Source organism: Vombatus ursinus, unplaced genomic scaffold, assembly GCF_900497805.2.
Source record: "Vombatus ursinus unplaced genomic scaffold, bare-nosed wombat genome assembly UNPS02009770.1, whole genome shotgun sequence".
Classification (NCBI taxonomy): domain Eukaryota; kingdom Metazoa; phylum Chordata; class Mammalia; order Diprotodontia; family Vombatidae; genus Vombatus; species Vombatus ursinus.
Genome location: NW_020949548.1, coordinates 14,068,299 through 14,212,348, shown reverse-complemented (window position 1 = coordinate 14,212,348; position 144,050 = coordinate 14,068,299). Strand labels below are relative to the sequence as shown.

At 40.8% G+C, this 144,050-nt stretch overlaps 2 protein-coding genes and 1 pseudogene across 4 annotated transcripts in view; 1 reads left to right on the top strand and 2 right to left on the bottom strand.

Moving 5' to 3' along the window:
- Window positions 1-940, bottom strand: part of LOC114036188 (serum amyloid A protein) — a 4,650-nt gene extending 3,710 nt beyond the window's left edge. The window contains exon 1 of the mRNA XM_027852619.1: window positions 858-940. The gene's annotated coding sequence lies outside the window, so the exon portion shown is untranslated. The remainder of the gene's footprint in view (window positions 1-857) is intronic.
- A 5,431-nt stretch (window positions 941-6,371) lies between these two features.
- On the top strand, window positions 6,372-7,284 carry LOC114036158 (annotated as a pseudogene).
- A 15,878-nt stretch (window positions 7,285-23,162) lies between these two features.
- On the bottom strand, window positions 23,163-108,214 carry SCUBE2 (signal peptide, CUB domain and EGF like domain containing 2). Of its 3 annotated transcripts, none has more exons than XM_027852585.1 (20): window positions 108,094-108,214; window positions 106,737-106,859; window positions 93,397-93,531; window positions 81,927-82,019; window positions 79,541-79,657; window positions 78,429-78,551; window positions 75,105-75,221; window positions 70,391-70,513; window positions 69,796-69,912; window positions 69,412-69,498; window positions 67,248-67,352; window positions 65,848-66,003; window positions 65,223-65,429; window positions 52,646-52,813; window positions 45,081-45,260; window positions 36,887-37,048; window positions 32,608-32,805; window positions 31,046-31,198; window positions 29,900-29,979; window positions 23,163-24,083 (listed from the first exon to the last, which is right to left on the bottom strand). In XM_027852585.1, the coding sequence occupies exons 1-20, from the start codon at window positions 108,212-108,214 to the stop codon at window positions 23,931-23,933; spliced, it is 2,718 nt and encodes a 905-aa protein (XP_027708386.1). In that variant the 3' UTR covers window positions 23,163-23,930. The 3 variants fall into 3 exon arrangements, with proteins under 3 accessions (XP_027708386.1, XP_027708388.1, XP_027708389.1); XM_027852587.1 differs by having other exon boundaries at window positions 69,796-69,909; XM_027852588.1 differs by lacking the exon at window positions 29,900-29,979 and having other exon boundaries at window positions 24,021-24,083.
- Between the last annotated feature and the right edge of the window lie 35,836 nt (window positions 108,215-144,050).

Genomic DNA, 144,050 nt, shown 5'->3' with positions numbered 1-144,050 from the left:
GCCCTTCCCTTTTTTTTTTTTTTTTTTTTTTTTTTTAGGCAGGTGGGGTTGAATGGCTTGCCCAGGGTCACACAGCTAGTAAGCGTCAAGTGTTTGGTCTGAGGTCGGATATGAACTCAGGTCCTCCTGATTTCAGGGCCAGTGCTCTATCCACCGTGCCACCTACCTGCCCCAAAGTCATTCCTTTTGTGAAGGATGGTTTGAAATCTCCAAAGTTGTTTGGACTGAGAATTACTAACCAGGTTCCATCAGCTCTATGGAAAACCCTGAAGGGTTCCCTTAGTGCAGAGAGGGCACCACTCAGCTTTTGGGGGCTTTGCTCCCAATTTTGCCATTCTCCTGCAAAGGTCAGGTAATCAACAAGCAGTGACTGAGCTCTCAGGAGGTGCTGTATTAATCAGTTCAATTCAAAAAACCTTTGACAGTGTGCTTGTCAGGTGCCAGGTACTTCACTATTCCTTGGAGATTAAAAGGAAGCAGTCCCCTCTCGGGGAGCTCACTTTCTACAGGTACATTAACAGGTTTTGTTTAGTCCTAAACTGCAGGGGTGGGGAACTGTGGCCTCGAGGCCACATGTGGCCCTCTAGGTCCTCGGGTGTGGCCTTTTGACTGAGTCCAAGTACAAATCCTTTTATTCAGGGGATTTGTTCTGTGAAGTTTGGATTCAGTCAAAGGGCCACATTTGAGGACCTAGAGGGCCACATATGGCCTCAAGGCCACGAGTTCCTCCCCTGTGACCTAAAGTCATGCAAAGGAAACAGAAGACAAAGATCCTGCCCACCAGAATGTCATCACCTATGTGTGACAGAAACTCTCTGGAGGAGAAAGAGCAAAGCCTCAAAGAAACATAAGCTCACCTGAGATTCCTTCTCCTTTCTCAGGTCGATGGGGAGACTAGCTCTGAGGCCTGCTGAGCACTGGAGGGGAGGCTGATATTTATACAAACCTTTCACCAATGGAACAGATAGGGATTGAGTCTGCTAGCCAATTGTGTTCAGGATGAGATGGGGAATTTCCCCTTGAAAATTTTTCCTGGCAAATAAAAGAGATAAGTGCCAAGAAACAAAAATCTATCATTTTCCCAGATTGTGAAATGTTCAATTGGGTATCTTGGCAGGTTTTCCTATTTGCACAATTTCATCCACATTCAGTGCCATGAAAAGAAAAACACAGCAACCGGTCAACTTAACACATCAAGCCAGACAATCACGCATACTGAATGTCATGGATGCCTTGCAGTCTCTATAACCCATTATTTCCAAACTATAGGGGGCTAGGTGAGTAATTTCATTAAAAAAAAAAACTGTCACTTTTATTTTTTTTTTAAAAAGCGCTTCACATATGTCCTCTTATTTGAGCTTCACAACAACCTCAGGAGGTACATTTTATTTCCATTTTATAGAAGAAGAAACTGAAGTCTAGAGTGATTGGTCCATGGTCAAACCCAGAGAAAGTTACAAGATTTAGGCAAAGCTCAGTGAATTAAATTTTATTTGTTTTCTAGTTTTCATTCATGACTGAGCCTTGGCTCATGCCACTCCTCCTGTATGGAAAGCTCCCTCCCACTCCTGCCACTTCCTCCATGAGGCCTTCTCTGATTACTCCACACTGCAGAAGTCCTCCCCATTCCTAGTCTTCCTAACTTTCCTTGAGGTGAAGCTGAGTTTGTGTGTCAGAGAGGAGCGTCAAGGACTGTCTCCATAAGTAGTTGAAGAAAGAAACATCTGTTTCAGCCTTTTTGCATTTAAACCACGTCAGTGCTGGTATGCACTGGCCCGCTTAACCAATTCTGTGTGTCTCACTCCCACACAGTGCATGGGAGAGGAGAAAGAGATGGTACAGAGAGATCCAAGAAGCTCATCTGTGGTGGCCTAGCTTCGTCTCTCTCATGTTTTGTAGGGCTGTGTGGGGCCCAGGCTTCAATATGGTGGGTCAATGGCATGTTTCATATAGTACGTCTCTCTCCTTCCATCTTTCAAGGTTCAGGTTCAGCTCTTGGACTGCAGAAAAGCCAACACAAAGAGTACATATGATACCTATGAGAGATGATGAGGCCTCATCTAAGGACTCAGTCAGAGAGCAGCGTAAATCCCACTCACAACAGAGCAGAACCTGCCATTGCCAGGGAAGACAGGTCAGCAGTCAACATTCGTGACAACCATTCATTGTTTGACAATGACTCACTTCTTCTCCCAGTGAGACTGTCAATTCTGTGAGGGTGGGAGATGTGTCTTACCCTCCTATGTTATTCCACAGGACCTTCCACAGTCTTGAGGAATAGAATAAAAACACCCAGAATATCAGAGCCAGGACCTCAAAGGTCCCCGACCCTAGTCCGTATCAGACCTACAACTGTGGCTTAAAATATAAGTATAGACCCTTCCACAAGCTTTCAGGGATGAATAAGATAGCTTCCTGGGGAAAGGAACTTGGAAACCACAGCAATGCCAGCTTTGGCCTTACAGAGAGCACAGATTGTTACATGAGGCTGGATGTCCTCTGCAGGCAGACAGGCCACCAACAAAAGGGCTGGACTCGTTCCCATCAAGTGCAAAAGGAATTGACTGAGGATGTCTTCCCTCATTTATTCCTCCTTTCCTTTTATCCATCTTTGGGGACATTTTCCCTTAGAATTCTATTTCCTTTACAGAATATATATGGTTGAACACGTTGTGGTATATGATAATGACAGAATATTACTATGCTATAAGAAATGATGAGCTCAATGATCTTAAAAAAACATGGAAAGACTTGCATGAAATAATGAAGAGTGAAATGAGCAAAACCAAGAGAACGTGGAATATGGTAACAGCAATATTGTTTTGTTTTGTTTTGTTTTAGGCAATTGGGGTTAAGTGACTTGCCCAGGGTCACACAGCTAGTAAGTGTCAAGTGTTTGGTCTGAGGCCGGATTTGAACTCAGGTCCTCCTGACTTCAGGGCCTGTACTCTATCCATTGTGTCACCTAGCTGCCCCCTCAGCAATATTGTTTTAAGAACAACATTGAGTGGATGTTTCTGCCTACTGCTTCTTCTGCTCAGTGATCCCTAATCATCCTTTTAATGATACATTCTGAAATTTTGTCAGGAATTGAAGACCCATATGGTCTACAGAACCCACTCTCTCCCTTTTGATGAACATATGCTCAGTATTTACCCTGCTCCAATGCTCTACTATCTATCTAATTTGAAAACCATCCCAGCTCTCCGTGCTATCAGCATTCCAGGATGTAGTTCAATAAGGCCGTGTGATTTAAATGCATCAAGAACCCCCAGGTACTCTCTTAGATGTTCCTGAGTACTAAGTACTCTCTTAGATGTTCCCTGTATCTTGTGTCCCTGCCAGTCCAAAGATCGTAGTTCTCAGCAGAAAACACAACAAAAAAGTATTTAAATATCTCTGTTTTCTCTCTGCTGTCAGTTATCATTTCTTCTTTTCATATCCATCCCAAACCATGGTTGCATCTTTTCTTTGATTTTCTCCCTTTTGTTTTTCTCAAAAGAAAGACTTCTTTCTGAATTGATGGGATAATGTTATGGAAACACCACAGTGGAACAGGGGTTTATGTTGTTTTAGAATGTTGCAAGATCCCTAATTGGCCTGTGTGTCCCTTAAATCCCTTCCAGCTTGACCAAACAACTCATTCCAATAATTCTCTTGTTACCTATCCTAGTGTACATCTTATATCAGAATAAAACATCACTGTCTCTTACTTAACATTTTTAACTTAACTCATGGGGTTGGAATTCTATTTTATTTCTTTTTTTCATGCTTAAAGAAGTTCAAAGTGAACAAGCAGAGTTTTCAGTTGAAAAAAAACGTCAACTGAATTTGCTAGGGTTACTCACTCACTTCTAAATAGTTCTGTCTGAGGATCCTGGTTGTCCTTGGGCCCTGCTTGCAAAAGACAAACAGGCAAATATTTCATTTCTTCCTGTAAGACATGAAACTCAAGGTTTACTGTGGCACTCTTCCAGCTGAGGGCACTGTATTTTGGTCCAGGCTGGAGTTAACAGTAAATCCTAAGATCCCATTTCAGGAAAAGGACAAAGCCAAAGAAAGGCCAGCAGTTTTCAGTAATGGGCACCAATAAAAGAAAACATGGGGAATATAAGACTAAGTCTGGGGACATCATCCTTTGACATATCATCATCAGACAGAAAATGGAAATGATAGGGTGATATTATTGACTATAAGAATGTTGATACAACATATTGACTAACTGTCAAATAGAACGAATAACCTATCCAAAAACGATCATTAAGACCAAACAGTGCTTATACTCATAAAACAACGTCAGTTGAATATTGTGTGGAAAAGTAATAGAAATTATACTAGTCAGAAACATCTATAAATGATTATTTTCTTTCTGTTTGCTCCCACTGGCCTGAAGCAAACCTATTAATTCCCTTAGCCCAGTGAATCAGACCTGTGAAATAGATATTTGCAACAGGAATCTAGTCTGTCTCAAATAATGAAGTTTACCAGTGACCTGCATTAAGGCAATAAGCCAGAGAAGTGAAAATGTACCCCCCCCCCAAATCTACTTAGCATTGGAAAAAACAAAAACAAAAGCCTTTTTTTTATTAAAACACAATATTGGTTTATTAGTTTTAGAAAATAAAATTATATAGGAGTGTACAGAGTTAGCTAATCTGGTCAAACTTATCTATTTGAAACTGATGGTTAATTTTCTAACTATGAGGGTAAGGTGTAAGAGATGTCATAACCACGGAAATTCAAGTCTCAGGGTAACAAACCTGTGAGTTAAGTGCTGAAGTCATGAGAAAGAAGGTAGAGTGATCTAGATGGACATCAAAGTGACAAGATTGGAATGAGATGGTAAAGGCAGTTGTCAGAACATGGACTTGAAAGTGACAAGAGGAACCAAAGAGCATGGGGAGCACCTTGGAGCCTTTAAGTGGGAGAAAGGAAGAGCCAGCATTAGGAAACAAGGTCATCGTTTAGAAGTACGGCCAAGCCTAGGAGCAGGGGAGAGTTTCCCACCAGAAGTTCCTCACTGATGAGGCCTAGACTGGACAATCCAAGCCAGAACTTTGGCGCTCCAGGAGTTGTTGGTGGCATCAGCATAAGAGCTCTATCACATGGTGTGGTACTCTGCTGCCCAGCTCGAGGAAGGGGACCACCAGGGTAGGCTACTGTTCTTTTTTTCTAAAATATTTCTAATTAATTTATTTTGATTTATCAACCATCACTTCCACAAGCTTTTGAGTTTTAAATTTTTCCCCCCTTCCCTCCCCACCTTCCTCCCCAAGATGGCGTGAAATCTGATATAGGTTATACATATATATTGCTATTAAACATATTTTCACATTAGTGATGTTGTAAGGAAGAATTAGAACCAACAGGAGGAACCACCAGAAAGAGGAAACAAAACACAACAGAAGAAAAAAAATGGCAAATAGTATGCTTTGATCTGCATTCAAACTCCATAGTTCTTTCTTTGGATGTGGATAGCATTTTTCATCACGAGACCTTTGGAGATGTCTTAGATGCTTGTATTGCTGAGAAGGGTTAAGTTTATCAATATTAGTCATCACACAACGTGGCTGTTACTGTGTACAATGTTCTCTTGGTTCTGCTCACTTCACCCAGCATCAGACCATACAAGTCTTTCCAGGTTTTTCTGAAGTCAGCCTGTTCATCATTTCTTATAGCACAATAGTATTCCATTACATTCATATACCACAGCTTGTTCAGTCATTCCCCAATTGATGGGCATCCTCTCAATTTCTAATTCTTTGCCACCACAAAAAGAACTGCTTTAAATATTTTTGTACATGTGGGTCCTTTTCCCATTTGTATGATCTCTTTGGGATATAGCCCTAGAAGTGCTATTGCTGGGTCAAAGGGTGATGGGCTACTGTTCTACAGAAACACAGGCTTCTTCTCTGAAAAAGACAAAGGTCTGGAAGGGAGGAGGGGAATTGAGAGCAGATACAACAAGATACAGAACCTTGTACCTGAGCAATGCCGATGTAGGTGTGTGGAGGAACAACCCTAAATGGAAAGAGTGTACATAGTTACACATAAGAGCCAGACAAGTTGTGATAAGGGGAGAGACCAAAGCCTCAGAGGGATACTGATCAATATTTAAAAGGGGGCAGAAATGACAGACTTTCGGTTGTATTTTCAAATTCAGTGTCAGAAATGGCAAGTGTGTTTTAGTAATGTAGTCACATGCTATTTCCACGGGTACCAGGGAACTGGGGAGAGGCAGCCACTCTGCCCAGGAAGATCGATCTTTAAATCAGTAGAGGAATGCCATCTGGATTTACGTCAATGGGTCCACCTCTCCTTTTGACTCAAGATGGCCTTTTTCTAGGTGCTAGCAATATGTTGAGAGCAGTATGTTAGATGTGCATGAAGCCAATTATAAAAATTAAGACAAATACTTTTATAGTAATGGAAATTACGATGCTGCCCAGAGGGGACCTGGTAGGGTCTGGGCAGCCAAAGTGGTCAGGTAAACCTTGGCAGTGAAGCCCATTCAGCTCTCTTTGAACGTGCAGAGATGAAACCATGGAAAAACTCATTCTAGGAATTATATTTCCTTCTCCTTCTCTATGTATCCTTTAGTACAACCCCTGAAACTGCCTGATTGACACAGACAGCCACAGGGACTGGAATATTGTCATCAACAGAGCTGGAATGAGCAATTCTGACACCCACATCAGAGGCAAAGTCAGGACGTGAATCTTTAAGCCCCAACTCTGAGAGTACCAGCCCACAGACTTCTCTCCACTCACTAATAACCACTCACGTTTCTATGGGCTCTAAGATTTATAAAGAACTTAGTACTCATAATTTCTATTGGAAGAATGTAAGGAAATCTTTTTATGTCCATTTTACAGATGAGCTCACTGAGGCCCCCAGGGCTTAAATGACTTGATAAGTAGCAAATATCAGCCTCAGGAGCTGAAACCAGGTCCTCATAACTCCAAGTCCAGGCCTGTCTCTTTGATGCCACACAGATTCTTTGTATAGAAATACTTGTCACAGTTGTCCATACCCCAACTGCCAGAAAGGCAAGGGAGAAGAGTCCCAAGAAAGTTGTTCAAGATAGGATTTTGGAATCAGAGCTGTTGACTCGTCTCTTTTCTGCTGTTTTCTAATAATGGCCGAGAATTCTTCCAGGGTGGCCGCAGTGGCAGGGGAGGGGAAGATTCTAGGGAGGACCATTTCGCAAATGAATGGGGCAGGAGTGGCAAAGACCCCAATCATTTCAGGCCAGCTGGTCTGAAATCGCAAATACTGAGCTGACTTGTTCCCTCTTCTTTCCCTCTCCCCACCCCACCCTCTGTGCTGCCTGGATGTAGCACAGGCACTCTCTGTGTGGACTAATATGTGTGTGTTCAATAAACATCCAATCGAAGAAGGAATTGACTTCATTCTATGTGTGACAAGCCTGATGCATGTGGGAAGCAAGGAGAGCATGGGGGAGGACTGGAAGAATTGTAGGAATTCAAAGGAGTAAAGTTTGCTACCAGTGTAATGAATGAGTCTGTGGGGTGACTTGTTTGTGAATGGCGAGAAAAAGTAGAATATTAATGGAAATCATAGAACATGAGGAAAAAAGGCTTCCTTAGAAATAGGAAGGTGAGAGATTGGAAAGGAGTGGGGCTCTTCGGAATCACAATGAAAAAGGGCAGCTGGATTATAGATTTTATACAAAAATATTAGGAACATACAATATTTCTAACTCCCCCTTAGCCCCAGAAGGATAAAGAATTTAATGGAGATCTATTTTTAAACATTCTACTTCCTGTTCTGTTAATTTGGGCACTTTATATTTTTGTAAATATTCTTCCATATCATTTAAATCACCAATTTATAGGAAATATAGGAAGAAACAGTTCCTGATAATTGCTTCTATCTCTTCTTCATTGGTTAGGAATTCCCCTTTTTGCATTTTTGACCCTGTTGATCACTCTCTCCTTGGTACTCTCTTCTCTCTAGGTTTTTAGGACCCAGTCCTCTCCTGGTTTTCTTCCTACTAATCAGACCTTTCCTTCTCAGTCTTTTGCTGGATTCTCTTCCCACAGGTGTCCCTCAGGTCCCACATCTGTTCTGTGCCCTTGTTTCTTCTCCCTCAATACTACTTCACTCGGTGATCCCATTAGCTCCCATAGATTTAATTACCATCTCTATGCTGATGATTCTCAAATCTCCCTTTCCTGCCCAAATCTCTCCGCCAACCTCCAATCTCCCATCTCCAGCTGCCTTTCAGACATCTCAAATTGGGTGTGCAGTAGATATCTGAAATGACATATGTCCAAAAATGAACTGATTCTCTTTCCCTTCAAACTTTCCATCCTTAAAAAATTCCCTATTTACTGTCAAGGGCACTACCATCCTTGCAGTCCCCCAGGCTCACAACTGAGGTGTTCACCTTGACATTTCACTGTCTCCTGTACCCCACATGCAATCTGTTACAAAGACCTATTGATTTCACCTTTGCAACATCTCTCAAATACACCTCCTTCTCTCTTCTGACACTGTCACCACTCTAGTGCCAGCCTTTATCGTTTCACACTGGAACAGCTGCAATAGACTGATGGTCAGTCTGCCTCAAGTCTGTCTCTACTCCAATCCATCCTCCATTTGGCTGCCAAGGTGATTTTTCTAAAGCACAGGTCCAAATATGTTACCCCTTTCTCCGTACACTCCAGTGTTTGCCTCCAAGATCAAACACAAAATCCTCTGTTTGACACTCAAAGCCCTCGGTAACCTAACCCTATCCTACCTTTGCCGTCTTCTTACACCTTTCTCCCCGCCATATACTCTTTGATCCAGTGTCACTGGCCTCCTGCTCTTCTTCAAAAAAGCTACTCTATCCCTTGGCTCTGGGCATTTTCTTCGTCTATCTCCCATGCCTGGAATGCTTTCACTCCTCATCTCTTCCTGGCTTCCTTCAAGCCACAACTAAAATCCCACTTTCTATAGGAAGCCATTCCCAACCTCTCTTAGTTCTAGTTCCTTTCCTCTCTTGATAATTTCCTATTTATGCTGTCTATAGCTTGTTGGTACACATTTCTTCGCTTGTGCTCTCCCCCATTAGACTGTGGGCTCCTCCATTTTTTCTCTCCTCTTCCCTTAATGCCTTCCCTTCCTATTTGTCATTGCATAAGACATGTTTCTGGACCCAACTATGTATTTATATGTATTATTTTTCCTTTAACCTGTTCAAATGAGATTAAGATTCAAGTATCATCCACTCTCCCCTACTATTCCCTCCTTATTGTATAAACTCTTCTTTGTACATCCCATTTAAGTGAGATAATTTCTCCTAGTCTCCCTCTTCTTTCCCCCTTTTCCCAATGCATTGTTCTCCCAATCATTCCATTTTTCTTTCAAGATCATCCAAACACAACAGAATCACACTCAGGCCCTCTGTCTAATTAAACTCCCTCTCTGACCCCTGGTCATGATTAAGTTCTGAGGGACTATACGTATCATCTACCAATATAAGAATATAAATAGTTTAACCTTTTTTAGTTTCTTACAACATCTCTCACGTATTCTTCTCTTGGTTTGTTTGTTTTAGGCAATTGGGTTTAAGTGATTTGCCCAGGGTCACACAGCTAGTAAGTGTTAAGTGTTTGGTCTGAGACTGGATTTGAACTCAAGTCCTCCTGACCTGCACCCCCTAGCTGCCCCTTCACGTATTCTTCTCTTGACTCCTGTATTTGTATGGCAAATTTTCTACTAGCACTGCTCTTTTCATCAGGAATGCTTGGAAGTCCTCTAATTCATTGACAATTCATTGTTCCCTTGTAGGATTCTATTCAGTTTTGCTAGGTAGGTTATTTTTGGTTGTAGTCCTAGATCTTTTACCTTCTGGAATACTCTATTCCAAGCGCTCTGCCTCTTGATACTGGTGGCTGCTAAAATGTGTGTGATTTCATTTATGACTCCTCTGTACTTGAATTTTTCTTCTTTCTAGCTGCTTATAGTATTTTTTTCCTCGACCTATAAATTCTGGATTTTCACTACAGTATTCCTAGGAGTTTTCATTTGAGGATTTCTTTCTGGAGCTGACTGATGAATTCTTTCATTTTCTATTTTACATCCTGGTTCTAAGAAGTTTGGTCAGGTTGATTTTATGATTTCTTGAAATGTGATTTCAGGCTCCTTTTTTTGGTTCATGGTTTTCATGTGGTCCAAAATAATTCTTAAATCTTCTCTCCTCAATGTGATTTCCAGGTCAGTTGATTGTCCTGTGAGATATTCCACACTTTGTTTTATTTGTTTATTTATTTTTAGTCTGACTTCCCTGATCAGAATTCAGTCTGGTGCATTTTCTAGATCTTTCTTGAGGAGGTATGTTGGGCTAGTTAGATTCTAATGCTTCCTCTCAGTCTGCTATTTTGACTCCATTTCCTGGAGATCTAATTTTGAAAAAAAAAATTAAGTGAAACAAAAGCAAAAACTCCAGAAGGGCTCATAATGATAAAAAAAAAATAAAACTAAATAATTCCAAAGACATCCACCAATTGCTAGTTCCTTTCAAAAGTAACTCAGAACTATGGAGAACATTGAGGAAAAAAAATTTTAACTAAATTTTACCAAAATGTGACCACTTTAAAATTAGAAAGTTTCCACAGGATCTCAGCAAGAAATATCTTCACATTCTAATCTACAAGTCATGTATAAGTAGGCAAATGAGACTACATATGTGATTTCAATAATGTAGGGAAATCCCAGTTGAGCAAACTCTTTAACAATGCAGGTTGTCACCTTCTGGGCAACTCACTGTCTTAGAGGATGTCCTAGAACACTGAAAGATTAAGTAACAGTGGCCAGACTGGAGCCTACATCTGGCCTTCAAGACCAGTTGTCTGTATACTGGGCTATTGTGGCTATACACTTATAAATAAATTCTATATATCTATGTATGTATGTATGTGTATATATATATATATATGTATATATATGATTGTTTTGGGGGGAGGGTACACATCTGTGCCATTTGTTAATGATAGAATAAGGGTTTTTATTGTTGTTTGGTTCTTTTAGTTGTGTCCAACTCTTTGTGATCCCATTTGGGGTTTTCTTGGCAGAGATACTGGAGTGGTTTGCCATTTCCTTCTCCAGCTCATTTCACAGATGAAGAAACTGAGGCAAACAGGGTTAAGTGACTTATCCAGGAACATACAACTAGTGATTGTCTCAGGCTGGATTTGAACTCAGGAAGATGCAAGTTCTTGATGTCAAGCCCAGTGCTCTATTCACCGCACCACCTACCTCCTTCAGAATAAGGGTTACATAGGGTATAAAGAAAGGATGGGAAACAGTAGAGTATGGACAAAGGAGAGATGTAGTTCCCATGGTTGGGAGTGAGGGATTGGGGAGATGCAGGCATCCAAAGATTCTGAGTGGAGCCAGGACCAACACAGCAGACAGGGAAATGTAGATTTGATTATCAACGTCTGAAAAAAAGAGTTGGAAAACAGCATCCAGAGGGAAAGCAGATGTATACATGCATAGTAGCAGGGCAGATATCTTTTGATCAAGGCAAGATTTGGTAGAGTCCAGGGGCCAGGCTGGTTTTAGATGGTTGAGACATGTTGGAGGTACTCACTCAAAATGAGGTCAGGTCAGCACAGCTCTTCACCAGGACACGTTCCAATTCAAATATGTTAATATGCATAAAGTGCATCTCAAATCTGAAATCTTTACATAATTGCTAAGCTATTAGTATTATTAAGTAAATTCTTTCTGCAGAGTGAGCAGCAGGGAGACTAAAGGGACAAGGAGCATCTTTGGCCAATGAATAGTATGAAGAGGGAGGAATATTAGAGTAGATATCCAAGACATCTGGTGGTCAAGATATGTGGAGTGTTGGGGCCATGGTGGTTATATGGGAGTGAGGTATGTTTGAGGTATTTCTTCTCTTCCAGGTTTGGCTCAGCTGTGCACCAAACATGACTGTGCTAGTATTGTGAATGAAGTGCAATGCACGAGGGTCACTAGAACTGAGGGAATTAAGGAACTGAGAAGTCAAGTTGTCAGACAGTTTATCCAGATGAATGTTGAAGACCCTAAGAATGATGGCTGGGAATGAGGTAGAAAGAAAAATAGTATTTCAGGTAGCAACATTATTGAAAAAATGGAGAAACTGTGGGCAGATGACAGAAATGATGGGGAGATGATAACATGGAGACATTTCATGAACCCCAAAGTGTAGACGTCATCAAGCAATGGTAGAGGAATATGTATACCATGTTGCAAGGAAAGTATCGTCCTCAGAAGAGTAAGGCTTTATTCATGTAATGTTGATTGAAATTACTTTTCAATTTGCTGAAGTTGTTGTTCATCCTTTGTGCTCCAAGAGGAACAAAATGACATCATGATGTGGGGGGGGTCAATATAGAGTGTGTACAGCTGTGACTGATCAGACCAACACACACTTGGAAGACAACCACAAGTCAGGCACAAATTGTTTGACCACTTGGGTGGGAGATGTGTCTAAATTTGTGTGTCTCATGTTTCTTTTGAGCTACCACAAGTCTGCTTTGCTCACCAAGCACAGCACCTTCTTCGATGTGGGCATGCCATGCTTGACAATCCTGTGCCAGTGTCTCACAATCTTACCAAAGTTCTTCAGAAAGCCCTTGAGAGTGTCCTTTCATTGCTTCTTCTGACCTCCATGTGTGAGGTCACCTGCCTTGTGGGAGTTCTCCATAAAATAGTCTTTTAGGCAAATGTATATTTGGCATTCAAACAACATGACCAGCCCATCGGAGTTCTGCTCTCTGCAGCAGAGTTTGAATGCAATCAACATTACTTCAGCAAATCTGCTGAGAACAGATTTGCTGACTGAAAAGATGAAGGATGTAGGGAATTTCTTGAGAAGCAAACAAAGATGACAAAGGGCATAGGGAAACAAAGTAGGAGATGGACAAGTTGGTATCAAATGCACCTGAGGAGGATTAGAGCTGTTAAGAGTAACAGTATATAGATATCATGTAAGATGTTAAGATGTGATGACCATAAATGGGGAGTGAGTATGGTAGAAAGCACATGGGTGTGATGATGGAATTTGGAAGTCTGGTGCTTTAGATCCTATACACAAAATCTCAGCTCAGATGGTCTTCTCACCTTCCATTGTGCTGTGGGGTTTCCGGTATTGGTTTCAGGGAGAAGAGAGGTGGCAGAATGAGCATAAACCAATGGTGTCACATGGCATCCAGCACATCAAATGCAGTCTAACTTTCCTTCCCAACTGTTCATTCAGATTCTGTGGTGATGGAAGGGGTTGAGGTAATGAAGGCCCAGATCTGACCATGTCACTCCCCTACTTAATCAACACTAGTGGCTCACTTTTTTCCCAAGAAAAATATCAACTCCTTGGCTTAGCTTGTATGTCCCTTCATATCTTGGCTTCAAGCAGTATTTCCAGGCTTATTGAACACTATTTGCTACCCCATACTTTGTGTTCCAACCAAACTGTCCTTCTCTTTGTTGCTTATGCACAACCCTCCATCTTCTAACCAAACCTTTGCACTAGTTATGACCTATGCCCTCAATGCATTCCCCTTTATTAATACCTAAACCAGGCTCAGATTCTTATAATCTAGCCACTAGTTCACTAATGTTCAGACTCCTTAAGAGTCTGCCCAATATGACAGATGTCCTAATAAACCTTGTCTTTGACTGAAAGAAGGCTTGGGTCAAATTCTTTCGAGCAGGACCCGTGTGTCGTGATCTTGGGGTTCCAGCACCCCTAAACCTCTAGACCTCAACATATGGTTCCCTGCATCGGGAATAACTGCCAGACCCCAAATTTTTCTCCAACCAAGACTGCAAGGTCCGTAAGCCTCCCCCCCTCCCTAATCCCTTTTTTGCCCTGTGTTTGGGAGGGGACTTCCAAGCACCTAGCAAGCTTGTCTTGGAAGTGTTTTTCAAGCCTGACCTCTCAGGTCCTGTTAGGTCAGATAGCTACAAGGTTGTCTCGAACTCAGCCTGATGCTCTCAGGCTCTTGGTCCACTGGTTCGGTTCAAAGTCATGGACCTCAGTACACCTTCCGCAGCATAGAGGACAAGGACTGACACCCTATCCAGAAGCATATGCCCAATTCTGCCAATTCTCTCGGTGCTAGGGAACTGGGAAAACCGCAGATGCTTTTTGGTTCCCTGAGGCTTACTTACTCCCTTCCTTCTACATCCCTGAATCCTCCTTCATGGAGGCTACAGGGAAAAGTTAGAACAGCTAAAAACATCTTGGCAGATTCTGGAAGTTTTGTGATCAAATCATTAAGGAGTTTTAAAACAACCCTGGCCACTCCCTTCTCCCACTCCCTTCCCTTGAGTCAAGAGAGTATCTATTAACCCCTCTCATAGGAGAAGAGAGTTTCACCCTTCCCCCTCACCTTTGATTTTGCCCTCCTCCAGCTAGGGAAAGGAAGGAGGGGGAGGGGCAGCAGCTACAGCATGGGCCCCACTGGCAATGGCCTCAGGCTCTGGGGCAACCTTTGCCTGGAAGCATCAACCATGTTCAGCATATCCTGCTCAAGGTAAAGAAGCTAGCCTCCAAACCTGGGTAAGCACACTCTTAAAGTTGTAGTTTTAACTGTTAATGAGATGTTGAATCTCTGTGTAAAGTAATCTGGAAATGCATTCAACAAAACTGAAGTCACCTGATTGGTAATGGGTATGTTTCAAGTTTCAAACTAGTGAATTTTTTGTATCAGTTATGTCAAGCAATTTTTCATAATTTGGTTATGCTAAAATAATTTGGCTATTGTTGGTTATTGTTTTAATGTGTAAACTTGCCAAAAAGTTTGTTTGGCTTTTGTCTTGCTGAGAATTTGTAAGTATATAGAAATAATTTCTATTGGCTTTTTACATCAGGACAAATTTAAGTTTGAGATGTAAGTCCTGGAAGTTTTTCCTAAACTGTGATTAGTGAAACTTGCTGTGTGAGGTAAAAGCTCATAGGATTTTATTTTGAGTTGTCTGATGGATCATAATAATCCATCGATAATCAATAATCCACCATCTGAGAGAAATGCCACAAGCTACTCAGAGAATGTGATACTGGTGGGAAGTCAGCATCAGGAAAAGCTGAGAGGACAATTTTAGCCTCAGTCTAAGATGGGATCCTCCTGACTCAGTTTCCCCATTATGTTCCTTTGATTTGGTTTTTTTGTTTGTTTGTTTTGTTTTTTGGCTAAGCAATGGGGTTAAGTGACTTGCCCAGGGTCTCACAGCTAGTAAGTGTTATGTGTCTGAGGCTGGATTTGAACTCAGGTCCTCCTGAATCCAGGACTGGTGCTCTATACACTGCGCCACCCTATTATGTTCCTTTGAAAAGGAATGTTACCCACCTGGCTATTCTTGAGTCTGGCTATGAGGTGGATTTGATACAGCATGGTTGGAAAATTGAATTATCTGAATCCAAACAGAGCTAAGTATGTTTTTGATCTTGTCATTTGGGCCCTGCAGTCTTTCTGTCAGATTTGTGTCTTCCAGACTACAGGCCATTCACCTACAGTTGGTAGCAAACAGAGAGTACCAGACAATGTCCCCTCATCGTTCCCTGGATGCAGTCTGTGCTCCGTTCTAGTCAACCTCCTCTTTGGGACCCCCTTGAGGCAGAGACAGTTCTACTCCCCTTGCCAGCAGGAAGCAGTTTCAGATGCCGAGAACCTTCGTCCCTCACCCCAAAAGAATTTGGGTCTCATTTGTTTGAGGGGGGAATGATGAGGATAGGATCTGGACCCCAGAAAGGAAAAACCCTGGACTTTCCCACACGGCCAAATCCCTGGCCTCTGCCTGAGGCTATAATCCCATCAACTGGCCTTTCATTGTGGCTGCACTCAATCTCCCAATTCTCTGTTACCCTTAACCTAGCCTAGCCCTCCATTATCTTTCCTCCCTATGGCTCCAGCCACTTCCCACCCTTAATCCTAGCTAGGCTCCATCCTCATACTCCCAGCAAACTGCTTGGCCACTCCTAGATCCCTCCCACCGTCTTTCTGTATATAAGATCCATCTTGTCTTCATTAAGGTGTTCAGATTCTTAAAATCTAGCCACTGCTCAGATTCTTATAATCTAACCACTAGCTCACTAATGTTTAGACTCTTTAAGAGTCTGACCAATATGATGGAAGTTCTAATAAACCTTGTCTTTGGCTGAAAAAAAATACCTAAACCAGAGAAGACTAACCACAGAGGAAGAACTATAGAACGATATCATTAATGGATATCAATTAGAATATTTTATATAAAATACTGTCAAATAGATAATTCGTCCAAAAAATTATTCATTATAATCAAGTTTGATTTATAGCATTGCTACAAAGCTGGTTCAACATTTGGAAAATAATCAACATAATCATATCAAAAACAAAAACATGTAAAAGCACACGACTATCTCAACAGATACAGAAAAAGTCTTTGACAAAATATAGTAATTCATGGTATGAAACAACCTATACAGTATAGGCATAAAGCATACCTTTTAAAAGGTAGCTGTCTAAATCCAAAGGCAAACATCAAATGTAATGGAGACATATTAGAAGCTTTCCCACTAAATACAGAAGGTAAGCAAGGATGTGCACTCTTATGAGCTCTTAATTGACACAATTCTAGAAATAGCAGCAATAGCAATGAGATAGAAAAAGAAATTAAAAGCATAAAGATTGGCAAAAAGGAAATAAAATTCTACCTATTTGCTGATGACATGATGTTTTGTTAGCAAATTCTAGAGAATCAGAAAATATACTGAGAAAATTAATAGCTTCACTAAAGTTGTAGGTTACAAAATAAACCCACAAAATATGGCATGTCTATATAATAATGACAAAATCCAAGAGGCAATAATAGAAATGGAAATCAATTTAAATACTTTAAAAATCTATGAAATAATTGTGGCTCAGCCTACGAATGCACACAAAATATTTGTATAGATTCAATTTCAAAATGCTCTTTAAAGATATAAGAAAACAAGTTTTAAATAGCTGGAAAGGTAGTGTTCATGACTGAACACTGCCAATAGAATAAAAATTACAATACTGCCAAAGTTAATTTATAATTTTAATGCCATAATACCACTCAAATTATCAAAGGCATTCTTCACAGAACTCAATAACATGACCACAAAATTCATTTGGAGAAACGAAAGATATGGAATATCAAGGGAAATCATGAAAAATGTAGAGACAAAAGAGAATGGCCCTTCTAGACTTCAAACTATTATAAAGCAATAATCACCAAAACCATGGGTATGAGTTAAAAAATAAAATAGGCCAATGGAACAGATGAGAGAAGAAGAATCAGAAATCAGATAATTCAATAACTAAGCATTCAATTGACAGGAAACCATAAATTACTTAGAAAAGAACTCCCTATTTGATAAAAATTGCTCTGAAAACTTGAAAGCAGTCTGGAAGAAATCAGGCTTAGACCAACACCTTATGGTCTATTTAATAAAAGGGAGTGCCCTTAAATTGTGGAATGGATGAACAAGTTAAGGCATATGGAATATTATTGTGAACTAATATCAGTGTAATGACCAACCAGGATTCCAGAGGACTAATGATGACATATACTACCTACCTCCTAATAGTGTAGTGAATTACTCAGAGTGTAGAAAGAGACTAACATTTCTTTGGACATGGCCAATGTGGAAATTTGTTTTGATTGACTCTACTTGTTTGTAATGGGTTGTGTTTTTCTTGTGTTCTCATTTGGGAGGGTGAGGTGGAAGGAAGAAGGTGGATCTGAAACAAACTGAGGTTTGAAACATTGAAACAAATAAAGTGGGGGGTTTTTTTTGTTTGTTTTTTTAAAGAACGAGTCATGCCAGACTAACCTAGTTTCCTTTTCTAGACTGGTAGTCAGAAAATATATATTGAACACCTACTATGTGCCAGGCCCTGTGCTGACTAAATTCTGGGGATACAACGAAAGGCAAAAGGTAGTCCTGCTCTCAGGCAGCTCACAGTCTAATGGGGGAGACAACATGCGAACCAATACATATATATATATATGTATATATATAGATAGATATGTACATATATATGCATGAAGATATAGATATAGATATATAGATATCGATATATAGATATAGATATAGATATCTATATATATAGATATCTATATATATATGAATGAAGAGTTTTCATGCCAAACAGAGGATTTTATATTTTGTCCTGGAGGTGATATGGAGTCACTGGAATTTATTGAATAGGGGGGTGATGTGGTCAGACCTGTGTTTTAGGGAGATCGCTTTGGCAGCTGAGTAGAGGATAGATTGGAGTGTGGGGATACTTGTATTAGAGACACCAACTAGCAGGCTGTAGCAATAGTTCAAGATGAGGGTCTACACCAGGGTAGGGGAAGTGTTAGAGGAGAGAAGGTAAAATTGACAGGTCTTGGCAACAGATTAGATATGGGCAAGCAATAACATCTAGGTTGTGAGCCTGAGTGATTGGGAGGTTGATGGTATCCTTGGTAGATGAGGCTACTTCTACAGATAGTTTGCCTAGTTTTGGAAAATCATTTGACAAAATTGTTCATGTTATCTCGTTGGAGATATGGAGAGATGTTGGGGAAGACTGAGAGATATGGACTGATGTTAATACAGTTAGGAGGATTCAGAGTTGGCTAAATGGCCAAACCCAAAGACCAGCTATTGATGTCAATGAGGACAGATGTCTCTAGTGTAGTGCTTCAGAGATCCATTCCTGCTTCTACACTGTTCAACATTTTATCAATGACTTGGATAAAGGAAGATAATTCATAGACGTTAAGCTGGGTGGGATCACCACCAACTGGGACGACAGATAGGACCCCCCAAAAAAGGTCTTAGGCTGAATTTCATAACATGAAATTTAATATGCAAAAATGTTAACTCTTACACTTGGGCTCAAAAAATCATCTTCATATGTACAAGATGGGAAGAAGTGAAACTTGGCAACTGCTAGTGGACTAGGAGCTCAACATAAATTGTCAGTTTGACACAGCAGCCAAAAAAGGCTAATGCAATCATAGAGTACATGAAAAGAAGCATGGCTTCCAGGAAGGTGAGGATCCCATTGTGCTCCACTGTCATCAGCCTACATCTAGAGTACTGCGTGGGGTTCTAGGTGCCAAATATTCAGGATATTGGAATACGATTGGAAAGTACCCAGAGGAGGGCAATCACTCCTTCAATGGTGAAGGACTTTGCGTCCATGTCCTATGAAGATTGCCTGAAAAAACTGGGCTTGTGTAGTTTGGAGAAGATAAGAGTCAGAGGTCTCATGAAAGTATCACTTGGATGCTATATATTAGTATATCTTGAAGCAGGAATAATGGCTGGAAGTTGTAGAGCCAAAATTGAGTTTGATATGAGGGAAGACTTCCTAACATTAGAGCTATCTCAAAGTAGAATGAGCTGCCCCAAAAGGTGGTCGGTCCCTCCTTATTGGAGGTCTGGAAGCATAGGCTGGATTAACTACTTATAAAGTATGTTTTGAGTATTCGTTGGACTAGATGATTGCTAAAATTGCTTGCAAACTAAAATTTTGTAATTTTTTATCAATAACCACTAGGTGGAGCCTATACTGAGGCTGGCTTCAGTTTTTGACAGCTATGTCTGGTTGGCAATTGGGAAACAAATGTCAAAGTTTCCCAAACTGTGTTCCATGTTGGAATATATGTAGATTCTACAAGAGAATTCTGATGTCAAGGACAGTTTCCACCAAACAACATTAAAGATCAAAAAATACTTTAATTATGTGACTTTTTTTGGCATGAAAATAGACTTTATTCTCTTGATTCTCATCCACAAATCTGACACATTATTTGACTTGGGCTTATTTTATGCCTCCAGTTCTCCTGACCAAGATTTGTTGATTCTGTCAATCTATATCAAAGTCAAAGACTTTCTGTGGCTAAATTTATTTGAGAAACATTGTTTATGGATAGTAAGCACACTATGTGTTTACTGGGTACAGCCTTAATAAAAAGATATGTTCTGTAAAACTTAGACTCAGTCAAAAGGCAGCATCCAAGGACCTAGGAGGCCACACGTGGCCTCCAGGCTGCAGGTTCCCCACCCCTACCCTCAGCAATTTCCTGGGTTTCACTGGCCTCATCTGTAAGAGGAGGTTGGACTACATGACCTCTAAAGCACCTTCTGATTCCAAATTCTACTACTTAATGAAGAAATTATATTTAATAAAAATGGTAATTATTACTGTCCAAAGCTTCATTTCCCATATCAAAAACACTGAAAAGATGTCAAAGCCAATAGCTTCTACTGAATGTCTCTATTATGGGGGTTTGGGGGTGGAAGGGGGAGAATGGGAACATTTGGCCTTTCTTCTTTTTTTTCCTCCAATTAACACAACAAAAATTGTGAATCAGACTAGTTTCACTTTCTAAATATACTTCAGTCCCACTGTGTTCGTTGGAAAGTGAACTGCTGCTGGCCACTGAGCATCGATGGAACATTTAATTTTTCAGACTAATTTGGTAGCTGTACGGTGGCACTAATGGGCTACTGGACATAACCCACTGTTGGCTAAATACATTGACTGTCTGGGAAAGGATATTTAACAATATGTACATTCACCAGTCAAAGCATGGAGGCTTTAAAGAAAGTACTCCACCATTAAGTGATACTAATTAAAAAAACTATAATTAACTAAGCCACCAGGAGCTCACTGCTGGGGTTAAATTGAACCTAGTCTATTTGCAGAATGTCAATTCCCATATGCCAATTATAGGACTTTCTATAGAAACTCCCACCTCCTTTCCATCCTGTCAGTCAATTCTATGGCTTGGTTTGCATGGCAGACTCCCCAGCCTCCTTTTCCAGGTAAGACCTATAGAATTCTTTTTCCATTTATATATGTGCTAGAACAGACAAACCAGTCTAACTGCAGTAGAAAGTCATCCTGAGGAAGAGAGATAGGAAGCAGCATGTGCCAGGAAGACCAAACCATCTTTTGGACTTTCAGCCCAAGAGCTCTGGGAACACCGTTGGCACCAGACTTCCACCTCTGCTCAGAATCCAGACTTCTAGTCATATTCCAGGAGAGCAATCCCCAACCTGCCACCCCCTGCCACTAACACAGCCAGTTGCTGACAACTGCCAAAGATGGGAGGAGAGAAGAGGAAGGGAAGGCAAAGAACATTTATAAAGTGTCTACTATGTTCCAGCACTGTGTTTAGCACTTATATAAATATGATCTCATTTTACCTCATTTGATTTGTTTGCGACAAGTAAACCCAAGAGTCCCAGAAAGAGTGAGGCCCCTGAGACCAATGGAACTGCTCCTAGCCTGGCTCCCTCATCCACCATCCAGGGAAGCATCCTTTACCTAAATGACACCAAGCAACTGTCTTTGCAGGTGCTGCACCCTCTGCTTCATTTGGAGCCACAGTACTGAGGACCAGGAAAAGAAAGTTCTCACCACCTAAGTCCCTAACGTCTCAAATGGTTCAACATAGGCAACTTACATAGTTTTAGCAATGGAAATGACATTAAAGGAGGCACATTACCATCTGCCTTCCACAGTGCCCTAACAACCACTTACTTGTAGAGCTGATCCCTCCTATATGAGCGGTATTCTCAGTTTAGAATGTGAATAGCCTATTCGTAGCCTTGTTGCTTAGCAGAGTGCTTTGGAAGCACCGAGCAAATGCTTTTTCCCCATTCATTCATATCTCCCAGTGTTTCAACAGTACATGTATATTGGAAAGACACTGTCGATGGACAGTAAGTTGGATCCAGAATCAGATTAGGAGGTAGTCAGGCCAGATAACATTGGGGAAATCAAACAGTGGTTTAAGTAATCCCTAACTGTGTTTTACTGGAAAAGGCCATCTCCTCTCTTCCTCTCCCTGCCTCCCCCTCTCCCCCATCACTCCTCCTCCCCTCCTCTCTTATGTTGATATTCCTCTAATCATGTATGGCCAACAAATCACGGATTACCATCATCTCAGAAAAATCAAACTTGCAGGCGACCCAAAGGGCAATAGAATCTTGATGGACATAGGTGTTAGTCAGCACATTATAATGACCGGACATCATTCAGAACACTGAGACAAGTGGGCTTGACGTGGAGTGAAGGTGGAGGATAACAGATACCCCGAGTGTTGAACTGGTATTTATAAAATATTAAAGAGCCAGAGGAAGGTCTTCAGGATACTGGGAGAATTCTCTCAGGGGAACTTATGGAAAGAACTTACGAGAAATACACAAGATTAGAAGGTATGAAAAAGATGCATGCATGGATAAAGTTCTCACTGAGACCACAGATCAATCGGAGAACATTTGAGGCCACAAAGCTTTCACAGACTGTTCCATGGATCAAATTTTCTCTAAGCATACGGGTCCTCCTACTAGTTCCAGTAGGCACCATGTGGTAGCTTAAGCTGCTCTTGGTTCGAACAGCCCTGATTAAGATTGGATCTGTACCTAGCTGATTATATAACTCACTAGAATTTTCCCAGGGCCATTTAGTGTATGATGACAATGCAGAACAGCCTGGAACAGTTCCAGACCTATCCACGCAATGTTGGCTGAGATGATAATGGTGCACATTTAAGATGCATAAAGCATTTTCATCGTGACAGCACTATGAGGAATGCAAGTCTCATCATCCCAATTTTACAAATGGTGGGACTAGGGCAAAGAGAGGTAAAGACTTTTTTGAAGTCATACAGCTAGTAAACGCCAGAGTATGAACTTTAATCTAGCTCTTCCAGATCCACTGCTCTTTCCATTACAAAAAACTTAATTCCACAGTGCGCTGTGATGATGGACACATTAGAAAGTTGATTCAAAACAAAAAGCAAAGTCAGAATCGTGTGATCACCCAATGCATAAAGGAAAGAATGCTATAGAGAACGTCCCTATGTGGGGGATGTAGGAGTAAGAGGTGGCAAATGTATTAGGGGCAGTTTATCATTTGGAAAAAAAAATGTTGAGTTAGAAAGATGATGGACAAGAGAGGAATCCTCTGATTTAGAGACTGGGATTCCATGGGGCCACAAATGGCCAACCAGGAGGTTGAAAATTCAGTGGGATGACCAATGGGCTGGTTTTTGGAATATAAATAGAAATGGCACAAGATACGATGACGCCATCCCCCTCACCAATGTGCTATACAGGTAACAATATCAGAAAGCAATCATTATTACATTTGTATAGAAATTTTTTTCATCATTTTATTTTAATTCTCTCCACTCCAAACATTCTTTATTACATTCTTTCAGAACTTTAGTGCCTGGGTGACATAACTTGGAACTCATTGGCCCAAACACGGCCCTTCCAGTTCTCTTGGAAAATTGTTGCCTGAAATCCAGTGCTTGCTTCTAACTCTGAATGGGTAGGATCTGTCTCCATATCCTCAGTAAGGATAACACGACATGGCTGAGCTGCCCGAACAGAGCCAGACCAGGTTCAGACAAGGAAATTCACCTCAAAGGTCCACTTGCCACTGGCGTCATTGGGAGGTCCCGTCAGCAGTTTCTAAGTATGGGGAATGGGAAGTGTGAATGGCAGACTAGCTCTAGGCAGTGAAGGGACTGAAACATAGCTCAGGCAGACTACTCCTCAGTCCTTCCTATCCCACGCCATGACTTGCAGAAATGAGGAAGCTCTGGTGGTAACAGACATGGCTCCCTCTGAAGGTCTCTCCTTCCCTAAACCTGATAGCATTGTCTGATACAGCACCCCGATGACCGGACACAACTGTATACAAGATCTCTTGGAAGAAAAAATACAATTCAGCTTATCAAAATATTTGTATTATCTATAAAAATTAAACTCTAAAGAGTCATTAATACTGGGTACCATGCCTGTCCCTCCATTGGCATGCAAATGGCAGACACAGCTCTGTCCTTGAAAACCCCACGGGCTGGGGCATGCCTGAGCATTTGTAGCTGGTGAGATGAGCAAAGAGTCATTTGTAAGGCCTCAAAAACCTGGACACTTTGGATCGTAGTAATCGGATGAATGATCTTGGAAACATCTCTCTGGACTCCTGCGCTGTATACTTGAAGTAATTTTGCGGATGTGCCAGGACATCAAATAGAGCCTTGATTAATTTCTTATCCTAAAAAGAACAAAATTTCGGTCAATGGACTCTGTAATCACTTCATTGACATGGTATCTCTCCAATCTAGTTTCTTTCTTATATTTTTTTTCTAGATACAGTGTAAAAATCAGTTTTTATCCAGATAACTGCCAAGATTGGGCTTTCTGAATGTTTCTGGGTTTGCTGTGGTGGAAAAGACAATGTGATACAGTGAGGAGAATACTAAGAGTTCTAAGTTAAGACCTGGGCTTCAGTCTTAACTCTGACATATACTACATACGTAACCCTAAACAAGTCATTTAAACCCACGAGCCTCAGTTTTACATGTAAATGGAGATAAGAACACTGCTTACCTTGTTATGAGGAAAGGATTTTGTTAAAGGTATAAAAAGCAAACTATTATTAGATTTCAATACTTAAATATCTAAGATTTCATCGGTGTGGTCCCTCCCTCCACCATTGTTGATCCTGATTCTGCTACGCTTCAATATATAATCCTCATGTATTGCAAGGGCTGAAAGAATTCATCACTGGTGGCTAATCTCCATAGTGAGACTGGTTTTGGGATGAGAGCTGTACAGACTGTTACCTGGCCCCTTCCCAAAAGTCTGTGTGGGCTGGTCAGACCCATCAGACCTTGGATTCGTGGCCATAGTCTTTGAAAACCTAGAATGTCACCTCCATACCATGATAAGACAGTGGAGCAATACTATTAGAGAATGATTATTGTTGTTTACTGGGAAATGCTTCCAATGTCCAAAGCTTTATGAAAAGTATGTGAAGAAGTCAAGGGTTCCCAAACATTTCATGTTAAAATGACACAGCTACTTGTTGCTTTGGAATGGTAAGCAGGTTGTGACAGACAAGAAAGATCACTGAAAGCTTACAAAAACATGACAAATACTATACAAAGAAGGTTGAACTAAATCCTCCAAAAGCAGCTGCTTCTCCTCCAAGGAATAATGATGAGAATTCAGAGATGTCGTAAGGTGAGGAATCATTTAGTAAGGGCCAGAGGAAAAGGAGTCCAGTGTTATTGGCTAGTGACAACCTGTCAAGGGATAAGGAGGAAGGTGGTTATTTGTTGACCTGATAAGAATAAGAGTGACATCTGCTATCTTTCTGGGGTGTACAGTAGGGACATGACAGAGAACACCTCACACTTGTCACACCAGATGGCCACTTCTGGTGATTCCCACAGGCACAAATAATACTGCTAGAAGGAACGGAGAAAGATTGCTAACAATCATACTTAAGAAAGAAAGAGAAGGTCTAAGAAGAACAAGTAATGTTTTCATTGAGCTATCACTGATGTCAGGCTTCATGAAAGGAAGGAAGATTTGGGAAGTCAATAGCTCTTACTATGACTGTGTGTTTTAAAATGGAATTCAAGGACAGATTAAAACATAGCAATGCTGGGCCCTGACCAGGGATGGAGTACATGTAAAAAGAATTAGAATGAGTGCATTTACCGAAATTTTGCCAATTTGGTCAAAAATACTTAAAAAGGAAGGAGGAAAGAGAAAAAGCTTATGTGCATCCATGGGACTAGATACCTCAGAGAACAGCAACAAAACAGTTAGGAAAATAATAGTAAAGCTACTCAGAAATTCATAGGAGACAAAATCCAGGAAAGGAGCCAGTAGCAAAATTCATGTCCTCAGACGTCTTCTCACAAATGCACAAAATATGAGTAACAAGCAAAGTAAACTAGAGATTTTAATGCAAGAAAGCAAATTTGCCCTCAAAGCCACCACTGACTTGGTGGGATATGACCTATGCCTGGCATATGGCACTAGAAGGGAAGTATCTTATTGAAAAGAATAGGATAAAAGACATTGGAATGCTGATCAATGTAGGCATGACCAATCCTGACTTCAGAGGCGTGTTTTCCTTCTTTCAATGGAGAAAAAGTGTACTCTAAGTTTGGAATAAGGCAAAACTGTACCTTTTTGTTACAAAGGAGGGTTCTATGGGGGCAAGAGGAAGGAAGAGTGAGTGGGAATAACAGTGATGTACAACAAAGAGAAAGGCAACATGGCATAGTGGATAGTGTTGAACCTGGAGTCAAGCATATCTGAGTTAATATCCCACCTAAGACACTTACTAGCTATGCTACTCTGGGCAAGTCATTCAAACCTATGTCAGCCTCAGTTTCCTCATCTGTAAAAAGGAGATAATAATACCACCTACCTCAAAGGGTTCTTCTAAAGATTAAATGAAGCAATATAAAGCATTTTGTAAACCTCAAAATATGATATAAATATCAATTATTATTACTATAAAAACAGCAACATTCTATTAAAACAAAATTTTAAAGACTTTAAAAAGGAACAAGATAGGTAAAAGTGGTGGTAGAGGAGTATTATATATTAATAAGATAGTCAAGTAAAAAAATTCAGGACTTAGAGAGAGCACGGGAGAGACCATTTGAGTGAAGATCAACAGGTTTGCTGTGGTCATTGGAATATACTGCAGACCACACTGGACAGCAAGAGGAAATAGACAAGGGATTGGGAAAGACATCACAAAGGTGGCAGAGAGGCATGATATAGGTGTTCTGAGGGATTTCAATGATCTGGACATCTTTGGGATCTTTCACTCCATCAGAAACAGAATTAATAATTCCTTGACATTCCTTAACTATGAATTCATACTTCGACAAAGGTAGGAAACAACAAGGGGAAATTCTACTGTGGAACCTGAACTCATCAATGAGGAAAAACTAGCTGTGGAGGTGAAAATGATGGGAATCTTTGGGGGAAAAGGACCACAGCCACCAAATCACAGAATTTGTGATAGGAGAAGCACAGGGAAGCAGCATCTGATATGTTCCTTGCAACTGGGGAGAGTAGATTTCATATGGGTTCAGAAAAAGGACAATCCATGATATTCTAATTAAAATTTTACAGAGGAAGTCAACCCAGGAAGGAAAGGATGTTCTCAAGAAGGAACTTTTGAAGACAAAGAAAAACAATTCAAATTAAAAGGAAAAAGGTAAGTTCTCTGTAAAAATGTTTACAGAAAAGAAAACAAAGGCAAGTAAATGGAAGACAATCACAAAGATGTAGTGATACACTACAAGGTCAGTTCTGGGAGCCTTAAAGCTCAGAAGGAATGAAGCAAAGGCCAAGAAGAAGGCATTTTTTCGGAGGGCCTTTTCTTTTTGGAGAGGCAATTGGGGTCAAGTGACTTGCCCAGAGTCACACAGCTAGTAAGTGTCATGTGTCTGAGGTCACATTTGAACTCAGGTCCTCCTGACTCTACGGCCAGAGCTCTATTCACTGAGACACCTAGCTGCCCCCTAAAAGGCATTTTTAAAAGCCAGATTCATTTATCAGGGCATGTGTGAAACTGTCCTTCCCGATTCTTCTCTCTCGGTGACTGGGTGCTTTGGGGGTGATTCAAAGCCTTTCACACTAAAGAGTGCTTCGGAGATGAGGAAACAATTCCCTTCCTAGCCACCGAGCAGTAAAGGCCAATGACTCAGTGGACCTTTAAGAGAGAGTGACCCACACTCAGCTATCTCTCTTAGCTGCTGTGGTGTGACTACCCTCCCAGGTTCTCACTGGAGGGGTACAGATGGGAGTTGGTACCCCTTCTCCCAGGCCTACCCCATCCCCCCACTCCCACTTCCACCTTGGCAAAGAGGGCAAGGAGAAAGAACTAGAGCCTGAGCATCTGGCTGCCTCCTCTGCCCTGTTTCTTAGCCTGACCACAGGTGACCAAACAATGATTTTGAGAGGGACATGGTCAAGTTCAATCTTGACAGCAATCTCATGGGTTTGAGAAGTTGGAGAGCCTGGGTCCATCACTGGAGTTGATGGGTAAGAAGGGGAGTTTCTGCATCAGAGAAGATGCCCACTGACAATAGAATAAGCCCAAGACCTGGCCTGGCTTGTCAGAAGATGCGGACTGGAGTTGTTTGGATAGCAAAAAGTGAGGCGAGATGAAACAATCTCTATTCAGTAGTCTTGCAAATTGTTTCATGTTCCAATAATTATGTTGCTGTATCCTGTTTTAAGTATTTTAAGTTAATTCATGCATGTGAGATCCTTTTGCATTAAATATTCCCTTCATGTGCAGTAAATAAATGCCTCATACTTGATTTACACTGTAAATTGAGTAGTCTTCTACTCTCCTCTTTAAGGAGACCCTAGACATGGGCCAAAATCTGAACTTTACATATTTTTTCTGAGGTGCTAGAAGGAGGTTTAATTAGCCACAGAGCATAAAGAAAGGAATTTGACCCCTCTCATTAGAGGTCAAGCTCCCCAAAAGGACTGAATCCAGGCTGGACATTATAAGTGATTTCTGAATTACTGTAAAGAATGGGAGAGTTACTATAGGACTAAAGAAGGGCAAATGTCCTGATTTTCATAAAAAGGAAGATGGTAGCACCTATAAGCTAGGGAGCTTGACTTCAGACCCTAGCAAATTTATACCACATATTATTAAAGGAGTGGTTAGTGAACACCTAGAAAAAGCATTGGTGATCAAAAAGAGCCAGTACGGCTTCATCAAGAATAGTTCATGACAGACATATCATTTCCCTTTTGTGACAGGCTTACTCAACTGGCAGAACAGTAGAAAGCTGTAGGTATAGTTTACTGAGATTTTGGCAAAGCACTTGATAATTTCTTATGTTATGCTTGTGGAAAAAATGGAGAGATGTGGATAAGACAATAAAGTGGTCAAACAGAATTGGAACTGGTTAAATGGTTAGACTCAAAGAACAATCACTTGGTTTGATGTCAGCTTGGAAGCAGGTTCCAGAGGACTGCCCCAGGGATCTGTAGATGGTCCTAGATTTTAATATTTTATCAACAACTTGGATAAAGCCACAGATGACATCTCTATCTCATTTGCAGATGACACAAAATAAGAAATGATAGCTCCTACTCAGATGAAAGAATCAGGATTTTAAAAGATTTTAACGAAATCTGTTCAAATTAAATTTATTTAGGAATTAATGTAAAATCTTACCTGGGTTCAAAAAATCATATCCATCAGTACAAGATGGGAGAGGTTTCACTAGACAGCAGTTCATACAAATACATCTAGGGATTTTAGTGAACTATAAGATCAACATAAGTCAGCAGTGTAATAGGAAGATTAAAAAGCTAATATAATTTTAAGTTAAAGAGAATCATAATGTCTAGGGCCAGGATGTAATAATCAGCCTGTACTAGTGCTTGGTCAAACCACGTAGGAAGAGTTCTGTTCAGCTCTGGGCACTGCATTTAGAAAGGACATTGACAAGCTCGGGAGCATCCAGAGAAGGCCAGTCAAGATAGTGAAGGACCTCCAGATCAAGCTGAATTCAAGGAGAATACTGCGGAGGAACCAGGGATATTCAGTGAGAGGAAGAGGATTTAAGGGAGGACCTGAGAGCTGATTTTCAAATATTTGAAGGGATGCCATATGGAAGAAGCTTAGATTGATGTTCTACTCGGCCAGAAGGCAGAACCAGGATCAACCTGCAGAAGTTGCAAAGAGGTCAATTTAGGCTTGGCATCAGGGAAAACTTTCCAACAATTAGAATCACCTGAAAGAGACTTGACAACCTTTGGGAGGTAAAGAAGTTCTTCCCACCTCCCTGATCTCCACTGGAAGTCTTTGACCTGACGCTGGACGGAACCTGTTGGGTATGGTGAAAGAATTCTTGTGGGCTTTTGGGTTTGGATGAGATGGCCTCTAAGGTCCTTTCCATCTTAAAAATTCTTGGGTTTGGATGAGATGGCCTCTAAGGTCCTTTCCATCTTAAAAGTTCTGTAGCTTTGTAAATCACCTAGTTGTGTTCATCACGAAAAGATTTAATCCAGAACACTAACCTTAAGTATTTCCTGATGATTTTCAGATGCATATAACCTGCCATCTCGGACTATGTCTTCAATGAGCTCCTGGTAATCCTCTGTTGGAAACAAATGATACTATTTTTGCTTCTCTTGTGGCTTAGCAGTTTCAAAATGAGTATTCTTTACTATTAAGTAACTTTAATACAAGTACTCTGCCTCTTCTCAGAATGATGTATCCCATCACCAATAGGCTTTGGGAAGTACGATCTTTCAGAAGTGGCATGCCAGAGTACAACATAATAAGCACTTATAAAGAGCTTATTGACTAACCTGGGAACGAGGGGAACCGCCAGTCCCAACCCTGGCCATGTACTCATTCTGAATTCTAACACATCACTTCCCCGCTGGGCCTCACTATAAAGGGAGATATTGGGTCAAATCATCCATAAAGTCCCTTCTCGCTCTAACAGTCTATGTTGCAGTCCTAAATGTGTTGCAGTCCATAGATTTTATTTCCATCACACCAACATCACCAGCAAATACACCAAAAATTTTTTAAAAAGCAGGCAAAGGAGCTTTAAAATAATAATAATAATATGAAGTAATTTTGCGTGGGGCAAAACCTCCAACATATTTCACAACTGACCCAAAGGCCATCATTGTAATATTACAGAAGACAACAATTCATATTGACAAATGATAACCTTGAGTAATCAAGAAAAGGTTATTATGTTCTTTATGTTCTGTTTAAGAAAGCATAGAAGAACGTAAAACATTGTGGAATAGTTTCTATCCATAATGGTTTAAATGAAAAAAAAAAAGATTTGGTACTTAACCTAAATAGTTTCCAAGATTTTTTTTTCTAATCCTAAGAATAGGTGACTAGATTAAAGGGGTAAATGCTCAGCTTCAGGGAAAACTCAGCTATCCAACATATTTATTGGGGGTTCCAGAGAGTTAAATTTTTACTGAATTTACCATCTAAAACCTCTCTCCATTCCCACACTCAGAGTCCTCAAATAGAAGTTCTGCACCTGTTTCTTTACAACATTCCCCTTTTCCTTGCTGCTTTTCTGAAACACGTGTGCTCAGCAGGTCTTTAGCTGCCTCAGAAATTACTTCTGTGAAAACAATTCCTATTGAGCAGTGAAGTCAAAAGAGAACCAGATTTGAACCCCTTACCGTCATACGTTACATAAGGGACCTGGAAGCCTTTGGCACTGTTCCCTTCATTAGATTTAAACTGAATCCACAACTTCTTTGATCTGGAGGTGAAGGCTATCGGACGTTCATATGTTTGGCAGGTTTCATAGGTTGTCACAGAGTTGGAGGAGGCTGCCAAAGGAAATGTATGCTAGAGATCAAAATCTCTTTATTGAGCAGACAACAAATACATTTGACTTTTCAAAAACTCATGAAACAAGGAAAACTCATTAAGTTGAGGAAATCTTCATGCCCAATTGAATCATCACACCTGTAGGCAGCTCTGAAAATAAAGCTAGAAATCCCTCTCTTACCAGAGGTTGAAAACAAAAGGATTGGAGGCTGAACATTTAAGCAGCAGCCACATCACCTTTTATGTACTCTTGAAGGGGGCAGTCTCAAGCTCTCCAAGAGTGAATTTTCTATTAGTCATAATCTATGTACAGACACAAATGCTTAGGTCAGTATTTATGGCTTGTTACCATTGCCTCTTGGACACAGCCCCAAGTCCCCATCCCGATAAGGTCTCTCTCAACATCTCTGATCTGTGGGAAAAATTGCTACATCACTAAGGACTCCATTATGATGCTGGTGTCAGGGGACATCCATCCACCCATTTTTCTGTCTCTCTGTCTATCAATCTACCTATCTTTCAGCCTCGTGTTCTCTGTATCAAAGTGAGAGAGCTGCCCTCATCACCTCTTCTGATTGGGCTCTTTGCCTCAAGTCTCTCCCCACCCCAATCCATCCTTCACTAAGCTGCCAAAGCGACTTTTCTAAAGTACTTGTCTGCCCATGAAATACCTCTGCTTAATGAGCTCCAACAGCTACCTATTACCTCTGGCGGCAGCTAGGTGGTGCAGTGGATAGAGCACTACGCCAGGAAGACCTAAGTTCAAATCCAGCTCAGACACTTACTACCTGTGTGACCCTGAGTAAGTCCCTTAACACCCTATTTGCCTCAGTTTCCTCATCTGTATAACGAGATGGAGAAGGAAATGGCAAAACACTACAATATCTTTGCTAAGAAAACCCCAAAATGGGGTCACAGAGTCAGACATGACTAAAAACAACTGAACAACAAACAACGGTCTCACCCAGTGAGATCACTTTCCATCTCCTCTGTGTACATCTTGAAGGCACCTAGTTATTTACATGTTGTCTCCCTCATTAGAAGGTGAGTTCCTTGAGGGCAGGAACTGTTTTTGCCTTTCTTTATGTCCTCATAGTGGGTTGGGGCAGAGCTTAAAAAATGCTTGTTGACTGGCTGCCTGAATCATCACGTATTAGGAGGATGTGCTCTAACGTCCAGTATAACAAAAGCTGTTGCGGATATCTAAGTGCCTCTACAGGTGAGGATTTTTTAGGAGAGTGCTCTACACATCTCATGACCCAAAGGTGTCCCAAGACAGAAGGTAAAATTCTCCAGCCTGCTAGACAAAGACAAAGTGGAGTTCCCAGGGATCATACCAGGCTTCCACAAAGTGAGCCTTCCTGTATGGCTTGGGAAGGGAAGGGGAACACAAGAGGCTGAGGCTTACAGGTTTTCCGCATCACCAGGTAGTCTCCACATTCATCTTCTATAGGCAGAAATATCTCAGGAACCACGATCAAAATGCGGCGCTTGGGAGGAGGATTGATGGTCCAGGTACACTCGGTATTGGCTGGATAATTCCCAGGGTAGTTTGGAGACTCAATATACCCAGTGAACTCTCCTAGCTCCCCTCCACAATGTCTGTCTGTTAAAGGAAAACAAGTTTTAGCTGGAAAGGAATATCTAATAAAAAATGGTGGGCAGATTGTGCGCAAGATCACTGAAGAAAGATCAGTCTCTGCCTGCCCTCCAGGAGTTCAAAGCAATGGCAGGCGTGATTGTCGAGTTGCTATCAGTGATCTTGTAAAAATATGGGAGAAGTAATGCTCTTCTTCAGGAGAAGTGCCACAGGACTGGAGAAAGTCAAACGTCACAATTTTCAAAAAAGGAAAGAATAAGTCTACAACCCACAGACCAGAGTTTGACTTTAGTTATTGGTCAAGAATCTTGGCATGTTATTATGGGGATGGTTTATGAACACTTATCACTGACTGGTAGATAAGGGAAATGTAGTGAAAATATATTTGTTTTTTTTTTAAATTACTGATGACTGTTTTTATAACACATTCATTTCCAAATGTTTCCAAACCTACTCAACCCAGCAAACCTTCTCTTAAAGATATAAAGAGGACAGCTGGATGGTGCAGTGGACAGAGCACCAGTCCTGGATTCAGGAGGACTTGAGTTCAAATCCAGCCTCAGACACATGATACTCACTAACTGTGTGATCCTGGGCAAGTCACTTAACCCCATTGCCTAGCCAAAACAAACAAACAAAAAAAAAAACGAAACAAAAAAATAAAGTCTAGGTCAAATGTACATTAAAAAAAGATATAAAGAGAGGGAGGGGGAAAGCACTTCGGCAAAACCAACCAACATATTGACTCTCTGACAATGCATGCAACATTCTATACCAAAAGAATCTTATCTCTGCAATGAAGAGAGTGGGATGCCTTTTCTCAGTTCTCTTTCCTGGGCCAAGCATGGTCATTATGATTACAAAGCATTCAGTTTCATTGCTGTAGGCATTGTATATAATTTTTCTAGTTCAATTTATTTCACTCTGCATCTGTTCAGATGAGCCTTCTTATGCTTCTCTGAAGCTTTTGTATTTGTTATTTCTTATGTTGCAGTAATCATGTTGCATTATGTTATGTTTAGGTACCACAATTTGTTTAGTCATTTCCCAATCAATGTTATACGTAGTTTTTAATGAGGCATTTGACAAAGCCTTTCATTCTTTGCTTATGGAGAGCCGAGTTTGGGGCTAGAGTTAAGTGAATATGGAACTAGCTGAACATCTAGACCCAAAGAGTAGCTATGTTACAAATTAATATCAACTTGGAAGGTGGCCTCTCGTAGACATTACTATGTTTATGTCCTTGACCCTGTGAGGCTGAACATTTTTATCCCTGACTTAGATGAAAGGACAAATGACATCCTTGTCAAATCTGTAGATGACATGAAGCTTAGAGAGACAGAATAATCCAAATGCAAAAAAAAAAATCCAGAATGTCTCAATTGATGGGATGAACCGAGTAAGACGTAATTTAATAGAATTAAGTATAAACTTCTCTGCTAAGGTTCAAATAAATCAATTTCAAGAATATAAGACATGGCTGGTCAACAGTTCCTGTAACAAACATCTTCAGCAGACTACAAATTCATTATGAGCCAACAGCACACAGCTGCCACCCAAAAAAAGCTAATAGGATCCTAAGTCCCTTTAAGAGAATCACTGAGTCCAGAACAAGGTAACAGCTTGCTATACTCCATTCTGGGTTAGACTACACCTGGACTACTACGTTGTGTTTTGTGTATCATATGTTTTCTTTTCAGTTATGAACTTAAGCAACAAACTTGAACATTTCAACACACAAAAAAAAAGATCAGAAAAAGATGATTACGCATGAAAGCAAACTTCTATTATATAGTTTAGAATGTGTATATTAAATTAACACTAAAGTTACAAAATTGCCCTGTTTGTATCTCTTTCTAAACTTCCTGTTCTCTTGTATAATTTTTAAAATGTTTCTTTGAACTTTTTTTCTTTTCTTATATCACTATCACTATCAGTATCTACCCACTGTCCCCAGAAATCTCTCCCCAATCAAGATAAAAATTTTCCCCTGTGAAAAGTATAGTCAAGCAAAACAAAATCACACATTAGTCAAGTATCTCATTCTGTACCCCGAATCCATCACCTCTATGCCAATGGGTGGGAAGCATACTTTCTCATCAGTCTTTGGAGTCATGACTGGTCATTGCAGTGACAGGAGTTCTTAATTCTTTCCAAGTTGTTTTTCTTTACATTATCATAATCACAATTTATAAAATAAATTGTACTCCTGGTTCCAATCACTTCATTCTGCATCAGTTCATATAAGTCTTCCCATGTTTCTCTGAATCTTTCCTTTGAGTCATTTCTTACAGCATAATAATATTACATTATATTCACATGCCATCATTTGTTTAGACATTCTCTAAATGATGGGAATCCACTTTGTTTCCAGGTCTTCACTAGAATAAAAAGTGTTTCTCTAAATATTTTGGTATATGTATTTTTGTACAAAGACGTAGAGATTGTTTCCCTATGTCTTTGACATTTTGGGGGTATATGCCTTGTAGTGGGTATTATTAGGTCGAAGAGTTTCAGGCATTACATTTTATTAAACATATAGGTAAGACCATGTGTCTCCAAAAGAGGGTGACCAGAATTATTAGATGACTGGAAAGTTTTCTGAGGGTCAGTTGAAGAAAATAGGGATAGTGAGTCTGAAGAAAAGCTTTCAAAAGATGTGATAGAACCTTTCAAGTACTTAAAGTTTCATCATGGGGAAGAGGCATTAGAGTTATCCTTCTTAGCCCCAAAGATCAGAACTCGTAATAAGAGGATAAAAGTTACAGAGGAGCTCAATTGGTTTTGATATACGGAAAAATTTCTAAACAATAAGAATTATCCAGAAGTGAAACAGGCCACTTTGAATGGAAACCCTTTATTTTCCATTAGAGGTTTCGAACTTGATGACATCTTGTTGGGGCTATCTGTTGTAGGTTTTCTTAGTCAGGTTTTCATTGAACAAGATGGATTTTCAGGTCCCTTCTAGCTCTGAGATCCTGTGATCTCCATGCCTGCTACCATAATGATACCTGGAACCACATCCAAGGCTCTTTTTTTTTTAAATTTTTTTTAAGGCAATTGGGGTTAAGTGACTTGCCCAGGGTCACACAGCTAGTAAGTGTCAAGTGTTTGGTCTTAGGCTGGATTTGAACTCAGGTCCTCCTGACTTCAGGGCTAGTGCTCTATCCACTGTGCCACCTAGCTGCCCCCAAAGCTCTTTTCATGCTTAGATAGCTTTTTTTTCATATAAGTTCTTAATGTCCTTCCATTGATATCAAGAAATAGAATAAAACCAATTTTTTATAGTTTTATGAGTCACTGAATTGATGCTGTTTATTTCTGGAGTTATCTTCCAAAAATCAAATCTATCCACATAGATAACGGAACCAAACAACTATACAGCATAGTAAACTCAATTTCCCCATTATATGGAAAGTTCATGGATTATGTGAAACAAGGTAATAGATACTTAGAGACCGCTACTTACGACTACTTATCTGTTTTGAAATCTGAACTTTATGTGATCCCATAAAAGGAATTTACAGACTAAACTCTTCTAAATAGGGAACACTTGATCTAATCGATCATCTTGGGTAGCCTATCATTATAATTATTATTGCTATTCTGACATTTTTCTATAGCATTAGGACCATCTTTTACTCCCACTAAAAATATGATTGTAAAAAGTCATCACAACTATTAAATACAAGGGCCCAAATATGTGTGGCACTCCAGTCATACTATCCTATAATTCCAGGGGAACTGTGGACAAATTGAGAGCAGGATCTTTTGGAATGCTCAGTCATATTGGGGAAGTCCATGGGTGGTAGTGGTGGTTACAGTCATTAGTGGCAGAGTCAAAATTCAAAAGGGAGATCCAGAGACCATGACTGAGAACCAGAACAAAAGAATCTGACAGGCAGTAACTTTGGGATAAGGGGTGTCCAGTAAGGCACACAGAGAGTCAAGAGTCAAACAGGAACCAAAGTCAAGGAGTCATCTCCTTCCTCTCTCCCTCTCTTCCCTTTCCCTCTCCTGTCCCTCTCCACAACATGAGAAAGCAACCTTTTGATTGGCAGGGGGAAAGTATTAGGGAAAAACTTACTTTTACACTGAGTTACATTTGTGGAGCCATCAAAGTCAGTGGTGGTATTTCCTGGACAGGAAACACAGTAATTTTTTCCAAATTCAGGTTGGTATGTCCCTGCTGAGCAGCGAATACACCGGTGAGTTGTAGTATTGTAGAAATGCCCAGGTGAACATTGAACTGCAGGAGATGGAAATGATCACTTAGTTTTTAAAAATACAAAACTGAGCCTGAAAACTTTCACAGATCATGCAACAAATTGTCAGGATGTCAGTAAAATAATATTAATTTATGTAACTGAGACTGATCATTCAGTCAGTAACATTTACTTTAATGCTTATTCTATGCACAGCACGACACAAGGCACTAGAAAGAGATACAAAAGAAATAAAAGCCATAACCTATGACCTCTGAGAGTTCGAGTTAAAAGAAGGTATATGACATAGCAACAACAACCTTAAATATGATACATAAACTAATTCAACTAACCTAGTAAAAAATCACATATTTAAGTTATTGAAGGAATGGAGGGTTTTAATGAAGTAATCAGATGGTACTGAGAAGGGAAGACATACAGCGAAAAGTGTGAGCTGTGATTAAAGTTCTGAAGGAAGCATAGGACATGTGTTTGTAGACAGGAGTGGGAAGAGGATTCTAAATAGGAGTAATGGAAATTGCAGGATAAAAACATGCAAATCATAGAATCATGAAAAAATTCAGAGTTGGAAGGAACTTTGGAGGGCATTTTTTCAACCCCATGTTTAATGCAGGAATTCCCTTTACATCATGTGTAGAGAATCATGTCACAGAGAACACTGTCCTTCCCATCCTTTTCCCCTTTATCTGGGGGAATGCTAACAATAAAAAATAGCTTATATTTATTTACTGCTTTATAGTCTTAAAAAGCATTTTCAAATATATCATCTCTCTATATCCTTTTAAAATCTTGAAAAAAAGAGGAAAGAAAATACTTCCTATGCAAATTCATTAAGCTAAATATCACTGAGAACAGATACAATTAAGAGAGACAAGAAGTTGAAATACTGAAATGCCAAAGCTCACAGAAGACAAAATCAAAGAAAGCAGCGAGTCATAAAATCCAGGGCTTCAAATCTCTATGCAGAAATGTCCAGCGTTTAGGCAACAAACAAGAGGAGCTAGAAGTCCTAGGCAAATTTGATCTCAGAGTTCCCATTAATGCTTAGTAGGATGAAACATGATTGGAATCTGGCTCTAGAAAGGTATATCTTATACGACTGTGATGGAATACTATCATGCTATGAGAAATGACTGGGGGGATGGGTTCGGATAAACCTAGGAAGACTTAAACGAACCGATACAAAGTGAAGTGAGCAAAATCAATCAACTGTGAAAGACTTGGATATTCTGATCAATACAATGATCCAAGACAATTCCAAAGGACTCATAATGAAAAAAGCTATCAGCCTCCAGAGGCAGAACTAATGAAGTCTGAAAGCTGACTGAAGCATAATTTTTTCATTTTATCTTTTTTTTGCTTTTCTTTTTGCATTATGGTTAATATAGGAACATGTTATGTGTGATTTCACATGTATAATTGATATCACATTGCTTGCTTTCTCATTGGGTAGGAAAGGAGTGGGAGGGAGAGAATTTAGAACTCAAAAAAAATTTAAATGAATGTTAAAAATAAATAATGTATTCTCTTTTTTAAAAAAAAGAAAGGTAGATTTTGGAGGGCAGAGCCAAGATGGCGGAGGGAAAGCAGTGACTGTCTTGAGCTCTCTCCCAAAGCCCTCCAAATACCTATAAAAGATGGCTCTAAACAAATTCTAAACAGCAGAACCCACAAAAAGACAAAGTGAAACAAATTTCCAGCCAAAGACAGCCTGGATGGTTGATCGGAAAGGTATATCGTGCCAGGTGGGGAGAGAAGCACAGCTCGGCGTGGGCGTGCAGGCCGCAGCAACCCTGGAGCAGACCTCAGAGGACTGAATCGCAGGCAGTTGTGGCGGTTTCCAGACTTCTCAACCCCCGACTACCAAAGACAACTTAGAAGGTCAATGGGAAAAGTCTGTGACTGCGGTGAGAGAGGAGCTAGGTCCCAGCCTCAAGTCTCGAGCGTGGCCCAGGGCCGCGGCTTTTTCCTGAGCTTCCAGACTGAGGGGAAATCGAGTGACTGATCAGAGGGGGACTGCAGGGATCCCTTTGCCAGTGCTGAGGCAGGAATCTCTTGCTTTACTGGTGCTTGGATCTGGGGCGCAGTTCTGAGGGGCGGTCCTGGGGCGAGGAGGAATGCTAGCGTGGTGGAGCTTGTTACAGTGGTGGAGAGAAAACACTTCGCCCCTTATCATACCACCTTGGAAGAACTGAAAATTTTCAGGTCCCTAGAAATACCTCTGAAAACAGCTGTACAAACCCCCGAAGCTTGAGACAGTACACTCTTGACATTGGAAGCAGACTTTTACCTTAACAAAGAGTTTAAAACTCAAGTAATTGGCCGGGATCATGAGTAAGCAGCACAAAAAGAGTCAGACTATATTATCTTACTTTGGTGACAAAGAAGATCAAAACATACAACCAGAAGAAGACAACAAAGCCAAAGCTCCTACATCCAAACCCTCCAAGAAAAATATGAATCAGTCCCAGGCCTTGGAAAAGCTCAAAAGGGATTTTGAGAAGCAAGAGAAGTAGAGGAAAAACTGAGAGTGATGCAAGAAAATCATGAAAAACAAGTCAACAGCTTGCTAAAGGAGACCTAAAAAAATACTGAAGAAAATAACACCTTAAAAAATAGCCTAACCCAAATGGCAAAAGAGGTCCAAAAAGCCAATGAGGAGAAGAATGCCCTAAAGAGCAAAATTGGACAAATGGAAAAGGAAGTCCAAAAGATTACTGAAGAAAATACTTCCTTAAAAATTAGAATAGAACAATTGGAAGCCAGTGACTTTATGAGAAATCAAGATACTGTAAAACAAATCCAAAAGAATGAAAAATTAGAAAACAATGTGAAATATCTCATTGGAAAAATAACTGACCTGGAAAATAGATCCAGGAGAGAGAATTTAAAAATTATTGGACTATCTGAAAGCCATGATCAAAAAAAGAGCCTAGACATCATCTTTCAAGAAATTATCAAGAAAAACTGCACTGATATTTTAGAACCAGAGGGCAAAATAGAAATTGAAAGAATCCACCAATCTCTTTCTGAAAGAGAACCCCAAAGGAAAACTCCTAGGAGTACTGTAGCCAAATTCCAGAGTTCCCAGGTCAAGAAGAAAAATATTACAAGTAGCCAGAAAGAAATAATTCAAGTATTGTGGAAACACAATCAGGATAACACAAGATTTAGCAGCTTCTACATTAAGGGACCGCAGGGCATGGAATATAATATTCTGGAGAGCAAAGGAGATAGGACTACAACCAAGAATCACCTACCCAGCAAAACTGAGTATAATCCTGCAGGGGAAAAAATAGTCATTCAGTGAAATAGAGGACTTTCAAGCATTCTTGATGAAAAGACCAGAGTTGAATAGAAAATTTGATTTTCAAATACAAGACTTGAGTGGAACATGAAGAGGTAAACAGGAAAGAGAAAATCATAAGATACTTATTAAGGTTGAACTGTTTACATTCCTGCACGGAAAGATGATATTTGTAACTCATGAGACCTTTGTCAGTATTAGGGTAGTTGGAGGGGGAAAAATTATATGTACGTATATATAGATATAGATAGATAGATAGAGGGCACAGGGTGAGTTGAAAATGAAGGGGTCATATCTGGAGAATAAAATTAAAGGGTGAGAGAGGAATATACTAGGAGAAGGAGAAAGGGAGAGGTACAACGGGGTAAATTATCCCACAAAAAAAAAAACAGAAAAGAAAAGAAAAGGCTCTTACAGTGGAGGGGAAATGGGGGAAGGTGAGAGGGAATGAGTGAATCTTATTCTCATAGGATTTGACTTAAGGAGGGAATAACATACACACTCAGTTGGGTGTGGAAATCTGTTTTACCCTACAGGAAAATAGGGGGGGAAGGGGACAAGACAGAAGGGGAATGATAGAGAGGAAGGCAGATTGGAAAAGGGAGTAATCACAAGCAAATACTTCTGAGGAGGGTCAGGGTCAAAAGAAAGAACAGAATAAATAGGTGGGTGGGATAGGATTAAGGGAAATAGAGTTAGTTTTTCACAGCATGTCTACTATGGAAGTGTTCTGCATAACTGCACATATATAACCTATATTTAGTTGCTTGCCTTTTCAATGAGGGTGGGTGGGGAGGGAGGAAGGGAGAAAATTTGGAACCCAAAGTTTTAAAAACACATGTTTAAAAAAAATCTTTTCACATGCAACTGGGAAATAAGAAATACAGGAAATGGGGTACAGAAATCCATCCTGCCCTACAGGAAAATTGAAGGGGAAGGGGAGAAGACAAGTGGGGGAGAGACAGAAGGGAAGGCAGACCAGGGGAAGGGGTATTTAGAATGCATGCCATCTTGGGGTGGGGGGAGGGGCAAGATGGCATGAAAATTTGGAACTCAAAATCTTGTGAAAGTAGTGATAGCCTTAAAACTTAAATAAAATGATATTAGACCACCAAAAAAGAGAAAAAGAAAGGTATACCGTATTCAAAAAAAAGAGGATGGATAAAAGGGGGTGGTGGTGTGGTAGCACTGTATGTCATAAAGGTAGACTTAGTAAGAGGAAAGGTGTGGGCTAGCCCACCCCACTCCACCCCACTTAAAAAAGTGATAAGATGCTATGCCAAGATACCTTAACCAGGAGAGAACACTTTTCTATTGAATCGATTATGGGTATTAGTCTAAGTACAAGAAAGCCCTTGATCAATTTGTATTATTGGATGAACTGGAGTAACACTGTACAGGAAGTAAGTTTGGACTGATTGATTTGAGGAAACTTGGTCATAATCTGTGAATCCTCTATAAAACAGTAAGCCAGTTTAAAGCCAAGAAATCTGAGTGTTTGATAGTGGAGAGGAGATACAGCCAAGCTATTGTGAAGGAATCATCTGGGGGAGGAGAGAAAGAGAAGTACCAACACCACAACCTTGGTCTCCTTCTCTGCCCCCTGGCTTGGTCAGAGGATCTCATGAATTTTGGAGGACTTCAGAACTACACTACTCTAGTAAAATACCTCTTACTACAAACTAATTAAGTCTGTTTGACTAATTTATATCAATTGGTCATCATGAAAGGAAGCTTGCCAATGGTGAGGGAGACTGTATGTCTATGCATGAAGAATTTACCAGCCAACTTGGATTTTTAAAACATGCATAAAAGAAAGCAAGAGATGATAAATTTAAGAATGTAAAAATAGCTTCCGGCTTGCTAAAGCTCAGAATAAGTTAAGTCTGGTGAGGGAAACTGAGGACAATCAACAGAATTATCAGGTTTGCTGTTGTTGTTGTTGCTGTTTTAAAGAATATTGGGAGAAGCAGGAGAATCAAAGGAAGAATAAGGACTCCCATGGAGTGAATGGGAAAATAACAACTGGCAGTAGAGAGAGCAGAGCTGGTGGGATAATGTGGTGCTTCTGTTTTCTCTGCTAAGGAAAACGGTCTTTGCACTGGAAATGACAGAACAAAAATGGCTAAAAGAAAGCTGATGCCCAATATAAGAAGGAAATAATGTTAAGAAAGTTTCCAATGGCCATGGATGAATTCAAGTCACCTAAGCCAGGTCCAGAAAAAAAACAGGTTGATGTGATTTTTGAGCCATTATCAGTGACCTTTGAAAAGATTATAGAAAATGGGAAAGGTATCACAGGACTGAAAAACGGCAAATGATACCTCAATATGGGCCAGTCAGCTTGACTTTGATTCTTGAGAAAATTTTAGAATATATCATTAAAGAGATGGCTAGGGAATATCTGGCAAAGAAAGTCTTAAGCAATTACAAAGAGGCAGCACGGTTTCATCGAGAACGAGTCATGTCAAATTTATCCTCGTTCCTTTTTTGACACGGTTCCTAAACTAGATGATCAGAAGAATGCCTTAAGTATAGTTTGCCTAAACTTTAGCAAAGTATTTGATACTATTTCCTACCATACCTTCTCAGGGAGAGGGGGAAGGAGAGAATTTTTTAAAAAATGAATGTTAAAAATTATCTTTAGTGGCAGCTAGGTGGCGCAGTGGATAGAGCACCGGCCCTGGATTCAGGAGGACCTGAATTCAAATGCGACCTCAGACACATAACACTAGTTGTGTGACCCTGGGCAAGTCACTCAACCCCACTGCCTAGCCAAAAAAAAAAACAAAAAACAACAAAAAACAAAAAAACAGAAAACAAAAAATTGTCTTTACATGTAATTGGGAAAAAATAAAATATTATTTAATAAAAAAGAATTGGCTGTCCAAAAGTGGAAAATCTGCCTCGAGAAGCAATAGGGTCCTGTCTTCAAGCTGAGGCAGAATGAGCACTTGCTGGATACATTGTAATGGTGATTCCTTTGGAGCATGTTTGGAATGATGGACACTGGGGTGCCTTCCAACTCTAAATTTTGTGAAATGTGAAAAAACAACGTGGGGATAGAACAGGCCAGTGTGCTGATCAGCCATTCCCCTCCAAAGCTCAGTGTTTCATGGGTAAGTATGGAAGACTGTCCAAGCAGTAGCCTGGGCCAGCAAAGATGAGCAGACAAGAACAGAGAACTCAGGGGCTGGGTCAAAGGAAAACCATGATTTTAGAACTTGAAAAAGGATTCTTTCTGCTCAGATGAAGACAAGAGGATGGAAGAAATGCCAGAAAGTCCAGCAGCTGAGTGCTCTGGGTGTTTGCATCTAGAGGGTGCTGTGGTGCAAGGAGTGGGCGCATCCCTTTGGAGCTCTTAAAGGTACACACTTCAGTGGGATTTCTACGATGGAATTTTAAACAAGGTCGTTTCTGTGAAAATAAAATTTAGCCCAGCATAGCATAGATGACAAGTAGAGCTGTAACTAGGGAGGGGTAGTCAGGGCCTTTCCACATGCTGCTAAAACATAAAGGATGTTAGCAGCACTCAGACTCCCTCTCCACTGCAGCTAAGCTTGTCCCAGCCTGGCCCTGCCACACTTGGTTGCCTAAAGTCAGCTGTCCTAAGTGGCCTTGTGATATCCATTAAGGTCTCCTCCTGCCTGAGGCTAGGGTTCCAGGGTTTGTTTTCCCCCTGAAGGGGAAGTTTCAATTCTCTCTCCAAGGGAGGGGAGGGACAATTGTATTCCTCAGTCTGCCCTCAACTATGCTTGCCCTAGGTGACAGAATTGCTAGTTATGGCTGTAATGAGGCGGAGGGCAGGACTTAGATACTAGCACAGAACAGTAGGGGAGAGTAGTTTTAACACAGGATGGTGAATATGCTAAGTCAGATTGACCCAGAGAGATCCCGACACATTAGGTAACAACAATAACAAGAGTTCATATTTATCTAGTACTTGACTATTCATAAAGTGCTTTTTCCCTACAGCCACTTCAAAGTTCTCATGGCATTTTCCTGGTCCTCTCCTTTGCAGTTATTTTACTCTGCCTAGTGACATAATGTTTGTATACATGTTTTATTCTCTCCCAATAGACTGTGATGTCTTTGAGAGAAAAGACTCATTTTGCCTTCTGAATATGTAACCTAGTGGGTGCTTAAAAATATCCGTTGAATTTGAATTTGTTGAATTACCCTATGAAGAACAGAGTGCAAATGTTATCTATTTTAACATATTATTGATTTTTCCTCATTTGAAGCGGCAAAAACAATGGCCGTGGGAATCAAAAGACCTGGTTTGAGTCTGGGCTTTCTATGTATGTGATCTTGGGCAAGTTCTTTAACTTCCCAGAGCCTCAGTTTCTTCATCTGGGAAGTGGATGCACTGTATTTGTGCAGCCAAAAAAGGCTATTATCAAGATAAAATAAGAAAATATATATAAAGTATTCTTACAATAAAATGTTACATGAGTCTGAATTATTATTATTATTATTATCATTAACATGCTATTAAATAAATAAACATATATTTCTGTCCTACTTGGGGTCATCTACCTAGTCATCACTGTAACATTAGAAGCATCTTGAAGGTCATTACCACGCCTAACCTAGACGGGATAGCTCTGGCTTACGTGTCCCAGGGCTATACAAACACAGACTATGAGTGTTTAATTTATTTTTGCTGGTGGTAACAGCGACAACATCTTAACAGACATTGTCTTTCATAACACTACCAGAAGCTAGGTACTTCTCTCCGACTTTACCTTTTGCCTCACAGTCCTGGAAAGTGGTAGCACCAGGATGTTTGGTAGTGAGTTCTCCCCTCCAACTCCCTGCACAAGGAAAGCAGGAAGTCCGGCCGCCTTCAGGCTGGTATGTTCCCAGGGGGCAGGGCTGGCATGGGGAGAAGCCATCTGAAGAATATTCACCAGGAAGGCATTGACCTGAAAGAGACCAAGACATACCAGGTAAACCCAACCTAACCTAGGAAAGCATGTATTTATCGTCCTGCAGGTGAAGGCATTAAACAACTCACACCATCTGTTCCACTAGGGTTACAGTATCCATAGATGCTGTAATGTGTTTCTAAGAGGCTTTAGAATGCTGAAGGATCAGTAATTAGCCGACATTCTACGAGGAGTCTGGGAGAAACTAGTATCCATTGTTGCCTTGACTGTCATGGTTGAAGACAGATTGGGTAAGGACAGGAGAGGATGGAGAAGACTATTTTCTTTAAAGAACTGTTTGAGTCTTTACCTTTCAAAGAGGATGAAGGGAATTCTTTTTTTTTTTTTTTTTTTGGCTAGGCAATGGGGTTAAGTGACTTGCTCAGGGTCACACAGCTAGTAAGTGTCAAGTGTCTGAGGCTGGATTTGAACTCAGGTCCTCCTGACTCCATGTCCAGAGCTCTATCCACTGCACCACTTAGCTGCCCCAGATGAAGGGAATTCTTAAGAAACTTTCTGTATATCTCAAGGTAACTGCATGGTGGGACTGTGTTATACAAGTGAGAAGTCAATAGTGGTAGACATGGTCAAGGATGACTTTGGTTGTGATTTTTCTCACCACTTAAACACTGTAAACAATAATTGATGTCTTTGTGTTATTATTGGTTACCATGTTAATAAACTGTATAGCCAATAACTTTAATGTTTAAGCCTCAGAGATTAGGAGTTTTGGTATATAGAGATATGAGCAACTGCTTATTGAAAAGAGGTTTCTCCAATTTATTAAATAAAACATTTTTATTTAAATAATAATACTAAACAGTGATCAGGGCTCTGAATCAACTGATTAATTACTGAGAGATATTACAATTTTAATAATTAACTAGGAAAAATCAAACATACCCCCAGATTATCCTACAACTGTTTTTTTTTTTTAATTTGTTTTGTTTTGTTTTTGCTTTTTGGTGAGGCAATCAGGGTTAAGTGATTTGCCCAGGGTCACACAGCTAGTATGTGTTAAGTGTCTGAGGCTGGATTTGAACTCAGGTCCTCTGACTCCAAGGCCAGAGCTCTATTCACTGTGCCACCCAGCTGCCCCTATCCTAGAACTCTGGATGATGAGAATGAATATGTTAAATAAATCACGTAGCAGGCTGAGGGGGTAACCATCTCCTACAGATGACAAGTGAGTGAGGTTAACTCTTAACCACTATCACACATTCACAAGCATTTGGAAACCATCTCCCAGTGTCATACTGTCTGTACTACACTGAGATTAGCACAAAGGAAATGATGCAGTGGACATGGAGTGCTGAATTTGGAGTCAGGAAAATCTGAGTTCAAATCCTGCCTCAGATATTTACCATGTGGCCCCTGGGCAGGTAACTGAACCTCTCTTGGCTTCACCTGCTTCATCTATTAAATGAGAGTGTTGGGCTTAATGGCTTCTCAGGCTCCCTCCAGCCCTAACTCTTTGGTCCTGTGAAATCATTTGCATAAGATTTTCTTATGCTTGGCCTTCAAGAAGATTCCATTTAACAAACTTTTATTAAGGACCAAACATGTTAATTACAATGTAGTGTGCTGACTACAGCACAGAGGAAATACACAAATAAATGGGGGCTACCTCCTCTAGAAACTTAGGATGTAGCAAGTGGAGATGAGGAATGAGCATAGACATAGAGGCTGGACTATAGTTAGCATGTGGCTGTAGAGTGCTATCAAAAGTAAGGAAGGAGAGATCCGTTAGTTACAGGCCATCAAGGAAGGCTTTGGTAATGCTGGAGATCTGAGCTGGGCCTGGAAGGATGGGCAGGATGTCAAAAAAGCAGAGATGAAGGGAAGAGCATTTAAGACGTGGAGAAAGGTATAAACGAAAGCAGAGTCAAGAAAGCACAGAACATGTTTGTTGGACCCGAAATTTATCCAATTTAGATGCATTGCAGAGTACGTTCAATACCTCAATCAATCGGATTGTTGTTAGCCTAGCAAAAGCTATCCAAACACCCAAATCTGAGCCTTTTTTTATTTGAACCAAGGAAATCTTGAGCCAGAATCAGTCCCTTGGCCGAGGGCAAAGAGCCTCTTTTGGTCTGAGCATGTAGAGGCTATTTTTTTGAAAGGCTTCTCCAAAGTCTTTCAAAGGAAAGCTAACCACTGAGAGGGAAGGTGATAAGCAGTGCGCCAGGAGAGAGAGCTCCAAGAAAGCATCTGCAGTTGGCCTAGCAACACCATGAGAGCAACCCAGACACTACCAGAGGCCTCATAAGCTTCCACGTCGTATTTAGAGAGGTTTGGAGGAGAGCCTGTGCAAAAGCATGGAGATGGGGGAGGAAATGTCATGTATGAAGAGCAACAAGTGAGTCAGTTTGTCTAGACCCTAGAAGGTGTGCAAGGGAATAATGTGTAGTGATAGGTCTGCAAAGGTGGGCCGAAGGCAGGCTGTAACGGTCTTGGAGAGCACGAGAGAGGAGTTTGTACCTGATTCTAGAGATAACAAGGACCACTGGATACTCTTGATCAGGGGCATGATACGGTCAGGCCTATGCCTTAAGAATATCATTTTGGCGCAGGGGTGGAGGATGGAGAGACTGAAGCAGGGAGATAACTAGGAGATTATGTTAGGAGATGTCTAGCAGGGCTGCCCTCCCCTCCTGCCCCCCAGCATGGAACAAGGCTCAAACCGTGCCTCTCAAGCTTCCTGTCGCCTCTGGCTATAGTAATTTGCTAGTCACCTAAGAGCATAAAAAAAGCCCACACAAGTGGGGTCTGCATCCTTCAGACACACTACCCTTCTGACCAGTCCTGTTTCCATGCGGGCCCCATCTACCCAGAGCTAAGTGTTCTTCTATCCTTGTTGCATAGCTTTTCTCTCCATTAGGGAAAGTAAAACACCTTTCGCTTGTTCTGTTTGTTCGATGACTTGTGAATGTCCCATTTAGTATCAACATCAAACCTGAATTAACAGGCTGCCAGACTGAGCCAAGCCCAACCCAAGAGAGGCTATTAGAATCCAGGTGAAAGGTGATGAAAGCCTGAACATAAGTGGTGGCTCTGGGAGATGGATGTAAGAGACGTTGTGGATGTAGAATCAACAGACTTGGCAACTGCCTGGATACGTGGGATGAGGGAGAGTAAGTCAAAGATGACCACAAAGTTGCAAACGTAGGTGACTGGAAAGATGGCGGTACCCTTGACAGAACCAGGGAAGTTCAGAAGGGAAAGGTAGATTCGGAGAGAAAGATAAGGAGTTTGTTTTGGACATGTTGAGACTCCTATTGGACACCCACCAAGGAAACAGGATCGGAGAATCACAGATGTAGAGGTCCCTCAAAGCTCTAATCTACGGTCCTAAAAAGTTAAGTGCCAAAAGAACGACGTGTATGACAGCACACGTTTCACAGGTTTGTGGTGAGGCAAACCAGAAAGCACGACATAAATGCTAGCTATCTAGTATATCTAATTTTTAAAAATTCTTCTGGTCAGTATAGTTGATCTCAGTTGGATTTATGTTACCAAACTCAAAAAGGGTTTTTCAAAATTCTATTCTAAATATGCCAATTTCCTCTTCAAAATAATGCAAGATACTGGAAATATTTTTTATCACCTGTAGTACTTCTGTAGTTTAAGTGTAGTTTTATTGCCTTCAAGTGCCTCAGTTTTTTCCTTTGCAGATCTAATTAACTCCTCAATTCTACTCTTATTTCGTCTACTCTGGATTTAGGAATGAAGTTATTTCTTATAATTTCCCTACAGTGCTCCATAACACACTGCTGTGCAATTTGGAGCTCAGGGTATTATTGACAAAAAGCAGCATGAAGCCCTTGCCTAGAATTGCTAAGATCTGTTTTCAGTTTTATGATGAGGTACTGGCATATAATAAAAACATTAATTTCTTCAAGCCATTTCATGCTTTTTTCATGTTCATCGCTCCCATGCACCGAAGCATTCTGGAAAGTGTCATCTTGGTATTTCTGATTTGCTCCAATATAGCTTGCATTCTTGTGGTCCCATGACACGGAGGCGTGCCGCTTGCCCTATTGTCCTCTGCATCAAGCTGATCGAGTAAGACTAGCTGCATCTATGCTGGCCCATTTTATAGTCATAGGAAGTGAGGTACTAACTTAATCAGTGCTACCTTTAGAGCCCAAATGGCTAGCTACAAGGTTCCTGCCATGTTTTTACAACCAAAAGGTACACCATACATTACCCTCACTGGCATTCCCTTACTTTGCCATTCTCCCTTCCCTTCCCCACTCTGCCCCCATTCTCCACAACATGAGGGATCTATTATTATTGTTATTATTACTAGTATTGGTGTTGGAATGGGCAAGGTTAACAGTAGGGTTAAGAAGGAATTGAAGACCACAGTAGGTGAGAAGACTAGGAAAACTTAACTGATCTAAAGTATTTCAAATCTCCTGGCCTGGATGAATGATATGCCTGAGTACTAAAAGAACTTGTAGATGTGACTGCTGAATCAATGTTGGTAGTCTTAGAGTAGTCACGTACTAGAAGACTGGAGATCATAATAATAACAATAATTATAATACCAACTCATATTTATATAGTAGCTACTGTGTGCCAGCCACTCTGAGAAGAGCTTTACAAATATCTCATTTGATCCTCACAACAACCCGAGGAGGTAGGTGCTATTATTATCTTCATTCAAGTTCCAGTTGAGGAAACTGGGGCAAACAAAATGACTTGCCCAGGGTCATAGAGCTAGTAAGTGTCTGAGGCTGGATTTGAACTCAGATCTTCCTACTCCAGGCCCAGTGTCTATCCATTGCACCACATAACTACTAGCATACTTTTCAAAAAGGGGTAAAAAAGTACCCTCTACAAACTATGGTCCAACGACCTTGATGTTGATTTCCTAGTAAAATTCTTCAACAAATGATTAGAGAACTTGTAAGTACTTAGAAAGCATTAATTACCATGAACCAGCATGGGTCCATTAAAAATAAGTCACACCAAATTACCCTCATTTCCTTTTTTGACAAGGTTACAGGACTGATGGATCAGGGAAATACCATGTATATAGTATATCTAGATTTCAGGAAAGCATTTAACAAGACTTCTTAAAATATCCTTTGAATAAGTAGATAAATAGGAGCTGAATGACAGTAAAGTTTAGTTGTACAGCTACTGAATAATTATAGCAAACGTGTTGATTAATTGATTGATATTAACAGAAGTTCAATGTAAAAAAAATCATAGTAGACCCTATCTTCATAATCATATAATTAACTAAAAGGTTATAACAAATATTAGACCCCACTGTACTTACTCTTTTTGATTTTTCTTAAAAAACTAACTCAGGAGAACAAAGTGTAGCCTTTTAAAGATTCCCCAACAAGGTGTTTCTCACTTGTTAAAATCAAATACAGTTCCTTGATAAAAGCAAAAAGAAATAACTGTTGTTTAGCAGGTGCTCCAAAGGGGAATAGAATGAATGTAAATTAGATGAAGAGTACTGCAAAAGATGACTTGTACAAAGAAATTATGTAAAGGATATCAACACAGAAATGTACAACTGGAAAAGGAGATGGGTCAGTCATAGAGTGATAGGGAGAGATAACAGATGGACAGCCTGAGTGTTTCAATGGAATGTTAGAAGACCCAAAAGAAGAAAGTCTCTGGCATTTTAAATGGATCGCACATGGATGATTTACAGGTATCATAGAGGACAAGAAGACATGAATAAATTGAGATGTGTGTCACTGGATGAAGTTTCTACATTGATGAAATTGCAGGTACAACGAAGCATTGCATGAAAGCAGAGACGACATGCTTAACAAATGTGCCTTTGATACAAAGCTGGGAGGAATAATTAACATGCCAAATGACAGTCAGGATTCAAGGAAGATCTTAACAGGTTAGAACCACGGATGAATCTAATAAGCTGTATTTTATCAGAGACAGATGTAAGGTCCTAATGGGTTTAGACCATATATGGAATATTATGTTCAGTTCTGGGAGGCACATTTTATAAGACACCATTGGAGTGTATTCACAGGAGGATGACCAGGATGGTGAGGAGACTACAGACAACCACATAAAGGACTGTGAGAATGAACTGAGGATGTCTGTCCTGGAGAAGAGAAACCTTCAGGGGGTCATGGTAGTCTTCAAGTGTTTAGGCTATCATTTGGAAAGGGGAATTAGACTTTTTTAATTCTAATTCCTAATTTTCTGTTTAGCCTCAGAGGGCAAAACTAGAAACAAGGAGTGAACTTGCCAAAAAAGCAAATGTAGTCTTGATATGAAAAAAAGGGAATGGGCTGCCTCATGGGGGTTCTCCATCCTGGAGACCTTCAAACAAAGGCTGGATGGCCACTTGCAGGAGAGATTCCAGTCCAGGTGTGAGCTGGACTCCATAACTACCAAGGTTACTTCCAACTACGAGATTCCGGGAATTTTTTTAACAGTTTCAATTAGTTATTCTAGGGTAGGCCATGGCAATCTGACAAAGCAGGGTATTAGACATGAAAAGGAAAGAAGCAGGGGCCAAAGAGATTTCTATGCATTTTGATATTAAAATGTAACAAATCTCATGCAAAAATTTTTGAGTCAACAGCTTTTACATTTTCTCTAACAAGATTATAGTATTTCCTTCTTCCTGTACCTCATTTTCTTCTCAAATAAAAATTAGAGCAAAACAAATAAAAATGGATATACCCTATAAAAACCTTATCTAGCTAGGTTTCAGAATCAAATTTTTCTGAGACACAATTTGAAATTCAGATATCACAGGTTTTTTTTTTTAAATAAAACCAGATTTAGAATTTCTTTTAAAAATGACACTAACCTAAATACCTCACAATATGGTGATGGTTCAGCAAATAATAGCATAATTAACACAGTGGAATATTATACAGCAATTAAAAATGACAAGCATATGTTTCATTTCAATACCTGGAGATGTGTATATGAAAAAACCAACACACAAAACAGTCTGTACACAATAATTACAGTGTGTAAAGTCATATGTATGGATACTAAAATTAGAAAAGAATTGAGAGACATAAATAGAATTTTATGTTCTTTGGAGTTTTGACAAGTTTTTCTAAATAAATAAGTTAAGTCTGTGTTTCAAACACAAGGAAATCTGACTCCTTTCTTAATTATTGAACAAGAATGTACACTGCTCAAACTCTCAAACCTTAGGCTATTATATATTTACAACAAATAAACAGTGTAATAGCAACATTATTACTTTCCTTCTGCCAAAGCATTCAATTGAGTTTAATTCAAAGAAATATTTATTTGGTGTATATAATGCGGGGATCACAGCTTATATCTAAATGAGGATAACATAAAAATCTTCACTTGTTTTAAAGACAAAGGGTGAAAGTGAACAGCCTGAGTTTCCTTACCTCCGCATTCAGACACATTGCGAGCTCCCGTGGTCTTCTGGTTCCCCGCGTCCTCTGTGGTTGGGCAGGGTTCACACGTTATTTGACCTTCCTCATCTTGGTACGTCCCATTTGGACATAAAATGCATTGCCCTTGTCCTCCGTCATATGTTCCAATGCTGCAAGGGACTAAAAAGTGGGAAAAAATGATCTGGTCAGCAGAGAGCCCAGGCACAATCTATAAAAATCTAAAAAATGAATAGATAATGCTGGTGGTAAATAGACACAGCACTAAAAGAAACAAAACGGAAGCTCTAACTTACAAAATTAATCTCAGCTCTGTGTTCCTGACTCCATCAATCGCTTACTATTTAACCTTGGGTGAGTTATGTTCCCATCTTGGCAGGGATGTTGTAAAGATGAAAAGACCAGCTCCCCAAGGACAAGTCTTTCAAAAGTGCCACATTTAACATTAGGCAGTGAACTCCACAGTCAGGGCTAGAACTGTATTTGCTGTTGTTCAGTCATTTCAGTCATGAGTCCGTGACCTCATTTGAGGTTTTCTTGGCAGAGATACCAGAGGGGTTTGCCATTTCCTTCTCCAGCTCATTTTACAGATGAAGAAACTGAGGCAAATAGGGTAAAGTGACTTGCCCAGGGTCACACCGCTAGTAAGTGTTGTGTCTGAGGCCGGATTTGAACTCAGGTCTTCCTGACTCAAGGCCTGGTGCTCTAGTCATTGCACTACCTTGCTGCCCTTGTAACACTGAATGGGTACCAGGAAAGCACCTAGATGTCCACAAAGAGGCAGCTGGTGGCTTGGTAGATAGTGTTGACACTGAATCAGAAAGACCTGAGTTCATATCCTGATTTATACACTTCCTAGCTGGGTGACCTTGGGCAAGTCACTTAACCTCTGTTTGCCTCAGTTTCCTCATCTATAAAATGACAACAGGAATACCTACTTCACAGGGCTTTTGTGAGGATCAAATGAGTTAACATATATAAAGTACTTTACAAAGCGTAAAGGGCTATGTAAATGCTAGCTATGATTATTACTATCATTATATGTTACTCTTCAGTCTCAGCACATCCTTTCTTTTTAGATAACATAGCTCCTGGATGATAATCCAGCAAATACAGAGTGAATGAGTTCTCCACTTGGGAGTGAAATGAGAGAGAGAGAGAGTCTCAAATCTTATCCAAGGGGATTTATCTAAGTCTCTAGTGTAGTATGCTAGGGATAAGAATGTGATCAAAGTTCCAGCTCCTCTACAACAAGTCATTGTTTAGGAAAGATAGTGCAGCCTATTTAAATTCACCATGTATTGCTTCATTACCATTTGGGTGACCCACAGTTTTGATTGTTTATATATTGTGATATTTCAGGCTTGATGGCCGGCCATACAGCATTACTAGAATAATACTGGTGTTTAAAAGAGAAGTTTATTATTTCAAAGAACAGCCTGGGATTCTTGAAAATGCTATAAATCTCCAAAATGAATTTGGGCTTCCTATCTCCTTCCTATCTATTCTGGCCCAGCTCATTATCTATGGAAGCACTGAGGTCAGCTGGGACAGGGGGATAGAGTGCTGGCCTTGAAATCAGAAACTCCCAAGTTTGAACCCTGACTCAGATGACCTTGGTTGGACAAGTCACTTAACTCCTCAGTTTTCTCATCTATAAAATGGGGGTGTTAATAGCACCTACCTCATAGGGTTGCTGCGAGGACCTAATGGTGTTTTGCAAACCTTAAAGTTCTATATAAATGCTAGCTATTAGCAATGTGTGTTTAAGAAGTATGTATGGAAGGATCAGGTCATTGGGCTAATATAATATAGTCTGGGCAATAAGCGTTCCTAAGGACGAATCTGCTTGAATCTTCATGAATTGTTAGGCTGAACTCTCTTGAATGGTTGTAAAACTAAATTAGGAGACTCCGTATTATTCTAGACCTTGAGAGACTCAACCCAATGTCATCCACAAACAGGAACACCTGAAGGACATCACCAACTAGCAAAGGTTCTTAACCTGGGGTCTATGAACTTGGTTAAAAAAATTTTTTTATAATTGTATGTAATATAATCAGTTTCCTCTGTGATTCTATATATTTGATGTTATATGTTTTAAACTTGTTTTAAACTTATTTAAAAAGTGTTATGTATTATTCCGAGAAGGGATCCGGACTGCCAAAGAGACCCATGACATAAAAAAGGTTAAGGCCTCCTAACATAGACAGCGTATGTTATAAGCAAACGTTAGGGTACATGTGACTTCATCCACTCATCACTTGCTTCTTATTTGGCTTATACCGAACATGGGCTTAGTAGCCACACTACTGAAAGGATAGGCGTCAAAACTACTCACCCAAATTTTAGTTCTGCTACACATTTATCAGGTGAGAACATTCTCTTAGCCCAGACACCTTAACTAGGTGAGAACATGTCTCAATCATTCGAGGACCTTAGATTAACTATGAAAAGCCTTTGAAAGTCATCAGATTAAGTGAAATGATGCCACAAGTTAAGTTTTGTAACCCAAGGGATTGTATCATGGCCTCAGGATCCTGCGTAAAAGCACTGAGTTAGTTGGAATTGGGGAGTTCCAGTGACTGGAAAGCCAGGAGAGCATATGTTCTGGCAAACCCATGAGAAGGAATAACTCGGGGATGGGGAAAAGGAAACCAACTGGACTTGGCCTCCTCACCCTACTCCCAATTTGGCTGGATGGCCTTTTGAGCTTTTCAAGATTCAGGGAATATTGAACTTCCTCTCTTCCCATCAGCATCCTAGTGGTAGCATGGGTCAGCTGATGACTGTGTCTGAATTGGGAGCCAAGGACAGATTGGACACAGATTCATGGCTCCATAAGGAGTTCAGCAAAGAAACTATGCCACACTTAAGGGAAACTTATTGAGTGCCCCAGGTTTAAGAAAAAAGGACCACAACAGTAAAAAGCTGTGAGTTACCCCTTTGCCACATGTGCTCTCTAAGCTTGAGCCCACTTTCCTCCTGACTCTTTATATGCTTGTGGAATAATGTGTCATACAAGAGTGCTGGCCTGAGTCAGGAAGACTCCTCTTCCTGAGTTCAAATCTGGCCTCAGATGCTTACTAGCTGTATGACCCTGGGCAAGTCATTTAACCCTGTTTGCCTCAGTTTCCTCATCTGTAAAATGAGCTGGAGAAGGAAATGGCAAACCACTCCAGTATCTCTGCCAAGAAAACCACAAAAGGGGCCATGAAGAGTCAGATACGACTGAAAAACGAATGAACAAAAACATGACTCACATCAACATGAATAATGAACACCTCTACAGACCACAATTATAAAAGGGGCAGAGAGCCAAGACCAAAGCTATAGGCATCACAGCTACCTATAGGACCTAGTCCTTTTCTTCCTCCTCCAACTCTGATCAAATGCCCTCTCCGCACTAAACATTACACTCTTTTGAACACAAATAATCAGTCGTTAGTCTCTGACTCTACCAAACCATTAGTGTATTAGCAGTCTTTTTTCTCCAATGACACCTTTAAATCCCCCCTAACTCAAGGAACCGTTATTAGACACCTCCCTTTGTCAGCTGATCGCAGAGAGAACTCTTCCCTTCTCAGTCACTGACTCTTAACCTTCAGTATCCTGACATTGTCTCTCTTACCAAACTAACTCAGGTTACAAGCAGAAAGAGTAAGTTACCTACTTTGGGCACATAACAATTTATAAGATTATTAATGTAAGAGAGTATTCACATGGATGACATCAGAATGATTTCAAGAACTATGCCAATGGCAACTTTTAGAGAAACTGATCAATGTGGTTTACTTTTATCATAGTACAGTTGGCAGAGAACAGATCTTACAGCTGTATCGATGATGAACCTATTGGCTTGCCTCAAAGTTAATTACACGTGTTTGCGTGTGTAAATTCATTCTTTGGAGTCATTTAAGGCACTGGAAGCCTTTTAAAGAGTTCCATTTTGGAGAGGTGAGAGAATCTCTTACAACATCCTAGGTCTGGTATTGCTTCTTAAAGGACCGGGGGGCTACGAAAGGCACCATTGGCCTAAAGAGGTGGGATAAGGAGGGAGTAAATCCTTTTTTATTCCCTGTGAAAGCCCTATTTCATATAAACAGTCAAGGAATAACCATTTTTCTTAAAAGAGCACCTTCTATAGAAATAGCTTATGTCACATTCCTTTTGTTTACTTCACAAACAACATGAGAGGCAAGCTAAGATTTGGTTCTCTCAACAAGGTCTCCATGTCAAGAACAGCTTGAAGATAACTGTTTCCAAATGTGTTGAAGATCCAGCCCAAATAGAACTCGCTCAGAAATTCCAGTTGATTTTCTTCTCTCCATCAGCAGCCTGACTGTTGTGAGCCCACCGAACAAAGGAGTCAATTGCCTTGGTACACTTCATCTCTGCAGCCCCAGCCTTTGTGTGCCTTCAGTGACCATTAAAATCCCATTCTCAAATCTCACACAGCTGTTTTTGGCCCCCTTTAAAATAAAATACGAGAAAGCTTTTCTGATGCAAAAGGCGAGAGGCCAGCAGGGGCCGGGATTAATAGCTCCAAAGAGGTTTAAGGGCTCTTGCCTCTCCTTTCAGGCCCTTCCTCTTTGAGAAGTTGATGCTATGGACAAACACTATGGTATCTCTGGGACTAAGAAGGTGAACCTAATAAAAAGGGTCAGTTTCCAGCATCTAACTATTTTCTGAAGAATCATGCCTTGACTTTAGAAGGAAAGTCACAAACAGCCAATGCAAATGGATTCCCATGGTGTCCTCAGAGTTATCACATTTTAACAGTTCAGGAACTGAGGTCATCCTAAGCAGCAACATGTCCAAAGGATTTATGTTTTCTTCTATTTTTGTGAAAGGCCCTGGTTAATCACGGGGACGGCAGGATCTCTCCGACTATAGGATTTATTTGCAGTCTCTGCCCAGGTTTTTTGTTTTGTTTTAATGTAAGAAAGCATTAAAGTAGACTTGGCCACTTGAAAATATTACTACTAACTGGGTCAGTGAGAAAAGACAGGAGTTTCATAGTTGGTGCCCTGAAATAAACCTTTCATTCTCTTGTCTTCCAATAACTCTGTGGCTTAGAAATAAGAAAAACATCTTGTACTCATTTACTTTTCAGGTCCCCACTTCTTAAAGTGTATCTTCCAAAAGCCTTCCTCCCCTAAAACCATTCTTTCCAATTTATTGTTTTTTAAATTTAACTTTTAAAAATTTAAGAAAATTCTATTTTTTCTCCTTTTCTTCTCCCTTAGGAAAAAAACAAATGAAATCCCTGTAACAAATATGCATAGTCAAGGAAAATAAATTCTTACATTGGCCACATCCAAAAATATATGTCTTATTCTAAGCACTGGGTCCATCAGCTTTCTGTTACGAGGTCCTTCCTATATATTGTCAAAGGAATAGCCTTTTATTTTAAATGCTTTCTCAGTATGTAAAGACGTATTTGCATGACTTATTACAAGGAAGATGCTGTTCACTCAAAGGCTGACTTGGCATCACTAGCCAACTATAGTCAATGCATGTAAAATCTGATTGCAATGTTTTAGCAAAGACCAGAGTTTATCCACCTACTGCTCTGTTCCTAGCTACATAATCAGTAAAGGAGCCTCTTTAAAAATCTTTTTTATAGAAAACATATGAGAGTCAGTTCAGTCCAATGCAGAAAACTGGACTGGAAGCCAGGAGACCTTAGTTTTATCCACGGCTCCACTGCTTAACGCTATTTGACTCTAAGCAAGTCACAGTGCCTTTCTATGGCCCAGATCTCATACCTACGACATATGATGGCCTATAGGATCCACTCCAGCAACTCCATGATTTCAGGTATAGCAGAGGGTCACAAGTAGAGGTAAGCCCTTAGAGGACACGAGAACAAAATAAAAAGGGTAGCAGAGGGACTGAAGCAAGAGAACCACTATTTTTTTTAAAGCAAACTACATCCTGCCCCTCCATTTCCTTGATCTCTCAGGCTCCTTTCAATACTGAATCTCTTTCCTTTTTTCTTTTTTTTTTCCTTGACTTTTCTATCAGATTCCCTTTAAGGCTTCTGTTTCTCCTGCTTTTTTTGGTTAATATTTCCTGGATATTTCTTTCCCATTTAATCTAATTAACACTCCCCTTTTTTTGTCTGGGTCTATGAGCTCACTGATAGAAAGAGTAAGGTCTGGGTTTATTCTTCTACATCATGACTCCGTCCATTGATTGACTCTAGTTTCTGAATGGTCCTGGAGCTCCTCCATTTAGTAAAATAATCCCTTATCTTCTCTCCAGAAAGTGTGGTCTAGTAATTACTAGACCACTGTCCTGCACTGTCCAGTATTGCCCAGGAACTCTTCTTTCCATAAGGCTTGGTTTACTGACTCAGCTTTATCCCATAAACTCCTCTTCTTTGGGAGGCTTGGTCCTGAAAATCCTACCACTTGTTTAGAAACTAACTCATTTTTATTGCTCCAGAGTCAGCCCAGGAATCCTCATTACTCTATCACTCCGTCTAGCCAATGACAATTCTGGGGCCACATGGTTCCATGGCAAGGCCTCACAGAGGCACAGGGAACTGAATCTGAATATGTCTGCTGCTTTTCCCCACATGCAATCAATCTCTCTTTCTCTTTCTCTCTCTCTCCCTCTCTCTCTCTCTCTCTCCCCTTCCCTCTCCCTCTCCCTCTCTCTCAGCCCATCTGTTCTTTATTTTAAGGGCAAGGCTAAAATCACAGGTCAGGTACATGATTAGACATTAACTTTTTCAAATATAGTGTTAATGGGGATGCTTCTACCTTGTACACAAGAATGATTCATGTCTAGCTATATATCTGAGGCATCTTTAATACCAGAACAAAACCTCTGGGGGCAGCAACAAGAACCTAGGACAATGTCTAGGTACATAATTATTATTACAGTTTAGTTGGGGAGACAAAATCTATATGTGCAAAACAATTGGAGAATAATTTTAAGGCAACATAAAGCTGCATGATCTTTGGGAAATATCATAGCTTGGTCTTATTCTAAGGAATATTTTATACCAGTTATATTAAGAGTTAAACTGTTATCACCCAGAATATCAGATATTTTTCTTCAACAACAAATCTATACGATCATATTAAAAGCATCTAATTATTTTAAAATTTAAAATTTTCAATTTATTATAAATGTGTTTTTTAGGGGGAAAAAATTGGGTTATTCTGGTCAGGTCAAGTTAAGAAACACAAAATGCAGTTAACTCAGTCTTCACTGACCTGGGCTGGCTCCTTCCTCTTCAGGCAGCTCCTACTCCCGAGGGCCTACCCTACCAATACCAAACTTAGTTTAGATACCTGCAGCTCAGGACTACCAAACTCAAGAGACACACCAAACTTAGCCGATGCCATAGCTAGGATTACAGATGGGCAACACTGTGCCTCATTCATAACTTTCTTTAAAACCTTATCAGAAAACATTATTTCCTAAATGGTTTCTCTTTAGCTCTAAAATGTGTTATTCTTGGTATTATTTCAAGGGCCCACATTTTTACCAGTCTGGATACTCCTCCCATTGATATAGATTACAATTCATTTATGACTTATTAAGTGATCTTCAGGATCATTTGCTGTGGCCAACCCAGTGATAAGCCTCTTTCTCCACACTTGGCATTTCAAGGATTAGACCTGTATCTGAAGGCTCTTCATCTGGGTGAGACCTGTCAGACTTTGTTCTCTACTAACTTGCTCTTTGAAAACCCAAGGTAACTTTCACACCTCAAGGAGGTGATATGATATCTTTACATTTTTTAACGTGTTTCTAATATATTTGAAAAGTTTGCTTCAACTCAAGGATAGCGTATCCTTTGCACTACTCTTCACTGCTCCACAGACTCCTCTTTTAATAGGCAGTGCACAGGCAACTTTCAAATCAACCCCTATTTCAATTATCTCAACTTCCAAAAAGATGTGTTCAAGTCAGTGAGGTCTTACTGTACATAAATCTCTAAAAGAAAACACTTCTGATTAGGCGTCAGGAGTCAAAATATTGTCCACTACTTTTTCTCATTCAAGAAAACCAGGACGAATGAAAAGTTAAAGGAAGGTAGATTTCAGATCAAAATATAAGAATTTCCTAGACATTAAAACTGTATGAAAATGAACACACCATCTCAGAAGGAAGCAAATTCCTTGCCTTAAGAGATATTCAAGCAAAGGTTAGATAAACTTGTCAGAGATTCACCCATCAGACAAATGAGTTGGACTAAAAGATAACCAGGAAGGAGACATTTCCCATATGCCTGGTAAGTTAAGTTGTGCGTGTGCACACGCACACATACATACTTCCTCTTTCCTCTGTTAGCCCAGAGCAAAGTTCCTTCCTCTTGCAGCCGCCAAAAATTATGTCTTGAATCTAAAATAAAAAGATTGGGGCAGCTAGGTGGCGCAGTGGATAGAGCACTGGCCCTGGATTCAGGAGGACCTGGGTTCAAATCTGGCCTCAGACACATAACACTTAACTAGCTGTGTGACCCTGGGCAAGTCACTTAACCCCCATTGCCCAACTAAAAAAACAAAAAGAAAAAGATCCTGTCAGATTCCATCCATTCTTTTGGTTTGATCCTTACATAGTACCAGCAGAGTGCAGATCTTGCTCATCCTTCTGGTTTCTATGAATCCCATCAGACAAAGCAAATGAGAATATCTTTAAACTAGTCACTTTTCCCCCGACAATTCACAAACCCAACCGTCCATGAACATTTTCTTTTAAAACCAAGGGACCTGCCCAGTCCTATTTCAAATGTATGAAGTGAACAGGGAAAAGCATCAACTGCTTTCTAAAGCATCTGACCCTTACCCCAACTCCCTCCCTCTGACAATTCCTCTGCCTTAAGCCTGAACCAGCACAACAGCCTACTCAGCACAAGGGGAAGATGTATAACCATTAATTCCTTGTGATTTTCTTCTTGGTATGAAATCTTTAAAGCTGAAATCTGGGTGATTGAGCCCAACCAGGCTTCCCGAATCCTTCTATGGCAAGTGCAGCTACTGGGGAAAAGTCACTCTGCCTCATTAAGAACCAAACAAAACAAAGCCCCACCTAATTTAGTTTGACAAGCATTTTAAAGACACGTTCACTCACCACAGGCAGCTACATATAAAATACACTGTGCAAGCTGAATAAGCTGTCATGGTCATTAGGCCTCTCTTAAGATAACATCTGACCCTTATCCTTAGACCTTTGTACTCAAGCAACATATACCAGGCAGCGTTACAGCAACATTCTCATGAGGATTTGGTCTATGGGGCCCGAGAAATCAGTTTTCCCCAAGTTTCTGTCACAGAGACTCACGGACTAACGTACAAAGCCATCCAAAAGCAATCTAACAAAGATGGGTGGGTGGGTGGGAGGGAGAATCTGACTCTGATAGGTCTGAGAGAGAGATGGCTTGTTTGTAACACACAACTTGATAAACAGAACCCCAGAAAGTAGGAGGGACCTATACCTTGTGGACTGTTGGAAGAACACTTTGTAACCTATAAAGTACTATGTATATAAGAGCTATTTTTTAAGACAAAAAAAAAGACTTTTTATGTGTAAGAAATGGTCACACCTAGTATTTAAAAAGAGGAAAAAATTAACCGGTTTTATTTTTTGTTTAAGAAAGACAGTTGGGATAATGCAGGAATATTTGAGAATTTGCTGAGTAAACAGAGAGAGTTGCTTTCCACTCTATTTTGGAAAAGCAAAATGAACAAACAAAAACCCCAGCTTTCAATTTCATCAGGTGAGTTCCCAAGGGTTCAGTTCACCAGTTCAATTCAATTCAACTTTGATCACGTATCTACTACTAGATTTTGAGGATATAAAGGTAAAAATCAAACGATCCCTGTCCTTAAGGAATTTATACTTAATGGGGAAAATACAACTCCAGAGATAGGTGTAATAGATGGTAATTTGAGATTTCCTTAGAAGCAGAGAAATACAATTCAAGACAACCTTAAGCAACCCCTACAAGCAGCACAAAAATAGCAAAAACCTCTAAAGATAGGGACTTTGGGGAAAATGATTCTCTAATACACTACAAACAGAGCCATATAGCAATGTGCAATCAATCACAGCACTGACCAGAGCCCTAGAGCCAGCATCTCCGCTACTAGGGCTAAAGACATTATAAAAAGAAAAAAATGACCTCTCAGTACCAAAAGTATTTGTAATAGCAAAAATCTGCAAACAGCCTGTATCAGGTAATGCACCCCAAGGAGCATGTATGGGGAATGGGGCTCCAGGGGCAGGCAGGCTCCTCTACTCCAAACAGGCTTAAGATGGTGGCAGGAGGCCGAGTCACACAGGATCAGCCCCCTTGGTGAACCTTAAAATGAGAATGACTCCACTCAGTCTCTCCCTTACGGCAGTTCTCCAAAGTAGCAAGAAACTCCCTAGGCTTCTTGTGAAGGGTGAGGGAGGGGGCTGCCCCACCTCCCTAGCCTGGCAGATGTGAAAAACTGTTCACACACGGCAGCTAGTGCAGGAGCTTGCTAGGCAAGCCTCAGCCTGGGCCTTGCATTTTTGGGTTTTCTTCCCTGACCAGAGGTGACCACACAGCAATCCTGGCACGTGTGTCCAGCCTTAAAAGCAGCCTTATACATTCAAGAGGTCAGAAGTTTCTGGATTCCTCAGGTGGCGACCGATGCATGAGGGCAAGTGCCCCCTCTATATCTGCAAGAGCTCTTCTTGGAAAAGACCACCAAAAGGTGGGTCGGCTAAAACTCGGCCTGGCTTGTCAGAGGGCTGGGACCTGGAGGGGCATGCTCGGACAGCATGGAGCCGTGGTGAAATGCAATGCCACTTGAGTAGTCCTACATCACCTCCGAAGTATCTAACAGAAGGTATAAGTTCAAGTATTGCTGGGTGTGTGCTTCTGGTTCTTAGGCAGTCCAGCATTTCTTCTGTGTAAAAGAAATAAACAACCTTCTGATGACTGATTTGCATTGTACATGGAGTACTTCTCTACTCCCCGACTTGGAGAAAGCCAAAGCCTGTGCCTTAAGTCATTTCCCCTAGAGTGTGAGAGAAGAGAACTTCTCTTGCAACCTGTTCAGAGGTATCAGGATTCTAAGATAGGTTTAAGCCAAGATTCTGGGAATCTCTCCTACAATTTAATGGGGTAGTGTGTTTTCTAATGTTATTATGATAATGACATAAGGCATAATAGAGTGGGATAACCAAGGTCTTGACAGGGGCGCTGACATTTAGAGGGCCCTGACAGAATGTGCACTCCTTCAGCGGGATAAAAACAACCAAGAATAATTAGTTAAGATGGGAGGCTGCTCCATGTGCTCATTCTCCAGGCAAGCTCACTGACAGCTTGGCCCTAGGCCAATCTCTTTCTCTCCTTCCCAGGGCAGCAGCTTTAAGGTGTCCTGGGGTCTCCCTCCCTCCAAATGAATCCATTTGAAAAAGATGATTTGAGGGCATGGGTTTTGTGGTACATGCCCCTGGCAGAAAATCGATCATAATCGTTCTGAGATTTAGCATCTCAGTTCTCCTTAATCAGGGCCAAAGATTTTGAAAATTCTTTTAATGATTTTCTAAGAAATGAGGACCAAAGTCTTCATATCTAAAGACTCTTTCGTCCTCAGACTGTCTTAATTTCTCTTAAACCAAGTAACCAAGTTTTGATACTTACCACTGTGTAATGCATTACAAAAGGAACAGAATCCACATGACCCCAGTGACAGGGCCTCCAAAACAATTCTGAAATAGTGCAGTACTCAGTGTTTAATTCTAAAAATATCATCTTTTTGTTTCAAAATAGAACTCAAGTTTCTCTCTTCAGCACTCACTTTAAGGACTTTTGTAACCCTTTGGTTGACTCTGAGGTTGGGTCTTAGTACTATATGTGTTAGTCAATTAACATTTATTAAGCACCTACTATGTGTCAAGCACTGTACAAAGTATCGGGGACACAAATTCAAGCAAAAAGACAAACAGTGCCTGCCCTCAAGGAGCTTATATTCTAAAGAAGGGAAAATTACAAAAGGGGAGCTGAAAAGCAAAGATGAGAGAAGGAGAACATACTTACTGAGGGACATGAGGACTAAGATTGGAGAAGGAGAGATGGCTGGTCTGGGCTCTTTCCCAAAAGGCAGGGTGTCCAGGAAGAACTTATTCATATAATAATTAGATCTACCACTGGTAAGTTCTTCTCAGAACCTCCATTTTGGGCAGTGGCCCCAAACCAGCTATCCCTTATTCTCTGGACTACCCACCATGCTTCCTGACTCTACTCCTGTCTTCCAGTGGTAAATTCTTCCTATTATTATATGGGTGTTTGGTCAAAAGATAAGCTACAAGATGTTCTATGAGGAAATCAAGGTCTACATAATTTTCTCTGTCTTAAGGATAACGTATAGGAATTACAATCCCTTTTTCACCTTGGCCCAGTGTATTCTGAACAGAGCTGAATCCCACTCACACAATGGATGATGCTCACCTTTGCTCTCATCTACTATATCTAACACTCATTAGTCTGTAACCTAGTTCTCTAATTGGGGACATAAACAGATTATGGATGGGTTATATAATAAGGAAGGCTCCTAGCCAGCCTACTCACCACATTTGTCCTTTCTGTGCTCTTGCCCCAAGCCACAGGGATCTGTAGAGTGTTCAGACGCCCTAGGGGACTTTTGTGCCACTTCAAAATCCACTCCTGACAAACGAAGATGGAACTGCTCCCGGTGAACTGTTTTCCGGAGGGTGCGGATAGCTTTACGTAATCTCTTCTCTGTCTTCCTCAGGACACAGCTCAGATCACAAGATGCTATAGAATCAAGAGTAAGAGGTAAGGAACAACATGGAAAGGGTATAGGAGCCACAACACCTGGCAGCATCCAGTCTGAAATGCCAACACAAGCCAAAGTCCCAAACTACAATATTAGATAGGGGAGAGAAAGGTCTTCATCACAGGAAAGTGGTACTGACAGACTAGGCAGCATTCAAATGAAACAGAAATTTGGCAATCACAAAATGTCAACTTTGGGTTCTTGTAAGGAAGGCAAAATCCTTCTGCTTCCAAACCAAATCAATGTAGCTTGGAGGCAAAAAAAAAAAAAAAATAGAAAAAGGAGATACTTCATTATTTTTACTTTTTGGTAAAGAAAGCTGAAAAGTGAAAGATGAAGAAATAAGGAACAAGCTGGGAGAAGCCTTGATTGTACCTGGGGAAACTTCAAACCAACCTGTCACCTCCTGTTGGTTTGCTTCGAGCTCAAAGTCAACACTGATAAACATTTCTTTAGTCGTGGTTGGTCTGCCAAAGGCCCCAGGGACTTGCTTGCCAGAGCCACATGTAAGGTTTACATAGTGGAAGCCCTCTTTTATTGAGCTGTACTTCTCTGTGTGAAAAAAACAGAATTACAGGAAGCCAAATTCTAGCAAAATCAACAGAACATTCACTACAGTGCCAATAAACATTTTGTTACGAAAGCATTTAAGCGATCAAATGATAAAATCAGGCATCAAGAGATTACAATACATATAAATGCTTTGCTCACACTTTAAAAAGCCAGAGCCTCCTGGATCAGATCATTTTAAAATTGATTCATCCTCCTGAGAAGTCATTCCATTGACAAAAAAGGTTTTTCCTACTGATCAGAAATCTAAGTATGAAAACAGTACCAGTGCTGGAGAGTATCTGCCAATCCCCTGGAGTTCAGCTTTCATTATCACAACTGCTTGTGTGCAAATAAATGATAATAGCTTACATTTGCATGTGTTTTGAGGTTTACAAAGTACCTATCTCACCACTCTGTGAAACAGGCAGTGAAAGTACTATTATTCCCACTTTATTGATGAGGAAACAAAGGCCCAGGGAAGTTTAGTGACTTGCCTAAACTCACAAAATTAATAAATGGCCCCACCAGGATTTGCACCTACATTCTCCAACCCCCAACCCAGGGTCTTTGGGTCCCACTCACCCTTGCTGTTTCTACCCTTAGGATCCCCAAAGATCTTCTCTCCCATGAAACTGAGGAAGGGGAAGTTAGCTGCTCTGACCCGGACCAGCCAAAGGCAGGGCCTGGAGGCCACTCTCTCTCCAAGAAACCACACAACTGGAGAATTTTACACTGTATTCTTCCTCAATCTTTTTTTCTTTTAGCTCCAAATCCTGCTTCATTTACTTAGAAGTAACTACTTTACTTTAAATGATTCTTGCTTAAAATTGCACCAAGACCTTTGGGACAGCCTTAACTTTGTTTTGTTTGCTTGTTTGTTTTTTGCTAGGCAATGGGATTAAGTGACTTGCCCCGGGTAACAAAGCTAGTAAGTGTCAAGTGTCTGAGGCCGGATTTGAACTCAGGTCCTCCTGACTCCAAGGCCAGAGCTCTATCTACTGTGCCACCTAACTGCCCCTGGCCTTACCTCTGTAAAAAAAAATCCTCTGGAGAAATTATGATCTGATCCAAAATGTCCTCACCCCATTGAAGGTCACTGTCCTTAAACCAAGCTGAATTCAGGCACAAGAGCATCTTCAGATGGGCCTTTTGCTATCTCTAAGTCTCCAATTTAGTTTCTCCAAACATGTAGATGAGCTCCAAATGTCAGACACCCTGCTGCATGGAGACACGTCCATCCATACCTGGTATCGTTGATGACAGGCCCTCTGGAAGCAGTTCAGCTCTTTTCAAACTACATTTGCCTTCATTCAGCCTAAAGGTGACACTTGTCCTGACGATGGCGACATCTTCAGAAAGAAATAGTGAGAGATATTACCCTCAGAGGCAAAGGAATGAAAAGATCAGATAATACTGAGCAAGGGCACGTTACACATTTTTAATACTTTAAAAACACCAGACTTCCGCATTTGCTATCTTATCCATAGCCTGAGAAAAATCTAAACCTCTTAGTTGTTGATTTAACCCCAAACTGGATTATTAGATACCATAATCCTATTTATAGCGCCAGAAAAAGTCTGCTTGTAAAGCTATACATATCTCTCCACTTCAAAAAAAAAAATACAAAGTAAATTGTTTCTTGAAGGAATGCACTTTATAGAGAAGTGTCTTCTGGGACGAAATAAATACATCAATAAATTTTTCAAAGAAAGAAAAATAATCCAAAGTTCAAATATGACAGAAAAAGTATTGGAAAAGCTACAAGTGAGAAAAGTATCTTGTAACTTTCTGAAAGGTCAGGATGTCTTCACAGTCCCAATTAGAACAGGGTCTGTAGAAGTCAACAAGACTTCTCTGACATTTTAAAAAAAAGAACCCTCTAAAGGCAAACCTTCCAGAAAGACAAAATAGAAATTTCATAAGCCATTCCCTTGCAGAAAAGCATAAAAAAGCAGACCAATTTTAAAGAGCAGACCTACGTGCATGAGATGGGACAGGACCAGGTCAACATGCCCATTGCCTTCCCATGGCTTTGGTACAGAAGGAGAAGATGGCTTTATAATTGAAGAGCAAGGCTGATGTTACTTGAACTAAATGTACTGAACTCAGTCCACCTCCGAGGGTGGCCATGAGTCAGGTGACTCGGTTCCCTCTAGTTCCCATACGTCCATGTTCTGGGAAAGGGCAGGGTCTCAGGCAGACTTCCTGCGCTTTCAGGATAGGTCTCCAGGGTCCAGATGCTATTTAAATTGCATGGACCACTTGGCAGACACGCTTACCTGCTCCCACAAGAGCTCTTGTGCAATACGGGGAGTGAGGGACAATTATTCACATGACTTCTTGGGCTACACAGGCTTATAAGTGCATACTCAAGTTGACAGAGGTCAATCAATCAATCAGCAAGTACTGATTAAGCACCCCCCATGCGCCAGCACAGGGCAAGGGTACACATACTAAAATAGAATGGTCCAAACTTACATTGAATAGGAGTGGGGGGCATTGTGTGCACATAAGCTTGTCTAAAATGACTGCAAGGTAATTCCAGAGGGAGGCATTTGGGGCTGGTGGGACCAGCAGAGGCCTTGTGTAGGAACTGGTGCTTGAGCTGAGCTTAAAGGAAACTAGGCGTTCTAAGACGCAGAGGCGAGGAGGGAGGGCATTCCAGGCAAGAGGAAAAGTCTGTGCAAAGGCATGGTGAGAGGGCATGAGAATGTCATGAATAAGGAAGAGCAAAAAGGTCAGCTTGGCAGGACCACAGACTGCATGGGGAGGAGTGAAGGATAGGGCTGGAAAGGTAGGCTGCAGTCATATGGTAAAGGTTTTAAAAGCCAAACAGGGGCTGGGAAATTCCATTACTCTCTGTCTCTTTCTGAGTTGTGCCAATTTCTATGAGCCTCTGTGTGTGCTGGGGCACACGTGTTCCCTGTGTACTTACCAGTTTCTCTGGGGGTTTGTAGGAAGTCCTGATCACTAACTGAGAAGTTTCTATAAACTGTCAGCTGTTACTTCATGTGATAAGACCAGAAATGTAAGGGATGGTGTGGGTTAAGAACATTTAGTATCTCTGAGGGCTCAACTGGTTTGAAGGCCACAGGCAAGGAAAAATTATAAAATGTTCTTTGTGTGCAGGAAAGTTCCTAAGGGGAAAAAAATCCTAAATTTGTAGAATGCTTTATGACTTACAAAATATTTATATCTATGATCTCAATTGATCCTCATAGCAAGCCTATGGAGTAGATAAGGCAGGGATTGTTACTATTAACTACCATTGTTATTATTATTATTAATTATCATTATTATTATTCTCATTTGACAGATAAAATGTGGTCAGCTCTCAGCAACATGGCCCTGTCAGCCTACCTGGAAAACACTGAGCACTGTTATAGAATGTACGGCTTTGGTAATTACCCAATAAAGCAGAATCATTAGATTTATGTAGTTGACTCCTGAGATGAGAAGAGGCACCACAGGTGACAGAATAGGCATCTTGATATCCTAACAGGCAAAACACAGAATTCAACAATTACATATATGGACACATCGCACACAGGTAACGCAGCTAAAATCCCTACCTACAGGGAGTGGAAACTAAAATCATTCTGGCCTTTGCTGTCTATGACCTAACGTAAAAGAGGTTTATTTAGACAAAATGCCAAGAAAGTTCCATGTTAAAAAAAAAAAGAAAAGCACTTTGGTTAGAGTGGTCTATTTCCACAGCAGGCATCCACTTATCTCTGCCTCAGGTAAAGCCTTGGGGTCGGGGGTGGGGGTGAAGCAGACTTGATCACTCACCTGGAGAGAGGTGGACATCTGAGGGACAGTTTAGGAAGCAGTTATCCACTCCACCACTCTTAGTACAGCGCATGGACACTTTGGGGGACATGTTACCAGGCCGGAATCCCTTTACTTCTAAACAAGACAAAACACAAATATGTATGGAAACAGAAAACATAGTTTTCTTCCACAGTTGAAAATTATGGAAGGCAACACAAAAACATGAACATGTCAAAGCACATTCCATCTAACTAATGTTCTGGTCAGGGAAGAAGAAGAAGCCAGAAGAAGCCAGAGGTACACACTCCATTTCACATCCCAGGACAACAGCCCTAGGTGGGCTACTTTTCATACAGGAAAGCCCCATAGAAAACAGAAGCATACACCTGACAGAAACACAGAAGAGAGTACCAAAGACCCTACAAAGTATCTCCTGTTTCTCAACCATTTTTAAACAACGGACGGCGTATCAAGTGCAAAAGGCATGGAAGACATGGCAACCCACTCCACACGGCTGTCGGATCAAGACTTGTAAAAATGCTCACTACTGCACCCCCTTCTAGTCAAATGGTCAGAGCCTGTGGATGGAGGAAACACAAGCAGTAGGCCTTACCCATGCAGTCCTTCTTGTTCCAGTGGAGCTGGTAGCCTGAGAGGCACTGGCACTCATAACTTCCCACGGTGTTCATGCAGATCTGCTGGCAGCCTCCATTATTGATGCTACACTCATTAGTGTCTGAGGAAGAAAATCAGCTTTGGTGAATGGACTTCATACCCAGAGTTAGAAGGCAAAAGACTTCCTCTCACTCTATGGAAAATCTCCTTTATGCTGAGAACTGTCCAAAAGTGGAAACAGCTACCTCACAAAATGGTGAGCTCCTTATTGCAATGGCTCATTGGCAGCTATGCAGGGATATTTTAGATGAGATTATTGATCTCATATGGTTTGGGCCAGATGATTTCCAAGGTCTCTTTCAACTCAGAGATTCTACGATTCAGTTATATATCATCTTTACCAAGAGTGGGAAACCTGCAGCCCTGAGGCCACATGTGGACCCCTAGATTCTCAGGTATGGCCCTTTGACTGAATCCAAACTTCACATGTGGTCTGGAGGCCGCAGATTTCCTACTCCTGATCTTTACCCTTTGTGATCAGAAACAAGGGAATTACATGATACAAATGTTAGTAACAGCTTGCATTTATATAATGCTTTACAGCAGAGGCCTGGGCCCTGTGCAGCCCACAACACTCCCAAATGCAGCCCAAACCAGATTAAAATGCAATTGGAAAATATTTAACAAAATAGATAAAAAATACAATAAAATACAGATAATATTACATTTTAAAAACTAAGTCAGTATGTGGTCCTCAGGGATCCTTACATACAGAATAATGGCCCCCATTTCTATTTGAGTTTGACCTGACTGCTTTAGTGCATCCAAAGTCTTCTCCTAACAACAACAACCCTGTAACATAGATGGTGCAAGTATTATTATCTCCATTCTAGAGATGAGGAAGCTAAGGCCCAGAAAGGATGAAGCCACTGGCCCAAGGTTACACGGTATGTGTATCCCCAGACGCACCCCAAATTATCTGACTCTTACGCCAGTGCTTTTCCCACCACCGCATGCTGTTTCCCAAATAAGATTTTAAAAGGAAACAGAATTGTTCATTTTCTGTAGGAAACATGCTTGGCATTAACTTATCCCTTCACCTATTAGTCATTCATCTGGATTCCTTAACTTAATGGGACTGGCACAAATTTCACTAGTGGATTGATTCACTAACATTTGTAATCAAACCAGTTTTTCTCTTGCTTCCTATGTTTCTGTCTCTCTCTCTCTCTCTCTCTCTCTCTCTCTCATAAATATATATTTATATATATATTTTTTCCCTTCACATACCTCTAACGCATGAGAAGAAACAAGCAATCATCTCTCCTAGAATGACAGACTACTAAAGGGAGGGAGGGAGAAGGGAAATGAAGCCACCCCAGGGAACGGGACTCTGGGGACATTGGGCCTCAGCACCTGGGCATAAGGAGGTTCCCTGCTGCTTCCAGTCCTGTGGTGGTACATTGCTGAAAGGACTTGGTACTTTGAAGCTCCCACGCAGACCCCTTATTGGTTGCAGAGCAGAAAGAGGAGACTTGTTAGTTACTTCAGAAGGGTGACCCTAGACTCAATGCTCTCTTCTCTTCTAGCTTTACCTGCATTGGGAACATCTTCAGCACCTCTCATGAGGGCTGGGAGAGAAATGGTAGCTCCTAGCTACCGTGAGGCTAAGAGCACATGGCAGATAAAGCACAGGTGTGCCTGCACCTGAATTGGGGGCTGACTCTTTTGCATTTGAATGGATATCTTGTGATACACAGGCTTGAAGATGACTTTGTGAGTTCAAGGGGCCCAGAGGTCCTAGGTCCTTCTGGTCAGAGCCGCCTGACCGCCTGGCAAGGAGAGGGGTCCCTGATAACAACTCCAGTGCTCCAGGAAAAGATGACACCAATTGGAGGATGGGTTCATGCTTAACTTGTTTCATCAGCTGTGATGTGGGAGCTGCTGGACAGTGCAGAAGGTGAAATGTGAAATGCTTATTGAGTAATCCTCCAAAATTCTATAAAGAATTCCACTGAGGTTTAAGTATTAGCCCCCTGGCGAAGTTTAAGTTAAGTTACTAAATCCTGTTTTAAGCCCCTCAGTGTAGGCTAAGTCTTTTGTGTCTGTTAGCCTTCTTTTTGTGCACTAGAAATAAATACCTATCCCATATCTGATCCATATTGTACACAGAGTACCTTTCTACTCTCCACTTTGGGGAGACCCTAAACATGAACCACAGCCTAACCTTTATATAATTTTTCTCTAGGGTGCTGGTGTGGGAGTTTTACTAGCCAAAGAGAGTGAGAAAATGAAACCTAATCCCTCCTCTCATTAGAGGCATGATGAGCTCCAAGACTGAGCCAGGTATGAACTATATACATGGTTCCAGAATAAAGGGACTCCTCAGGGAAAAGTAGTGAATGGTGTGTCACAGCCCTTGTGGGCCCAGAACCAGTCCCTTAATGTGACTCAAATTAAGTGTAACATTTGTCAATGGCAAAGAGAGAAGAACCCATGTTTTTCTGGCACCCATCCCAAATCCAAAAAGGAAAACAGGACAGAATATGACTTCCTCCCCACCCCCCAAAACCAAATATATACACATTTGCTTGATGTCTCAGTACAAACAAATTTGCAGGTCCCTTAAAAAGTTCTGTGATATACTAGAAAGGCATTCAGTTTTTAACCCAACTAAGAGTAAGCTAAAAGGGTACTTAATACAGGCCAAGACTGGAATCCAAAGCATCCCACACCATTTTTGGCTTGATATATTAAACCAGGGGAGAACAATTCTCAACCAATTTCTCAATCAAGGAAAAGGTGTTAGACCAAGAAACGGCCTTTAACTATACAAGAACTGTGTTTTGATAGGCCAAGGAAACTTGATTAAGTCCAAAGAATCATCTATAAACTATCAAACGAGCTGAAAAGAGAGGAATTCCAGAAAGTGCAGTGCGTGGTTTTCCAGCACATTCCTAAGGAAGAACCTTCTGGGAGGAAGGAGAGTCTTTGGCTCCAGCCTTGGCTAGACCTTTTCCTTAGGCTCCTCCTCCTTTGGACCAGAGGGGACTTTCAGTTCCAAAGGTCCAGAAGAAGCTGTACTTGATCTTCTCATCAGTGCCCTAAGCAGCATCCATGGGTCAGCTGGCAGGCGGGTCTGAAACCTGCATCATTGGGACTCCTAGTCCAACAAGGAGCCCAGCAAAGAAATGGTATCCCACCAATGGAAAAAAGACCTTCCAGGAACTGATTATGCTTGTGCCATCTGCGCTGTCTGAGCTTGAGCTCCCTTTTCCATGGATTCTGGATGAACTTGCAGGATTGTGCATCACAGACTCGAAGGAATGTTTGGTACCAACTGTGCTTACTGTACCTCTTTAGAAAATATCCACTTCTAAAAAGTTACTAAAGACTGGCCGACTAAATGATTCTCAGTTCATAATCTTGGGGGAGGCACATGGGTGAGGTTTCAAGCCGACGGCAATAGAGAAAGCCACTCCACTGCTCCTTGGGGGCACCCCAGCACGCTGACGAGGCGCCAGACTTATCAGCGGAATCAGATTCGGGATAACGATCCTCAAGCTTATGTGAGCTACTGGGGAATGAAGAGCTGTTGGACTCATTTTAGTGAACATCTGCTTTCCTCTTCACAGAGCACAAGGAAGCAGACCTACAACTGCAGTCGTAAAAATTCAAGTTATACATTGGCAAGAACTATTTGTCCATGAGGGTTATGAGAGGTGAGAACACCTCTCATGATCACATTCGGCCCAAATACTGACTCATAGCATTAGGACCTCTGACTCAACAGCAAACATGTGAGCAGACCAGGGCTGCAGCTCAGCTGGAGGTTTCCTCTCTCCTTTCCTGGGGTTCACAACTCTAGCTCTAGGCTGACAAGTGCTGCCAGATGCAAAGCCTCTTCCTGCCCACCTTCCCCACCCACAACCCTTGCCTTCACCAGCTGAGAGATGAGGCAGCGTGGTTCACTGGCCTCCTCAGTGTGAGTATGAGTTTGAACCCTGCTCTGGCACTGCAGTAACCTCTCTGAATCTCTGGCAACTCAGGGAAATAAAATGAAGATAATAAAACTTACACATCCTATTTTACATGTTATTGTGAGAAATAGGCTTTGTAAATCTTAAAACATTGTAGAAATGAGTTCATATCTCTCCTCCCTCCAGGACTGCTACCTCATAGCATCCTTTCTGGATCTCTCTTTTGCATTTATATCACATTCTTCCTTGTATCTTTCTTACTCGTGTATGTGTCTTATTACCCTGCCCCTAATTAGATTGTTAGCTTCCTGAAAGCAAGGACTAAGTGTGGCATCTTTTGTTTTCTCAACACATAGCACCATACCATGAACATAAGAGATGCTTAATAAATGCTTATTGGAGTTGTTGTTAATCAGCTTATAGAATTCACTTCCTTATATTACAAGTACAATTGTCCCCTAGCAAATAAACAGTTTCACAGCTGAAAGAGCTCCGAATTCCCTTCTGTTCCATTTCATGCTGATGAGAGGAAACAAAACTGTTGAAAGTGTTAGTCATCTCACTCTTACTGAAAGCCAACATGGGCTGTTGCCCGTGTAGGAAGGACAGAAATTTTCCTTTCATTACGCAATATGGAGGAAACTAAAGAAACTTCAAGGTTGGGCATACTTCCTTTTCTCCCCAAATCATGGTCACCCCCATATGGTGTACCTGTAGATACGTTCCCCTCACCTCCACAATGTGTGAAACCATACAAGGTGTATCCTTTATTACAAGCACACTCAAAGGTGCCAGGATGATTGATGCATGTGTGGTCACAGGTCCTTTCAAAAGAGCATTCGTCAATATCTGTAAATTTTGAAAGAAGGGTTAGCAATGTTTTATTCTAAAGAATTCAGTGTACCAGTTAGCTGAACCTTAATTGGGAGCACTGGTCAGCCATCACTTTCCTCATAGCAACCAGTTCATCCCATCAGAAAGCCTTTATTACTAATGTCACAAATCAACATGCAAACAATGACTGCCAATACAATACAAAAAAGCATTATGCCATAATATTAAAACTTCTATTACGTAAACATTTTTAAAATATCTGCTGATAATAAAAATTACAGTAACATCATTTCTCACAGAATTACAGAATTTTGGAGTTCAAAGGCATCTAAGTCTAACCCTTAATAGAAAATAAATTTCCTCCACAACATAACTGACAAGTCTTGATCATCCAGCCTTTGTCTGAAGATCTCCAGTAGAGGGAAAACCCCTCCCTCCCAAGTCGGACCACTGCACTTTCAGATGGCTCTCATTGTTGGGAAGTCATCGCTGACCTCAAGCCTAAATTTGCCTTTCATTAACCTTCCCTCCAATCCTCAGAGTTCTGCCCTCTAAGTCCAAATAAAGGAGGTTTAATTCCTCATTCCTGACAGACCCTGAACTGCTTAAAGACAGCTAGTTATCCTGTCCCTCTCCAATCTTCTTTTCGCCATATTCAACATTCCTCGTTCCTTCAACCAATTTTCATGTGGGACAAACGTGAAGCCCTTCACCATGCTAGCTTATATGATTTATATATAATGCTTTGAGAGGTAAGCTATCATGTTGTATGGAGAGACACCCTTGAAGTCAGGTTTAGTCTCTGATCAGGTCAGACTAGTTTGTCCAGGGTTTTAAGATTTTAACTCCAGCCCTGTCCAAGAATATCTTAATACTATTACCCTCAATAGGGTTCCATACGAACAGTGTTCACTTAAAATCTGAAGATACAACTCTTCTTTCCAGACAGACTTAGCCTGAGTCACGTATTCCACAGAGCAAATTTTCTGACTCCCTGGTGCCTGTCACTGCTCTGATCAAGACCCCCAGTAGCACCATCATCCTCATTAAGCAGCGTGCATGTTTGTCTCATCACAGCTCTCCTTCCTGGCCTCATCTCTACATTCCTCTATAGGCTGAAATCTTTGCAAACCACTTCCTAGACATTTCAATGGGTTGCAGTAATTTATTTAAATGGAAACGTCGGCATAACAATCCAATTTAGGATCATTTTGCTCACCAAAATCTAATCATTCTGCATTAGTTCATTCTGTTAAAGCCATTTTTCTAAATACGAAGTGTTTCATGAGAAGTTACATTAGTCTTAATCTCAACACACACTTGGGGAAAAGTAGAGCAAAGAAACTGTGGAGGGTAATTAATTCCCAATAGAGATAAAGACTGGATCTGTGATTTCACTGATACAGGCAAGTCCCTGGTGAGGAGTCGTCCTCTTCAACTTAAAGCTTTACAGAGCTGTGAGAGCACTGAGAGGACTTTCTCTAGCTCACATATCGGGGCAGAATTTGAATCCAGGTCTTTCTGACTTCAAGGCCAGCTCTCTATCACTATGCAACACTGTCTCAATTTTCTACTAAACAATCAATTTCTACTAAAGCAATCAATCTTCTACTAAATATTTTAACTGATCGCTTCCCCCAGAAAATTTGCTAGGTAAATAATTATATGTTTGAAACTGACTAGCAAAAGATGAAAAACAGCCACTGTTTCTTCCTTCATAGCTAATGCCATTTTATTAATTTTATTATTCATGTCAATTAGTTGTCTAGGAAATAGCCAACTGACTGACCAGTCTTGCTACTGCTACTTGCTAAAAATTTTACTCCCCATCCTCAACCCCTAAAGTGGTGCCACTTTCCTAATTACTTTTCAATGTGTTTATGAAGCTTAAGCAATATTTTTTTTTATTTTATATGTTCCAAAGGATTATAAAGAACAGCAAATACTCTATCAGGTTAATGAAAACCATGCCATATAGCCACCTAAAACCAAATCCACTTACCCATTTTTTTAAAAAAGGTATACTCTGTGCATGAAGGGTTTGGGGGTTGGTTTTATCAATCTAATGGCATACTGGGCTTCTGGCAAAGAAGGCTGCCTGAACTGAGGCAGGTTGCTCAGCTCCTACATGCCTACTATAACAAAACCCTGAGTCTGAACCATACTGAACGATGAGAAATTACAGCAAGTGATATCTTGCTTCCTAGGACTGCTCAAAATGTTAACCAGAAGCCCACAGGCAATAGAAAAGGACCCCCTTCCACCTCGCAAAGCCAGGGCCAGTACCTCCCAGGGTGATCAGAGGCTATCAGAAAGCCCCTGGGTGGAAAGCAGCATGACCTCCAGAGTGGTATAGACCAGAATGGTGTCAGAGAGCTCAGTGCTCAGATTCAGGTAGCCCAGGGACTCTAAGGTCCTGAATTCTCTGAGCTAGGACTCCTGAGAAGGCCTCCGATGGCATCTAGCACACATAATAGGTACTTAATAAATCATCACTGAATTGAAACCAGAAGGAAGAACAGCAATGGGGGGAAAGCTAAAATGGTAATATTATCTTTATGTGAAATGCAGGCAGAAATATACAGTATAGTCCATATCTCTAAGCGTCAACCAGCTCTCATCACTTAAAATATCGCCCAGGTGATATAAGTGAATGATGCAAGGAATATATGCTTCCTGAGGGTTTATCCCTACATACGTCCCTTTACAAACTTATAAAAATAATGCATCCACATGCCTGTCAAAGCTTGTCATTTCCAAACCAGACACAAGGCTCAAATTCAGTTGCTAATCACTGACAGGCACCACCATCTTGCTATCATAAGCTTTTGAAAGGCAGATGCTTCTATGGCAAAGTTTCTTGCTATTTGAGAAAATTCAGTCCATTTTCTTATGTCAGCTACAAAACATGCCCTTGGCAGGATGGCTGAACACCTGCTTATATTTCTCAGATACACTTCACACGATGAACTAAGATGATGTCTTTTAAAAAGAGGAGGAACCTTATTATGGGGTTTGACTTAACTTGTTCTAAATTCTCCTTTTCCCCCTAAGAAGAGCAAGTTTTTCAAGGTCTTTGATCATGAACTCTTTGATATGCATAATATACCCATGAGGCATGTTAGCATTTTTGTTCTATTTCACAAAGCGAGATATAATGTAGATAGGTGACTGGTTCAAGGCCATACAGTGAGTCAATCTTCAGGCATTCTCAGCACATACCTTGACAAGACTTTTCATCTGTTAATAATTTAAATCCTTTCTTGCAACTGCAATCAAAACTGCCAACAGTGTTTCTGCAGAAGTGATCACAGCCTCCGTTACCAGTATGACACTCATCAATATCTGCAACAGGCAAATACGAATGAAAATGAGTACGTTGGTTGATTTTCCCTACTGACCCCCAAGGTGCTTGCAAATGCTCTATAATTCCCAAGAAGAGCTCACTAAAGAGTTTTCAAGGAGGTTCTACTTGTCACTGGTTTTTCTGCTTTAAAATGGGCACACTCATTATTTCCCCACTCACTGCTTTTTTTAAAAGGTAATAATCTTCATCTTTTTGGAATCTATTTAGAACTCCTATATTACTCTTCCCTAGCCACAGGGAATAAAGCTATGGGAAATAAGTATGAAGTTCTCTTGCATGTTTTTCCTTTATGGCTCAGTTTCTTTCAGTATAGTCTCTAGTCCTATTTTAATCATTAAAACTTTTTAAGGAGCTCAAACACTTGCTATGAAACTGAAAATACTTGATTTTTAAAAAACGTTTCCTGATACTAAAAGTAATTTTACATTTTTCCAATTGATACAGTTGATAGCAAATAATTGAAACAGATGACTAGCCATCTCTTTCTAACATGCTAAGTATCCAGTCCTTTGTACTTATGCCCATAAAATACCAAGAAGCCATTGAGATTCCCTTGATCAGTAAGAATTAATGGGTTAATTCTTCATTAATTTACTCTGGATAATTATCTAGGTTGTTACTTATAATATGCTGATATTATCTCTTCAAAATGGCTATTTCCTTGATCTTCTGCCTTTTTTTCTAATAAGGTTATAGCCTGAAATGAATTATTTGATGTTCCTAGAGGCTGACCTTCCCAACAGCTAACAGAATTAAATTGGTTTTAATTAAGCTTGCTCAATCACAAGTTTTCACTGGCCCAAATAAGAAAATCTGCTATTGATATGAGTCATAATAAAATCTTAAGACAGGAGGTGGCAACGACGGGTGTAGATGGAAAAGAGTTGTCCTCGTTGTGTCCTGTTGGCACAGCAGGGCTTATTCTTAGCACTTGGACACACATTTCCTCTGTCAGAAGGGAACCTACCTTTACATGTCTTCCCATCAAACTGGAGGGTGAATCCCACGGGGCAGCTGCAGTGAACACCAGTAGATGTGTCCTTACACGTTCGGTCACAGCCTCCATTGTTTACAGCACATGTTTCTGATTTAAAAAAAAAAAAAAGGAAATGAAAAAACTGTTTGCTTTTCTGAGAAGCAATAATACAGCTAGAAAGAAAGGACTGCAGGGTCTCAATGCTCCTACGTGACTGAAAGTCCAAGAAAGCATATGCCAAAAGCATAATGTGGTACACACTGATGGAGTCCATGTCATTGCCATGGAAGGCAATGTTGGGACTTCCAGGATCCAGTGCAGACCACGGCAAGGGGGGAAGTGCCTGCTTTATCACTGGAAGGCCGTATCTTCTTAAAACAGTGACGGGTTGGAGGGGTGGAAGAAGGCAGCATATGCTAATGGTAAGAGTACTGGGCCTGGGGCTGGAGCAGAATCTGACCATCTGCTCTGTTGCTGTCCACTTCTCTCCACCAAGAACACTGACCCTCCAGAGACCACGCTTCCTAACCCCAGACAGAAGTGAATCTCTGCACTTAATAAGTGTTTACTGGCTGGTTGATTGGTGGGTCAGTGATTGAAAACTTGCCTCAGTTCTCTCTAATTAGAAGGCCCAGAGCATGCTTCCCCTTCTCCAGTCAGCCACTCATTCCACCTGTCCTGCCACCTGCTCCCTGCACAGGTCAAAGGCCCAATAGTTCGAGGATATCCCGAGTTTGAATCCTGGCTGTACTACTCACTTGCTACTTGGGTGAGCTACAGTAAGGCACAATCTCTCTGCATCTGATTTTCCTCATCTGTTGTTCTAGAGGACCTCTGAGGTCACTTCTAAATCACAATCAGTGATCTTGTGACCTAGTGATCCATAACAGATCACTTTACTTCTCAGGGCCTTAACTTACTCCTCTGTAAAATGGGGACAACCATCTTTGCCTGACCTACCTAATAGTGCTGTTGTATGAAAAGATCTTTGTAAAGCTTATAATGCTACAGAAATGGCAGTTACTATTACTGATCGATATCTAGAGTCCTGTATCCCAGGAAGAGAAGTGTCCCAGAGCTGGGCAAAGAACACTAGGCTTAAGGCCAAGAGAACTAGAGGCTAGTCCAGACTCTGTCACTGACTAAGCTGAATGACCATGGGCAAATTATTCCCCCGCTCGGCCTCTATCATGACTGATAATCTCTTATGGTGATCCCTTGTGAACAATTATGAACTGTATAAAATTCAGTTAGAAATTACAAATGCCAGCTTGCCACAGGCTGCTAAATATGAAATCAGCTGCTTTGCTGAAATAACCCTAAAAAGGCTTCAAGAGCTCATCCTGAATGCTCTACAGACTGTTCTGGCTCTCCTTTTTACCAGAAAAAATATAATTTGAGTGGTAAATTTCTATTGCCACAGTTTTGGGGGCTATACTATACCTAATCCTCAATCTGCTCATGCCTAAATTTCCTATATAAGAGAGGCAGTAGACTGGAAAAAAATAAGAATGATTAAATGAAGGGCAATGAAACGAATCCCAGACCCTTGGAGTTATAAGAGGCCTCAGAGACCATCTAGTGCTAAGATCACAGACTCAGAGCTCTTAGGCCATAGATACTTAGGAGAGATGACCTCAGAGCGAGCTTTTCCTTTTACACAAGAGAAAGTGGAGGCCCAGAGGGGAAAGGAGGTCTCCAGGCACATGGGGTGGTACTCGTTTGCAGCAGGCACTCTGTCTGACCCCATCACTGCCCATGCGGCCTGCTCAGCCACCACCAAAAGGTGAATCCCCTCTATAAGATCCCCAGCAAGGACTTGGTCAGACAGGCCCCACCCAAAAGTCTCCCCAAGGCAGCTGGTCACACTTTTCAATAGTTCAAATACTTAGGAAATTAGTCCCTAGACTGAAGTACAATCAGCTTTGCAGAAATTTCCTCCAGAGCCAAGCAGAAAACGAATCCTTCTTCCAAATGATGCCTCAAAAAGAAGCACTCGACTCTCTCTCCCTGTCTATCTCTGTCTGTCTGTCTGTCTCTCTCCTCTCATTAAATACTGAATATAATAATAGACCAGGTGTTGTAGCCACCCATTCAACAGACATTTATTGATCAAGGCCCTATGTGCAATGTGCTACAAGGCATGCAAAGATGAATGTCAAGAGTTTCTGCCCTCAAGAAAGGAAGAGGGCAAAGAATATACAAACAAAAAAACCGTAATTAAAGGCAATGTAAAGTCTGATACTCCCTAGTCCAACAGGAGCGATCTATTATGTTGCTACCGTTAGACTGAGAAAAAGGGCCATGAGGCCTACATGGAGCGCATGGGCCTCTCTGCCCTCCGATGATGTAAGCAGTGAGAGGTTGTTGATCTTACCCATAAGTAGCCTCCGTTTTACTCTTTTGTCACCCTCAGCTACTGATGATGTAACGTTGTTCTCCATTAGCTGCAGGGTAGACTCCTCTTTCTCTGTAAGAGAAACAAACAACAAAAACAGAAGAGTCAAGGGACCATTCCTACTCCTACGGCAGGGGTTCTTAACCATTTTTGTTCTGTTGACCTCTCTGGCAGTCTGATGAAGTTTACGGATGCCTTCTCAAAATAATGCTCACGCATTAAAATAAAACACATAGGATTACAAAGAAAGCCAATTATATTGAAATATAGTTATCAAAATATTTTTTTTAAAAAAATCACAGACCCACAGAAATCTATCCATAGATGCTTTGGAGGTCTACTGACTCCAAGTTAAGAATCTTTGCCCTAGAGAAACCTTTGTCACCATTGACTTCTTCTGAAATCTTAAATATGCTTTAAAAATATGAACTACATGAGCATGTTATTTCATTGGAGGCATGAAATAACACCTCCTAATTGTCAACTCATCCTTATATCATTTTGAAAGAAAACAACACATGAAAACAGCAATATATTCATTGTAAACAAGGTATGAAAGGGGCAGGTAGGTGGCGCAGTGAATAGAGCGCCAGCCCTACAGTCAGGAGGACTCGAGTTCAAGTCTGGTGTCAGACCAGATACTTGACACTTACTAACTGCGTGACCCTGTGCAAATCACTTACCCCAATTACCTCGCCCCCCCAAAAAAAACAACAAAAAACCAAGTATGAAAGATTTTTCAAAAGCAATTTTTACAAGTTTAACACATTATACTCTGTAGTATCAGTAGCAAATGTCTTCCCTCTTCCAAGATGAGAAAAAAGTTCCAAGGTGTGAAAAAAATCACTGAAAAGGAACTAGATAGTATAATACATAGAGTTTGGGACCTGGAGTCAGGAAGACTCAAGTTCAAAACCCGCCTCTGACACTTATTAGCAATGTGACCATGGGCAAGTCACTAAATTCAGTTTTTTCATCTATCAGATAGTGGCAGGAATGCCTGTAATACCGACCTCACAGAGCTCTCTGAAGCACAAATGAGATAACGCATACAAAGCAGCACTTTGTACAATTGAAGGCACTATACAAACATCAACTATTATCATGCTTCTATTAATATAGCCTATATCTAAAGAACGTCGCTGTGACTAGAGCCAAAAACCAAAGGGCGATCTCAACAGCAGAAGTGCAGAGAGGACTGTTGGTCACACCACACCCACATCCACAGACAGCCTTTGTCATCAGTAGCATCATTTTCTGATACTATAGATGCCAGTCTGCATAATGACCCAGGCAGGACCTCCCATCTGGGTGTACCCTGTACTCTGGGTGGCAACTACACTCATCTGTATCATCTGTATCATCACATATGTGCTGACATCTGCCATTTCCATGATTACATATCACTGAAAAGAAAATACATGGATCAGTAATGCACCAAAACACCAGTGTGATGCCATGGCAAGAGACCTGGGCTCTCCACCCTACTCTTCCACCTCCTGGTTATATACCTTTGGGTAAATAACCTAATCTCTGGGCTTTGGTTGTGCTTCAGTTAAGGTAGTTTGCAAACTACCTTAACTGCTTCAAGGCCGATTGCTAGATCAGATACCTGGAGATCCTTCTGACTTTGAGACCTATGAAATCTCCACAGCCAATGCAGTGAATGAAAGCCAAAGGATACCATCAAGGTCCCAGGACGTGCAAATGCAAGTTCAGCAGCTTCTGACGCTGGCCCAAAGGAGAGAGCAGAGCGGCTTCCATAAAGTGCTGTGGAGGACCCAACTCTGTGTGACCCTGTGAGAGTCACTGCTGCATAATTCTTGGGGTTCTCTGTGCCTGGGATTTTGGCAGCATGCCCACTGCCTAACACGACATTTCCACAGTTGGGTCATGTCTCCACAAAAAGGTCTCCCCTATGTCTCTTCCTAGCTGGCTCTCTCTCTTTTCTGCACGGATAATCGGTTCTGCAGGCCGCAATGTAATGGGCCAGCCTGGCCAAAAACAAACAAACACCCAGAGTTTCTTGCCCTCATGGCCTGCAGGGTTTCTGTCAATGGCTGACTGCTGGCTTCACAGCTCTGCTGTCCTTAATAAGATAAGAGAGACTTTACTAATAGCTGAAACACATACAGATAAATCTCATTTGTGCATCAGCTCTTCCTTCCTCCTAATACAAACACATAAACTGACCAGAAATTGCTGCTATTCAAAAGAAACAAATTACACTTTAAATTGTGGCAGGAGGGACACAAGACCTTTGCTTTAATGGGACATGGTTCCAAAATGAAAGGACTTTCCATTATTTATGTGTTTTCCTGCACTAAGGGGAAGTTACAACACAAGGATTTGGACTATTTTGTTTCTACATACCACCTTGTGGCATTTGGGGCTGCCTAGCTTTTAATTAGAAGCTCTTCCAGACCCAATTACTTACCATGTGGCAAAGGAGTCAGTTTACAAAAAAGGATTCAGTTGAGTCTATTATTCTGGAGTTTCCAGAACTTTGACACTTTGTGTCCTCAGACTTCTATCTAAGACTACCTTCTTGCATTGAATTGGCAAATGGGGAGGGTTCAGGCATCTTCTGTGCCTGCCTAAGCTACAGCAATGAGGCCAGCCAAGAAAAATAAAACCATAATGACTGATTATCATCTCATCCAGCTAATTGGTATGAAGAGGGAAGTAGTCTCTCTCTGAAGTAAAGCATAGTATTTAGATTACAATACACACATTATTTGTTTCCTACATACCTACTTTCTGGGTTTCATCAGTATAGCATTCCTACACGTGACTGTGACTTAGTTCTATTCAAGAAAATCTATTGCATCAATAAGTTTTCAGCTTTTTCAGAAGGGGGCTTTGACCAATTTTCTGGGAATGAAAAAGGAAATACTTAATTGGCTCATATTTCTCTAGCTAAGTTTTTTTTAATTGTCAATCCTCTTTGTCTTAAAAAAAAAAATTCCGTGCTCCCTGTGAGGGGGCAGAGCGAGGGATACAGGAGGAAATCTAGGTGATGTAAAAACAAAAGATATCAATAAAAATCCATTTTTAAAAATCATCAAAACCTACTTCTTCTAAACAGTCCAGAGCGCTTCAAATCAATTTTTTTATTCTGATTTGGTTTGAAGGGAAGAATGATCAAGGGAGACACTGTGAGAGGCTAGTATTCATGTCAAAGTAATGTATCACTTGCACACACAACACATATAATTAAAACAACATTAACCTTTCTAGCCCTCTCCCACCAGCAGCTGTTTTAAATTCACTCTCTTTCTATTCCAATGCCCAAACTCTTTAGGTCTTCAACTGCTTCTAGCCCCGTGGAGCCCCTGGAATCTTTCATTCTCTGAAGAACTCTTCAGAAACCCAAGTTAAATCGTTGCTACTGTTACAGAACTTTTTTTCCAAACTAATACCTAAAAGAAAGGAGGGGGAAATTACATTTAAAAACTGCACATTTAAGTCTGAGCCTGTCCGCCGAGCTTTACAGTGCTATAGAGGAGAAGAATCTGCCTGCCTGTAATTCCTCCTGATTTTGAAAACTACAAATTTACATTTAGTAAATGTAACGTACATTTATATTACATATGAAGATTACAAATGTACATATCTGACAAATTAATGGGTTTTAGCAATTGCCCAGCACATTTGTCCTTCTTGGAGTGCAGCTTAATTTTAAATTTTTGTTATTGCTAATGACAATAAAACTTCATTCTTCAAATATTCATGATCTCATTGCTATCAGTTCCACCAATCAGATGTCAACCCCTCTATGCCTTCACAGATGGTTTTCCAGAGTGCCAGGGCCAAAACTTTTATAATCCCATGGCCATTTTACAACCACGTGGCTCATAACCTGGTCATGAGCCTCTTAGAACTTGGCTAAGTTTAGAACTTAGCTAAGTTCCTGTTTGTTATTTAGTTGTTTTCAGTTGTGTTCCACTGTTTGTGACCCCATTTGGGGTATTCTTGGCAAAGATACTGGGGTGGTTTGCCATTTCCTTCTCCGGTTCACCTTACAGATTAGAAAACTGAGGCAAACAGGATTAAGTGACTTGCCCAGGGTCACACAACTAGTGTCTGAGGTGGGGTTTGAACTCAGGTCTTCCAGACTCCAGGCTCAGTGCTCCATCCACTGCATGCTATCCACCACAGGCATTCAATCTGTCACTAGGCCCATACTCAAAAGCTTTCCAGGTTGGTAACACCAGCCAGAGTCTAAGATCTACTGACATAACCCTCAAGAAGCCATGCTCCAAAAGCTAACACTAACAATAACTGGTAATAAAAATTCATCTCTATGTAAAGCTTACTAAGGCAGGCCGGCTACACCTCCACTAACATTCAGAGAAGCACGAACCAAACCAAGCTCAGGTTTCTATCTCACGCCCAACGCTCCTTCCACTACACTAGCAGTCTTACATAATGATTGATGTACAATCCTACTGCACTTTACAGACTTACAAAGCATTTTTCTCACAACGATACCTTGAGGAAGCTAGTGCAAATATCATTCTCCTCATCTTACACACAAGGAAATGGAATCTCAGAGGAGTTCATGCCCTTTGTCCATGATTATCAAATTAGCACTAGAGCTGGGGCTCAAAGCCCTGCCTTCTGATACAGCTCCCAGTGACAAGGTCATAAGCTCCCCATGCATCTTAAGCATCAGGACCTCCTAGCTTTAGCATCTAGCACAGCACTGACAATGAGTATTAGGAAAGATCTCATCATCTCTCAGATGAGAAATAAATCTGCCTTTGTCTCCAAGCGCAGACTATTCACACATAACTCTCCCCTACAAATATGTATGTAGTTTACAATAATCTACTCTTATTAAAGTTCCTATTAAAGGAATTGTAGAACCCTTTCTAAAAAAGAGTTGAATAACATAAATGAGTTTTTCTAAATCAGTTGGAGTTTTACTGCCACAATTATTTTTCTAAGATCTCTCTAAGTGATGAATAAATCTGTATTTCCATGCATTTAGAGCATCGAGGTTCTCAAAAGCTATGCCAAAAGAGCATTTCAAGCTCTGGCAGGTCCTCCCAAGCCTGAAAGGCTCAGCAATGGACAACGGGACCAGCCTGGCTAATTCTGACAGATTCATCATTGGAAGGTTGGCCATCAAGAGATTGTTTCTTGAGCTCTGAGGAGCTCATGAATCCATCTACTAAGGCAAAATTACAAATCTTTTGAATGTTGAAGTATTTATCACCTGGAAACAAATCCTGATTAATTTTTCTTCTCTAAACATCTTTCCCATTTATTTCCCCTTGGTCCTAAGTCCTGATCTTCTAATACAACTCCCAAGCATCAGTTTACTTACCCCTGTGATAGATAATTTTTCTATGGTAGCTGAACAACAGGCTCAGATCTTTGTCTTATGCACTAACCTCCAAACTCCTGACTTTTCTCAATGCCCTTAATAATCAAGACACCCGCACCATAAAGGAGGTAAGTGGCCAACCCAAGCGAGTGACTGGTGAAAGCAGCAGAGCACTGCTTGTTAGGCTTCCAGAAGACATGAGCAGGCCCAGCTCCATACCTATGGATGCAGTCTCTTTGGTTCTTGGCCAGTTCAGAACCAGGCCTGCATTCACATGCTACTCCTCCCTCCAGGGTCTCCTTGCAGAGGTGGCCACAACCGTGATCCTTATTTATGCAGCTTAAGCCCTCTGCAAAACAGGGTTGACACACGGGCACAACTGGTCTTTGGTCAGGCTGCCCAGAGACACAGTTTGCCCCTGAGATCACCACTCCCTCTGTAAGCCCATGCGTTATAAGATTCCACTCCATTCGACAGATATTAAACGTCCAGGATACCTCAGGAACCATGCTAGGTTCTGAGAAGACAGAGAGATATGACCCAAAGTGCCTGTTGTCATGGACCTTAGGTCAGTAAGGGAGGATACAACACACACAGGTAGGAGTGATAGAAGGAAGAATTCAAGAAGGGCAAAGGACAGATTTAGACAAGATCTTCTGAGAAAATGCGCCACAGGAGCAGTCACTTTGAGTTGTGTGGTTCTTGGAGAAGGTGGACATAGCACTTGGACTGGGCTCTGAAGGAAGAATATATTTTCAACAGGGGAGAATGTGAAAGGGCAGATATTTCAGCAAAGTGGAATGGTTGTATGAGAGTGGGAGACAGGAGGACAGGGCAGGTCAAGCTGTCTGAACTGCTAGACTGAAGAACGTACAAGGTAGAGCAATATGAAATGAGGCTAGAAAAATAGGCTAGAGACAGATTGAGGAGGACTTCAAATACCAGGCTGAAGAGGTTTATTCTGAAAGTGATAAGAAGTTGCTGAAGCTAACACTAGTAAAGATTTTTGAGGAGGGCAATACTATAGTCAGACTTGGCTATGACGAAACTTATTTTGACAGCTGTGTGAAAGATATATTGCAAACTGGAAGTAGGGTGACCAGTTTGAAGGCCAATAATTCAGGCTAGGGACGATGAAGGCCTGAACTGGGGGCATAGCAGAGCGAGTGAAGAGGAGGAAAATAATGTGAGAGACATTATGGAAATTCAATCAGTAAAATTTGGCAGCTGACAATGTAGGGAGCAAAGCAGGGGGGAAAATAATTTTAAAAATATGAGCCTGGATGACTGAGAAAATTGTGTGACACCAATAGAAGACAATATATTCAAACGAATCTATCATACTGTAATCACTCATCAGGGATATTTCTAATGCCACTTCTGCCACCTAATTAACCCCAAATCAACCCACTTAAAATGCCAATAGGAATTCCATGAAGTGATTGCACAAGAACAAAATGTGATCCATTAATCTATTTATGCCACATACACTCTAAAACTTGGCATTAGAATCCCACACCTCTTTTTCCCTCACCATCTCCTGATCCCAATATTGGCGATTTCCTCTACCAACATTGGAATGTATTGATTAAAAATCTATCCATATCAGCCTCCATACCAGGCCCTGGAACTAAAAAGATAAAAAAGCAACAGTACCTGCCTGCTTTTGACCTTACCACTGTACATGTCACTGACCATGAGTGAACCAACAAGGGCTCTTGATATTACAAGTTTCACAGTGTTATACATGATTATAAAAGGTACTCATTACTGCAGGGATCAAAAATCTTCACTAAAAAAAAAAATTCAAAACTATTTATTATGTACTATTTCCCTTTCCCTTTACTTAATATTCCATAATGAAATCTAGATTTCTGCTACCCAAATCTCATAAACCACTTCCATGTGTAACAGGATGACAGAAGTTAGTAAGATGTACAGTGCAAAGGAACACTTCCCATAGCTCTTTATGTCTCTCCTCAAACCATCTTGATTGTATCTGTCAGCTATGAGCCAGCATCACACCCTTGCCTCCCTCAGTCTGCTGGGTGCCGGTCTCAATTCAGCTCACCTCTGCCAACAGCTGCTGCCAATTAAGAAGGAAGGCAATTTGCCCGGGATTAGTGTAAAGCTCTCTTATTGCTCTGGCTAATGGAGTTTCTTGGAGTGGCATTTTCAGCCACTTGGCAAACCCTTTTGATTGCTTGCCTGTGCAAAAATGGCCTATCCAAGTTGGTGGTGACTGCTGCTTTAGCACCTATTCCTTCTGATCACCATGCTCATAAGACAAGCTAACCAACACAATTTATTTATTTGTATTTATAGAAACCAAGAACATAAATGGGTAAACTGAACATGCCAGCAATAGCATTTGTGGTGGGAATAGTTAAAAATGCTTGCTGAATTGAATAATAATGACAATTCTCAGCAACACAAGAAGTATATAGTTAACTCGCCTGTCACTTGAGATTAAACTGTGGATGATATTTAGATTGTCAATCAACAATGGAAATTGGGGGGAGTAGTCAGAACATCCCTGAAGCTTTGGTATTATTGCACTAGTAAAAGTAAATTCCTTCTTATTTACAGAGGGTCCCAGTATGGAATTTACAAATCACATATGGAAACCAGATCAAAATGTGACGTGAAATGGGTAAGTGTAAGCATATAAAATGAAAGAAGGGCTTGGAAAGAGAGGACTCCAGGCAGGAAGGATATTAGAACTCAGACCCAGACTCAGTCCCACCTAAAGGTCTTCTTTCTTCATCTCTCAAGATGGTGGTGGTAGGGAGACCAAAGGGGCTGTACCCTAGTAGCTCTGGGGTGCTGGGCTTTGGAGAGAAAGCAAAGAAGGACCTCAAGTAACAACTAATGTGGAGTTTAGCTGTGAAGGCTGTGCCCTTCCTGCCTGGATTATTCTCTGTAGCAACTCAGAAGCATCAGGGATCTCTCCTTACTCCACAAAAAGGCAGTCCAACCACTAAGAAGAGATAGCCATAACATGTTAAGGAGTTGCAGCTTGTTATGGGAGAAAATGGAGCTAGACTTGGGAGTCAAGGGAGACCTAGGTGTGAATCCCAACTCTGATGAGGCTTCCAGGTGTGTGACAATGGGCTAGTGACTGAACCTCTAGGGACTTCAATTTTCCTCATGTGCAAAACAGCCTCTACTTTGCAGTGCTCTTTTTAGTTTTGGGTAAGAGGATGTACGTATAGTGCTTTGTCAATCTTCAAATGCTTTATGTTGGCCCGGAATGGCCTACAACCTTAGAATCATGGTTTCTGATCATTAAAGCTGAAAGAAATCTTACAGCATATTTAGTCCAACACTTTCATTTTACAGAGAAGAAAACCAAGGTCCAAACAGAAATCACTTGCCCCCATAGTCACTCTGCCAATTTGCTTTATGACCATAAAAGTTACTTTCTGAGCCTCAGTTTCCTCACTTATAAAAAAAGAGATAATAATGTCTGTAGGACCCACCTCATAGGGTTGTTATAAGGCTCAAATAAGGGAAAGTAAAGAGTTTTAAAAGCCCTAAAATGTTATATAAATGTCATCCATTATTATACTATTATAGAGATGAGACCACAAAACAGATTTCCTGACTCCCAGGCCAGTACTCTATCCATTATGCCATATCTCAGCTTGGGAGATTATGTTTATTTTGACTACCAAAACACGCAGGAATAAAGATGAAGACAGGGTACAGGTTATATATCCTTTTCAGATGTAATCCCTTTAGCCTCTCCAACAAGTGAAAATAGAGAGCCAATTTTCCAGGGAATTGACATTTCAAAGTGTCAAAAAAAAAAAAAAGAGTAAATACCAATGGACGGGAACCTTCCTAAGCAACTAAATGTTGCCTCCAAACTGACAAATATTAAAGAAAAGTCAAAATCTGTGTCCAAAATGTGATCATTATGTTTGACAGTTACTTTTTACAAAACATTTGCAAATAAAATATTTTTAAATTCATTAAAAGATACTAATTATTGCTTTCCTCTAGATACTATTATTTTAACTGTAAATTGTGGGTTTTAGAACTTAAATATCAACTTTAAGAGTTTAACATATAAACCAATTTTTTAAAAAAAACTCTTTCCTTAAGTTGGCACTTTTACCTATTGTTCTTTTTAAGAATTTAGAAAGAAAATATGGAAGGAGTTCTTAGTTACAAACCACTATAATTTATTGACTTATGTTGATATGAATTTGCCAAGCAATCAGCTTGAAAAGCAATAACAAATCACAATGAGAGTTTCCAGGCCACAACTCAAATTCTTGAATTTATATTGCAATCTCAGAAAGAAAAAAAAAGATTTTCATTTTAAATGTGCTTCAGAGGATTCAAGAATGTCTGAACTGTATAATTTTGGAAACTTGGAGAAAAGATTCACATTCACTCTGCCTCTTGTTTTGAGGAGGCTGTGGCTATGGTCAGTTTTCACTGGCCATTTCAGTTTGGGGAAGAGGGAGCATTATCAATTTGAAAGTCTTCAGTCACTTTATTGGAAGTGATGGTTGCAATCAGTTTATTTAACATGGCTGAATGAAAAACTCATAGTTACCTAAGGGTGAAATTACACTATATGCTGCCAGGTGCTTGGCTGGGAATAATTAATCAATGACTTTCCATGTTACAGCCTAGACATCCAAGTGTCAGACTACAGTATTCTTCCTTCTGGTAAGAGAGCTTTAAACAACAAAAGAATGGATGCTCTGCTTTTCAGATTATTCTGCTCTACTGGTTTCTTGATTCCTTTCCCACAGTGAGAACTCTACATAAGACTCATGAGACAAAGATGCCCCAAATCCTATGGAACATACAAAAGAGTCCAAAGGACCCAACTTGAAAGCCAACATCTACTATTCCGCTGTCAATCAAGAAACAGTGCATCGCACAAATTCAGAAATTATACTGATTAGCTCCAGTGTTTTGTGACTTCTGTATTAAACATAGCAGTATGATCTACCCACTAAGAGTGCTTACAAAGCATGAAAATGAACTGCCTGATTTCCACTCGAGCATTTTCTCTGTGTATGTTTGGTGACTGCAGAAGAAATTGTTCAAATCAGTACTTTAGTGGTGCATACATTCTGAATGCACCACTCCGGACATGTGAAATACTCACACCTTTCTTAGACAGTTAAGAATGTATCTTCCCAGGAGAAAATCAGCTACTTAAGGGAGAAAAAAAAAGTGCTATTCATTGGAAATTAATAGATAGCACACAGTTAAAGGGAATTAACAGTATCTAATGTACAAGACATTTGGTAGTTTTCCTTAAAAATAAACAGATAACAGCAGCTTACATTTATATTGTGCTTTATATTTACAAAGCAGGTTATACATGTTTTCTTAATTTAATAATGATAAAGCAAGTGGAGAAAACAACCTTCGTGATGTAACCCTTGGATGAATAAAAATTTTCCCTTTGTACTAGTATTTTGAGATACGTCTGTGTGTTTGATGAAGCCCTGCCTTGAAGCAGAAGAGTGGCCTGATCCTGATTCATTCACTGGTAACCATGTTTGAAAGGTTTAGTGCAGGGGTGGGGAATCGAGGCTACACGTGGCCCCTTAGGTCTTCAAGTGCGGCCCTTTGACAGTTCTGTAAAGTTTGGATTTGGTCCAAGGGCGCACTTGAAGACCTAAGGGGCCACGTGTGGCCTCAAGGCTGCAGGTTCCCTAACCCTGGTTTAGTGTTTCAAGTACGACATTACTCCTAATGTATCTTCCTAATATTGGAACTTAGAATTTTTGAAAACGTGAATCACAGGCCAGTCCAGCTTCCTCATTTGCCAAGGAAGAACCTAAGGCTCAGAAGCTAGATGACAAAGCCAGGACAAATAATTGACATTTCTATAGCACTTTACAGCTTACAAAGCACTTTTATCATGAGGTAGGTGATGAAACATAATTCCCATATTACAGACGAGATCAAAGAGGAGAAATGGACCACTGACTCGCTCTCTCACTCCGCCACACTGTGACTTTCACATTCTTTTTATCTGATAGGTTCCCAGTCGTCTGCATAGTAGGTATCTAATAAATACTTGTTGACTGATTGTGACAAAGCCTTCGTAACACACAAAAAAAGCTCCTTCTGTACCTTCTGCACAGTGAATGCACGTATGCTGGTCGTCACTCAGGAAAAACCCCTCCTTACACTGACACTCGTAGCTCCCCACGGTGTTGACACATGTGTGCTGGCAGCCTCCGTTGCTGAACAGGCACTCATCCACATCTGAAAGAGGAAGGAGTGGGTTTATACCAGCTTTGTCTCGCCATTTCTCCAAAAGTCTCTGGCCCAGCCCAGACAGGTTAGGCATAACTACAAACCAAAAAGGATTAAACTCCTGGCAGGATCTCATTACAGGAACCATAGTAATTCACTATACAATCCTGTATTAAGAGCTCCAGCCAACAAAGATACAGATCCACCAATACACCAGAAATTATCTTGACAGTTAAAAAATAAACCACTGCTACCCATACACAACTAATATGTAATGTCCAAAGTCAAGTCCAAAGATGTAACAAACTTTTACATTGACTGGAACAAAAACAGAGGATGGTGATTCAAATGCATTTACTTTTTTTCAGTCTATTATTTGTTTTGCTATCACTAGCCTCTCTAGGCATATCTATTACAAGAATATTCACATTTAAATATCTGTTATCTAGGATTCAAACTTGAAATCTTACACTCATCCGTCCTCCTATACCACCAGGCGGATACTGGACTTAACAGATGGGACCTGTGCCATTCCCTAAAGGCTAAGAAACCTGGCCTACTTTAAACCAAAGACTGAAGCAAATTCCAGGGGATGAGCCTTCCTTAGAACACACCTTACCCTGGCATTCCAATCTGTAGACCTAGAATTAGCAAGAATAGTTTTTATTCTGAGTTCAAAATATCCGATTCATTTTATATATGTTTAAATTATATTTTTGCAGTTTGATACTGAAAAGACGCTCTTTCTATATATTTGTCATTTATTTCAGGAAAGAGGTTGATGAAAGTATAATTGGGACGAGGATAGACAGGTACCAGAAAAAGTGAGTCTATGTATATACACACACACACTTAAGTTAGATAGCTGGATTATGGCTGGCAGAAATCACAAGCATTTCTTGGCACACCCTGACTGTTGCACAAGTCCTAAGCTGTATTTGAATCCTAGTCCAACAAGGGTTTAACCCTAGGAAAGGTGTGTTAGTACCTACAGACCTCAACACAACGTGAAACAATCTGCAGAACTTAAAGAATCCTAGCTACCACAGGAGTATCTCTAGCTCTGAGTTCTGGACTCCTATAACATTTCATTCTTTCTTAGACGTGATTGATGGAAAAAAATGAAAATGTTTAAGTTCTGTTCTTCTAGTCCTTCCACTTTATTTCAAATCCTGCTCTTTTAAGTATTTTTAAACCCAGGCTTACTCATGTTCACTCCTTACATCGATGTGAAGTAGAGACAACTTAGATTTATTACTTCCAGATAGAGAAACTGAGAATTCAGGATGAAAGTACTCTCTCTCTCTTTGAAGTTAGAAATGGAACCAAAAGAAAAGAACCCATGGCTCATGATTAACCTGTCAATAAACACTTATTAACCAAAATCACCAAATATCCAGCCTAGTTGTTTTTGTTTTAACTATGAGGCCCAGCTCATTCATTCATTCAATTATTTATCTTTTCCAGTGGGTATTGAAGTTCTATCCTGTACAAGGCCTTACTTTAGACACTATAATGGGTACAAAGGTTAAGGTGGTGTGGTAGAGTAGACACAGTGTTAGATCTAGTCAGAGTTCCTGTATTCAAAACCCAGTTTTCTCCTATGTACTACCTGTGAAAACTTGGGCACCTCTCTGTGCCTCAGTTTCCTCATCCATAAAATAGGGGAAGTTGAAGTAAATAACGTCTAAGTTTTTTCCCAGCTCCAATCTATGATCCTATGAAAAACACATAGTCCTCTCTCTCTAATAGCATATAGTCTGATAAGGAAGATGAGACATGTGTGCACATCACTGTAATGTAAAATGTGGTATCATAAAAGAAATACAAAGTGCCATGGGAGTTCGGAGGAGGGAAATATTGCATGCATGAGTGTGCATGGTCTGGGGAGGGAAACAGGGAAAACTGAGCAAAGGGGAAGAGGTGACATCTGAGCTCAGATGGAAAGGATTTCTACAGGCAAAGTTAGAGGGACAAGACGTTCCAGGGAGGGACTGCTGTGAGCAAGGGCATGGAGATGTGTTGAGAGCAGGCGAGGAACATTAGTTTGGCTGTTGTGTAGAGAATCCCAAAGGGGAGTACTAGGTCACAGAGCATGGAAGCCCTCAAATATCCTTCGAGTTTAGACTCCCATTCATAAGCAGTGAAGATCTCCACATCTAAAACTTTCAGTGGACAGACATGATCGCAGCTGTGCTTTAGAAAGATCACTCTTGAAACACAGAGTACAGGTGGAAGGGTAGTTGTTGTTTTTGTCCTTTGTTCTCAAAGAGGACCATGACATCAGGAAGGTGATGCCATGACACACAAGTGAACCGGATTTAAGCGAGGGAGGGCATGCAAAGTCACCAACCTCACTTTCTCCTCCAGAGCCAGCTGGGTCCAATGACCGGATATGGATATGGCCACTGGAGATGGCCCCCAGAAGGGTAGCAGGATCGAAGGCAATGGAGACCAGCTAAAAGGACCTATGGTAATTTAGGTGAGAGGTAATAAAAGCCTGAACTAAGGCAGTAGGGGTAGTAATGAAAAGGAGGGAATCGATATGAAATATTGAAGAGGCCCCATAAAAAATGTCATCTATTTGGATATAGCAGGCAAAGTATAGGGAAGAGCTAATGATAATGGAAGGCTGCCATTAATGGAACATAGAAGTCAAGAAGAAGAACAGATTTGAGGGGGAAATGATGAGTTTGTTTGGGATATGCTGAGCTGGAGGTGTCAGTGGAGCATCAAGGTAGAAATAGTTAGCAAAGCTAGAAATGTAGGATTGAAGCTTGGCTGGAAGTAAAGATTTGGGATTATCAACCTTTGCCCTTCAGAGCTCTTCTCTCTTATAATTTGGGCCACCTCTTACCACTTGAGTTATTAATTCATCAACACAATTCAACAAACATTTATCAAATGCCTATTATATGCAAAGTATAGCCTGGCATGTATGCAAAGTACAGTTGATCTACTGTCAAGGCAAAAATACAAATCTCAGTTGCTGTTGAATCAAATAGGAACAAAGTATTCTTCCTGAAAATGAAAAGAACTACTGTAAATTTAATCGACAAATTACATGAGGCCCATGTAAGATTTCAATTACCCAAGTTTTAAACATACACGCAGGCCACAAAATTTATTTTTGTCCTTGGGTTTTCTTTCCTCATCAAACTCATCAGTGTATGTAATTCCTTAGTTTGGCATCAATAGTCGTGAACTGTACTATTCTAACTGGATCAAAGACCTAGAAGAAGTGGCCAGGAACCTCTCTCCTGGCCTGCACCAAGAAGTGCTGCAGAAGCTGCATCATGCAAGTAGTGAAAAGAGCACGTGGAGAGAGAAAACCTGGCTGCAAGTCTCAGCTCCACTGTCCACTGGCTGTGTACCTGCTGGCAAAGTCAATTTATTTCTCTCGATTTTCTTGTGTGTAATGGAGATACTTGCCCTGCCTACCTATTTCAGAGGGTTGTTTTAATGAAAGTGCTTTGTATTATTAGGACTACAACAGTTATAGGGAGTTGTGTTAGAATAAAAGCTGAATAAAGAAGCTGGGGATGAAGCTGCTGAAGATTTGTACTTCCCTCCCCCACTCCAACATCTTCCTTTCTTTTTTTTTTAAATTTTTAGGCAATTGGGGTTAAGTGACTTGCCCAGGGTCACACAGCTAGTAAGTGTCAAGTGTTTGGTCTGAGGCCAAATTTGAACTCAGGTCCTCCTGACTTCAGGGCTGGTGCTCTATCCACTGCGCCACCTAGCTGCCCCTCAACATCTTCCTTTCAGTCACAAATTTCAACACAGTTTACCAGCAAAAATAATTTCTCCCAATATCTCTAGACAGTGAGATAATTCCCTCTCTGTTTACTGGGAAACAGAGCATCCTAATAGCTTGCCCATAATTCTGTGACAAAACTGGAGCCTGAGTTCCTCAAGCTCATATCCCTGGAATTGGCGGTTTCTCACCCTGCCACATACTCTACGATGTAAATCATGTGAATAGCATCATCAATAGCATGATAATAAATAACATGATCAATGTTGGAAGTTACAGGTCTGTGCCACAGGGCCTCCTCCTGACATTCATCTGTACATCAAACACAGACCCTTGGCTACAAATGGAATTTAGTTGGCAAGACCACAGAGAGCTGCCAATGCATGCTGTAGGACAGAGAAGGTCAGAATCAGCAACTGGCTGACACCAAGTCATTCTGAAGCATCCACACTATTCCACTTGCAGCCAAACAGCTTGTTTTCGGTAGTTCTGGAGAAATCTTATCTTAAGAAACCAATCCATAAACAACACCCCCTTCAGTACCCCCAGCTCCATAGATCTAAAACTCCAGCAGATGTTTCTGTTCTGTGTATCCTTGAGGAAAAAGAATAATGGAAGTGTTCTGTCTCTCACAAAAAAATAAAACCTACCTGGCTGAAACCCAAGTACACACTTTGAACCTTCAGAAGAAGAGGTTTACTGGATTCTAGAGGTCTGAGAGAGTTCCAGAATGACATTAACTGGGTATCAGCAATGATACTTCTAATAGAATACTCAGATCTATCCATGACTCTTGTAAGAGAGCAAAAACTAATATTTGATCTTAGAGTAATATGGGTATGCTGTAAGATCAATCAGCAATAATGATGATATTATCTCATAAGCCTGTTGAGAAAAATAAAATCATGAATTATTAAAAACTTAGATTCTCCATTTGGACAAAAAACAAGGACTGATTCTGAAGATGCCCTCTCTTTATGCCTATTGTATAAATGTAACCAAATCACTAGACTGGGATAAAGGACTGGGTTAAGGAAATTAAGGATTGCAATTGTTTTGTTCTATACTATTTAGCAAGACAATTATGACCATCATGAGCCAACATGAAGCCATCGTTCCAAGTAGAGTGACAATTGCCGGGAATGCTAAAACATTCATGTACACAGCCTCCACTGAATTCATTATCGCATTCATCGATGTCTGAGGAATAAAGTAAAAGTCTGTAAGATGACTGCTATGTCTTTGATAAAGACAGGTTATGATACAAAACTGCACACAATTAGCATTCTCCAGAATCATCTTACAAACTGGCTACTCCAACACTTCATTTGTTGATCTTTTTTATAAAGTGATCAGATCAACAGAGCTTTTTTTCTACTTTTAAAGTTTTACCGATGCCGTGCCCTTTTATATCACAGATATTTCCAGAAATATCCGTTTCTACTATTCCCACCCCCAACCACACACAGAGCAAGCCTTTGCAAACCACGGACAGTGGTTACATGTGACAACACACAAAACATTCAATAGAATACCAGCAGCCCCTCACTGCTCAAGGAAAGGAGGAGGTGCATTTCTCATTCTCCCTCTAGGCCCACGATCAATCACTCCATAGTGTTCAACTTCATTTTATTTGATTTCCATTTACATTATTGTGTCATTGTTTATATTGCTTTTCTGGTTTGGCTCATTTCACTCTGTGTCAATTCATACAAGATTTCTCATCTTTCCTTTCATTTATCTTCATCATTTCTTACAATCCAACAATATTTCATTATATTCCCATACTGTGATTTATTCAATCACCCCCCCAGGCAATAAGCACACACTTTGTTACCACAAAAAGTTAGCACTTCAAACTACTGTTTCAATGGAAATAAACCACATTATGTAATGACTCCTGATAAAGCAGAATGACATAGAGAAGCTATCCTGAATGCATAACGTACCTAATTTTTTCTGTGTTTTTAATTATGTTGAATTCAGATTTTTATAAACAACTGTCATCTCATTCAAAGAACCAATAGTCATTCAATCTACCTGGGCCTGACCTTCTTCATCTATAAAATGAGGACACTGGACAAGATGGTCTACAGAATGCTTTCCAGTGCCAAAATCTGTGATCCTGTGACAATAAGAATATCCCTACTAAAAACCTAATTTGACTCATGACTGTTTTGTAAAGCACAAAGGCAGATTACTAAATGTATACAATGAATGCAATCCCCAACTCTTTGTTCCAAGTACTGAACATTTCAAAGAAAAACAAATCACCTGACATGTCATATCATTCTTTTATTTTAGAAATGTTTGCTCTTTCAGGAACTCAGCCAATAGGCACACTAGTACATGTAAATTTCTCACGTTTTTCAACATATGAAACATAATCCTATTCTCATCTTGCAAACATAGCTACTGTGAAATTTTAATGGACAACCTAAGTTAAAAAGGGACCTGAGACGTCATCTAGTCCAAATTGCAGCCAAATAGAAATCCTCCCTACAACACTCAGGACAAACAGTCAGCCAATCTTGGTTTGAAGAAATGGCTTCTCTGAAAAAGCCTTCAGCAGTCACACCTGGATCATTTCTTCTAGGAAAGCCATGCAATGTGAAGTTGGCAAAAAAGAGAAGATGCCATAGAACTGGCCCAAGTGACTTACAAATGAAATTGACTTGCTGAGAAGACAATCTCTGAACTCTATTCTCCTTACATTCTCCCTCTCTCCTTTTTTTCTTTAGAAGGAACGTTTCAGTTTTGGATTAACAATTGATTCAAGATCCCACTGATCCTTCAGGTAGAAGACAACAGTGCCACACAACCATTAAAACATAATTGTTTTAAACTAAAATGATAGACATGTCTGCTGTAAATTGTGAAAAGGTCAATTTAATTTATAGCATATCAATCTCAGAAAACTAATAAAAAATTTGTATTATTCAATCGACATTTATTAAGCATGTGCTACATATAAACAAAACCAAAAACAAGGTACCTGCCCTCAAAATGTTTTTAAAGGCTAGAATATCTACAAAAAGTAGACTTTTTAAGGCAGTTTATCAACTAGCATGAATTTCTGTAGCATAGAGAACAAGTGGAATAAACAGAGGATAGTTCCCTCTGATATTTTTAGTTCTAAGCAAAGAACTGCATTGAGTTTACACGAATAAAAATCAGTGTCATGATAACATGTACTTATGGAAATTTAATTGGATCCACAGTGAATGATACACATGACAATGACCTGCTGCATGGTAATCTGATATAAATGGTGAACAATCCCCACAAATGACCTGGGGCAGAGCTAGGGGCTGGGCCTGTGATTTCATTGATATAAGGAACTTTCAAATGAGGGGTCAGCTACTCCTTTGTACCTTACGGTCTTATGGAGTTGCTTAGGGAATGAGCAGTTAAATGACTTGCTCAGGATCACACAGACAGAACATGTCAGAGGCAAGGCTTGAACCCAGGTCTTCCTCAAGACATTTTTATACCTGTAAAGCTGATTTTGTTTAACCTAGTGTGAGGCAGGCTCTTGACACCATGCTGTATCTCATAAATGATCTAACCAGGATTACTAATACAAGGTCAAACCAAAATCCTAGTTTTCTTGCCTTGGCCAATTTTCCAGTATCTATACTAAGTGCCAAGGGTGATAGTGGGCAGGTAGGTGCAATAGTGGATAGAGAGCCAAGGCTGTAGTCAGGAAGACTCATCTTCCTAAGTTCAAATTGGGCCTCAGACACTTACTAGCTGTGTGACGCTGGGCAAGTCACTTAACTCTGTTTACCTCAGTTTCCTCATCTGTAAAAAAAGGAAATGGCAAATCATGCCAGTATCTCTACCAAGAAAATCCCAAATGGGGTCATGAAGAGTTAGACACAACTGAAAAATGACTGAACAAAATGATGATAGTTTCCCTTAAAGCTATGTATTAATTACATACATATTTATATAGCTAAAGGTCCTAAATCTAATGTACATTTCCCCTCTCCTTCCCTGAAGTTCCCTCTATGCCTACCCTTAGCACTCCTCAAGGCTCTGTCTACCTGGTGCTAGAGTAACAATTCCATAATCTGGGAGTTAGAAGGAACCTCTGAGGCTATTTAATTTAACTGATGCTTGATTATGAATTCCCTCTACAACATACTTAAGAGATCATCCAGACTCTGAAGACCTCCAGTGAAGGATAACCCACTATCTCCCAAGACAGCTCATCCTACTTTTTAGATAACTTACATTAAGTCAACATGGAGCAAATCTAATCCATCTTCCACTGACAATTTCAATTTCAATTCAATTCAATAAACATTTTATTAAGCACCTACTATATGTAAGGCACTGTGCCATGTTCTGGGAATACAAAGACAAAAACTCAACATGCTTCACTCTCAAGAAGTTTACATTCTACTAAAATACTTAAGGATAGCTATTATGTCTTACCTGGGTCCTCTCTTCTCCAGACTAGACATTCCTGCTTCTTCATTCCATGCCAGTCTTCATAGGCATGATCTCGAGATTTTTCAGCATCCTAATCAACTTTCTCTGAATGACTTATAATTTATCAATGTTGTTCCTAAAATGTGGCACCCAGAAGTGAACACAATCCCCTAGGCATATTCTTTTTTTTTTTTAATTTTTAGGCAATTGGGGTTAAGTGACTTGCCCAGGGTCTCACAGCTAGTAAGTGTTAAGTGTTTCCCTATGTGTATTCTGACCTTTGCTCTGTAGAGTTATACTGCCATCTCTCCAGGCCCGAGCAACTTCTCTCAATGCTGCCTCACACTCTTAATTCATCTCTAGCTTGGATTCCACTAAACACTCAAGACATTTTTATACCTGTAAAGCTGATTTTGTTTAACCTAGTGTAAAAATTTATATTCAGCCCCATTAAATTTATTAGATAATCTATTAGATTTAGCTCAACCTTTTATTCTGTCAGGATCTTTTTGGAACCTGATTTTATCATCCAACATAATAATTATCCCTCTCACATTTCTATCCCCTTCAAAATTTTACAAGCAAACCATCTATACCTTTATCTGAGTCAATGATAAAAAGTGAAACTGCACAAGGCTTAGCACAAATCCCTAGGACACGCCACTAGATACCTTATTCCAAGATGGCACAAAATTATTAGTGACTAATTCTGGCCATTTGACAAGTTCCAAATTCACTTTGTCCACAAAAATGGCAAAAGAGACGATTAAATCTTCTGCTGAGCTCTAGGTACAGGTACACCTCATTTAATTGCACTTCACAGATATTGTGTTTTTTGCAAACTGAAGGTCTGTGACAACCCTGCATCAAGCAAGTCTACTGATGCTATTTTTCCAATAGCATGTGCTCACGTCATGTCTCTGTGACACATTTTGGTAATTCTTGAAATATTTGAAACTTTTTCATTATTAGTATATCTGTTATGGTAATCTGTGATCAGTGATCTTTGATGTTACTATTGTAGTTGTTCTGGAGAGCCATGAACTATGCCCATAAGACAGCAAACTTCATCAATAAATGTGCATGTTCTGACTGCTCTACTAACCTCACCAATTCCTCTCTGTCTCTCTCTCCTCAGGCCTCCCTATTCCCTGAGACACAATAGTATTGAAGAATATTACATAAACTTACTTGATAAAGCAGCATCAGGGTTTGAGGCAACTTACTCCAATTTTGACATTCTTTTTTTTAATCTTGAATTCCAAATTCTCAAGAGTCCTTTGGAATCATCTTGGATCATTGTATTGCTGAGAACAGCTAAGTCATTCACAACTGATCATCATACAATATTGTTATTACTGTGTACAATGTTCTCCTGGTTCTGCTCATTTCACTTTGCATCAGTTTATGTAAGGATTGACTCCAATTTTGAAAGAACTTTTACTGTAGGTGAAATGCTATCAAACAGCATCGAGTGCTGCAGAGAAATCTTTCATTGAAAGGGAGAGTCAATTGATCCAGTAAACTTCATTGTCTTATTTCAAGAAATTGCCAAAGTCACCCCAACCTTCAGCAACCACCACCCTGATCTGTCAGCAGACATCAGCTTTGAGGCAAGACTCCCCAGCAGCAAAAAGATTACTACTAGCTGAAGGCTCAGGTGATGGTTAGCATTTTTAAGCAAATAGCTTGGTGCAAAGGAAGATGTCATGTAATGACACTGGTGAGATGGTCAGGGTGGGTAGGAGAAAAGGGATGCTAATTTGGTATAAAATGAAATAGGGAGCTGCTGGCTCTTGAATGATTGGTACTTAATAGGAGAGGGAGAACGATGCCTCTCGGTAATATACTGTTGAATGCTGAACTATACTAAACATTTAGGAAGAGGGTAGTGAGATGAAGACATGACCCTGACAAAATCAGTTTATAATCTAAAATAGGCACACTGATGTGAACACCTAGAACCAGTGGAAATATAAGGGGCTTGTATCATCAAGACAAATAATATATGATGGTTAATGCTTTTGCTACTATAAATATTGTATTTCTGTGGTTCACTGATGATTAAGTATAAGGTTCATGTTTTTCCCTGATCCCATCACAAAACAGCAGGCCATGTCAACCATACAAAAATCATCTGGATATTTTAGCAACCACTCAGGTACCATGATAGCTACACTTTACATCCAGATATTTCATTTTAATGCGTATTTAATTGTTTTCTTATAAAAGACCAGAATTCCAAAAGACAATAATCAAATTCAGAAAAATCCAGATCTTTTGGCCACGGTTCATTAAATGCAAATCTGATACCCTCTGCCTGTCTATACAAGTAAAAAAAAAAAAAGTCTCTCTTTATTAGACTCGATCTATTTGAGAAATCAAAGAGATAAACCACTTGAACAGATTTTAATATAAATGTTTTTGTTCCACTTTTAAGTGCAGACTCATCATTAATGACACAAAACACAGTGAACTTCCATATACGCAGGCCTATTGGTGGGCCAAAAGAAGAAAAAGATAAAGAAAGAAGTATATATGAAATACAGGCTATCAGGAAAGATTCTTATAAACTATGTTCATTATATTATTAATCAATTTATCAAATGCTTGCTTGCCTGTGTAATTCTAGGGAAGAATTTTAAGATAAAAAATCTGGATTTTCAAAAAAGCATTGTATTTGCACCTAAACAAATGAAAAGCATTGACCCATACTTCAAGACCAACTCATATGCCACTTCTTCCAGGAAGTCTCCTTTTAATTTCCCAGTTGGAAATCATAGACCTGGACTGGGCCTCATAAGTCATCAACCAACAAAGTCTAGAAATGCTAGCTACAGCAATAATATGAGAACAAAAGTAGAGGCATAAATGTTGGCAAAGAGGAGACAAAATTTTCTTTTTTGAGCAGAAAACATGATGGTGTACTGAGTAAAATCCCGAAAATTAGCAAAGAAACTAATTGAAACAATTATAGATTCAACAGGGTAGCAGAATACAAAATAAATTCACAAACATCATCGGCATCTCTACAAAATACTAACAAAACCCAAGAACAATAAATTCCATGCAAAATAATTACAAAATATATAATATATGGTCATTAGCCTACCAAGATACACATAAGATTTATATAAATATTGTATTTATATTATATATTATATATATAAATATTGTATTTATATTATGTAAATAAATCTAAAACACTTTTAACAGAAATAAAGGGAGACTTAGAAATTACTAATCTGCTCATGATTAGATAATCCATTATTACCAGACTTCAAACTACAGTATAAAGCAGTAATGATTAAAAAAAAAATTGGTACTAGTTAAAAAAAAAAAACAGAAAAAAGGAATAGACTAGGGGGAAAAAAGAAACAGAAGCAACTGGGAACAGTGACCTCATGTTTGATAAAAATAAGGGCATAAATTACTGGAGGAAGAACTTTTTTTTTTTTGACAAGAACTCCTCGGAAGACTGGAGAGCAATTTGGCAGAATTTAGTTTTAAGCTGACATCTTAAACCATATATCACAAAAAGCTGAAAATGGATACATGAGCTGATAATAAAATATCAAACCATAAAAAAAATCAGAGGAGAATGAAATACCTTTTACAACTATGGCTCAAGATAGAATTCTTAATAACAAAAAAGGGGATAAAAGAGATCAAAAAAGGTAAAATAAACAATTTTGACTACATCAAATTTTTTAAGTTTTTGAATGAATAATATCAAAGAAAGAATTAGAATAGCAATAGTAGAGCAAGAAAAATATTAATGTCAAATATTACCAATAAAAGTCTGATACCTAAAATATATAGGAATTATATAACACCATAAGTCATTCCCCCAAAAATAAGCAGTTTAAAAAAAAAAGACATGAACAAGTCTTTTAAAGAATTGAAAACCATATATAAAAATGTGCTCCAAATCACTGATAGTAAGAAAAATTAAAATGAAAACAACCCTGGCACCATGACAAAAGATGGAAATAGGCAATGTTGAGGAAGTTCTTGGAAGACAGATTCATTGACATACTGGTGGTGAAATTGTAAAGTGGTCCAACCATTCTAGATTTCACTTTGGAATTATGCAAGAAAAATTACTAACTTGCCCATACCATCTGACTCAGCAATCCCACTACCATACTGAGATTATATCCCAAGGAAGACAATGACAAAAACATATAGTACAATATATACTCTTTCTGGTGGCAAAGAACTTGAGGCCAAGTGGGTATCCATTGATGGTGAGATGGCTGAGAAAACTATATGAATGTAATGAGATATTACTATGTAGTTAGAAATGACAAGAGTTAAGTCAGAGAGGCATGGAAAGATATGCATGAACTGATGCAGATGGAAAATAAGCAGGACAAAGAAAACATATACACAAGAACTATAATAATGCAAATTAAAAGACCACTAGGGGCAACAAGATGGCACCAGCTCTGGAGTCAGGAGGACCAGAGTTCAAATGTGAACTCAGACACTTATTAGCTATGTGACCCTAGGCAAGTCACTTAACCCCATTGCCTCAAAAAAAAAAAAAAAAAACCAATAAAAGAAAGGAAGTTGAACTCTGAGTTAACTGGAAAACTAATGACAGTCCCAGAGAATAAATAATGAAACATACCTCTTCCTTCTTGCAGAGGGGTGGGGGCTGCTAGGATCAGGTTTGCTTTTAAAAAGAAAAGCGATCAAGGACACTGGGGTGATAGAAAGACTATTGGATTTAGAGTCAAGGAACATGGGTTCCAATTCTTTCTCTGCTAGTTATCAGCAATGTAATCTTGGGAAAAATCAGTCCGTCTAGTCTTCAGTCTCCTTCCTGCAGAATGAAGGAGCTGGACTCTTAATATCTCTACAATTGTTCCTACTTTTAGGGCCCAGGGCCTATATATGAATTGCGGGAATGGAGAACTCTTTTGGAGGAGCTTTGCCCTTGAAGACATCAGGCAAGGTGGAGGCAACCATCTCCCTGATGTGCCCTTAGCGCTTCAGATCCTGAGTTTACCTTCACAGTGCTTGCCCTCTCCTTGGTAGCCTGGCTTGCAGGAGCACTTATAGGACTCGAGTGTGTTCTGACAGATGGCATCTGCGTGGCAGTCATCAATTCCTCCTGCACACTCATCAACATCTGCAAAGAAGAGAAGTTCAGCAGCAGCTCAGCGGTTTCCTTAAATGAAGTGTGCTGCCATCTTCTTTCAGCAGAAGGAGACTGGACGGGTTAACCTCTTTTCTTCTAACCAAATGTCCACCCAATCTGTCCCTGCCCACTTTACCAATCAGGAAAGCAGCATAGGCCTTACTGAACTAAAAGATACTATTCTTGAAAAAGGTGCTCTATATTTATCAAACTAAAGAAACTAAAATTTAACTGCAATTTTAGAAATTAGTAGCTAAACTCTCCTTTAAAAGAAGACAAGATATCTGTTTCCGAGATATTAAGGTGTGCCTGGCATATCCTTACACGTGCTTATGATTGGTAGAAATATTTGGTGGAAGTTAATCTTCCTGATTTTTTTTTTAATCAAGTTTGGGAAATAATTGAAGTTGAGTTAGCCCTAGCTCATCAAAAGCACTTAACTCCAGATGCTGAAAATTCAGGCTTATTCTTGAAAAAGGGTCACTTAAGGGCATTCCCTGCTCCCCAGGCAGCTGGTCCCCCAGCAAGTAAAAGCACTAGTGAACCCCACGGCCCAAAGAGGGAGGGAGGCCAGGGGGGGCACAGAGGTGTCTGTGGGAAGCAGTCCTGGGTCTAGAATGTACAGAAAGGGAAAGCAAGAAGAGGGGAGGGAGGAAAGGGGAGGGAAGGGAAGGAGGAGGGGGAAAGAAGGGGAGAGGGGGGAAAGAGGAGAGGGAGAAGAGGCGAAGAGAGGAGGGGAAGGAGGAAGGGAAGGGGGATAAGGTGGAGAAAGAAAGAGGAGTGAATGGGGAGGGGAGAGAGAAGGGTAAAGTGAAGGAGAAAGGGAGGAAGAAAGGGGTGAAGGTGGAGGAAGGAGGGGTGCAGGGGAAGGAAGAAAGGGGTGCAGGAGCTGGAAAGAGGGAGGAAGGGGCAGGAAGAAAGAGGGGTAAAAGGGAAGGAGGAAAGAGGGGCAAAGGGGGAGGAGAGAAAGGGGAGGGGGAGGAAAAGGGAGTGAAGGGAGAGGTGAGAAAAGGGGGAAGGGGAAAGCGAAGGAGACCAGAGGAGTGGAGGGGAGCGCAGGGACCCGGCCGGCGGCAGGGAGCTGTCAGCAGCCCGGCCGGCGGCGGGGAGCTGTCAGCAACCCCGCCGCGCACCGCCCCCGGCCCCCGCCCCCCGCCCCCCCGCCGGGCTCGCCCCGCGTCCCGTCCCGCCCCGCTCCCTCGCTCCCTCGCCTCCGGACGCTCACCCTGGGATGGCGGCGGGGACAGCGACAGCCCCGAGACCAGGAGCAGCGGGAGCAGCGGGAGCAGCAGGAGCAGCAGAGGCGCCCCGGCCGGCCCGGAGCAGTCGCGGCCCCGGCCCCCCATCGCGGAGCCGGAGGCGGCGGGAGCGCAGCGCAGCGCAGCACAGGAGTGCCTGGAGTCGAGCGGTCGCCGCCGCGGGAGGGGCGCGAGTGCGCGTGAGGGAAGGCGCGCTGCCCGACTCGCGCCCGCCAGCCGCCCGTCTGACACTCTGACAGCCGCGGCTCGCGCCCGCCTGCCCCGGGCTGCCCCGCCCCCAGAGCCCGGCCTCATTTTCACCGGGGGACAGGGCGGCCCCGCCCCTTACCCCCCCACCCCCGCAGCCTCGCTCCCAGCCGGGCCAAAGGGGCGGGGTCTCCTGACCGTCCCTCTCCCCGCCCCCCTGCGGCCCGACTCCGACTCCGACCTACACACCTGGCGGGCTCGGGGCTGGCTGCCTCGCCTCCTGAGCGCACGTGGCTGCGGCGCCTCCGCTCCCTCGGGCACTTGTCCTGGGGAGCGACTCGTCCCAGAAAAAGTGGTTGTCCTGCCCCCAGAAGCCCCTTCTCGTACCCAGAGACCTTGTTCTCTCCTAAGCGAATTCAGGTCAACAAACATTCGTTAAGGCGCCTACTGTGTGCAAGGCATTGTCTCCCTACTTAGGGAATTCAGTTCAAGGAGCATTCATTAAAGTGCCTAATGTGTGAGAGGCACTGCGGCAGCCAGGGCCACTAGGAGCGCAGCTCTAGAGGAGGCTCTCATTTTACAGATGAGGAAGCTGAGACTCAGAGAGGCAGGATTTGAACCCAGGTCCTCTGACTCCGGAGCCAGTGCTCTTTTCCTCCGCCCCACTCCCGGGCTTCCTCCCTCTCATCCCAGCACCGCAAACTCCTGCAGTAGAGCATACCTCTGTCTATGTCTATCCTCCCCCGAGCTCATTAACACCGCTGGTTCCATCACTAACTGCTGTCCCCTCGACCACAGTACCATCATTGGCTCGGGAGTTGTGGGGTGAAGGGGGCACTGGCCTGGCTAGGGCAACGTAGCTTTCGGGGAATCTCAGACTCTCAAGCAAAGGGAAGCACCTTAAAAATCACCTGTTCCTCGCCCATCTCTTGTGCCTGAACGCACGCGCGCGCAGACACACATTTTTATGTAGATAGAACTGGGTTAAAACGATCCCTCCAAAAAGAAATATCAGGAAAAGGCAAACTGAAGCAAACGAGGATGATAAAAGGGAGAAAACGAAGTCCTGAATTTAGTCCCCGACCATTGCCCCATTGATGGCACTGGTGATGTAGGCTGTTTCTGTATAAGAAAGACCGGCTTTTTTTTTTTTTTCCAGGTCCATCTGGGGAGCATCTCAAGTCAGTACCCATCGGGATCTCAGTGCTGGTCACTCGAGAGGCTGAGTCCCACAAGGTCTATAGGGAAATGATGTGGAAGCTGGGGAGCATCTCCTTAAGTCAGTACCCATCGGGATCTCAGTGCCTGGTCACTTGAGCGGCTGAGCCCCACAAGGTCTATAGGGAAATGATGTGGAAGTTGGGGAGCATCTCCTTAAGTCAGTACCCATCGGGATCTCAGTGCTGGTCACTCAAGAGGCTGAGCCCCACAAGGTCTATAGGGGAATGATGTGAAAGCCTCCCTTATCAGGCTTCAGCTCTGGGCCCCAGGATATTCCAAGACGGTGTACCCGAACACGAAACCGTGAACAGAATATCCTATATCATCAGAACATCCGGACACAATTATCATTACACCAAACTGCAAGTCACAAATAGAGCTACGTAGGCACACAGATTCACACCCTGCCATCTCCATCTCACGGCTTTCCTCTCCATACTCCTTCCTCCTTCACCCACGCTCTGAATAATTTGAGGGGGTTAGTTTGTCCTGTAGACGTACTGCTGCACATTTCTATTTGAGAGAAGAAAAAAAAAAGGTCCCTTTTAAAAAGGGGGGGAGGCGTGGCGGGGTGATGTCTTTTTGACCTTTTCATCCCCAGTGAAGGCAGGCAGGTTGCATCCTTTTCTCCCTGTCTGTTTCTGTCTCTCACTCTTCCCTCCCTCCCCCTTTTGCTTTGTTCTGAGAGAAACACTGGCTATTTCTAGTTGTAAGGATGGTTTATACACATTTGTAAATCTTCACTTGGTGAAACTTTCCCTGTCTTTGTCTTTGTTTTCTTAATGGTAGCCATAAATTACTGCCTTCTTTTCTCACTGGTCCATCAAGCTTCATTGCTTTTGAAATGATCAAAGTTTTTTTTTTTTCTTTTAAAATCCAACTAGAAACCATCTATTGTGTGGAGCAGACCTTTTTAACTTCAGTCAAAGCATATAAATACATAAAGCAGCCCATTAAACTCTTAAGGAAGACTTCTTCCTCTCACTTTCACTAGGTAAAGAAAACTTTGAAAAAAAAATACTGCTTTTTCCATCACTGTTACCCCAAGCTTGAGTTTTACCAAGTGGGTAAGTGAATAATGATAACTTCATTCCTCTCTCGCATCTTTTCGCTTTTTCGCGATATCATTGCCGGGTGTCACTTCTACCTTCCCCCCCGGAGCAAACCACAGATTATACACTCAGAAAAATTGCCAAATTCAAATCGTTTTACTGATTTTCATTTGGTCAGCCTTCAGCCTTCTGTATGTAGATCACAGATCACACACAGCAAAAAACATTAGAGCTAGCAGGGACCTTAGAAGATGGTCTAATCCAGCTCATTTCAGGAAACAAACCCAGAGAAGAAAAATATTTTGCTCAAGGTCGCACGAGTTGGTGACAGAGTCAGATCTGGAATCCACACTCCGAGTCTGCTGTTCTTTCCATGCCATTATGTTTCCAATACCACTGTGCGGACAGTGGGGCACGTATCATTATCCTCATTTTCCAGGAAATTGAGAGAAATGAAATGACCTGCGCGTGGTTGCACTGGAAAGTATGTCAGGGATACTTGAACTCTCCTCCATTTAATTTTTAATGTGTTAGTAAATTTAGCAGTTTGTGCCTATGTTAAGGACGAGGAGAAACAGAGGAAAAAAGGAAAAGATTACTGAGGAAAAGAAGAGGATTTTTGGTGTGAAAAATGCTTAGGTGGCATCCTTGTGTCCATTCTGTCCATTAAGCTAATTTAGATGACAGCAGCTGAATTGCCAGGGGGAAAAAAACTGGCCTCACACCAGAGACTCCAAGTCCAGTGTTCTTTCCACTGATTTTGTTTTCAGTTAATGCATTTTAAACAGTAGTGCACAATGTCTGTTTCTTGTAGAAGTATTAGAATCTTTGCCATCTGATTACGGGGAATTATCCAAATATCCCACTTGGCTTGCCAAAGGCCCATTTTCAGGTTGCACAAGGCATTGCCAAACAAAAATCTCCCTCCATTACTCTAGACTAACATTTCCCAAATTAATTTGACCATGAAAGACTTAAGATCTCGAGATTTTTTTCTTATTAAAAAAAGTATCTTCTTATTTTAAAAAACTGTTTTATTGGCCTGTTATTTTTGCATCATATTTATTTCCAAATATATTTCTCCCTCCTTCCCTACTCAGCAAAAGATGAAAAAGCAAAAGAAAAGAGTTCAGCAAAACTAAACTAAACAAGGACCATGTCTGACAGTACATGAAATATTCTACATCCCTAGTCCTCAATTTATGCAATGACAGCAAGAGGATGTGTTTTCTCAACTCTTCTCTGGAACTAACCTCTGTCATCCTAATTACACGGCAATTTCACATTTTTGTTGTTGTTTCCATTTATGTGGTTGCAGTTGTTGAATATACTGTTTTCGTGATTGGCCCTGCTTACTTCACTCTGCATCAGTTCAGATAAGTCTTCCCATGATTGTCTGGAATTATTCATATTTAGAATTTGTTACAGTACCGTAATATTCTATTGCATTTGTGCACCATAGTTTATTTAATGATTCCCTAATCAATGAGCATTTAGTTTATTCCCAGTTCTTTGCTACCACAGAAAGGATGTGTTAATATTTTGGTGATTGTATCCCCAATGCTTAGCACAGTGTCTAGCACATGGTAGGTGCTTTAAAAATGCCTATCAAGGGGCAGCTAGGTGGCGCAGTGGATAGAGCACTGGCCCTGGATTCAGGAGGACCTGAGTTCAAATCCAACCTCAGACACATAACACTTAATAGCTGTGTGACCATGGGCAAGTCACTTAACCCCATTGCCTAGCCAAATGATAAATAAATAAACAATAATAATAAATGCCTATTGAATAAAGGATCTTTCTTGGACTTGTAATACAGTGATCCAAAAAAATTCTGGCCTTGGGGAGGGGATACCCCTAGAAAAAATGGGGAGCTAGGGAGATTTTAGAAAACGTAGGGAGTTGAGACTATTTTCATACAAAAAAAAAATACTACATATACCAAATATTTTATAAAGACCTAATTTCATAGTTTGGGGCAGCTAGGTGGAGAAGTGAATAGAGCGCTGGGCCTGAAGTCAGGAAGTCTCATCTTCCTGAGTTCAAATCTGGTCTGAGACTATGTGACCCTGAGCAAGTCACTTAACCCTGTTTGCCTCAGTTTCCTTATCTGTACAATGGGCTAGATAAGGAAATAGCAAATCACTCCAGTGTCTTTGCCAAGAAAACTCCAAACAGAGTCACAAAGAGTTGGACACGACTGAACAACAATTTCAAGTTAATATTCCAGGGAGAAATGTCATTAATCATCAAAACTTCCTTACGGATCACCTATTCATGTTGTATAGGACGCTAGGGTTTTGTGGAAGAGTTTAGGAAATATTGCCTTATGGCCTTTTAATCTTTCATTTTATCGTGGACCCCTCTGTCAGTCTGCTGAATCCACTGGGCCCCTTCCTAAAATAAGGTTTTAAATGCATAAAATAAAATACAGAGGATTCCAAAGGAAATGAAAATTAATGAAAATAAAGATGCAACATTTTTCCCGTCTAAGAACCCCTAAAACCTATCCAATCTAATTTTTATATAAAAATTTCATGGGAACATTAGGTTGTCTGAAAACTATGCGGTAAATAGTATTGCATCTTGGAGAGAAAAACCAACCATTCTCTTTCGGCCAGTCATTAAATCATTATGTTAGATTTGGTCAGTCATTAAATCGTTATGTTACATTTGGTCAGTTATAAAATCATTATGTTAGATTACTGAAATGAGAGATGTAAAAGTCCAGTTAAAGTACCTGGTTTATTCCTGTCTAGAGAGATCCTAGATGTTAAAAATGAAGATAGGATCTGTAGCTCTCTACAATGCTTCATTGATCTGTCTTGCAATTTTACCACAGACAACCCACTGACACTTTGCCATTTTTTAATTGATCAATTATAAACAGGGAAAAAAATCATTGTTTTTTTCTGATATTCCAAAAAAAATAGTTTTTTAAGTAAAAAAAAAAACAGCAACTAAGGAAAAAATTGTTTACAAATCCCATGGAGGCATTCATTGCTACTGTAAAAGAAGGGCCAAAAGAAACATGGCATGCATGACTGTAACTCTATTTTCTATCCTCCCCTTGGTAGTCATGCAGGAGGTGTGGCACAGTGCCTCTGGGCACGGGCTGCTCTGGATTGTTCGGGGGGTTTGCCAAACAGAGTAAGTACTTGTCCTTGCTCGTCGTGAAAATATGTTCATTAATCCATCGCCCTAGTATGATTGCAGTTAGGATATATGGGATTTGTGGAGATACGCTCTGTCCAGACTCCAAGAGGGTGTTTCAATAATTAATAACAGAGAAAAGTAGCTAAACAGTCCCAGGATAATCAGAGCAAGAGCCAAACAACTGTATTTGTTGCTGCTTCAGGAATAGCCTTATCTTCAATTGCTCCCATTTTGTCTATTGAGCTAATCTGAATGATGGCAGCTGAACCAGCAGAAGACCAAAAAAAAAAAAAAAAACCAAAAAACCCCAAAAACTCCAGAGTAGGAATATTTTGAGAAAGCTCTAAGAATTGTAACTATTAATGAGATCAACATAGGGCTGCAAGTGTTTGCCTTTCTTTCTTTCTTTCTGAAAAGATAGATGCATTTCAGGAGAAAGCAAATCACTCAGCAATAACTAGCTTTGGTGTAAATTCAAATATTTTGAGAGAGATTCCAGACACAGTAAACTTTGACATATTATATACCAGAGCCTAAAAGGAAGACAGAACCACTGAAGCCAGACCCTGCCCCCAAAGGGGAAAAAAAAAAAGCTAAAAGATTCAATGTCAAAGCACTTCCAAGGCTGGTCATCATTTATGGGCACTAAACAGAGCCAGCAAGTTACATTTGGTTCAAATTGGTCTCTAGAGCCTCGTATGACTCTACTGCTTGGCTTGAATACAAAGAATGAGTGGGAAAGTCAGAGCCTAGGCCATAATGATATTTTTTGCTTATTAATAATAAGAATTACTTATTGGACACTAAAATTGTATTGGGTGAAGCAGGATTGCATTACATTCTTTGTATGGCAGGTTTACAATTTAAATAGAGGAAAGGAAAGTGAAGGTGTTCCCACAGATTCAGAGTAGTACAGGAGGGAGGGAGGGGAGAGAGAGAGAGAGAGAGAGAGAGAGAGAGAGAGAGAGAGAGAGAGAGAGAGAAAGCACTAGACTTGAATCAGAAGATCTGGGTTCTTGACTCTGCCACCATCTTGTTGTGAGAGCTTGTCTTCATCATTTATCCTGAGACTACTTCTTTATTTTAAAATGACAGGGTTGAACTGACAATGATCTGGTCCCTTTCAGCTCTAAACCTATTTTTATTTTAGTCATGTAGTTTCAACCAAACTAGTCTTTCCCATCCTTGTCTCTTTTTAAACTTTATTTTATTTCCAATTAACAAGCATTTATTATCTCTTCGTCCTACCTCTTCACCCCCATTTAAAAAAAAAAAAAGAAAGAAAAATCAAATCTTTGTAACAAAGTCAAGCAAAATAAATACCTGAGTGTTCCATGTCCAAAAATGTATGTCTCATTTTGTGTCTCAAGTTCATGGTTTCTGTCAGGAAATGAGTAACATGGTTAATTTTCATTACTATAAAATAGAGTTATTGTGTTGATCAAGGCCCTTAAATTTTTCAAAGCTGTTTGTCTTCACAATGACATTGTTAGTATTTAAATTGTTCACCTAGTTCAGCTCATTTTATTTTGCATGAATTCATACAAATCTTCACAGGTTTCTCTAAAATCATCCCCTTCATAATTTCTTAGATCCCAATAGTATTCTATTACAATCACATATCATACTTTGTTCAGTCATTTCCTAATTGATGGGTTCCCCTTCAGTTTATAGTTCTTTGCCACCACAAAAAAAAACAACAACAACAACATATATTTTTGGATGTATAGGTCCTTTTCCTCTTACTTTGATCTCTTTAAAGGAATAGGCTTTGTAGTGGCATTACTAGATCAAAGGGTAGATATACAATTTAATAATATTTTGGGCGTAGTTCCAAACTGCTAGATTATTGTATAGCTCCATCACCAATTCATTAGTGTACCAATTTTTCTGCAGCCTTTTCAACATTTGTCATTTTCCTTTTTGTCAAATTCTGCCATTTGATGGGTATGAGGTAAAACCTTAGAGATACTTTAATTGTCAATTCTCTCATTATTCATGGTTTGGAGAATGTTTTCATGTGGCTATCGGTGGCTTAGATTTCTTCCTTTGAGAACCACCCATTCATATCTTTTGACCACTTACCAGTTGGGGAATGGCTCTTATTCATATAAATTCGAATCAGTTCTTTATGTATCTTGGAAATGAGACCATTATCAGAGAAACTTGCTGCAAAGGTTCCCCCCCAACCCTCTATTACTCATATCCCTTCTAATTTTAGCTACATTGACTTGGTTTGTACAAAAACTTTTTAAAGTTATGTGGTCAAAATTCGTCCTTTTTTATCTTTTATGTTCCTTTTTTTGTCTTGTTTGGTAATGAATTCTTCCTCTATTCATAGGTCTCAGAAGTACTTTCTTCTTTTCTCTTCTAATTTGTTTATGATGTGACCTTTTATATCTAAGTCACGAATCCATTTGGCACTTATCTTAACGTATGGTATGAGGTGTTGGTCGGTTTAGACCAATTAGTTTCTGCCAGACTGCTTTCTTGCTTCCCCAATAATTTTTGTTGAATAGTGAGTCCTTATCCTAGTTGCTACAGTCTTTGGGCTTATTGAACCCTTGGCTACTAGGTTCATTTGCTTCTCTATGTTGTATAACTAATTGTTACTTACGGTACTTGTCAGTTTTATTCTCTTTCCTTTATCACATTTTATCTTTCATAATCTTATTCCTCCATTAGAATATAGTCTCCTTGAAGGTAGGGACCATGGCCTTTTTCATTTTTCTATCCCTAGTGCTTGTCCCAATAATCTGCACATAACAGGCAGCCAATAAATGTTTGTTGAATTGAATCATACTAAACAAGAAATGAATGTCACTAGACATTGAATAGCCCAAGGAAGGGAGAAAACTGAGAAAAAGGCTTCAGAAATTAAAACTGTAACTTAAAACATTATAGCTTCCACCAAACCTAGTTCAAAGAAACAAAAATCAAAAGTATATAGAAATGGGTTTTTTTTTTAGTTTCCTTATTATAATGTAGGAGAGTATCAAGACACTGAAATACTACCCAACATGTCTGTCTATCTATAGACAGACCGACCATACAGAAGGTTAGTTAGTAGTGACTTTAAACATCCAGCATTAAGGAGCCTCTGTCACAATTATCCTAATAGGTAGTGCAGGGGTTGGGAACCTGCGGCCACAAGGCTACGTGTGGCCCTCTAGGTCCTCAAGTGTGGCCCTTTGACTGAATCCAAACTTCAAACAAATTAAGTTTGGGCTCAGTCAAAGGGCCACACTTGAGGACCTAGAGGGCCACACGTGGCCTTGTGGCTGAAGGTTCCCCACCTCTGGGGGAAAAGAACAGTTGGCCATCACTTGAAGCAACCAGGGGAACACACAACTTTTCAAGAGGATTTGATAATATCATTAGAGATTCATGAGCAGCATTCCATTTAATTCCATTTAATAAGCAATTATTAAGTGCCAACTATGCACTAATGTGCTAAGTTCTGGGGGAAATCCAGGTTAAAACAAAACACTAGTTTCTCTCAAGGCATTTAGATTCTACTTGTATGGGGAGGATATATCTTATACACAAATAAGTAAATGTAAAATATATATATGTATATATATATATATATTAATGCAAGATAAATTCAAGATGGAAAAAACACTAACAACTGGACAGAGGAGAAACAGAAAAACTTATGTAGGAGAAGGCACCTGAGTTGTGCTTTGAAGGAAGCTGGAGATTCTCAGAGGTAAAAGTGAAAAGGGAGTACATTCCAGGCATGAAATACCACCTATACGAAGGCACAGAGGTGGGAGATGTTCAGAGAACAACTAACAGGTCAGTTTGCTTAGAAGGGAAAGGAAAATATATATATTATCATTTCATCTAAAGTAGGAGGGGGGCGTAGCTAGGTGGTACAATGGGTAGGGTGTCAGACCTGGAGTCACGAAGACACATCTTCCTAAGTTCAAATCTGGCTTCAGACACTTAATAACTGTGTGACTCTGTGCAAGTCACTTAACCTTGTTTGCCTCTGTTTCCTCATTTATAAAATGAACTGGAGAAGGAATGGCAAACCACTCCAGCATCTTAGCCAAGAAAACCCCAAATGGTGCCACAAAAAGTCAGATACTACCAAAAATGAAAGTGTGAGGACTAATATTTGCCAGACTTTCCCTGATGTAGCTTTTTAACTCCCACCTATAATGGGGAGAACCAGATCTAGGCCCCTCTTCTGTTCCTAATCCACAGGGATTCACTTTCCCTAAAAAGAGACAAAGCCTCCCCCAGGACCTTGACTGGCCTCTGCTTTTTCCACAATTTCTTTCCCCCATTCCCCGCCAAGGATCAGGGTAAGCTTTACTTCCTCCAAAAAGTTTTCCAGGGCTATTCCAGTCCATAGTGACCTCTCCCATCTATTAATGTAATTAGAACCAATAGACCTCATTTGGCACTTAATCATAGATTGCCTTTTACAGACAGTTAGTGTCCTTTTATGTATATTTCTTGTCTCCAGGCTTTATAGATGCTAGCTGCATTTAATGATTGAACCACAGGAAAACATATGCTGTTAACTACAGAACTGAAAATGGTTCTCTGGCTTTGTAGACACAAGACATGGTCTAGCTTGTTTCCTTTGAGAACAAATGACCCAGTAAGCCCCAGGCCAACAATACCACCTAGTCAGAATATATCCTCTACCCTCAATTCTCTTCTGCAGAGCATGAAGAAAAGGCATCTTGGACCACTACAGATATTTCTACACTAGGAAGAACTTACTTCCGGGCTAATGAAATTACTTGGCTATCCCCCTTGGACACCATCTTGTGAGAGCTTACCTTCATCACTCTTTCTCTCTGTCTCTCTCTTTCTGTCCTTCTCTCTCTCCCCCTCTCTTTCTCTCTCTCTCTCCTCAAAAAGTACAGCCGCTAACAATTAGCTAATAATAAGCTGTTGACATTCTAATGTAAGGGAAACCTTACCTTCTGAACCAGGAATTAGAAGACCTGGGTTTCTAGTTCAGGCTTTGCCAATGACGAGTTGCTCGACTTTGGGCAAATCATTTCCCCTTTCTAGGTCTGTATTTCCTCATCTGTAAAATAATGGTAACAACATCCTGCCTATTTCACGCTGCAATAATGGCATAATGGATAGAGGTCCACCTTGGTATCAAGACCTAGATTCTGACGCCTGCCAAAGACCCCTTCTGGCTCTATGACCCTGGGCAAGTGACTTGCCATCTCATTGCCTCAGGCAAATCTCCAAAACTCAAAGCTACAAGGGAGTTTCAGATTTGAATTGGTAGAGAAATCTCAGATCAGGACCAAAACAAATGGTACATTCCATCACCCTAAAATAGTGATGATGGGGCATATTTTATACACTCTATCAAAAACAATGGATGGACCTCTCAGTGCCTATGGCCACTCTCTAGGTCATTGAAATTACAGAACAGGTGGGGATCTGCATTTGTAGGGGGAGTTCCCTATACCACTAAAATCACAGGTCCAGATTAAAAAAAAAACAAACAAACCCAAACCTCGAAAAACCCAATTGTGGGAATAGAATATATAGAAAGAGGACTAGGGTATTTACTGAGCAACTCACTGAGGCATGTCTCTATAGTACTGAGGCAAATTCTGCGTAGCTTGTGAAAACTAGTCTCTTTACTTTATGGGCACCATGTACTAGGGGCTCAGCAAGAGATGCCAAAGAACTAAGAAAAATGATTCTCAACCTCAAAAAGCTGGAGGTGGGAGGGTGGGAATGGTGTATTTTAGATGGAGATTCACCGGGCCTGCCCATCTTTTGTATCTTTCCCTTTCCCCCTCACCAAACGAAATCTTTCCTCATCTTCAATAAAAATAATGGGAGCTAAGGGAGGGATTGGGATTAAAAACTTGTCCCAAAACACCTTGAGAAAAATTACAGAGAAAATACTCCAACAGGAACAAGACAAGGGTCAAATTTCCTTGGAACATGCACCAAGAGACTGAATTCTTTTGCTGTGCTGAATTCTATTGCATCTAGAGTTGCTCCAGTGAATCACCCATCACCAGGGGAGGGGAAGCTTTTGGATACGCTGAGATTTTTGGCTGCAATGGTATTGGTTATGGCAGAATTTGTCCTATTCGTCATGCTAAAACGCCTAAGTGATGGAGAGAAGGGACTCTAGGGTAAATCCTCTGACAACTGGAGGAAGTAAGTTTTGAGTCAAGTCCTGAATGGAGTGAGTAGATCTGGATGAGTGTCGAGGAGAGCAAAGGTAAAGCAGGTGGGGTGGTATATAAGCTGTGCAGAGACAGGGGGTTGGGCATCTGTTTCTGTATAATGGGCAGATTGATTTCTCTTTGAACTAAGTGGGAGGCTCTTTGATAGGGAACACCCATCAGATCACAGGTCTGACTAATTCAGTCCCCTCCTCAGAAACTTCCAGTGCCGAGGGGAAATTCAGGTGATGTAAAAACAAAAGGTATAAATGAAATTAATTTTTTAAAAAATCTTTCAGTGCCAATTCCTTGACCAGGCATTTAAAGTCCTTCATAATGTGGCTCCCACTTACCTTTTCAGTTTGATTTAATGCTATTCCCCCTCATAAACTCTAGTACTGGTCAAACCAGACTAATTTGTTTTCCCTGAAATCTATTACAATATCTCCCCACTTCATCCATTCACAGACCTCATCCTACACACCTGATAGGCTGTCCTGCACCTCGGTCTCTTAGAATCCTGATCTCCCTTTGGCCTAGTTGAGATTGGATAACATAGTTGTAGTGGACCCAATCTGCATAATTTCTTCCCTTCCTCTTACAGTATTCGGCTGCTTGGGAGTAGGAGGGGAGAAGGCAGATGGTGAGGGTGACCCAGGGCTGAGGATTAGCAAGGAATGAATAACCAAAGGACAAGGAGACAATGGATTCAAGGGTGGAGACATCTGTTGGATCTCTTTGTCTCTGTCTCTATCTCTGTCTCTCTCTCTCCCTCCCTTTCCCTCTCTCTTCTCTCCCTCCCCCTCCCTTTTCCCTCCCTCCCAGCTCCCTGCTTCCTTCCTCCCCCTCTCTCTTCCCCTGTCATTCCCTCTTTTCTCTCTCTCTCTCTTTCTCTCTCTCTCTTCCTCTCAAAAAGCACAGAAGCGAATAATTTCTTAACCGGCCTTAATAATAATTTCATCCTTTGAAAGGTGGAAGGACCAACAACGGGAACTTTTATTCTAGCCCAATGAGAAACTGGTTGCTAGAGAGGAAATGACGAAAACTTTGAGGGCAGTTGATCACTCCATCTTGGAAATTTTTGAAAGGAGACTAGAGAAAGACTGAGCACAGTCTGATATGTAACTTAGATCTTTGGAGAGCATATTTCAAACGGTTCAGTAAGAAGACAAGTGGGATCCCATCGATGCAAATTTTACAGAGGATGTCAGCCGAAGAAGGATGGTAGACTCTCATGATGAAATTCTGAAAACCTAAATAGAAAACCAGTTCTGATGAGGAAGAAAAGAGACTGATGTCGATATTCACCAAACAACTTGGATTTTTTAAAAGCATGTACAGAAGATGTAAGTGAGTATTTTGTTCAGCTTGACTATAGGGTCAAGACTGTGAAAGTAGAAAAAGACCAGTTCAACACTTACTAGCTGTGTGACCCTAGGCAAGTCACTTAACCCCATTGTCTAGCCAAAAAAAAGAAAGAAAGAAAAGAAAAAGAAAAAGACCAGTTCAAGTGTGATGTATTGGGAGAGCAAAGAGAGTTTGAGGTCACGATGAGAATAAAAAAATAGGTTCAGGAGGAGTGAGAGTGGAACAGCTGGAGGCACCAGACAGTGTAATCAGAGAGGGGAGTTTGACAGTTGAGGGTCTTGGAGATAGAGAAGTTCTAGGTGACGATGAGGTTTAAGGTGTGACCACCCATGGGGTTGGCTGAAGTAACCAGGAGACAGGGGTTATGGAAGTTGAGAACACTGACTAATTGAAAGGTGAGGATATTTGTGAATATTAAAGTCACAAAGCATGAGGGCAGGGTTTACATGGGAAAGAAGAGTGTGAGCTAAATGCTGAATTCATTGAGGAAGGAAGGAGTGTGAGCTAGAGGTCTGTAGATAAAAGGAAAAATTATCTGGAGAAGGAAATAGAATTAGGTGGCGTTAACTCCAAAGGAGGAGAGGTTGGCAAGTGATGGTGGCAAAAGGAATAGCTATCTAGAAATAGCATGTGGAGCAAATAACATGCAAATTCCTCCTGACCCAATGTGTCAAGAGGCATTGAAAGAAATAGTGGCCAGCACTGCACAAGACAACATGGGATAGAGTCTCTAGGACAGGGGTGGGGAACCCTCCAGGACACATATGGCCCTCTAGGTCCTTGAGTGCGGCCCTTTGACTGAAGCCAAACCTCACAGAACAAATCCCCTTAATAAAAACTTAGACTCAGTCAAAAGGCCACACCCAAGGACCTAGAAGGCCACAGGTGGCCTCAAGGCTGCAGGTTCCCCCTCCCTGCTCTAAGACAAAGCCAGATTTCAGTGAAACTAGAAAATTGAAGGAGTGTAAAAGGAAGCAATCTGTCTGGGTTAACAATAGATAGGAGATTCCAGAGGACAGGGGAGGGTAGGTACCAGGAAGGGGCAGGGAGTAGAGTATGAGGAAACCCACAAGGAGGTTTTGGACCAATGAATCAAGTCTTTGTCAAGAGTCTACTGTGTGCTAAGTGCTGGGGATACAAGGACAAAGAATGAAACAATCTCTCCTCCCAAGAAACTTATATGCTAATATATTTTCATAAAGGCAAACCATCGTTCAGAATCACAAGAGTTAGAAGAGCAGAAAGTAAGAATTGTCTAGCCATGGGCTAGGGAAGTACCAAAGTAGTAAAAAAGTTTCTAGACTAAATCAAAAGGATTGAGTATGAGGGGATACCTGAGTAAAGTTCACAACTGATCAATTCTATAATAGTGTTTTATATTCATATTTCTATATATGTATGCATTTATATGGGGCTGCTTGGTGGCGCAGTGGACAGAGAACTGGGCTTGGAATAAGGAAGACTCATCTTCCTGAGTTCAAATCTGGCCTCAGACACTTACTAGCAATATGAACCTGGATACGTCACTTAACCCTGCTTGCCTCAGTTTCCTCATCTGTAAAATGAGCTGAAGAAGGAAATAGCAAACCACTCCAGTATTTTTGCCAGGAAAATCCCAAATAGGGTCATGAAGTCAGACACGACTGAAACTACTAAACAACAAAAGTATTTATATGTTTGTGTATATGTATAATGGATAAGGGTGGGGGGGACGTTTGGTAAATGTTTAACAACAAGGCTGGTGGAGGGCAGGGAGAATGTATGCAACATTTAAATATAATCTGTATTATTAACACTTTCTTAAGTCTAGACAATCAACAAAATAACAAATTAATTCCTGATTTATAGCAACTGCCAATTTCAGCTCTTGCAAACCAGTTAGAGCCGACACCAGCGAACCCCTACTAACAGAGCTTTGACACATGTCCAGATCACTTCAGATGGAGGGATCCGCATTGGAGATGCCAAGGACCTGCTTCTGGGAGAAGACTTGCTGAGCTCTCCAGCCATTGGTTAGGAACAGCCTCTTTCCACTGGCTGTATAGCAGGAACTACATGCTAATTTTTAAATCTACTCAACCGACAGGTGGCGCAGTGGATAGAGCACTGGCCCTGAAGTCAGGAGGACCTGAGTTCAAATCTGGCCTCAGACCAAACACTTGACACTTACTGGCTACGTGACCCTGGGCAAGTCACTTAACCCCAACTGCCTAAAAATAAAAAAAAAATCTACTCAACCGAGGCTGTGTCATTGTCTTTCAAGTGGTATCCTGGGATGAAGGTCTTGTTGCCCCATAGCATAAACGCCAAGCACTTTCCTCCACCCAGGAGTGGAGGAGAACAGCATGGCCCTAGTGGACAGAGGGCTTCCCTTGGAGTCACAAAGACCTGGGTTCAGATCCTGCTTCTCATATACACTAGCTATGTAACCAGGCAACTCTGATGCTCTGAGTCACAGACTGAATAATCTGTATTGGTGAAGGGAGTTTACATACCAGGATTCCTACATACTGACAAAATTACACCCATATTATATATTGCACATATACACACACAGGCACACATACACACACATATATATACATATGCATACATTTGTATGCACATACATATTACAGGAGGCACTACTGCATAGTTAATAAAGAAATAGCCTGGGTGGAGCCAAGATGGCGGAGTGAAACAGTGACTTGCTTGAGCTCACCCCCAAACCCCTCCAAATACCTGTTAAAAAAGGGCTCTAAACAAATTCTAAAGCAGCAGAACCCACAAAAAGACAGAATGAAACAAATTTCTAGCCCAAGGCAACCTGGATGGTTGATCGGAAAGGTATATTGCACAGGGCTGGGAGAGGAGAGCAGTGCGGCATGGGCACGCAGGCCACAGCAACCCTGGAGCAGACCTCAGAGGACTGAATTGCGGGCAGCTATGGCGGTTTCCAGACTTCTCAACCCATGAACGCCAAAGACAACTTAGAAGGTCAGTGGGAAAAGTCTGTGACTTTGGTGAGAGAGAAGCTAGGCCTCAGCCGCAAGTCCGGAGTGTGCCCTCAGGGCAGCGGCTGCCTCCTGAGCTTCCGGCCCACAGACTGAGGGGGATTCGAGTGGCTGATCAGACAGGGATTGCAGGGATCTCTTTGCCAGTGCTGAGGCAGGAATCTCTTGCTTTGCCAGTGCTTGGAGCTGGGTGGCAGTTCTGAGGGGCAATCCTGGGGCGAGGAGGAGTGCTGGTGTGGTAGAGCTTGTGGCTGTGGAGAGGAAACATCTCACCCCTTGTCATACCACCTTGGAAGAACTGAAAATTTTCAGGTTCCTAGAAGTATCTCTGAAAACAGCCGGACAAAGCCCTGAAGCTTGGGACAGTACATTCTCCACATTGGAAGCAGACTCTTACCTTAACAAAGAGTTTATAACTCAAGTAATTGGCTGGGATCATGAGTAAGCAGCACAAAAAGAGTCAGATTATATTATCTTACTTTGGTGACAAAGAAGATCAAAACATACAACCAAAAGAAGACAACAAAGTCAAAGCTCCTACATCCAAAGCCTCGAAGAAAAATATGATTCAGTCCCAGGCCTTGGAAGAGCTCAAAAGGGATTTTGAGAAGCAAGTAAGAGAAGTAGAGGAAAAACTTGGAAGAGAAATGAGAGTGATGCAAGAAAATCATGAAAAACAAGTCAACAGTTTGCTAAAGGAGACCCAAAAAGATACTCAAGAAAATAACACCTTAAAAAATAGCCTAACTCAAATGGCAAAAGAGGTCCAAAAAGCCAATGAGGAGAAAAATGCCCTAAAAAGCAAAATTGGCCAAATGAAAAAGGAAGTCCAAAAGATTACTAAAGAAAATACTTCCTTAAAAATTAGAATAGAGCAATTGGAAGCTAGTGACTTTATGAGAAATCAAGATACTGTAAAACAAATCCAAAAGAATAAAAAATTAGAAAACAATGTGAAATATCTCATTGGAAAAACAACTGACCTGGAAAATAGATCCAGGAGAGAGAATTTAAAAATTATTGGACTATCTGAAAGCCATGATCAAAAAAAGAGCCTAGACATCATCTTTCAAGAAATTATCAAGGAAAACTGCACTGATATTTTAGAACCAGAGGGCAAAATAGAAATTGAAAGAATCCACCAATCTCTTCCTGAAAGAGAACCCCAAAGAAAACTCCTAGGAGTATTGTAGCCAAATTCCAAAGTTCCCAGGTCAAGGAGAAAATATTACAAGCATCCAGAAAGAAACAATTCAAGTATTGTGGAAACACAATGAGGATAACACAAGATTTAGCAGCTTCTACATTAAAGGACCACAGGGCATGGAATATAATATTTCGGAGGGCAAAGGTGATAGGATTACAACCAAGAATCACCTACCCAGCAAAACTGAGTACAATCCTTGAGGGGAAAAAATGGTCATTCAGTGAAATAGAGGACTTTCAAGCATTCTTGATGAAAAGACCAGAGCTGAATAGAAAATTTGACTTTCAAATACAAGACTCAAGTAGAACATGAAGAGGTAAACAGGAAAGAGAAATCATAAGATACTTATTAAGGTTGAACTGTTTACATTCCTGCATGGAAAGATGATATTTGTAATTCATGAGACCTTTGACAGTATTAGGGTAGTTGGAAGGGAAAAAATATATGTATGTATAGATAGATAGATAGATAGAGGGCACAGGGTGAGTTGAAGATGAAGGGGTCATATCTGGAGAATAAAATCAAGGGGTGAGAGAGGATTATACTAGGAGGAGAAAGAGAGAGGTAGAATGGGGCAAATTATCTCACAAAAAAAAACAGAAAAGAAAAGGCTCTTACAGTGGAGGGGAAATGGGAGAAGGGGAGAGGGAATGAGCGAATCTTATTCTCATAGGATTTGACTTAAGGAGAGAATAACATACACACTCAATTGGGTATGGAAATCTGACTTACCCTACAGGAAAATAGGGGGGGAAGGGGACAAGAGAGTAGGGAGACGATAGAGATGGGGGCAGATTGGGAAAGGGAGTAATCAGAAGCAAATACTTCTGAGGAGGGACAGGGTCAAAAGAAAGAATAGAATAAATGGGGGAGGCGGGATAGGATTAAGGAAAATAGAGTTAGTTTTTCATAGCATGTCTACTATGGAAATGTTTTGCATAACTGCACATATATAATCTATATTTAGTTGCTTGCCTTATCAGTGATGGTGGGTGGGGAGGGAGGAAGGGAGAAAATTTGGAACCCAAAGTTTTAAAAACACATGTTTAAAAAAAATGTTTTCACATGCAACTGGGAAATAAGAAATACAGGAAATGGGGTACAGAAATCTATCCTGCCATACAGGAAAATAGAAGGGGAAGGGGATAAGAGAAGGGGGGGAGAGATAGAAGGGAAGGCAGACTAGGGGAATAGGGGAAGGAGTATTCAGAATGCATGCCATCTTGGGGTGGGGGAGGGGAAAGATGGGGTGAAAATTTGGAACTCAAAATCTTGTGGAAGTAAATGTTGAAAACTAAAAATACATAAATTTATTAATTAAAAAAAAAGAAAAGAAATAGACTGGGAGTCAAGACCCCTGCCATATATCAGCAGGGTGACTACATCACTTAACCTTTCAGTGCCCCCAGGAAACTCTTAGAATCATAGAACCGTAGGACCTCTCATTTTACAGATGATGAAATGGGCTCTTTAATGCTCTACATTACAGAGGATTGACAGTCTGCACTGATAGGAGTCCCCTACACTGAGGAAATCCCAGGTCCATAAGTACATATATCTATTAGGAGAGGCAGCTCCTACGCAGTAGATAGAGAGCTGGAAATTCTACCTCGGGGCCGCAAAGCACAGGCAAATCTCTTAATCTCTTGTAGTCCTGGACAACTTTCTGAGACTATCAGTTTTAGTTTAGATAATGTTTTAATTTAGTCATTTTTTCAGTTATGTCCAACTCTTTGTGATCCCTTCTGAGGTTTGCTTGGCAAAGATACTGGAGTGGTTTTCCATTTCCTTCACCAGTTCATTTTACAGATGAGGAAACTGAGGCAAACAGTGTTAAGTGACTTGCCCAGGGTCACACAGCTAGTAAGTGTCTGAGGCTGGATTTGAACTCAGGTCCTCCAGGCCTGGCGCTCTATCCACTGTGCCACCTAGTTGCCCCAATCGGTTCTAGACAATTTGCTATTCTTCATCAGTGGAAGGAATTTTCATACCAGGAGTTACTGACACAGATAAAATCAGATCCAGTCCAAAAAATACATGTGATATTTTATAGATGTGTGTATATGTGTGTGTATACTAATAGAGTATTTAAAATTGAAGCAGTGATTGGGAGGAAAGAGGAAGTCACATAAAGAAACCAAAATAAAATGAGAATTTCAGCTGCTTTTTTTTTTTTTAATGCTTTATTCAAATTCTAGGGAGGTACTTTTGGTGAACAGGTCACTTAGCTGGAAGACTCCTTAATTACTCCAAAAACCAGGAGCACCGAGAACAGGTTAACAGCTTCCTCTATGAATCAATGAACCAGGACAACTTGTGAGTCTGTTTTGTGTGGTTTCAGGGAGGCAGAATGAGTCTGGGACAGCCCGAATATAACTGCTGCAGTGGGGAAGGTCAGGTCCTCACCAGCTCTTAAAAAGGGAGAGCTTAGAACAGTGAGGGGCCGGATCCAGTCCATGGCTCTAGCTTCTCCTGGAAATGGCCTATGAGCGCAGAGGCTAACACTGCTTCTGGCAGAGGGCAGAAAGGAATGAGCGACGTGGATGAGGGGTGCCCTCAGAAAACCTCAGGGTGCCCTCTTAGAGGAGGACCTGGGCAGCCAGTTCAAGAAACTGAAGACCAGTTCTGAGTAACTAATACTTCAGTTCCGAAATTTTAGAAACACTGACTGTCCTGCCCTGGTTAAAGGTCAGTTGCTATAATAAACTATTTTTCGGTTGTTGAGAGGGATAATACAGCAACCTTTCAGGATCAGAGACAGAGTGTACGGGGGCATCTCAGTCCAGCAGGAAAGGGACTGGTTTTATTTTCAGAGCGGCCACAGAAGAAGAGAACAGAGAGCCGGTTCATATTCCAGGAGCCTGCAAACATCTGGCAAGAGAAGAGGTAGAAAGTGTACAATAAGCAGCATTACATCTGAGACAAACATGGGGGGAGGAGGAGCGGCATTGTGGCTGAACCACTACAGACAGGTACAAAGAGGGTTCAGTTCACCTCTGCTCCCATCCTCCTCTGATGCCTCTTTGCCGGTGGACCAAGACAATCAATAAGCACTTATTAAATGCCTAGTGTATGCAAAGCTCTTTGCTAGGCACTAGGAATACGAAAACAATATATGTATAGTAACTGCCCTCAAAGGACTTACATTGTATTGGGGAAGGCAATAATTCTATATAAAATGTATAAGGATCAGGACTGGAACTTCATTGGTATAAGGAATTCCCATCCAGTTCCTTAAACCCTAATTCCTCTACTAATTCAGGTCAGCATCTAGCACAGAGAAAGTGTGACTGACCTAGGATCACAGAGGCAGCATATGTCTGAGGCAGAATTTGAATTCAGGACTTCCTGACTCCAAGGCCAGCTCTGTCTTAAGTATGCCCCACTGCCCCTGTTCAACAATGTATACGCACGTCTAAGACAGATGTCCACGGTGAGAACCAGGTCATGAGAGGAGGCAGCAGTGCTGAGGGGACCAGTAACGGTCTTAGGGAGAAGGCAGAAATTGAACTGAGCTCTGAAGGAAAGTTTACCGCAGACTTTCTGCCAAGAAGGCCACCGTATAGGTTCTGCATGTCTATTCCAGCAAAACACTAAGGTTCACACTACACTGAATAAGGAACAAGAAATCCAATAAGAAAACACAGTAACTGGCATCTTCCACCCCAGAACCGCACAAAAATTCAGCCAGAAGCCCACAGGCACGAGGGCCCTCCAGCATGACCAGAGATGGGATGTGGGTAGCCTGCAAGGTTCTGGATCTTGGGGCAGAAATAGCTGAGGGGTGCCTTGGAAAAGCCTTAAGGTAGAAAAGCGGAACCTTGGAACCCCCAGGGAGCAGCAGCAAAGACCGGCTTGATGTCAGTGCTCAGACTAGGAAAGCCCAGGCCCTGGAGGGCTCTGAGGTTTCTAAGTTCTGAGGTGCCAGAGAGGGCCCTGGAGATTCAGGGCCTTGAACCTTAAAGATTCAAGGAGGCCAGACCCCAGGGGAGAAGGAGATCAGTGCAAGAACTGGGGAGATAGAGAGCGAGACCAAGGAGGTCCCACCCAAAAGCCCTTCAGGGGCCAGAACCTGGCCTTGGTACAAAGTCCTAATGCTGCAACTCAAACTGGACAGAGAAGGAAATCAAAGAAAACACTAACCAGTATCAAAGATTTATATAAATCTAGCTCCATAACAACATAAGCAGAAACTCAAAGGGAAAAAATGGATTTTCCACAAGGATTATATGAATACCTAGAAGGAACAAAACAAGAGATAAAAATAAATAAATAAAATCTCTTGAGGAAAGAATTGAAAGGAGGATATATAGCTTAGAATGGAAAGTAGTAACCCTTATCCAACAAATGGAATCTCTGACAGCTAGAAGAGACCACACAGAAATCAAAGACTCCATGCCACAGTAAGAAACATTTGAACAAAATGAAAAGATTGAGAAAACAGAAGAAAATTTAAGATAGCTGATAACAAAAACAACTAATCTGGAAAAAAGAAATTAAAAGATCAAGGAGACACCATTTAAGACTTTCTAGACTTCCTGAACACCATGATTTTTTAAAAGCCTGCACACTGTATTTCAAGAATTTCTGAATGAAAACTATTCAGATATATTAGAACCAGAAGACAAAGAAATGATAGGGAAAAAAAATGATAGGAAAAAAATCCACTGTTGCCTCCTGAAAGGAAAAGAACTAGGAATGTCAGAGCCAGAACACAGAGCTTCTACATCAAAGAAGAAAATACTAAAAACATCCAGAAAGACACAGTTCAAGTTTAAAGGGACTTAGGTCAGGCTCACATAAGTCCTGGCAGCTTCCAAAAACCAGAGGAAATTTTGGAATGTTCCAAAAGGCCAGAGAGATAGGCTTACAATCAATAACAATTTACTATACAAAGCTGAGTATAATCCTACAAGGGGGAAATGGATTTTTTTTTAAGTAGAAGGCTTTCAAGCAATTCTAATGAAAAGACCAGAGCTGAGTAGGAACACTGAAATACAAACACTACAGTCCAAAGAAGCCTAGAAAGACACTTTTATGTGAGCACCTGGAAGGAGCTGTAGGATAATGGAATGGTGATATTCTAATAGAAGAAGAGAAGGCAAGTGTCCCTTCAGAACCTGTGAAAAGCTTAGAGTAGGGGACACACAACAGACTGTGTGACTTCTTTCTGAGGACCAGGCTAGCTAAGAGTGGAGAGATTGGTCCCCAGAGAGAGGGTGGCAGCAATTCACGAAGACCATCTGATAAGGCATGAAGGCCTTGTGTACCCTAAGGGAGTACGCATGCCAAGGAAATCAGGTCCTTTGAAGTCAAGAAGTAGGGTTAGGCAAAACCACAAGTTTGCACAATCTAAAGTACATACTCGAATTCACATGAGATAAAAATCTACGGCTTATTAATGCCAGACTAAATGGGCTATCAGGGTAGAACCGATTTTCCCTCAACATTCATCTCTGATAAGGATTTTCTTTCTCTGGGAACAGTCCAATTGAGGTGGTAAGCTGCAACCAATTACAGAGACTTGGGCAGATCAGAGGGAGATAAACCCAGAAAATGCCAGGACAATGTCTAAAACTTCAAGTTAATTGCAGGGATGAGCTCAATTGATGTCTTCATCAAGACAACATTAACAGAAGCAAATTCCTGAATTTTCCATTAATATGGGGCATAATTCACAAGGAAATGAATGTTACTAGATATAATAACAATAATAATAATAACTAGGATATATATCACTGTTTAAAGTTTACAAAGAACTTTACAAATATTATTCATTTGATCCTCGCAACAACTCTAGGAGTTAGGTGCTTTTATTATCCCCACTTTCTAGTTGAGGAAACCAAGGCACAGAGGAGTTAAGTGACTTGCCAGGGTGACACAGCTAGTAAGTGTCAGAAGCTAAGATTTGAATTCAGATCTTCCTGACTCCAGGTCCAGTGCCCTACGTCCTGTGCCACCTAGCCACTAAAGGAATCCATGTGTTATTTAACAGAATCACAAGAACTAAAAGTTGGAAGAGACACTAATGGGACTTTGTGGCCAACTGGTCAATGTGACCAAAAATGGGGTCCACCACACCTCCCAAAAATAGTTGTCCAGCCTCTGCTGAAAGAGCTCCATAAACAGAGGATGCTGGATCTCTTGAAACAGCCCATTCCACTTTAGGATATCTTTAATTGTTTGAAAGATTGAGTCTAACATCTTCTCTTCAGCTTCCTAGTTCTGCCTCTGGGGCCAGGCAGAATTTAGCTGAACCCTCTTCTCCCTGACAGCCCTTCAGATCCTTGACAATGACTTCTATGTCCCCACCAAATCTTTTTTCCAAAGCTAAATATCCCCAGGGGTTTTTTTCATCTGATCGCTGGGTTCCATGATGCCCGTTCCTCTCACCATCCTGTTCATCCCCTAATCTTGTCAGGCTCCAACTTGTTTATAGACTTGAGGACTAGATTAATGATTTTGTTAGTACTGGGTAGTCCCAGATAAGGACTCTCCCTCTGTCAATACAGGTTGTCACCCTTCTCTGCAGCCTAATCTTTAAACAATATGTATATATTTTTGTTTTTCTCCAGTTGCACGTAAAAATAATTTTAATGTTAATTTAAAAAAATTTTTGAGTTCCAAATTTTCTCTCTTCCTCCTCTCCCTCTCCTGCCCCAAGACAGTAAGCAATTTAATGAAAGTTATATGTGTTCAATCATGCAAAACATGTTGTATCATGTTGTAAAAGAAGACACAGACCCAAAGGCAAAAAATACAAAAAAAAATACAGAAAGTGAAATATATTATGCTTTGATCTGCATTCAGACTCCGTCAGATCTTTCTTTGGAGGTGGATAGCATTTTTTGTCGTGAGTCCTTTGGAATTGTCTGGATCATTGTATTGCTGAGAACAGCTAAAGTCGTTTATAGCTGATCATTGTACAATACAGTGACAACATTATTGCTGTGTACAATGTTCTCCTGACTCTGCTCACTTCACTCTGCATCAGCTCATTCAAATCTTTTCAGGTTTTTCTGAAATGTGCCTGCTCACCATTTCTTACAGCACAATGGTATTCCATCACAATCATATACCACAACTTGTTCAGTCATTGCCCAATTGATGGGCATGCCCTCAATATCCAATTCTTTGCCACCATAAATTCACATAAACAACCTAGTCTTAAGAGACTTGCCCAGAGCACCAAGAGGGCAAGTGACTTCCCCAGGATGTCAGTAGCAGGATTTGAAGCCTGGTCTTCCTGGCTTTGAGGCCAGCTCTTTATCCATTATAGTCCATTGCCTCTCTAACGGGTTTCTATCTTTCCTAAAATGTAATGGACGGAACTCAACTCAGTAAAGATGTAGAATGACCACTGCTAAGTAGAGCAGAACTATTATCTCCCTTATTCTGAACCCCTTGCCTCTCCTAATGCAGCTAAAGACAAACGGCATTAGATTTTTGACTGCCTCATCAAACTGTTGACTCACATTGAGTTGGCAGTACACTAAGACCCCCAGATCTTTTTCATAAGAACTGTTCAGCCATGTCTTCCTATCCTTACTCCAAAATATCAGAAGCAATAGAGTCAAATCTATGGTTTTTCTTTCCAATTTTTTATTTGTCCCTAATAAATTTCATTTTACTAGATTTGGTTCATTCCTGTTCTTAGAATCTCTAGTTCCTTCCCCTCATCCTCACAGGCTTACTCTTCTCACTACACCTTTCTCTCTCTACAGCTCCATCAGTCCTCCAATTTCACTTCATAATTTTTTCCTTCCTTAAAAGGGTCAGCTTCAATTGCTTCAAACCTTGCTATTTAAATTTATTTAGCCTAGAAATCCCAGTCAGTAAGTTGCAGTCTGACTATCATGTATAGTTTAAGCTTGAAGAAAATATTTGGCCAGAAAGAATTGGAAGATGGATACCCATTGATTGAGAAATAGCTATAGTACATTACAGTAACCTCAAATTATACTCTGAAGCAGTAATCATTAAAGCAATCTGATACTGACTAAGAAACAGAGTGATTGATTAGTGGAATAGATTAGATATCCAATATAGAGAAATAAATGTCCACAGTAACCTAGTGTTTGATAAACACAAGGATTCAAGCTTTGGGGGAAAGAACTCACTATTTGACAAAAACTACTGGGAAGACTGGAAAGCAGTCTGGCAGAAAGTATACATAGACCAACATCTGACACCATATACCAAGATAAAGTCAAAATGGGTACATGATTTAGACACAAAGGGTGATATCATAAGGTAATTAGGCATGAGAAAAAATTACCTGTCAGATCTATGGATAAGTGAAAAGTTTATGACTAAACAAGAGATAGAGAGAATCACAGGAGGTAAAATAGATAATTTTGATTGGAATAAATTGAAAAGGCTTTGCACAAATAAAATCAATATAACCAAAATTATAATGAAAGCAGGAAACTGGGGAAATTTTAACAGCAAATTTCTTTGATAAAGGTCTCATTTCTCAAATATATAGAGAACAGAGCTAAATTTATAAAAAAATAAGAGCCAACATTCTTCAATAGATAAAAGGTCAAAGGATATGAGCAAGCATTTTTCAGAAAAAGAAATCAAAGCTATCAATAGTCATGAAAATCACTAATTAAATCATTAATTAGGGAAATGCAAATCATCTATCACATTGGCTAGTGCGAAAGAAAAAGAAAACGACAATCGCTGGAGATGTGGAAAAACAGGGAGACTAAGGTACTGTTGGTAGAAATGTGAAATGATCCAACCATTCTGGAGAATAATTTGGAACTATGCCCAAAAGACTATAAAATTGTGCATGCCCTTTGACCCAGCAATACCACTAGTAGGTCTGTATCCCAAAGAGATGTAAGAAAAAAGAAAAAGACCTACATGTATAAAACTATTTACAGCAGCTCTTTTTGTGGTGGCAAAGAATTAGAAATTGAGGGCATGCCCATCAATTTGAGAACGGCTGAACATATGATTATGATGGAATACTATTGTGCTATAAGAAATGACAAGCAGGAGAGTTTCCCAAAAAAACCCGGGAAGACTTAAGTGAACTGATGCAAAGTAAAGTAAGCAGAACTAGGAGTACACTGTAACAACAACATTGTAACAATGATCAACTGTGAAAGACTTCACTACTCTGATCAATAATGACAGCTCCAAAGAACTCATGATGAAAAATGCTATCCACCTCCAGAAAGAGAACTGATCTGAGTGCAGATTGAAGCTTAGCTTTTTCACTTTATTTTTCTTGCTTTTCTTTTTGAAACACGACTAATACAGAAATACGTTTTGCATGACTTCACATATATCATGGATATCATGTTGCTTATCTTCTCAATGGGTAGGGAAAGGGCTGGAGGAAGGGAGAAAATTTGGAACTGAAAATTTTGTATATATGTTGCTTTTTGGTGAGGCAATTGGGGTTAAGTGACTTGCCCAGGGTCACACAGCTAGAAAGTGTCAAGTGTCTGAGGCAGGATTTGAACTCAGGTCCTCTTGACTCCAAGGCCAGAACTCTATCCACTGCACCACCTAGCCCCTGAAAATGATATTTTTTAAAAAAGAAATGGCTAGACAAATTGTGGTATATGAATGTCATAGAGTACTATCACATGGCAAAAAATGATTACTGTGAAGAATTTGGACAAACTTACGAAGATTTGTATAAACTGATGCAGAACAAAGTATGCAATACCAGAATAATTTATGAGATGACCACAATAGTGTAAAGGAAAATTCTCAAATATCAAAACTCAAATTCAATGACTAATTTCCATAGTTATGAGTTAGCATGTTACAGAATACTAAGGTTGCTTGAGGGGCGGGGAACGCTCCATTTCAATGGAGGCATGTTTAACCCTGAGCTTAGTAGAAAAAGGTCTGAAACCTAAGGAAAATACACAGACCAGTTTTATGGATAAAGGGAGGAAATGAGAGGAGAAAAGGTCTATTTCGCTTTTCACAATTAGCTCACTAGGTGACCTTGGTTAAGTCACTGAACCCCTCTTCTGCCCTTTTCCCAACTGTAAAATGAGAACAAGATCTCAAGGAAATCATAAAAAAAAAAAAAACCCACAAAAAAACTCAAGGGATTAATGTATGACGGACCTCAACTTCCTGGAATTCCTTTCCACAAACTCAGACATGTCTGAGCTCCTCTCTGGCTGAAGCTATCTATAGACAGAGGGAAATAACTGTTCTGTTTATGTGGATACATGCACAGACACAACTAGTAAGTGTCAGAAGCCAAGATTTGAACTCAGGTCTTCCTGACTCCAAGCCCAGTGCTCTATCCCCTGTGCCACCTAGCCAATAAAGAAACCTTGTATTATTTAACAAAATCACAGGAGCTAAGAGTTGGAAGAGTCACTAAAGTTGACCTTTAGGCCAACTGGTCAATGTGACCAAAAATCTCTTCCATAGCATCCCCAACAATTCACAGCATCCTCCACAAATAGTGGTCCGGCCTCTGCTGGACAGAGAAGTCAGTGATCACCGGCTGTTATTTTCCCTCTTTGTATTCCCAACAACTTGGTTCTTCACTGCTTCTATACTAGCATTCCAGGGGATAAAGGACCCCGTGTAGGTACCCTCCACGCAGAACAGTAGAGGACACTGACCCACCCCAGACAGGCTGTCCTCTCTGTTTAATGACTTTATAGATCACACATTAAATATTTCAAATACTTTGTTGTTGTTCAGTTGTTTCAGTCATGTCTGACTCTTTGTGACCCCATTTGGGATTTTCTTGGCAAAGATACTGGAGTGGTTTGCCACTTCCTTCTCTAGCTCATTTTACAGATGAGGAAACTGAGGCAAACAGGATTAAGTGACCTGCTCAGGGTCACACAGCTAGTGTCTGAGGTTGGATTTAAACTCACAAAGATGAATCTTTCTGATTCCAGACCCAGCACTCTATTCACTGTGCCACCTACTTTATATTCACTAACTAAAGCTGGAGCATGTTTATTACTGACATGATTCCAATTCTCTTCAGATCCTGGGGGCATATATAATGCAAATGTCTCAAATCAGCACCTCCACCAGCCTGTAAACCCTAAGGACAGAAATCAAACTTGAAGAAATTGCGGCTGACACCATAAATTCACCCAGCCAGCCCTTTACTGGCATTTAGAGATTATTTCAATCCATCCCCCCAGTCAGAAATGATCTTTCCTTCTTCTGACCTTGCATAAACTCTGGATTTCTTTTAGCCCCTCACTATACTCTTCTGCACAAAGACAAAACTCAAGGAGAGTTTTATTTAGAGTCAATTTGAAGGAGCTCTGCCCTCCCCGAAATAATCTCACATTAGACTGTTAGATATTAATAATAGATAACATTTATATAGCACTTTAAAGTTTGCAAAGCATTGTACATATGTTATGTCATTTTATCCTTACAATGACCCTAGGAGTTTAGTGCTATTAATATTCCCATTTTCCAGATGAAGAAACTAAGGCAGGCAGAGGTCAAATGATTTGCTCAAGTCCCTAATAGGTGTCTGATGTAAAATGAGTTGGAGAAGGAAATGGCAAACCACTCCAGTATCTTTGCCAAGAAAACCCCAAACAGGGTCACAAAGAATCGGACACAATCAAAAAATAATTAATAAGCACCTGGGATTTGAACTTGGGTCTTCCTGACTCCAAGCCTAGCACTCTTTATGCTGAATCACCCAGCTGCTTAATCCTGGTTTAATTTGATATGGACTATATTGAGCTACACAAATGTTAACAGTAAAAATAATAACAACAATAATGTCATCATTATTATTAGAGACATTGGGTTTAAAAATATCACTGTGAAAACAATGGGATGGCATTCTGAAATCAAAGCTGAATGGGAACAATATGTTTAAAGCAATTAACACCAATATAACACCACTCTTATTGCACACTTTCAGAACTGTAAAATGGACCATAGCAGATCTGAAAAGTATCCTAACAAAACCCCATGCAATATTAATGAAACACAGGGCAGTTGCCCACAAGTAGCTACAGAAAGATTAACGCTTCCTCACCAAAAAAGGATTGATAGACACTATCCGAGTCCATCTACAGAAATGTTTTTAGAATAAGCAGACATCCTTTCACTAAGCAATAGTAAAGGCTAATAACAGATACCTGCCATTGGATTTATTGAAAGAAACCCAAATTGGTTGACCTCTAGATGGAAGCTATGAAGCATCTAAGATCCCAGGATGAAATCAAAAGGCCCTCCATGGGCAACATACACATGAACTCAACCAACAACATGTCAACAAAAAAAAATGTCGAAGAAATGGTTGAGTCATGCATTTATTCATAGAGACATAGTTTATGATGGCAATTCAGGACCAGGTCATTGACACTAGAAATTACAGACAGGTTATCCTTACAATTCAATGTTGATTCTGCAAGGAGACAAAAATTGTGTGGCACATCACTGCAATATGCAAAAATCTTTTGTTGTTGTTCAGTTGTGTCTGACTCTTTGTGACGCCATTTGGGATTTTCTCGGCAAAGATACTGGAGCGGTTTGCTGTCTCCTTCTCCAGCTCATTTTACAGATGAGGAAACTGAGGCAAACAGGTGACTTGCCCAAAGTCACACAGCCATTAAATGTCTGAGGCCAGATTGGAGCTCACCAAGATGAGTCATCCTGACTCCAGGCCCAGAACTCCATCCACTGTGCCACTTAGCTGCCTTGCAAAAACTTAGCCCCTATCAAATAGCTAGCAAGACAAAACCAGGTGGCTTGAATTAGCTATCAGAAATTTTCTATCTTTCATAAATTAACAGGCAATAAATCTCTTGTAGGCTTCAAAATATCCTTGAGAATTCAACAAATAAACTGTTGTGGAAACAAGCAAATGTCCCAGACAGAAGTGTTGCTAAGGCCAACCCCTCAGTATGGTCCCTTGGTCCTATCCCTTCCTATCTTTTCTAGCACCTTACCTCTATCATCATCTCCACTACTCAAGTCTTCCATCAATTCCTATCTACTAGTTCCTTCCCTGGTGCCTATAAGTATGCTCGAAACTCCCTCATGCTTAAAAAAAAAAAAATCTCTCATTTCGTCCTTCTATCCCTACTAGGTACCGTCTCTACTCCATTCTCAGCTAAATACATTTAAAAAGCCAGCTATGATTAACAAACCTGCTTCCTCCCCTTCCTGTTCTAAACCCTCTGCAATCTGGCTTCCAACCTCATCATTCAACTGAAAGGCTCTTTTCAGAGTTATCAATGATCTCTCAATAGCCAGATCTAAGTACCCATTCTTCTAGACCTCTGGCCAATCCTTTGAAATTTCCTTGAGAGGATTTTCATTTCACGTCCATTATTGTCCTCCTGGAGGTAGCTAGGTGGCTCAATGTATAGAGTGCTGGACATGGAGTTGGGAAGATCTGAGTTCAAACCTGGCCTCAGACACTTACTAGCCGTGTGACCCCGGGCAAGTCACTTAACCTCTGTTTGCCTTATTCTACTGGAGAAGGAAATGGCAGACCCTTCCAGTACCTTTGCCAAAAAAATCTCATGGACAGTACAGTCACAAAGAGTCAAACTAAGTGATGGAAACAACATTGGCCTCCCAGACTCTCAAGTTGGCCATCTCATTAACTCCTATGGGTTCAACTCACCTCTTTATGGATGACACTCAAATGTATACATCTACCCTTAGTCTCTCTCCTGAGCCCCCATCCCACACCACTTCCAGGAGCAAAAAATAAAACCCCCTGTTTGGCATTTAAAAGCCTTCACAACGCAACTACTCTGGGATCCAGCTACACTGGCCTCTGCTTCCCTTTGCAAGAGAAAGCTTTCCCATCTCTGCCATGTCTCTGCTTTTGCATCAGCAGTCTCCCATGCCTGAAATGATTGCCCTCCTCAGCCTTGCCTCTCAGAATAGCTGGCTTCCTTCAAGACTCAGCTCAAATAGCACCTTCTGTAGGAAGCCTTTCCTCCTCCCCCCAGCTACTGCAGACATCCTCCCTCTAAAGTTACCTCCCACCTACTCTGTATATTTTGTGCATTTATATGTAGTTTTCTACTAGAATGTAAGCACCTTGAAGGCAGAGACCTTGCATTTGCCCTTCCTTGTATTTCCAGGGCTTAGCACAGTGCTTGACCAAAAGAACTTAATAAAAACTTGTTGATAGAGCTCTGGCCTTGAAGTCAGGAGGACCTGAATTCAAATCCAGCCTCAGACACTTGACACTTACTAGCTGTGTGACCCTGGGCAAGTCACTTAACCCCGATTACCTCACCAAAAAACAACCAATAAAAATAAAAATAAAAATAAAAATTTGTTGATTGATTGCTGCCCACAACTGCGTAACATAAACATAAAAATTTAGGAACACTGATTTGGATAACTTGCATATCAAATACTCATCATCTCCAAGCTATATATATAGAACAAAAAGCTTTCAAAATAAAGAGACCCCACAGTTGAATTTTTTTTTTTAGGCAATTGGGGTTAAGTGACTTGCCCAGGGTCACACAGCTAGGGTTAAGTGTTTGGTTTGAAGTGGGATTTGAACTCAGGTCCTCCTGACTTCAGGGCCTCAGTATTCTATCCACTGTACCACCTAGCTGCCCCCCTGCAGTTGAAATTTTAAAGATGATGAGGGAACAGAATCATTCCTGTCATCCTGTCTGCTACTGGAATTACCCCAGAGAAGGTTTCAGTGAGCCTACATCCCGATATTTTTAGTCAATTAACACCCCCCCCAAAAAAGCAGATATATTATCCACCTGTGCTTTTAAATGTAAAAGAATAATTACAGGTTAGTGTTTCTATCCGAACTCCATTGAGAAAGGTGAGAAGAATGAGATGAATAAGAATAATAATCCCTCACACTTACATCAGAAGAGCGATTAGAAAAGAGAACAGTTGATAATACATAGAATCAGGGAAATAAATGATCAAGGATGTAACAGGACATTATGGGCAAGAAAGAAGCTAATCCTCCAAATGTACAAATGGAGGCAAACTCCAAAGTCCTCTGACAGCTTCCTCAGGAGTCATCAGTCCACCCTATTCATTTTTATGGGGGGGGGGGGAACTGAGGTGTAAGGAGAAGCAAATCTTGCCCAAGATTTGCCCAAGAGCAAAGTTATGTGAACCACATCAGAACCCAAGTGACCTGGCTCCCAGCCCAGGGATTCTTCAGCTAAAGAAGCCTTTCCTCTGCACTGCCTGCCCATGGACAAGCCAGGTGCAAGCAATTAGCTATTAGGTGAGCTGAGGATGTGGGGGCAGCCAGTCTCCTGGGAATGCCAGGGTGGGGGGCCTGGCTCAAGAATCCAGACATGGTTTGCACCTTCTAGAATGGGCATCTCCCCACCTCTGCCTCCTGCCCATCCAGGTGTAGCTACAGCAGGTAAACTACAGGTCAGGACTGTTTTTAGTGATTGTCGCATTAAATGATGCCCCTTACTTAGATTAAATCAGTTCCATTTTTATCACTCTATTTATGGCCCACAAGACCTTGTATGAGCTTGAGTGATGTTTGGGCTTTGCCATATGGAGACAGTACAGTTCAGTGGTAAGAATACAGGATTTGGAGTGAAGACCCACTCCACCTCAGACTACCTAGGTGACCTTGGGCAAGGTACTTCATTCCAAAAAGCCTCAGTTTTCTCAACTGCAAAATGGGGGAGGGAGAACTACATCAGCTCTCAATCTATGATGCTATAATCTGTGCCCTACCCCCTGCTTCCTTGCTGAACTCAGATGGCATTTCCTCTTGGAAACTTTTTCCTGATTGCCTGCCCACCTTGATCAAGACCTTCTAGCTCTCACTCTCCCTCCCCACTCCCTCCACGCCTCACACAGCAGGGTTTTTCACCTTTCTAAATGCATTCGGCATTGATATTGTACCTTACAGCTGGTGTCTTTCTTCTTACTAGACTGTAAACTTTAGAAGGGAAATCCTACCTAAGTTTTGTAGGCACAGATGGTTCCTGGCACCCCCCCAACCTCTATCAGATATAAATTACCATGTTCTCACTATGCAATCCTCAGTCCCTGGCAGGTAATCTCTTCCCCAATGGCCCTGCTAAACATAGCAACCAATTGGTGCGGGGTCTTTGATCTGGGTGGGGGGATGTCTTGTGGGAGTTATGGTTTCTGCTCCCTCACTCCATAGCTCTAAAAACTGGAAGAGATTCAGAGACCATGTAATCTACCACCACTTTACAGATGAGTAAACTGAGGCACATAAGGATTAAGTGACATGCTCAAAGTGACATTGGGTCAGAGGTAGGATTTGAACCCAGGTCTCCACTGTGCTCCATAGTCACCTCAGGAACAGAGCAGATAACTCAGGGGAACAAGACACACATAAACCTGGTCCTGGCCCCACCCCCAGACACATGCATTTGATTTTAAGAACTTCTTTTCCTCTTGACTGAAGCTTGGGGTAAAAACACTGACTGCTTTCTTTCGGAGTCTTCCCTTGAGGTGGAGGGAGGCCAGCTTTGGGCAGCAGAGACAAAAAGGGAAATGGAATCAAATCACAGGAGTAGCTCACTAGAACAGAGACCCCTCACAAGAGTGACAGAGGGGCATTATGGGAAGATGCCCAAGCCTGGAAGCCAGAAACTGAGCTCCTGTTTTGTTGTTTAGTCATTTCAGTCAGGTCTGACTCTTCATGACCCCACCTGGGGTTTTCTTGGCAAAGATACCAGAGTGGTTTGCCATTTCCTTCTCCAGTTCATTTTACAGATGAGGAAACTGAGGCAGAGTTAAATGACTTGCCCAGGGTCACACAGCTAGTACATGCCTGAGGCTGGATTTTAACTCAGGTTTTCCTCACTCCAGCTTGGCTATATGTGGTGGCTGTATGACTCAGAGCAAATCACTTCACTTCCGGGGCCTCAGTTTCTTTATTATTCCAAATAACGATTTGGACTCAATGACCTCTAAGAATCCCAAATCCTTTTCAAGGCTAATATTAGGTTGACTCTGTGAGTGACTACTGCCACCTAGTGACAGGACAGAACATCTACATGGTCAGCAAGGTTGATAAACCTAATTCAGTACCTACTGTGTGCAGAGCCCTGTATTCGAATAAAATGGTTTTTACAAAGTTTTAGATAAGGTAGCCTCGACTGTCAAAAAGCATACAGGCTAGCAGCAAGGGAAAGAACCAGTATGGTGAATGGAGACTTCTGGAGGGAAAGGTTTTGTTTTTTCATTTTTGTCTCTGTGGGTCCAGTGCCTAGCACAGTGTCCAATGCGAGTGGACAACAACTGATTGTCGGATTGGAATGGACTATAGATAACCATGTAGCCCTCCTTCTAGCCTGCCTCCCAGCTTGGCACTCATTTGGCAGGTTGGGTTGCTTCTGTGAGTACTGAATGAACTGGTCAGGGATCAGGAAATATCCTTTTAGGAGTTGGGACCCTCTGACATGTAGAAGTACTCTATGGGTCCAGCTAACTAAATCACATCTTACAAGTTCCAAACAGCGAGCTGACCTTCAATAGATACCCAGAGAACAAAATTAGCTCAAAGAGAGGCATATACATAGGGTATACCTCCAACACTGCACGGCCCAGGTGGCCTTTCTCTTCATGGTACTCTCTACTGAGCGCCTCATCTCTTGGGGGCAGGTGCTCAGCTAGGCCTCCTGGACTGTTATTCTCCTCAGCTCACTGTCCTATGCCAGAGTTAATTTTCTCTTGTATCCATAACTGGCTCTCTTCTCTGCTGCCAGTAGTCACACTCCTCCAGGCTGTCTCGACTCTTTTCAGACCTCTGGATGCAGTATCTCCTACTGGGCAGGTAGCTATGTTACAAAGCTGACGGAAGGGAGGAGAAGAGAGAGAAACCCCCTCCACTACACTCCATCTTGATGCCCACAGGTGGAGACATGAGAAAAGCAAAGACTGACCTCCTCTCAAGAGCCAGATTCTTTCTCAGTAGCCTCCTTTCTTCTCTGCTGTCAGGAGTCACACTCCTCAATTCTTTCCTAGGTTAATTCTCTTTTGGCTTGGCAAGTTTGCTTTTCAAGGAGTACCAGGGATTGGGGCAGATTTTGGGGCAGCCATGGCAAATTGTCCTCTCAATTCCATCAAGTTGCCTTCTAAGAATACTTCATTCTTCATAAAAGGATAACAAAACATGAAGCACTTTTTTAGACTTTAATAACTTAACATCTTATCCATGTTACCTGCCCCTTACTTTCTGAGATTTTGTCAACTAGACTGGAAGGGAATCACTTAATCAGGAGTGTTGTATCCAACTGCTTTCCACCTTCCCTCCACATACTAAAATCATAATACACAGGGTGTCAGAGATGTGTAAACAGTACTATGTGAGCTTGGAGGGGGAATCATCAGGGAAGGCTTCCTGGAGTAGGAGGTGATGTGTGACTTTAAAGGATGGGTAGGAATTCAACAAGAGAAGATGGAAAAGCAGAGCAAAGGGAAGAGCCTAAACAAAGACCCAGAGGTATGAGAGCACAGAGCATGCATGAAGTCAGGGATTCCATTTTGGCTGGAGAGCACAGAGAGTGTAGAAGAGAGGAAGATGAGACGAGGCTGGAAAGGTCCACAGGTGCCATATGATTCAGGGCC

What these genes read in the sequence shown, in the direction of transcription:
- SCUBE2 (XM_027852585.1), bottom strand. Translation starts at nt 108,214, where the DNA reads ATGGGGGGCCGGGGCCGCGACTGCTCCGGGCCGGCCGGGGCGCCTCTG. An exon ending in AAAACGGAGGCTACTTATGG is followed by an intron (nt 79,658 to 81,926) that starts GTAAGATCAACA and finishes TTTTTAAATCAG; the next exon opens with AAACATGTGCTGTAAACAAT. An exon ending in CCTGTCATCAACGATACCAG is followed by an intron (nt 66,004 to 67,247) that starts GTATGGATGGAC and finishes TTTTTCACACAG; the next exon opens with AGAAGTACAGCTCAATAAAA.